Source organism: Hypanus sabinus, chromosome 8 (assembly GCF_030144855.1).
Source record: "Hypanus sabinus isolate sHypSab1 chromosome 8, sHypSab1.hap1, whole genome shotgun sequence".
Taxonomy (NCBI): Eukaryota; Metazoa; Chordata; class Chondrichthyes; order Myliobatiformes; family Dasyatidae; genus Hypanus; species Hypanus sabinus.
In genome coordinates this window covers 55,815,464-55,918,410 of record NC_082713.1, presented here as the reverse complement: position 1 = coordinate 55,918,410, position 102,947 = coordinate 55,815,464, and the positions used below count along the sequence as shown (strand labels likewise).

The 102,947-nt window shown below is 42.9% G+C and overlaps 2 protein-coding genes across 3 annotated transcripts; one reads left to right on the top strand and one right to left on the bottom strand.

Annotated features, from left to right (window-relative positions):
* The first annotated feature begins 7,924 nt into the window (after positions 1-7,924).
* LOC132398163 (short coiled-coil protein-like) lies at positions 7,925-25,776 on the top strand. 2 transcript variants are annotated; one of them, XM_059977225.1, is made up of 5 exons: positions 7,925-8,186; positions 8,705-8,791; positions 22,952-23,035; positions 23,995-24,179; positions 25,582-25,776. In XM_059977225.1, the coding sequence occupies exons 1-4, from the start codon at positions 8,012-8,014 to the stop codon at positions 24,135-24,137; spliced, it is 489 nt and encodes a 162-aa protein (XP_059833208.1). In that variant the 5' UTR covers positions 7,925-8,011; the 3' UTR covers positions 24,138-24,179; positions 25,582-25,776. The 2 variants fall into 2 exon arrangements, with proteins under 2 accessions (XP_059833208.1, XP_059833206.1); XM_059977223.1 differs by having other exon boundaries at positions 7,939-8,186; positions 23,995-24,133.
* A 5,952-nt stretch (positions 25,777-31,728) lies between these two features.
* si:ch211-274f20.2 (calnexin) lies at positions 31,729-62,906 on the bottom strand. The gene is made up of 15 exons (XM_059977222.1): positions 62,739-62,906; positions 53,773-53,903; positions 52,127-52,200; positions 48,857-48,909; positions 47,834-47,975; positions 45,939-46,020; positions 44,450-44,642; positions 43,776-43,965; positions 42,013-42,126; positions 41,237-41,390; positions 40,176-40,391; positions 37,672-37,791; positions 37,306-37,405; positions 34,763-34,845; positions 31,729-32,105 (listed from the first exon to the last, which is right to left on the bottom strand). Exons 2-15 carry the CDS (start codon positions 53,896-53,898, stop codon positions 32,025-32,027), a joined length of 1,728 nt encoding a protein of 575 aa, XP_059833205.1. The 5' UTR covers positions 53,899-53,903; positions 62,739-62,906; the 3' UTR covers positions 31,729-32,024.
* Positions 62,907-102,947: the final 40,041 nt, after the last annotated feature.

Below are 102,947 nucleotides of genomic sequence, written 5' to 3'. Positions count from 1 at the left end.
AGTACCTTCAGAGATAATCTATTTGTTTACAACACCTCGGTAGGTGGTGTAACAGAAATGCATGTAATCTAATTTGCTAGTGTATGGTTCTACCATTTCCTGATCTCCATTTGGCTGACCATCAATTTTGTTTTGCATGGGTTGGTGGAGAAGAATCTATTCTCTGCTATAAACCAGTAGTTAACTTTGTGAACTATTGTTTAAAGCTTGGTTATAAATCTGTTATACAAAGAATGCAGATAGTTTTTCAAAATACCTATAAAATAAATGTGCAGAATCCCCTTTCACTAAAGTTTAGTTCTACTGCCAAAGCTATTTGTGACATTATTATAGTCATTATATTCACTTCAGTGGTATTATATTGTGATTTTTTTTTGTATATGTTGTAATTGGAACCACCCTGAGCTGTTATATTTCCCTCCCATTGTTGAATTTACACAGGTGTGCAAATACCTGCTCTTCAGTTTTGGAATGAAAGGGCCTTCTCATGACAGTAAATCAAAGTTAACCATTCAAAGCACGAGAGGAGGTGGCCAAAATCAAAGCTAGTCTCTGATAAAGCCAAATTCAGGATGGCTTTGATGTTAATCTGAAAATGTTTTTATTAAATGACTGGAGAAATTACACGTAGGTAACCTGATATATAGTTAGAAAGGCAAATTATGCCTCTAAACTATTAGAAGTATTAGAAGGAATCTTGCTGAATTTAAATGAAATCACTCTTGCAAGTTTGCTCTTCAGCTGTGAATACGTGGCTACGAGGGCTGCTGTGAAGCATGCATCTTTTGATTTTGGTCACAAGGTATTGAGAGGAATGACCATTTTTTAAATAATGGAGTTCAGAACAGTGATTTCACTGAGATCATAACATTCTGAAAGCATGATAAGTTCAGTGCTTTTTCCTCTGGTAAACCAGATAATGTTGCCCATTTTTATTGGGCAAAAAAATTTCAATTACTGAACATGGAAGTTTAGAATACTCAATTGGAGGGCAATGCTGGCATTTTTGTGGTGTGAACTGAAGTCTTGAAAATGCAGGGTGGCTGTGGCATTCTCTAAAGAGAAAGAATCACTTAAAATTTTAGGTATTTGACCTTTTATCAGAACTAAAGCAATGTTAGAAATGTTTAAATTTGCAAGAGGCATTGGTAAGAAAAGAGACTACAGTAGGACGAGAATCAAAGATTCAATAACACAAAGTGGGTGTGTTTTTCAATCATTTGATCACATTGATTCTCTTGAATAGCATAAATACAGCAAAATTGAATAACATAAGCAAGGTTTGTAGAGATTACTTTTCTAGGAATTGATAACTTGAGATAAACAATATTTGATAAGGCCTAAGTTTCTGGCAACAAAGTTCAGTTCAATATCTCAAAGTCACATGATTAATTATCAAAATTTGGCAATGGGAACAGTACTCAGAAAATCTCTGTACACTACCTTCTTCACCCTCCCCGCCCCGGTCCTCAAGCCTATATGTCAGACCAATTGAAATTAGTGCTGTGGACTTGTCAATCAATCCACTCATTGATGACTTTGTCATTTTACTTGGCTGTGATCCTTTGTCACTCAGCCTCATTGCTAGTGTATCTGGTTTTGTAATCTGTAATATGCTGCAATTTAGTTACCCACTGTAGATGTGACATGAAAAAGTCAAGTAGAGTCAAACACTTGTAGTTTATTCAAGGACACTTTGTAGATTGCTTTAGAACTTTCTAAAGTAATTTTGCAGCTCAGATTCTGCAAATATAATAACAATTTTTCAAAATTTTTACTATTTCTGGATTTATTTTTGAAACATTAAATATTTCACAGCTGTTGGCTTTAATTTCAGTCATTCAAAGTGATTAGAAATCATTTCATGCACTGCTGTTTAATGCAAGTTAGTGCAAATAAGTTCTATCTTTGCCATGCACTACCTGCTGAAAGCTTATCGATCTCAAGCTGCTTCTGTGCACTCAGCATTTTGATGACTCATGGCTGCACAGCCAGATCCAGCTCAGGCTGCATCATCAAATTTGCTGATGATACAACAGTGCTGCCATATTGGCAACAATGATGAGTTGGAAACAAGGTAGAGAGGCTTATCAAATGGTGTAAGAACAACCACCTGAGTTTCAACATGGACAAGACAAAAGAGATGATTGTGAACATGAAAGTGCAGGTTGACCACACTCTGTTGCACATCAATGGGTTTGCTGCAGAGAGAGTGAAAAGTATGAAGTTTCTTGGTAACAGACAATCTAACCTGGACCCACACACCTCATGTTGAGAAAGCCCAGCAACATTTACACTTTCTGAGGAGAATGAAGCATGCAATGCTCCCAGCACCCATTCTAACAGCTTTCTACAGAAACACTATCAAGAGTGGCCTGTCTGACTGCATCATTGTGTGGTACAGAAGCTGCGAGACATCAGACTGCAAGACCCTACAGAGGATATTAAAAACCTCTGAGATTACCATTAGGTCTCTTTTCTCCCTATTTATGACCTTTACTGCAAGCATTGTTCACAAAGGGCCCAAAGCATTGTTGAGGATTCATACTACATATCCTGCAATCTGTTTGATCATCTACCATCAGGAAGGAAGTACAGAAGCATCGTGGTTAGGACTACCAGACAGGGTAACAGCTTCCCTCAGATTGTGAATCTAATGAAAACCCTGCCAGCACAGAGATCTCGTTACTAGGTCAGCAAGCTATTTATTGTATTTTGTGTACTTCACATGCATTTTGAATATATTTTATTAACTTATTTGTGGTAATATTTTGTTTTATGTACTACTTGTGATATATATATTGTCTGCGCACCATGGTCTGGAGGAACATTGTTTTGTTTGGTTGAATATTAGCACAGTCAGATAACACTAAATTTGAACTTGAGATGTGAAGGTGAGACATTGAGGAAGTAAAAGAGGTTTACAATTTTAAGATTTACCTTGTGAAGATTGGTGAGAAATTTATGAAGACAATGTGCTTCTCACAAAACATCAGAGAGAATAGTAAAGTTGATTGCAAGATCATGGAATCTCAGTTCATTTGAGGAGGTCAAAATGAAGCATTAATGCTGGATGATATTTCAACAAGATATGATGCATCTGTGAAGAACAAATGTTACAGCAGTGCCTCTGTGAGAATCCCAGAGTGTGTAAAAACCTCAGTTATATTTATAGATCCATTTTGAAAAAGGAAGTTATGTAGCAAATGTAATAATGGCTTTAAACAAGAATGGTTACTTTAAGGTTGTAGCTCACGTAGAGATTATAATATTGGACTAACCACTCTCTGGCAGAAGGATTATTTGTAGGAGGTTTTTTTTGGCACAGGAACCCTTTAATAAGCTAGATATACTTTATTTAAGTTTTTTTGTGTAAATTAGCAAATTTTACATTGAACTTTATTAAATGTTAACACACATAATTTATAGCTTCCAAACTCAGATACTCCTAAACACAAGGATATTATCACTTGTTTTCATTAGAACAAATGTATTGGGTCTTGCTAATGGTCTAATAATGTCTCTGGGCTGGTGAAGGTAGGTATGGCTTTTGATAGACCATAAGGCCAAAAGACAGAGGAGCAAAATTAGGTCATTTAGCCCAGCATATGTACTCTGCCATTTGATCATGCTGAGTTATTATCCCTCTCAACTCCATTCTCTGGTCGTCTCCCCGTAACATTTAATTAGCTTACTAATCAAGAACCTAGCAACTTCTGCTTTAAATATACCCAAATGATTTGCCCTCAATAGCCACCTATGGTAATGAATTTCACAGATCCACCCCCTCTGGCAAAAGAAATTCCTTCTCATCTCTGTTCTTATTGCACAGTCAGAATGGAATAATAATGGATTGATTATGGCTTGTTATATTTAATTGTATGTGTTGGTTTTAATGAAAATAGAATATAGTTTCCCAATTCTTGAGCTTAGATATAATGAAAGGAGAAATGATAATATCCTATGTTAACCTAACTTCTACCATGCTATTACTCACGAAAAATGGACTATTTTAAATACAATGCTGGATGGATCAAGTTTTCAAGATAATGAGTCTGTCTTTGATTTTGAAAGTGAAGTAACACCTATGCTTGTATGCTTTATTTGCCCTTTAAATGCACATTAAATGATCAGAAATGTGGATAAACACTGCATCAAACTCCTGGTTTGGCTAATTTGCCATAATTGCTATTGATTAAATAGATTATAATGCTCATATCTTGCTGACAAATGGCCTTTGGTTGTTATTTTGTGATTTAGTAATTAACTGCAACTTTGACATTTTTTTCATTAAAGATTAACAAAAAGAACATACCTGATTCAGAATCAAAGTTGTGTTTTAACAGAATCCCAAATAACAATTAACTTCAAGAAAATTTAAAACCATAGAACATTACAGCAGCACAGAAACAGGCCTTTTGGCCCTTCTTGGTTGTGCTGAACCATTTTTCTGCCTAGTCCCACTGACCTGCACCTGGACCATATCCCTCCATACACTTCTCATCCATGTACCTGTCCAAGTTTTTCTTAAATTGTTATAAGTGAGCCTGCATTTACCACTTCACCTGGCAGCTCATTCCACACTCCCACCACTCTCTGTGTGAAGACCCCCCCAATGTTCCCTTTAAACTTTTCCCCCTTCACCCTTAACCCATTTCCTCTGGTTTTTCTCTCCCCTAGCCTCAGTGGAAAAAGCTTGCTTGCATTCACTCTATCTATACCAATCATAATTTTATATACCTCTATCAAGTTCTTCTATGCTCCAGGGAATAAAGTCCTAACCTATTCAACCTTTCTCTGTAACTTAGTTTCTCAAGTCCCGGCAACATCCTTGTAAACCTTCTCTGCACACTATCAACCTTATTAATATCCTTCCTGTAATTTGGTGACCAAAAGTGCATGCAAAAGATGCTAATGAAATCATATTCTATAGTTAACACACATCAGCAATGAATGGAGAGAATACCAAATGCCCATATTTTTGGTGGCATGCTGACTGATTATTTTAATTTGGAGGTTAGAATCTGAGTTTCAAAGCTCAAAGTGGCAAATTCCATAAAATCCTATCTGAGGTCAGGTGCAATGAACCAATGTTAAAACCCAGCCTTCAGAGTGCTACATTAGTGAAAGTAGGTTAAATCATTTTCAAGACAGTATCAAATCTATAAAGAGTTACAAAAGCCTTTGGGCAACTCTCCTTGCAATTTACAAGATGGGGTTGCTGCAGCAACTCTATATAGGTGCAATGTTAAGATATTTAGTCTTTTGAACCTGAACTGCTTAATCAGGAACATCCCAATCCAATGCATATGCTAAATAAAAGCTCAGACTCCTTAAATTTATTTACGTTGTCTCTGGACTTATCTATATGGTTAACTCTTTTTGCCCTCTGAAATGGTCAAGAAGAATGTGCAATTCATGGAGCAATTAGGCATTGATCATTAAAACTGGCATTAAAACAAAATATAGGGTTCCAGAAGAAATTACAAATAAATCTATTATGGTTACCAACTGAGCTTGCTTGCAGAACCTTAGTTAGTTGTCATGGTTACTGACTGGATTTGATTAAGTAGAAATCAATTTTCCCAAAATAGGATTCTAATTGGATCTATTCAGTGAAGTGATTAAATAAACCTTTAATTACTGCCAGATAAATTAACCCATCTTTTGTGTCAGTATGTGATCATAATTACCAAAGTTTCTCATTTTTCTTCTATTGAAAATTCATAAAAACTAAAGACAAAGTGATAAATGAAAAGCAAAAAAAAAAAAACTGCAAAGGCTGGAACTCTCAAATAAGGACACAAATGTCAGAAATAATCAGCACATTAAGTAGTATACATGAAGACAGAAACAGTATTAATATTTTAAGTTGATGGCCTTTCTTAAGACAAAAATTGGTCAGTGGTTAAGGATCATACATTTTAATGAAAGTGATAAAGTGAAGATAAAGATAAAGTTATAAATATATAGTTTTATATATTTTTTCCTAACTTTTCTGATCAGGTGAGTCTGATACTTTCATCGATGAAAGTACATGATTGCCATACAGACCTGTGTACTGAATGAAATTTACTGTATTTCTCTTTTCACAGTCTGATTTCAGATTCAACCTGTTCCTTATTGAGAAATTAGAATGGATGGGAAAGGAGGGAAATAGAGAAATTTGGCTAGAGATAAGTAGGCTCTGTAATGGAAGGTTATTGTTGCTATAACCAGCTACAGGAGATGTGAGTGTAACTCTATATAATAATCCTTCCACCGAAACTAACTTAATGTAATAGAGTAAGACTAATATAGAAAGTGGACTGTCAGAGAGCAAAATTTGAGGTAGGCTTTCAATTCAAATATCACAAATGCAATGAAACATTTATTGTTAGGGTGTAGTGACAGTGATAAAGGATGCAAAAGGAATCAGTGAGAGTAATGAGGAATTCAGTACTTGGTGTAAGGAGGTAGAGATGATAATAAGGAGATAAGTAATTATATAAGGAAATGAATTATAGAACAGTAATTATATAAAATGGCTGGGTAATATAGTTAGTAAAATTCAGATAAGTTTATTGTGATGTACACAAGGGTGTAATGAAATTTCTTGCTTATATGAAATTCAGAGTAAACAGTTTACAGTGTTTCACCAGATCAATTTCTGAGATTGTTTTTATTTGTGAACAGGTGTTTAAGCAGATTTGGTCTGTATGCTTTAGAAATTAGGAGGAGAAATGATATCATTAAACTATTAACATTCTTGATATAGTTGCTGTAGAGAGGAATATTCAACCAGGGTTCTGAAACAAGGCTTATTGTCTCAAAATAAGTGTTTGGCTCCTTGGAATTCCATACTAGAGGCCCAGTCTCTGGCTACTGTATATTCAAGGCAGACTGATAGATTTTTATGCTTGAAGTTAATCAATAGGTATGGGGATAGTGCAGTCAAGTGGAACTTGGATATCAGCCATGATTTCATTGCATGCCACAATGGGGCAATTGGTCTGCTCTTGTGGCAGTGAATTAGGCTGCAGGAGCAGTGTAAGCAAACAGCAAGGGGAAATACAGGGAAGCAATGGTGTAATTATGCAAAGATGGTGATAAAGGATTCAGCAGGGCTGAGGATGCATTAGTGTTTGTGTGAGCCGTGAAAGAAGGCACTAATGTTGAGGGGTGTGTAGTAAAACAAAACAGCGTTAGTAGATGTAGTTATGGTGTATGGAGGCAGTGTTAGTGAGGAGGAATAATTTTAAGGTCATTGGAAGAAAATGCAAGGGGTAAGTTTTTTTAAGAGTGGTGGGAGGGTGGAATGTGCTGTTAGGGGCAGTGGTAGAGGCAGAGACGTTAGAGCCATTTATGAAACTTGGATAGGCAATGGATGGTGGAACAAATTGAGGGTTATATGGAAGGGGAGGGTTAGATTGATTTGAGAGTTGGTTAAAAGTTTGGTAGCACATCATAGGCTGGAAAACCTGTACTGAACGGAAATGTTCTATGCTTCTGTTAGTGACAAGAGGGGTGCATGTGGTGCAATGAGGTAATTATATGCTAATTAGTGGTGCAGAATAGCATAAGGCGACAATGCTGATAACTGAAGCACCAGTAATGGTATGAAAAACAGTAGTGAGAAGGCGAGGAGGGGTGTAAAGAAACGAGCGAATCACGCAAGTAGGACGGTGAAGCCGGGTGCCACAGTGCTGTAAGGAGGCAGCGATAACGACAGTGAAAACTGCAGGGATGTAAAGGTTGTAGATTTTGACAAGGGGTACAGCAATTTTGGAAGGATGTAGCGAGTGCTCGCCTAGGAACTAATGACGGAAATAAGTCAGGGGCCCGTGACTGTTACAGGGGTGGTTGTGCGGAGTAGCTCTGGTAGCAACAGGCAATAATGACGGGAGGAGATGCAGTGCTGGAAGGGGTTAGTGATGGTGATTGCGGATGGAATATGAGTGTGAGAGAGAAACGACTGTGGCGATAAGATGATGGACTAGTGCAGAACAGAGGTTTTAAAGGTGTAAGGGTGATGCACTGTTGCAACGACGGCTATAGGGAGTGTATCAGTGATGTAAGGGGGCAGTGGTGTGGGAGAAGACGGCAGGGGCAGCCCTGGCCCCGCACTGCCTCTGCGCACTGCGGGCTGACGCATCTCCCGAGCGCACGCCGCAGCAGACAGCAGGCAGGAGCGGGTCGCCGCGAAGGTAAGCGAGCAGCTCGGCTCTGACTTCCTCGGGGGCGGGGACCAACCCGATCCGTCAGCCACAGGGCAGAACAAAAAGCAAGCCCATGCAAACGGGACAAAATATTTCGATGTAAGCGAGCATCACTCAGCGGCGTTGGAGGCATTAACCCGGGGAAGGTGAGCTTGGAAAGGGATCTGTCCCGATGATTACTCTGGGACCGATAACAAATTCCCTCGATTGGGTGGAGGCTGAGGATGTTGTGTTAACTTGCACCGTTACATTTCCCGATTTTCATGTTAACCGTGGAACTCTGCAGTTAATTCGCTCAATCGGTAACGACCTCTGCAAATTTCGGATCGATATTTGTTCATTCGTGGCTCGGGCTGAAAGGGGTAGCCAGCTGCAGTGAGCCTGGTACAAAACCTCTAGTCTTCGTGCCGTGCGCGGCCAGATGACGGCCAACACAAAAGGCAGCTTTGTATGTGACCTGCCCCTTGTACATCAATTCCTCTATTTTATTATCCCGTTTATTCCAGATTGTCGGTTCCAAGGAGTTCCTAGGCGACGTCATCGAATGAAAATTCCACAGGAGGCTGATGACAAAATGAACGCAGATACAGAAGGTAGTTGACAACGCCAGCCTTTGGCTGCTGTGGTTCTTTACGGCATTACGTCCGAATTTCCCCCAGGTTGTCTGTGAGGGGAATCGGGAACTGTCCGTACCGCAACGGAAAATTCCGGGAGAAGCGCCGGTAACATGCAAACCCTGAGTGGAAATGGATTCTTCCATCTAGGCACCCTTGTCAGAATCAGTGATGCGAAAATAACGTGTAAATTTTCAGCACTGTCCCACACACCTGTGGTATTGGGGCGGTGGGCGAGGCATTGATCTTGGTGGGTCGGCTGATAGAAGTGGTCGGGTTTGGGTAACTAGTGGTAGAAGGAGGGTTTGTTAATTGTCCCCTTCTATCTCATAAAACCAGTTCGCCAAGACTGAAGCTTTCACATATGGTTGGTGCTGGATTCCAAAAGGGGGAATTTCTAAATGCCTATGAGATGATTTTTTAGAGCAGCTCCTCATTAAACCCACTAAGGGGATCAGCTATTCTGGATTGGGTGTTGTGCAATGAACCAGAATTAATTAGAGAGCTGAAAGTAAAAGAACCCTGAGGGGCAAGCGAACATAATACAATCGAATTCACCTTGAACTTTGAGAAGGAGAAGCTAAAGTCAGATGTATCAGTATCACAGTGGAGTAAAGGGAATTACAGAGACACCAGAGAGGAACTGGCCAGAATTGATTGGTAAGGAACACTAGCAAGGATGATGGTAGAGCAGCAATGCCTGGAAGTATTGGAAGCAATTCGGAAAGCACAGGATATATACATACCAAAGAGAAAGAAGTACTCTAAAGGCAAGATGGCACAACTGTGGCTTTCAAGTCAGAGCTAACATAAAAGCCAAAGAAAGGGCAAATAATAGAGCACAAATTAGTAGAAAGTTAGAGGTTTGGAAAGCTTTTAAAAACCACCAGAGGACGACTTTACGAAGGTAAAGAAAGTAAGCTAGCTAATAATATTAAAGAGGATACCAAAAGTTCCTTCAGATATGTAAAGTGTAACAGAGAGGCAAGAGTGGATATCAGACTGCAGGAAAACAATGCTGGAGAGGTAGTAATTGGGGACCAGGAAATGGAGGAGGAACTGAATAAGTATTTTGCATGTCTTCACTGTGGAAGACATCAGCAGTATGATGGAAGTTCCAGGTGTCAGGGGTCATGAAATGTGTGAAGTTACCATTACTAGAGAGCAGGCTCTTGGGGAAACTGAGAGGTCTGAAGGTAGATAAGTCACCTGGACCAGATGGTGTACACCCCAGAGTTCTGAAAGAGGTGGCCAGTTGTCTGATCTCAGTGGTTGGGAAGATGTTGGAGTCGATTACTAAGGTGAACTCTCAGGGTACTTGGAGTCACATAGTGAAACTGGCCGTAGTCAGCATGGTTTCTTCAAGGAAAATCTTGCCTGACAAATCTGTTGAAATTCTTTGAAGAAATAACAAGCAGCATAGACAAAGGAGACTTGGTTGATGATGTGTACTTGGATTTTCAGAAGGACTTTGACAAGGTGCCACACATGAGGCTGCTTAACAAGCTATGAATCCATGGTATTAAGGACGGATTCTAGCATGGATAAAGCGGTGGCTGATTGCAGGAGGCAAGGGGTGGGAATAAAGGGAGCCTTTTCTGGTTGGCTGCTGGTGACTAGTGGTGTTCCACTGTGCGGAACTGATTCTTTTTCAGTTGTCTGTCAGTGATTCAGATGATGAAATTGATGGCTTTGTGGCCAAGTTTGCAGACAGCATGAAGATAGATGGAAGGGAAGGGAAGTAGAGAGGCCAGAGAAGGACTTGGACAGATTAGGAGAATGGGCAAAGAGGTGGCAGATGGAACCCAGTGTTAGGAAGTGTATGGTCATGCACCTTGGTAGAAGAACTAAAAGATTTGGCAATTTTCTAAATGGAGAGAAAATACAGAAATCTGAGATGCAAAGGGACTTGGGAGTCCTTGTGCAGGATTTCCTGAAGGTTAATTTGCAGGTTGAGTCTGTGGTGAGGAAGGCAAATGTAATGTTAGCATTCATTTCAAGAGGACTAGAATGTAAAAGTAAAGGTGCAATGTTGAGTCTATAAAGCCCTGGTATGCGTCACTTCGGGCATTGTGAGCAGTTTTGTGCCCCTTATCTTAGAAATGATGCACTGAGACTGGAGAGGGTTCAAAGGAGTTTCACGAAAATGATTCCAAGTTTAAATGGCTTGTCATACGAAGAGCTTTTGAAGGTTCGGAGCCTGTGTTCACTAGAATTCAGAGGAATGAGGGATGATCTAATTGAAAACTGTTGAATGGTGAAAGGCCTTGATAGAGCGGATGTGGAGAGGGTGTTCCCTCTGGTTGGAGAGTCTAAGACCAGAGGACACAGCCTCAGAACAGAGGGGTGTTCTTTAAAAATGGAGATGAGGGGGAACTGCTTTAGCCAGAGAGCAGTGTGTCTGTGGAATTTGTTGCCACAGGTAGCTATGTAGGCCAAATCTCTCTGTATGTTTAAGGCAGAGGTTGATAGGTTTTTGATTGGTCAGGGTGTGAAGGGATATGGGGAAAAGGCAGGAGGTTGGAGCTGAGAACCATGATGAAATGGCGGAGCAGGCTCAATGGACCAAACCACCTAATTCTACTCCTTTATCTTATGGTCTTAAAATCCTTGAGTTCTGTTCCATACTCCAGGCCGAATGAATATTTCAGAATTGAGTTTTTTTTCAGGCAGGGCAATTAACGTTATAGATACAGGGTAGACAAATGAAAGTTGGGTAGGCAGCAGCAGTGATTTAATTGTATGGCAGTACTGGCTCAAGGAGATGAAGGCACAACACCTGCCACTATATTAATATGAGTGACAATGAAAAGATGCTTAATGTATTTTGGTAACCTGTTTATGGAGAATCTGGTTGGAACTAACAAAATACATATGGTATGTGTAGCAGGTTGTTGAGGTAGATTGGATGAAATGTGGAATGCATTGAAATAGCAAACATGTTGGCATGAAGGGTGGGATAATAGGGTCCCATAATTGATGCAGAATGTGGTAATGTATGTAGCTTTCACAAAATGTTCAACAAATGAAATTAGGAATAGTCAGTGCTGCCAAAAACAGAATGGCCTTCAAAAGGACAGTCTGTTTGTAATGGTGGGCAAAAAACTGGCAGATACTTCATTTTAAGTATGTAATCAAAATATAAAGTAGGGATTATAAGAAAGTTAGTTGCATGTTACTGATGTTATTTGTTCAGTTTTCAGGAATTGCACATCGCAGGCATTTGTCGTCCATCCCTGACTGTCCTGAGTCAGTGGCACTGAGCCACTGTGGTGCTGCAGCCGAAGGGTCGCACACGTTGCTGTCACTGCAGGCGTTCCAGGGTTCGGGGTCAGTGGTAATGAAGGAATGGCATTACATTACAGAGTTAGGAAGGTGGGTGACTTGAGCTGAAGATGTGATATTTGGAGGGGAGCTTGCAGGAGGTGGGGATTCCCATTTGCCTGCTATGCTAGAGGTCATAGGCTAGCAAGGTGCTGCTGGGGCAGCCTAGGTAAGAGAATGGAGTGCCTTTTGTAGATGCACACAATGTGGCCACAGTCTGATTCTGATGGGGTGGACTGCTTTGGCCTGGATAGTTTTGGAGATTTCTGAGGGTGAAAAATATTGTAAATGTTATGATTAGTGGTTACATACAGCTCATAGCTGACAGAATATTCAAACAAGTACCAACTCATTAGCAGTCATAAAACATATGAATAAATTTCTGGAATACTGAAGAAAACAATTGATTAAGGGATAACAATGAGGTGAGTTTTATATTGCACATCAATTGGAACTAAAGGGGATGGAGTTAGTGATTCAGATTTATTTAACACGTGTCCATTGAAACCAACACACTCAAGGATATGTTGCAGCAGCCCACGAGTGTTGTCACACATCCCAGCACCACCGTAGCATGTCCACAATGTTCAGCAGAATGACACAAACCACAGATGCAGAGACAACAACAGAGCACAGCAACCCCCTTTTCCAGCCTTCCACCAACTTCCTCCCTCTCGTGGTTCATGGTTGCCAAATTAGTTGGAATTTTTTGAGGTTTCAACTAGTAAAGTAAGTAAGATGCATTTGGATTTTCAGAAGGCTTTCAATAAAATTATTAATTGAAGTTAGAGAACGTGGCGTTGAGAATAACGTACTGATGTAAATTGAGGGTTGGGCAGGAGCCAGGAAACTGAAAGAAGGAATGGAAGACTAATATTTGAGTAGGGAGTTCATGATTAGAGGATTACCACAGGAATCAGGTTGGTGGTTTACCTGTGAATCTAAATCAGTGATTTTGTTGAGGGGATCAAGTGTAATTGATCCAGATTCACTGTTAATTCAGAACCATGAGGTAGTGGAGCTGTGAGGGAATTGCACAGAAACTATACAGGCAGATGAAGTAAATGAGGAAGGTCAGGATGGATGAAATAAAATGATGCCCTTGCCAATGGGATACAAGCAGAAAATATGAATATCCTGTGGTTTGGTTCCTCAATGTAGGGGAGACCTCATTGTGAACACTAAACTTAGAGCTGCTTCACTTGGGAAGACTGTTAAGGTTCATGGATGGTAGGGAGGGAGGAGTTAAAGGGCAGGTAATGTGCCTCCTGTAACTCCGTGGGGAAAGTGCTGTCGGATGAGGAGCAATCAGTTGCACAGAGTCGTGAAGGGAATGATTATGTTGAAATTCTGAGGGGGCAGAGGAGGCACGTCTGGTGGTGGGATCTTGTTGGAATTGAGGAAAATTGTGCAGGATGATCTGAATGCAGAGGCTGGTGGGGGGTGGAAGGTAAGGAGCAATGGAACTCTTTCATTGATCTATCCATTATGGGTAGAGGCACAAGAAATAGATGATATGCTGTGAAGGCCTCTGTTCAACATGATCGAGGGCAAGCCTCGATGGAAGACATTTCAAAGACACCTGTGTGGCAAGTTTCATCATCAGAGCAAATATGGTGAAGGAGGAAGAACTTGGAGAATGCAATGGAGTCCTTGCAGGAGACAATAGGCATCCGTTAGTCTCGTGAGACCATGGATTTGTGCCTTGGAAGGTTTCCAGGGCGCAGGCCTGGGCAGGGTTGTATGGGAGATCGGCAGTTACCCATGCTGCAAGTCTCCCCTCTCCACACCACCGATGTTGTCCAAAGGAAGGGCATTAGGACCCATACTTGGCACCGGTGTCATTGCAGAGCGATGTGATGCCTTGCAGGAGACAAGTTAGGAGGAAAGATGATCACGTTTGATGTGGGAGACTATAGACTTATAAATGTTTGTGGCTTGTCTGTCCTTGAGAATAGAGGTAGAGGGAGAAACATCACCCTGATTCCTGTGATACTCTAGTCACAAACTCCCTACTCAAAATTGAGTCTCTCATTCCTTCTTTCTGTTTCCTGGCCCCTGCCCAACCCTCAATTCACATCAGTGCATTACTCTAACTTCAATTAATAATTTTATTGAAAGCCTTCTGAAAATCCAACTGCATCTTACCAGCTGTACTTGTTGAAACCTTGTTGAAGGTGAGATTTGGGGTGAAAATTGGAAGCAAAGGTAATGAAAATTTTGAATTCTGTCTGAGTCTAGGAAACGGCATTGTTGCTGATGTTAGTGGGGGATTGGATCCAAGTATCCCATCAAAAGTGCCTGTGCAAGTTCCATATCTGTACCTTTGACCTATGGAAATTAAGTAGAGTTGAATGAGAAGTTGTTGAACGTGAGGATGAATTCATCCAGACGAATAAGTATGTTGGTAGAGGAAAATTGTTTGGACCTCTGTTCAAAGAATAGGATGGGGTTGGGGGATTACCCCAGACCCTCCTGATATGGGCAGGAGGTAGAGAGGTATTGTACTCCAGTAATTGCATTTCTGCCAGAAGTTGGGTTCTGTCTTGCTGATGATTTGCAATGCTGCCTCATTGAGTATCTTGCTTCAAAATTACACCACTTGAATCCTAGTCCTGGTCACTTGACATAACAGGAAAAGGAATGTTTCCAATGCTAACTTCGGAGGACTCCTTATTTCTCTCCAATCAAAAAATAAGATTGTAATCTTGTCCTCTATTCTTCAATCAGCTATGTATCCAGGTCTAATATGTTTCTGTTTTATGAATGGCTGCTGTGCTGCTTTAACATAACTTTAAAAACTCCATCTATTGCATGACCACAATCAGTCATGCATGATTTGCCTCGAACAAGTCTGCATATTGATTGTCTAATGTTATTCTGCAACTGAGAACTAATTTTGTTTTAGTCACAGGTCAGAAGTAGCTCTCCAATAACTGATTTACTGGACTGCTTATTACCATTTATCCTCCTCTTTTTCTCCGGAGTACAGTACTCCAGATTTATTCTAAGTTATCCCACAAGTTATTCTAAAACCTAATCCTCCACCTTGTCTGCATGGATTATTATAGAGTACTGGTGATGCAGATGCAATATAGTCGAGCACCTCCGCTCTGTCCATCACTATAGACAGGACCTCCCGGTTGCCACCCACTTCAACTCTGCCTCTCATTCCCAACTAGATATGTTCATACATGGTCTCCTCTACTGCCACGATGAGGCCAAACTCAGGTTGGAGGAGCAACACCTCATCTACCGTCTGGGTAGCCTCCAGCCTGGTGGTATGAACGTTGAATTCTCCAATTTCTGGTAATTTCCTGCCCCTCCCCCTTCCCCTATCCCAGGTCCCTCTCTGCCTCTCTCCCCTTTCAACTTCCCGCTTCTTTATCTCTACAGTTCTTTCATGCTTATCCCCTCCCCCCTTTATCTCTCCTCTGATTGGTTTTCCACCTGGTGCCTCTAGGCCCTACCCCCTCCCCTATCTCTATTACTGGGCTTTGGCCCTCTCTTCCGCTCCCCCCCCCCCCCGCAGTCCCGATGAAGGGTCTCGGCCCAAAACATTGGCTACTCTTTTCTCACGGATGCTGCCTGGCCTGCTGAGTTCTTCCAGCATTGTGTACGTATTCTGCAATATAGTCTTCACTCCAATGAGCTTTGCATTTTATTCTTACTTTCATGTAGTTTTATATTTTTAATCATTGAGTTAAATTAACAAATCATAATGTTGATGAATATAATGATAGATTTGATTGGATTGTAGAAGCATAGACTGAGGGGATGGGGAATGCAAGACAGACATTACTAATGGAGGGTGTAATTATTATGTAGCAGATTTACATTGACATTATTGATGTCAACATGTGAATTTAAGATTTTAGAACAGCTAATGAAGCACAAAGGGATGGATTCATTACTTTGCTTGACTGGCTGATAGTTATTTGAGTTGCTGAAATTGTTAACAGCAGCTTTATACTGAAAAGGGCTTCTAATGTAAACAGACACATATATATGTCTGTAGGACTTGTACTAGACTGGATAAATCCGTAACTGAAACTTTTTCCTCTTCGTTTTGACCCTCTGTTCACACTGAAATGGCGTTTTCCTCCCCAGAAAACGGACCTTTTCTAAAACGCTCTCCGGAGCGTGTAAATCTGAAAACGCTGGCAGACTAGTGTTGTGCGTACGGGGTAACCGGAGCTTTTTAAAAACGTTGTCATGACGTGCTGGAAGAGATGGTGGTGGCAGCACGGCATTTTGTTGTTTTCTTGAACTAAGGGGAGGAAACGGAAATAGTATACCGTTTCTTCTTCACTTGTTTTCTGTAGCTGTGTCTTGCGCGTGTGCCCAGTAGGAGGAGCTTCACCCAAAATACCTGTTTTAATGTGGACAGAGGTATTTTCAGAAATGCCTGGTGTGGACGCCTATCATTTTTTCGTGACACTGGGGTTTTCAAAATTCACCAGCTCAGTGTGGATGTAGTCTTGATCTCTTGTGGAGTGAATGCTGATAAGAATAATGCACTGTGATTTCAGTGGTTTTAGCCTCATGTCTTGCTGTAGTAAGGGATGAGGTATGAATGGGAAGGTGTTATGGGAAGGGGAACTGCTGTTGGGATGAAATTAAGAACTGTTATAGAGACACTTGCAAATTGCTGTCACATGCAAATCTCCAATACTTCATCCTTCATTTGTCTAGCTTATGGGAAGAGGAAATGTTGCACTGATATTAACAAAAAGATAATTTGATGACCTACCTGTTGGAATTCTTAGAGTAATAAACAAATGAATTCCATTCATCTGCTTCAAGACTCATAAATTGATAGAAGTTGTAGTGTTCGGTAACATAAACTGATAGAAGTTGTAGTGTCTGCTAACACAAACTGATAGGAGGTGTAACGTGAAAGGAATCCTATGGATTAGAAAATGATTTTACTAATCTCAAATCAATGTTTTAGGTTCACTCATTAATTTCATTCCATAGCATCTTCCCACACATACTGTACCTTGTCCTTTACTATGAGAAGGACCAAGACACTCCTGTATAATTGCTACTTGGCAATTATATTAACTGATTATTATATTATAATTATATTAACTGATCTTGATGTGGTGGCTTCTGCACAGGGAAATCAAATGGAGATGCAATTGTTTGCTATAGAAGTCCATGCAGCTTACAAATATGACCTTCAGTGTTTGATCACTTCTTATTTTTCTTCTCTATGCCACTCCTTTTGTCCTCTTCCATGATTTTTAAAAATAAGCGTTCAGTGGAAACTCATGGAATACTGGATCATGTTTTGATTTAGACATTTAACAACGTTCTGCACAGTGTCTCAAGTTCCACTTTCCAGTCCATTTGTGGAGATGGCAGGTGTTAGCATCTTCTCTGATTGTAATCTTTTCATTTTTTTCTTGTCCAACCATTATCCCGTTTTATCTTGCACCTCATTACTTTTTGTTGTTTAGCATATTTTCCTTTCCACCCCATTGCGGATTTCATTTCTTTGTTCTTTTCTCTCCACCTCTTTCCACCACCCACCTGCCCCAATTTCCTTGCTTCTGTACTTACGACTTATCAGATTTTGAACCAATGCTATTTCTGAGGAATCTTCATTGAAATGAAGAGCTAACTATGTTCTGTCCCAGCACAAGTCCTGGACTGTTGAATGTTTTGGATACTTACTCTTATTATATCCTGTAGAAAATCGGTACAATATTTACGGCAAGATTGCTGAAGGTCTATTACATTTCCAAATTGTGTTGCATCAATAACTTTGAAATTATCTACCTTGTATGCATAAGTTCAACTCATCTCTGGGACCATACAATAACAATACCAAACTGTAGTTCCTGTAGAACACACCTATAGATTTCCGTCCAGTCTGGGAAAAAGTTCACTAATCTCTGTTTTCTATCTATACACATTTGGGAACATTGGTAAAGAGCTGCTTCTACCATGAAGAGCATTCTAACGGGCTGCATCACTGTCTGGTATGGGGGCAGGCTGGGGGATACTGCACAGGATCATAGGAAGCTGCAAGAAGTTCTAAAATTGGTCAGCTCCATCACGGGTATTAGCCTTCGTAGTATCGGAGTCATTCTCAGGGAGTGGTGCCTCAGAAAGGCAGCATCCGTTATTAAGGACCCTCATTACCCAGGACTTACCCTCTTCTCATTGTTACTGTCAGGAAGGAGGTACAGAAGCCTGAAGGCACACACTCAGCGATTCAGGAGCAACTTTTTCCCCTCTTCCATCCAATTTCTAAATGGACATTGAACCCATGAATACGACCTCCACTTTTTTTTTTGGTTTTTGCTCTATTTTTATTTTAACTATTTTACGTATATACTTACTGCAATTTGTTTATTTTTCTATATTTATCATATATTACATTGTACTGCTGCCACTGTTAATAAATTTCATGACATATGCCAGTGATGTTAAACCTGATTCTGATTTATTCATCTAAGGCTGTTAGTGCAGTTATTTCAGTATTTATGGAGCTAGTTGTTTCTAATCCACAAGTTTGTTTCGTTAGCAAGATTCATGTAGTTATTTGCTAAAACACCTTTAGAAGGTTCATATAAACAACATAAACCCCACTTGTATTTCAACAAAGAACTCAATCAGGTTAGTCGAACACAAGTTGTCTTTCACAAAACAGTGTCTGTTTCCTGTATTATCCCTATTTTCCTAAATTGATTTTGTTTTGAATTAGTGTCTTTGAAATTCTTGCACACTGACTCTATATGATTGGGCCTCAGTTTTTTTTTCAATAGGTCAATAAGTTTCAATAGGTAGATTTAATGTCAGAGAAATGTATACACTATACACCCTGAAATTCTTTTTCTTTTGACACCATTCACATTTTCTCATGAATGGAAAGAACCCTTTTAGCCCACAGACCCCATGTTGTTTTACTATTTCTCTCGGAACAATTCCATGTTGTTACTTATTTCTCTGTAACTTGTTCTCTCACATGTCCATCACCACCACCCTGATCCTCCTACCTGTCCTTTGCCCAAACTCCCAGCTCCCCAGTGCACCAAAAATAGTCAAATAACTTACCAACCAGAAACCCTTCGGGATGTAGGGGGGAAGTGGAGCACTCTAGGGAAGCCCACGAGGTCAGACAGAGAATGTGCAGCCAGTGGAGGAGGTCCGAATCGAACACTGGTGACTGAAGCTGTGCCACAGTGCTGTTTTAAAAATACATTTAGAATTAAAGTCAACAAAGTACTCAAAACATAACAAAACATTTCATTTCAATCAATAAAATTAAGAAAATAAGGAATTGCTTTGTATTCTCACTTCTCACAATTAGTATCCCTTCCCATTCAGGCCTCTGGACAGGTGCTAGCCAATGCTGGGAATGCACCTAAGTGGTCAGGAAATAAGGAGAAGCCAGATGGGATAAATGAGATTTATCTACAAGGAGACAGCAATGGATTTGATGAGTGGAATGGTCACCCATTTGCTGTAATAACTAAGAATTACTGGTCAGCCCTGGGAATTCCTTCCATGGTATTTCCCATGGGCCAGCAAGTCTAAAAGGGATAATAACAAAAAATGCTGCACCTGCAGAAAGTGAAATGGAGCTAATGTTTCATGGTCTGTGAAAGAACTGGGTAGGAGTCAATCAAGTTGTGGATAAAGTAAAGACCTCAATGAGCTTCATTGCGAGAATGGCTAATCCTAAACAGGAACATTGGGCTGAGGATGAAAGTGCCTCGTTGCAGTTGTGATAAATTGTAGACCTGCTTTACTGCTGCAGCTTTACGTTGATGGCCTTTGATCCTGACAGATCACAGGGTGAAGAATAAGATGAGCTCCTGGGGTCTGGTGGATGAATGGGGATGGTGATGTTGGGGGCTGGTAGCTGGAGGTGATTTCAGGGACCAGAGTGGGGATTGGTGGACTGGAATAACAGAGCAGGGGAAGAACTGAGTGTGTCAAGCAGCATCTATGAAGGCAAAAGGTAAGTCAACGTTTTGGGTTGAGTCCTATGTCAGCATTCAGAGAGAAGAGGAAAGATCATTAGGACAGGTGCAATATGAAAGGAGTGGATAGAGGCTGATAGGTGATAGGTAGATCCATATAGTGAGAGGTTGATGGAATCGGGTGGGGTGGGATGGAGGCTTGTAGATGATAGGTGGAATATAATGAGGAGGGAATGATGGATCGATGGAACCAGGTGAGATGACAGGGCTAAAGGTACCTCAAGCTGGAAAATTCAAAGTTCATTTTACTGGGTTGTAAACAACCTGAGTGGAGCATGAGATGTTATTCTCCCAGTTTGCATTTAGTCGTCTGTAACGATGGAGGAAGCTGAGGACAGACATGTCTATTTGGGAGTGGAAGGAGGGTTGAAATGAAATGCAACTGGAAGTGAAAGACGGCTCTTTCAGACAGAGCACAGGTGCTCCACAATTCAGTTACCTAGTCTATGCTTGGTTTCACTGATGTAAAGGAAGCCACATCATGAGCATTGAACGCAGTGGCCCAGGTTGAGAGAGGCGCAGGTGAACTTCTGCACCTGGGAGTGAAGGGGTGGGTGTGACATCGCCTTCAGTTACAGAAGAACATGCAGGGGATGGGGAAGGATGAGTAGACTCTATGAGGGAGTTCCCAAAAGTAGATTGGGAGTGAGGTGTGGGGGCCACCCTTGGGAGCAGTTGGGACTGAAGTGTGTGTGGGGGGCCCTTGGGAGCAGTTGGGACTGAGGTGTGTGTGGGGGGCCCCTTGGGAGCAGTTGGGACTGAGGTGTGTGTGGGGGCCGTTGGGAGCAGTTGGGACTGAGGTGTGTGTGGGGGGCCCCTTGGGAGCAGTTGGGACTGAGGTGTGTGTGGGGGCCGTTGGGAGCAGTTGGGACTGAGGTGTGTGTGGGGGGCCTCTTGGGAGCAGTTGGGACTGAGGAGTGTGGGGGCCACCCTTGGGAGCAGTTGGGACTGAGGTGTGTGTGGGGGGCCTCTTGGGAGCAGCTGGGACTGAGGTGTGTGGGGGCCACCCTTGGGAGCTGTTGGGACTGAGGTGTGTGTGGGGGGCCCTTGGGAGCAGTTGGGACTGAGGTGTGTGTGGGGGGCCCTTGGGAGCAGTTGGGACTGAGGTGTGTGTGGGGGGCCCTTGGGAGCAGTTGGGACTGAGGTGTGTGTGGGGGGCCCCTTGGGAGCAGTTAGGACTGAGGTGTGTGGGGGCCACCCTTGGGAGCAGTTGGGACTGAGGTGTGTGTGGGGGGGCCTCTTGGGAGCAGTTGGGACTGAGGTGTATGTGGGGGGCCTCTTGGGAACAGTTGGGACTGAGGTGTGTGGGGGCCACCCTTGGGAGCAGTTGGGACTGAGGTGTGTGGGGGCCACCCTTGGGAGCTGTTGGGACTGAGGTGTGTGTGGGGGGCCCTTGGGAGCAGTTGGGACTGAGGTGTGTGGGGAGCCCCTTGGGAGCAGTTAGGACTGAGGTGTGTGGGGGCCACCCTTGGGAGCAGTTGGGACTGAGGTGTGTGTGGGGGGGGCCTCGGGAGCAGTTGGGACTGAGGTGTATGTGGGGGGCCTCTTGGGAACAGTTGGGACTGAGATGTGTGGGGGCCACCCTTGGGAGCAGTTGGGACTGAGGTGTGTGGGGGCCACCCTTGGGAGCTGTTGGGACTGAGGTGTGTGTGGGGGGCCCTTGGGAGCAGTTGGGACTGAGGTGTGTGTGGGGGCCACCCTTGGGAGCAGTTGGGACTGAGGTGTGTGGGGGCCACCCTTGGGAGCAGTTGGGACTGAGGTGTGTGTGGGGGGGCCTCTTGGGAGCAGTTGGGACTGAGGTGTATGTGGGGGGCCTCTTGGGAACAGTTGGGACTGAGGTGTGTGGGGGCCACCCTTGGGAGCAGTTGGGACTGAGGTGTGTGGGGGCCACCCTTGGGAGCTGTTGGGACTGAGGTGTGTGTGGGGGGCCACCCTTGGGAGCAGTTGGGACTGAGGTGTGTGGGGGGCCCCTTGGGAGCAGTTAGGACTGAGGTGTGTGGGGGCCACCCTTGGGAGCAGTTGGGACTGAGGTGTGTGTGGGGGGGCCTCTTGGGAGCAGTTGGGACTGAGGTGTATGTGGGGGGCCTCTTGGGAACAGTTGGGACTGAGGTGTGTGGGGGCCACCCTTGGGAGCTGTTGGGACTGAGGTGTGTGTGGGGGGCCCTTGGGAGCAGTTGGGACTGAGGTGTGGGGGGCCTCTTGGGAACAGTTGGGACTGAGGTGTGTGGGTGGCCCCTTGGGACTGAGGTGAGGGGGGCCCTTGGGAGCAGTTGGGACTGAGGTGTGTGGGGGCCACCCTTGGGAGCTGTTGGGACTGAGGTGTGTGGGGGGCCCTTGGGAGCAGTGGTTTGCATTGCATTGGAATCTGAGGAGTGTTGGGTGTCGAGGTATTTGGGATCTTGCTTTGGGGAATCCTAAATGTCTAGTTAAATTTCCTGGGAGTTGCAAAATATCCTGAAAATATTTATTAATATACATTACTCCACAGAGAGCACACCCAGTCAGTTTCTTAGAGCATTATCTTTAGAAAGCAGATTGAGTTGGCATTTTTGGCTGAAAATTTAAAGCATGCCTTAGAACTCTAGTCTTCTACCAATGGAGCAGCAGATTTTACTGTAGCATGTCTTTTGGCAAAGCAGAAATTCTGGGGGTTCAGCTCAAATGTTATATGTGCATATTAATGTAGTTTTAATTCATGAAGTGCTGAGAGCATTGGAGAGAGAGAAGGCTTCTCTGCGTTGAGGCTTGCCACTTGCACTGTTTCAAGCCATCTGTTTCAAACTGTTACCTGGTTTCTTATTTTCTGTCGCTGTAGGAACAGATTTTGAAAATCAAGAGGAGCTGGAGGAGAAGACAAGACTAATAAATCAGGTTTTGGAGTTGCAGCACACACTCGAAGGTGATTACTCGTTGCCGCCTCAGATCAGTTTTTATCCCCCCTGCTCCGATGCTCTCTCATTTGCTCATTGTTTCTCTACGACGGCTCTGAATGAGAAAGTTATCATCTTTCTCCCTCTCTGCACGTTGGTGTTTTTACCTCTGCTAACAATCATGTCTTTCCTTCTGCATTGAATATTTTTCTCTTTCTTTCAGTGTTGGCTTAATTTTGGTTTCCTTACTGATTGATAAATCACTGCAGTTTTCTCTGTCTTTGCCTTTGTGTGCTACAGTAGCCTCGTAAGTTGGTACTTTTTCACAGACCTTTCTGTGTTGGCTCTTCTGTGCAGATTTGTCTTTCTCCTTTCCTTCTATTTATCTTGCTTTCTCCATTTCTCTTCATTTTCTTTCTTTAGCTTTCTCGTGCTTTTTCTACCTCTTTCTCTTTTTGTGGCTCATCTCTACACACTCCCTCTCTCTGCAATGACTTCCTCTCTCAGTCTTTCTGGCTCTCCTCACTGTATGCCTGTATTATTTTCCAGTCTCTTCCAAGCACTCCACCATCTTACCCACATCTGTCACCCTCTAACTCTCAAATAACAAAAATCCTGGAATTGTTAGCAAGTCACGTAACATATTTGGAAGGAACAACAGCTGACGTTCTACATCCTAGATCCTTTGTCAGAAGCTCTGTTCTGATTAAAGGTCTCAGAGCTGAGATGTTAATTTTCTCACTTTCCTCAGATGCCTGCTGAGCGTTCTCATCATTTTCTACTTTTATTAAAGATTTCCAGAATCTGCAGTTTAAAAAAAAATTCATTTCCAATTCTGTCTATCCTCTACATTGTTTTTCACTCTCCCATTCAGAAAAAAAAAGTATGTTTTCTAACTTTGCTGTAATTTGTACTTCACAGTAATTAATTTGTACTTCACAGTAATTTGTCACCCTGCTGTATCCTGACCATTACATCTGGTTTACAGATCTGTCTGCCAGAGTCGATGCTGTTAAAGAAGAGAACCTGAAGCTCAAATCTGAGAACCAGGTGCTTGGTCAGTACATTGAAAACCTCATGTCAGCCTCCAGCGTCTTTCAAACCACAGAGTCGAAGAACAAGAGAAAGTAAGGAGCTCATTCCACTGATACCATCAGCTTTATATCTCGACAGGTGTAGTGGGTTAATCTGCATGTCATGTCCATCTGTCTGAAATCTCACTTTGACCTTTTCACCTTAAGATCTAGCTAATGAAATATTTTCAGGTCCCTGATCCTGTTTGCATTTTGAGATTTGGTTGATGGGATATGATTCAATTGCTTCTAATTTATGCAATGATTTACAAAACACTTCCAAAGTTAGCAAACAGGAGACAAATCTGTTGGTCTCTAAAGGCCACAACTTCTTTAATGTATTCCATGTTGGAAATTCTTTCTTAAATGTAGCAAATGAAAGCACAAGAAAAAAACTACACAGTTAACAAAAAGCCTCAGTTGAGACTGCACTAGTCAATGGTCATGGCCTAGTACGTACCGGACCTGGGGAGGAAAAGAGGAGGATAGTAGTTTACTCAAGGGAAATTAGGAAAAAAGTGAGCAGGCCACAGTCTGAAATGAGCAACCTCCCTGCCCTTGAGCTGCTGCGGCTAATGTTCCCTCAGCCACAATCTGGTCTGTGTTTTGAGCGTTTAAAAAAAAATTGACGTATCAAAATTAGAGGCAAGATTAAAAAATGTAGGTCATGAAGGAAAGTCTATGATTAGTGCATGAGAAAAGCTCTGAGTTGTATACGATATGCAACATTAATTAAGAAACAACAGGTACTCTGAAAATGTAATACCCTATTGTAGACATCTTATCTGGTCAATGCCAGTAGCTGTTAGGTAGATACCTGAACGGGCTTGGAAGAGGTGGGTATTGGGCTATTAGGGGATCAGAGGCAGCTTGGGGGTGGGGGAAGTGGACTTTATGGTTTTCATCATGTGCATGTGAGAGACAGATGATTAAGAGCTCGGGTCATTGCAGAGTCAGGAGATCAGAGTGTCATCAGGTCACAGGAAGATCAGGTGAGGGCTTTGTAACACTGAAGTCAAATGATTAGGGGCCATGGCCATCAGCGCCTCAAGCAATTTGCTTTCTGCAGCAAGCACCATTCCACAGGCTGGTGACATCTCCTGGTAATGGAGAATGTAGATACCTCATGTCAAAACACGATCCAGTTCCCGAGTGAGAAAGAAATAATGATAAACAGCATCAGTTCCTTGAACTCTTCAGGAAAGTGGATTCCCCAACTGAGAGGGCAGACAAGAGATTTCTACCTGCATCACTCAGTGATGGAGCAGGTATCTACCATCTGAGCACCATTTCCTGGCTGGCCAACTCTTCTATTCACCATCCCCAGCAGCATATGCTATCCAGTGCAGTCTCGTTTCTATCTAAATGTTCTACTGACTTGGTTACTGTATCTGCATTCAAAAGGTGAAAGGGTTAAATAGTCAGATTATTTAAATAATTCAGTTAATTTGCCATAAGTAACAAATTAATTTCAATAAAAATGTCCTTTTTTTATTTTCCAGACCAACCAAAAGCTCCAAGAAGACAGACAAATAATAGTAACATTAACTATGCTAAAGGGGATTGAGAGTTGAGACTGTCCAATGTTAGACTGTAACCCTGTTAGAACCAGTAGCTTATTGTCTCGAGTCAGCTTGGGTACCTTTTGTATTTAGTCTATTTAATTATGAAATAATAAACCCAAATGCTCATATTGATATGTGTGCCTCTCCTTTCGCACATAGGATTCTGTTTGCATCATGATTTTGTGAACTGCTCTAACTTTATCCAGTTAATACTTTACAGCCAGACTATAGGCCAATATATTGGTTGCGAAGGATGGAGAAAAATCACAGATGCTACACTGAGCCTTTTATTTCTAAACCTTTAATTGCCATCAATTTGCTTTGTTTCTTCAATCTCAAAATTTCCAGCATACAAACATAAATAACAGATCTTTATAACTCTGTTTGAATGATAAAGATCTTTGGCCTATCTAAACACAGTCACATAGAATGAGTCAATATTTCTACTATCCATTCTTTCATTATTTATTTATTGTTTGTTTTGCTTTTTTTTCTCCATAGTTCTTTCCATTTGCTACCCTATTCAAAGAATAGCATTCTACATAGACCAAACCTGCTGCTATGTATTTGCTTACTGGATTTATCTTTTCAAGCTTTTTGATATAATTATTGCTTTTCTGACACAGCTTTATAGTTACCTCCTTTCAGGTCTGAAAAACCCAGGTTCCATGCAGTCTGTCCCTGTAACTCAGTCCTTTGAGGATTATATCTTGTTGCAGTATGTATCTTGTACGGGTGACAATGATAAAACCAAATCCAATTCCAACTTCTCTACAGCATTTCACTTACCAAAGTGACCACAACTGAACAGTATACGGTAATCATGGAGTATAGCTTCGCTGGATTGTATTACACCAGTGTGGCAGTCAGCAAAATTAATTAAATTTATTTTGATGTGTTCTATATGTTCTTTTATCAAGAACTGTTTTGCTGAGATCGTCTACTAAGACCTTAAAATCTTATATGTTTGTTGCTATACATTTGGAACTTACCATGACATAAGCATATTTGCATTAAGAAATTGTAGACACAGTTAACACCGTCTCACTGACATCAAGAACCATTCAAAAATATATATAGATAGATGAATTAGGGAACTCACTGTTATAAGACCATTGAATAGTTCCCTAGTATGATAACATGGCTCTTATCTCACAATCTACCTCATTATGACCTTGCATCATACTGTCAGCTTGCACTACACTTTTTCAGTCGTTGTTACACTTTATTCTGCATTCTGTTATTGTTTTTTTCTTGTACTACTTCAGTGCATTGAGTAATGAATTGATCTGTATGGACAGTACAAGACAGACTTTTCACTGTACCCCGGAACATGTGACAATAATATTCCTCTTGCAATTCCAATCTCAAAACCATGTTGTCCTACTTGCATTTTGAAATTGTAGACAAAAATAGCAAAATTTTAGCAACATTGTTAACCAGTCAAGAAAATGATAGATAGGTAGATAAGTTGGAAATTATTGGAGTTTTAAGTAAGACAGATTGCTGAACAAATATTACTACAGGTTTGTTAAATGACTGTGTCGTTTAAAAAAAACCCACTAAAACTAAACCAGACAAGAGCATACAGGTTTAAGAGAAATTCCTAATTAAGGAGGGATATACTTGTCTTGGAGGCAGTTAAAAGAAGGTTCACTAGGTTAATTGATGGAATAATGGGGCTATTTTATGAGGATTGATTCAGACGATATTTAGCTTGGAACAATATTTATAATAATTCAGAAGAATGAAAGATTATCCATTGATGTACCAATGATTCTTATTGGGCTCAACAAGAGTAGGGCTGGAGGTCATTGCCCAACCATTCCCTGTTGAGAAGGTGGTTGTGTGCCACTTCAGCTTGAATCACTGCTGTCCTTCTAGGGTGAATGTGCCAGTACATTCATTCTAGATGCTGAGGTTCTTGAAAGTTGTTGTATCTGCACTCAGCTAGTGAAGTGGAAAGTATTCCATCATATCACTGACTTGTGCCATAGAGATGAAGGAGAAGCCTTGGGTCATCAGGAAGTAAATCATTCACTGGAGGACATTCAGCTTCTAAATTGCTCTCGTGGCTAAAGTACTTATGTGGCTGATCCAAATGAATTTTCTACCATAGTGATCCTCAGAATATTAATGGTGGGGGAACTCGATGGTGGCCATTGAATATCAGTGGTCAGTGATTAAACCTTCCCTTGTTGGAGATTGTCATTGCCCAGTGGCAATATGGTCTATCTTATCTCTGTCATGATGTATGTTGGCAAGGGCTGTTTCATTTGATAAGGAGCTGTGAGTGGTATGGAAAATTATGTAGGTTATGGGAGTCTAAAACTAGAAGGCAATTTAAATGAGAGGGGGATTGAGTAAAAGGGGTTTTGGGGGGGTCAATTATTTCACACATAAAGTGATAGCTATATGGAATGGGCTGCAAGAGGAAATAGTAAAGGCATTAACAAGATATTTGGACAGATATGTAGATAGAAAAGATTTGGAGGAATATGGGGCATATGCAGGTAAATGGGATAAGCTTAGCTAAGCATCTTGGTCAGCATGGCCCAGTTGGGCCTAAAGGCCTTTTCCATGCTGTAAAACTCTATGATTAAGGAATGTATCAATTTCTGATCTTTAGGGTAGAAGGAAAGTCATGAAACAATTGAAGATGACTGGGCCTGGCTCACCGCTCTGACGAATTCCTGCAGTGACGTTCTAAACCTCTAAACACCACAGCCGATTTTCCTTTCTCCAAGACATGATGAATGTTTTCCCTTTGATGCTCATTGACTTCACTATCACTGAAGCTCCATGATGTTACACTTCTGTCATCAGCGACATTTACCCCTCACCTCAGTTCTGAAATTCAACTCGATGGACAGGAGATGTTCTCATGAGGAACATGGGGGAAATTAACTTAAGAGCAAAGCTTTAGAACTAAGATGTGGAGGTGGGGAAAGCTTTGGAATGCTCTACCTGAGGGAGCCATGGAGGCTGAATTATGTAGCAAGATTTAAGATTTGTACAGGAATAAAAAACGATGAAGAACAAGGAAAGAGGAGCTGAGGTCAAAATGAAATCAATCATGTTCCTATTGAACTGCAGAGCAAGATCCAGGGCCATATGGTGTACTTTTTTATGAATATGCCCATTTTTGAAGGGTTTAAAAATACCTTGGCACTGACGACTACAATGTGCCTATTGTGCTTTTTTCCACATGTGGTGTAACAACGTCATAGAAATTACCCAGTCACATTAATGGCCTGGAAGTGCTTCATGTTGTATTTTCACTTGCCCCCTTCAATTGAGGTAAAAAATTTGCATATTATGGGCCAGGTATTATTGTCGTCAATGTTGGTGAATAAGCATTTAATTTGCAAACCATTCCCCCACCTGACATTGCAAAAGCCATTTTAAAAAACCTTTGCATACACCTGCAAAATGTGAAAGGATAGTGTATGTCACAGGATTTAACATGTGTCTAAACCATTACTTTTCCACAGCTGAGTTGGAAGAATGTCATCTCTTGGTGATGATTCTTTAATCTGGAGCATGCTAATAAATTTGCTGAATGGTCAGTCATTAACAGGGTCTGTAACATTGCCAACTTCTGGCTGTGATATTCCATACGATTGGCTGACTCTTTTCAAAGCTATCACCAGAAGTGTCATCTTAAAGCAGTTTTCTTAGTTCTCCCACTCTGAAGAGTGATACAGGGCTATACTGCACCAAGCAGACTGGAGATGCTTAGAGCTCCACACCCTGAATACAGTGGCTCTGTGCAAAGCTGACTCTGTACTGCTTTTATTCCTAGGCAGCTGGTGTATCATCAATTTATTTGTCTTTAATCTTAAATGTAATGTTACAAAAGCCAGAAAATTAGTATTTCTTACATCTCTCTGGTTGTTTCTGTCTAGAGGCCTGTGACTAGTGACACAGGGATTGGTGCTGTGACCATTGGTAGAGCACTAACATCTGCATCGTAACAAAGGGACCTGAGAATACAAATCCATAACTTGAAACTGGCAGCAAAGTAGATAGGATTTCAAAGAGAGCTTTTGGCACATTGGCCTTCTGATGCACCATCAATAACTCTCGGAGACTGGAGGCGAACGATAGGCTTTTATTAGCTGCAAGATACCACGATTAGCAGCAAGAGACCACCACATAGCATCCTGGAGACGGAGGGAGGAGCAGTGCTTCCAATCGCCTTTATACAGGGGTCTGTGGGAGGAGCCACAGGAGCAGTCAGTAGAGGGGCGTGTCCAGACAGGTATATGTAGTTCACCACACCTTCATAACTCAGGGCACTGAACACAGCAATTGGGGCAATAGGAATCGGGCACCATGGTAGTGTAGTGGTTAGCATGATCGGGGTGTCAAAGTTTGGAGTTCATTTCCAACGCCACCTGTACTTCCTCACCATGGAATGTGAGGGTTTTCTCTGGGTGCTTTGGTTTCCTCCACAATCCAAAGACATATCGGTTAGTAGGTTAACTGGTCATTGTAAATTGTCCTGTGATTAGGGGCTTGCTGGGCAGCATGACTGGAAGGGCCTACTCTTTGTTGTACCTCAACAAATAAAAGGAGTTGGTGAGCCAAATTTGGAGTATTTTGAACAGTTCTGGTCACCTACCTATGGGAATGATATCAAGAAGTTTGAAAGAGTACAGAGAAAACTTACAAGGATGTTGCCAGAACTCAAGGACCTGAGTTATAGGGAAAAGTTGAATAGGTTAGGACTTCAGTTACTGGGGCACTGGAGAATGAGGAGGGGTCTTTTAGAGCTATACAAAATGATTGTGTGGGGGGGTGTATAGTTCAGATGAATGCATGCAGGCTTTTCCCCTTCAGGTTAGGTGAGACGAGAACTCAGAGGATGGTGGGAGCGTGGAATAAGCTGCCAGTGGAAGACATGGATTCAGGTTCAATTGTAACATCTAGGAGAAGTTATAATAGGTACATGGATGAGAGGGATATGGAGTGCTCTGATCCAGGTGCCAGTAAATAGGACCAGGCTGGCGTAAACTAGATGGGCCAAAAGGTCAGTTTCTGTGTTATAGAGTTCTATCTTCCAGACAACAGAGGAACATTGACAGGAAAAGACCATTTAGCCTTGTTTACCATTCATTAAGATCATTGATTTGTCTTAATGCCAGAACCATCATCCTGTGCTAACCCCTTATCATTTCATATATTAATATTAAACATCTACTTTGTTTCCCTTGTCAAAGTACTAAATAAATTAATATGACTTTTATCTGCATTAGTAAATGGTTAATTGATAAGTATATACTGCATATCATGGAGATATCTTGAATTTCTAAGTGAGCGATGAGCTTTGTCATTATGACATCCTTTGGTGTACTCTATAATGTAGGATGATGACCTATTGAAGTACTGATATCCAATGCTTCTGTCTGCATTGTTGGAAATTCTCTTTACACTGCACTAAAGCACTTCTAACACTTAGATTTTTCTTAAAGGTTGACAAATTACCCAGTTGTCTCACAGACTGAATACCTAGAGGAAAAAATAGAGAATTATGAAAAATTATTATTAAAAAGTTATGAAAAACTATTTAGAAATATTATCCTGGAGTAGGATATGGAAGGTTAGTGACCTAGAACTAAGTGTTCACCAGCAAATTCCATAGTTACAGCTTTTCAACGACTTGCACCAGAAAAGGTGAGCTTGAAAGCTAGAAACCCAAAGATTAAGTAACCTTCTTTGATAAAGGATGTCTACTCTGGGCCATATTTAACTCCAATGTCAAAGTCTGTTTAATTGTTAATGGCTCAGGGCAGCTACAGGCCCACATTTTAACAACACATAATAAACGTTTTGAAAAACTGAAGGCCACCGAAACATCACAAAGGTGTTGCTGCAAACGGCCATAACAAGTTGGAGAGGATGTATTGGCAGCTTCATTTTGAGGTAAAGTACACAAAGCTAGAAACAAGGATTGAGGGAATTTTGTAATTCTACTTTTAGTGAACAGCACATTACCTATGCCATAACTGGATCTGAGAATTGTGCTAAATGATTTGTGTTCCATCAACTTTGAAAAAAATATATTCTCTTCCATTTCAGTGTAGAGAAGAAAAAATATTTAATTTTATCACAACTTGAAATAATGTGTAAGGTTTTACCCTATCTAGTATTTCCAGGAAAACTATAAATTCAAATAAGAAGACTACTTTTATCATATTATGACAAATAAAACCAGGTAACCCCTGTTTTTCATTAAAAAAAACAAGAAAAAAGACCACATTAATAAAAATCAAGATCTTCAGAAATATCCAAAGATTTTCAGTGAAGCTCTGGTCAGGTTGTCAATTGGAAATGTGTAAAAGTCTTTCTTTTAGCTGTGATGAATCCTCTGCACGTTACTCCGGCCTGGTCGTGCGGTGTCGCAGGGCCTCCTTAACCGGAATCTGCCCTAGGCCTGAGTCACCACTCCCTTGTGCCTGCAAACAGAATAAATTCCATAAACATCTGGCTTCATTTCCTTTATGCCTATAATTTAACGAAATTCTTCTATTGACAAACTTCCTCCAGGTGGAAGAACGACAACTTTCTAAACTCATGAGGTGTCCGTACGCTTTGAGAGTATTGACCATGTTCAAAATCATCAACTGTGTAGTTGACATTTTTTGTGCTTTGATTGGAGATTACTGCCCTTGTTTGCAATTTTTGTTAAAAGGCTAGTATCTATGGTTCGCCTCGGTATTCAAAGTATGTCTTGGTATAAGGGATAATTAAAATTGCTTCTTGATTATGACTTTGTATATAATTAGATAAGAATATCATGACTCCTGTGCACTATATCTTTCTTTTACAAAACTGACATTTAATTTGTTTGTTGTTAACATTATTTCCTTGGCATCAGACATAGTGCTCCACTGTTGAAAGGTTTGTATTTTTCAGTTTGTTGAACTAAGGCCTTTTCAGATAAAAATAGGACTTTTCATTGCACAGTTCAAGCAAGAACAGAATAGTCCTTGTCAATAATTATTCCTCTACTGAGAAAGAATGGGATCAATGTGGGATTAGTGTAAATGGGTGACTGGTGGTTGCTTAATGGCCTATTTCTGTGTAGCATCTAGCTGTGGCCTTATGACTATGTCATTTAAGCTAATCAGTTAGGTATTATCATGTCTATTTCTGAGATTTTTTTGTGCATTCCCAGCATTTCAAATACACCTGCTTTTCCAGAAGAATTTAATAGGTTTTAAAGTGCTTTGATGTGTTGTTAGGGGTGATAGATACATGAAACTCTTTTTCCTTTCAATTACTAAAATCTAGATTAGTGTAGAACATAGCCTTAGAAGAGTGGATATCTGACATTGCTACTAAGACCAAGACAGCAAATTGGCCAGGGATGATTGAGGATTCAATTGCTGTGCTTAGATACGAGTCAGCAAATTAGAATGATGTGCAAATGATGGAAATGACGATATAGTGAAAATCCCAACACTGTGCTGCTGGAACAATAAAAAGCTGTCTACTTCCAGTGTATCACTGTTGCTATGGTTTATGGAGAAAGGAGGATCACTACATTTTCTGACAAAGAAAGTGCTCACTTACATATGTTTAAAAAAAGTTTCAGGCCTGTATGCAGGTCAGTGCCCGCAAAAGCACATTAAAACTGTGGCTGTGGAGGGCCTTTGACTCTTTTATCCCTGGTCTTAACATGTTGGGAACTCAGACAGATTTGGGTTTAGGGGGTCAAGGAGGTGAGGAATAAGAGGGGTGGTCTGGACTGAGTTGGAGCAGATAGCTTAGGTAAGGGTTTGGATTATTGATTGTTTGGAGGATGGGGTTAAGGGCTTGTTTTCCCAGGTGGGAAGGTCATAAGGAATCATTAGCTGAGTCTGATCTCTTGAAGGGGGTGTTGAATCAAGCTGCATGATAAATTGATGGATAAGGGGAATATGTCAGGCTGGGATGATAAGCATGTGACAGTCTGTTTCTATCAGGTAATGATGCTGAAAAACTAATTAATGCCTTTATATCAAATAGATGAGATTACTGCAATGCGTTTTTACTGGCCTTCCAAAGCAATCGGTTTACCAAACTTCAACTCATTTAGAATGCCACTGCTAGACTCTTAATTAAAACCAGGATGAGGGGGCATACCACTCTCGTCCCAGCTACTCTGTATTGGCTTTCTGTATCTTTTAGGATTGATCTTAAAGTTTCCTTAATTGTCTTTAAAGCTCTTAATGGTCTGGAATGGGAATACATCACAGAATCACTTTTGTTTTATAATCCTGCTTCAGCTCACAGGTCTTCTTCCTCTGTTCTCTTAAATTTCAACAATCTCCCTCAAAAGATCATTGGTATATCAGCTTTTTTGAACTATGTTCCTAAACTGTGGAGTTCAATACCTGAAACTATAAGGGATGCAGACTCACTTTTAAACGCCAGCTCAAAACCCATTTAACCTCGCTTTTGACTAAATCTTTTTGACTTTTTTCATGTTTATTTTTATTTTTTATTTTCATGTTTACACTTCATTCCATTGTAAAGCACTTTGAACTACATTGTATGAAAGTGCTCTAGAAGTAACTTATTATTATTACAACTATGCTATCTTGAAAACGTGTGTGAGGGGACAAAAGGAATCTCCACAAAAGAGCTAAGGAGCCCTGGCTGAGTCAGGTCCCCAGCAATGGTCTCACTAGTCACATAAAAGCAGGCTCTAAGCACTGTGAATCTGTGTCTACAAGAATGATATTTAAAAGAGCCCATGCAGATAATCTTTAGAAAATCCCAGAAACAGCATCAAAGGGAATGTTATATCATCACTGGACAGTAATGCTCGAGTTTTCCAGCATCACACACACGGAGGGCCCAGAACCAAGTACACTGAGATCTGAGAGCATTTGATTTTTAAATGAATCTGGATCATGTAGTGCACAGAACCTGATACTACCTGCTATAACTTTCAGACAATAATTCACAAGTTGCACCGTTGGGAGTATTGGTTTGTCATGTGATTTATAAAACAAAACGATGCTGGAAAATGTTACAGGTAAGAGCTCTGCTAAATATTTCATTTTGAAAAATTAGGTCAAAGTAAAAACATTTCAATGTTAAAGAAATGTTCTGGAATTCCAACCTGTGCAGATATTTCCCATTCTGCTTTCATTTGTCTCTGGGCACTTTCTTTGTCCATCCCTTGTTGATCATGGAAAGGGTTACCTGAGAATGCAGATCATGATTAATAATCATTAACAAGTCCAGTCCAAGGTGGAGTGGAGACATGACAGTTTAGCACTGAAGAATCTGATTGTTGAACTGGTCTGTAAACTGTATATCAGCAGTCAACTGCCATCAGGAAGAAGGTACGGGAGCTTCAGGACCCACACCATCAGGTTCAGGAACGGTTATTACCCTCGCAACCATCAGGCTCTTGAACCAGAGGGGATCATTTCACTCGCCCCATCACTAACTGTTCCCCAACCTATGGACTCACTTTCAAGGACTCTTCATCTCATGTTCTCAACGTTCATTGTTTATTTTTTGTTGCATTTGCACATTGGTTGTTGATCCATCCTGTTGGGTGGGGTCTTTCAGTGACTCTATTTCTTGGATTTACTGTGTGTGCCCACAAGAAAACAAATCTTTGTACTTGGATAATAGATTTACCTTTTAGCAATTATTTTTCAGAAATAGCTGTAAGATAGACCTATTGGGGATCTGATGCATTCTCAGCCGAGGGAACCAAAGAAGGACAGTAATGTGCTCGTCTTCAGCAGTTGTCAACGTTGGAGTAGAGAGCAACACGGGTCTTGAAGCAGATTAACCAAAGAGATTCTGCAGATGCTGGAAACTTTGAGCAACATACAGAGAGTGCTGGAGGAATTCAGCAGGTCAGGCTGCATCAGCTGAAGGGAATAACAGCCAATAGTTGGGGCTGAAACCTGGTGATTTCCTCCAGCATTTTGTATGTTACTCTGGAAGCAGATTCCTCAGTGGCTAGAATACCTTGGTGGAAATGACAATAATATTTTTAGCTTTTAGTGTTGGTGCTTAGCTTAGTGGATAAGGCATTGGAATCTGAAGTAACCTGAAGGTCACTAGTTCGAGCCTCAGCTGAGGCAGCATGTTGTGTCCTTGAGCAAGGCACTTAACCACACATCGCTCTGCGACAACACCGGTGCCAAGCTGTATGGGTCCTAGTGCCCTTCCTTTGGACAACATCAGTAGCGTGGAGAGGGGAAGGCCTGCAGCTTGGGAAACTGCCGGTCTCCCATACCACCCTGCCCAGGTCTGCACCCTGGAAACCTTCCAAGGCGCAAATCCATGGTCTCACGAGACTAATGGATACCTATATCTCTATCTTATTTTTAGTTTTTCCTATGTATTATACTTTCTTTGCTATTATGCCTCACACAAGCCTTCAACTCCAAGGCACCTGAGGAAATTGCAATAACTTGGCTAAGTAGACTTTATAGTAATCAGGAACTTGGTTGATGGCAACTTCACCTTTGTCAGAAGGTTACGGCACAAGTTCCACTCCAGGAACTTAAACAGAAAATCCAAACTGTAGTGTTGATGGTGCCACCTGAAGGTGTGGACCTGAAGACCTGTTTCTTTTAGGATTTCATAATACAGTTTTAAAGAAGAGTAGTCAACGTCACTAATGAAACAGATTAACTGGTCCATTTTTCATTGCTAAATGGAATCTTATTTACCCAAATGACTGGCTCTTCAGAAGCCCCCTGTAACACTGACATAGTGGTTCCACTTGGACCACAGCAATATCTTTGAAAGTGAGTGGCTGAGCTTCCTTAAGGTAAAAATGATGCAGTGGTCTACTACATGATTACCAGTGTAACAGGCAGCTAAGTTGTTTGTGAATGTGGAGAATATAAGTTGGACTCGTGTGCTCTTTTTGACTACATGTATTTCAATATGTCATTTTCAAGCCCTCCTGATCTTCTGCATCACTAGCCTTCTGCCCCTCAAACCATTCCTAGACTTTCAGCCTCTGCCAATTCTTCATCTCCACTCTCATCCTATTAACCACTTCCACTTTAAGTTCATGTAATGAGCTAGCCTCCACAACACTCCAGGGCAAAGAAGTCCAAAGATTCACCTCTCTACAAGAAGAGTTAATAGTTCAGACCTGGGACATTTTGACAGAACTTAAGCTTACTGACAAGCTGGGTTCCTCTGGGAGACTATGCATCGGAGCACACTAGCAGAATATTGGGCATTGTTGATCATTCAAAGATCAGGGCATTTATAATAAGGAATGAATTTCAAATGTATTTATGGATCATAAAGTGCTTTGGCACATCCCAAGCTTGTGAAAAGCACTATATGAATGCAGACTATATTGACCTGATCAATTTTTCCCCTTCCAGAGAAACATTTCAGCAACCTCCAATAGGTTCCCATCAAGGTGGCAATTGGAATCCTATTTAAACACAAGAGATTCTGCAAATGTTGGAATAACTACTTAGACTCTCAGTTCCCTTACTAAACTAAATGGATAATCCCCGTTCATTGTTCCTTTCAAATGGGAAGTACAGAACTGCTAATTTTACTGTGGTGGTAGGCTTACTAAATCCATTTTGAGGCTCTTAACAAACAAAGGTAATCAAAACCAGCCCCTAGCTCAGGCAGCTGAACTGTTAGTGCTGTTGAGGTTACCTGACTGCTGAGACTGGCCCTCTGTAATCAGTTTTTCATCATCGTTGACCTGCACATCATCAGTCTTCTTGTAGTAATAATCATCAGGGGGCCCAAAACGCTACGAAAACAATCCGTGTCACAGGAGAACACAACACGTCAAGATAAAATGTATTAGTGAAAATTACAGTACTCCACCCCCCCACCACTCCCCTTTATAGTACAGGCAGGGGACACAATACCACACAAAGTGGGTAGGTCAATATAGTAGTTATAAGAGAACCAACAATAAATTACAGGAACGTGATTCAGTGAGAATATTTTAGTTTTAAGCATTTAATTCTTACTCCGTTTTTACTCTATTATGAACCAAAATTAACAACTTACCTTATCTGGCCAAACAAAGCTAATGAATAAGATCACTGGTAAGGCAACTGTGAACACATAGACTCCCCAGAGCCACGGGCGCTTGTCTGCTGCCAAAATGAGTTGCATGATCAAGTCAGGCTGTGGACGACAGTAATCAACAGAAGTTATCAGTCACTTATGAAAATATGTATCCATTCACACTCGGAAACAACTAAATAAAGGCACAGACGGACACATGAAAACACAATGAGGCACTCTCAGACGTTTTGCCACATGATGGCACCATTGGACAAATGACAATGGAAGTTCTCCTCCCTTGGGGAACAGAGCTTCCAAATAAGCTCCAAGCAAACTTCCCAGGTTTGGGGTTCATCCAACATGAAGAGAAGGCTCCCAGTGAGATATCCACCCATACGTTTTTTAATACATTAAAAAAGATGGCTGACCAGCAAAGAGTCAGTTGTCTGGATGTCAAAAACAGCAGCTCCTACTGAGTCAACAAATACAAACAAGCTGGAGGAACTCTTACTGAGGGAGCCTCCAGCAGATTCTCATTTGTCTTGAGGTGGGGTGGTGAACGACGGGTCCACAGAAGACCCATTTTATTGTTCGCTGGGAATATTATCAAATAGAGTCGGGAGAGCAGTGATGAAGTAGATGGAGTGAGTTTCATCGTGGACACTGGACTTCCTGACTCTGATTATTTGCATTTGAGGGGATCATGTAGGTCTTTGGTTAGGACTGTCAGCATTCCTAATTCTCAACTATCATAGCATCTCGTTTAAGGGAAGAACAGGGAGAAAAATTTCTCCCACTTGGATATGTGCTAACACACTGCAAGAGTATTAATAGGCACAGGGAGACAGATTTTAATTTAGAGTCACAGAGTCAAAGAGCACAGGAACAGGCCGTTTGGCCAGTCTAGTCCGTGGTAGAGTATTGTACTGCCTAGTCCCACTGCCTTGCACCTGGCCCATAGCCCTACATACCTCTCCCATCCATGTACTTTTACAAACTTCTCTTAAACATTGCAATCGAACCCACGTCCACCACTTCTGTTGGCAGCTTGTTCCACACTCTCACTGCTCGCTGTGTGAAGAATATTTCCCTTAAATATTTAACCTTTCAGCCTTAACCTATGACCTTTTGTTCTAGTCTTACTCAAATTCAGTGGAAAAACCCTGCTTGCATTTACCCTATCTGTACCTCACTTAATTTTATATACCTCTATCAATTCCCCTATTAGATGGAGTTCTTATGTGGCACACTGTAGTCTTTGGCAATGTTGGACTAACATTTTCATGGTAAATGGATTTTAATCCTATTGATATTCCAGATAACTTTTAATCCATTTTATGCAGCAAAACAATAAAGTTTCCTGCAAAAGGAAAGCATGAGACATTCGAGGAAAATTGAGCGACCCTCATGTACTTAAAGTGAGTACAGGAAATGGAGCCTCATGTGTTCCAAAGGGATTGTGGGAAAAGAGACCTAATGGGTTTAATGGAAGCATGGGAAAAGGCCCCAGTGGGTTCAATGAAAGATTACAAACAGTCCCAATGAGCCTGATGCTGAACCATTGGGATTTCTGAATAATGGGATAGTGGATTAATACAGTTCTACTGTATTAAGGTAACCGCCTAAGAATTTATACAAGGCTGCAAATATATATTGTTACATCTGTGTACCATTTACAGTATGGATGTTATTACTGTTGATGAATATTGCAGAGGGACTTAAATGCCAAGTGCTTATAACCAGATGCATCCTGTAACCGTGGGAAGCCTGCATAGGAGCATCCGTACATACTGACTGGTGCCAGAGCTGTAAGAATTAAATGCTTGCCCAACCAGAGAAGCAAGCCCGTAAGCACCTGCAGGCCACAGGCAGCGAGATCCTATAAAAGTATCTGGCAGAGCCTGGGATAATTCTGAGCACGTGGTCGCACAGACAGCCAAAAGTACAGCAGCACCCAAAACTAATCTGACAGATCCAAGATCCAAAGTGCAAAGCAAATATACAAAATTCTGAAGTTGCCAGAATAACCTCCCAGCACCAGTAGTGTGAACAAAGCCTTTCACTCAGAAGGCAGCAAAGTAGCAGAGTGCTTTTGCTACTTTCTGGCATATTTCCGTTTTTTCTTCAGCCCTCAATTGCTGGTGTGTTCCTACCTTATTTTACCTGCTAAATTCTGGGAAACCTTATAAACCCACAGACCACAGTAAAATTGTGGAGGCATATTACTACTGCCATATCTGAGTGACAAACATTTTTTAATTGACATGCTGCCTCTTTAATGAAGGTTTCCATCACAGCTTAACTGCAGTTAGAAGTGGGAGATGATGGTGTGGAGTTGCCTCACTGATCTGTCAGTGTGCCTGGTTTTAACCCCCACCATCTGGCTGCAATCCTCTCTCAACCCCCATACCTGTTGGACCAAACCTAAGGAGCTGTGCACATTGAAACTTATCCTATGCTGTAACTCAACGAAAGCGATCGCTCTGCAACGAGTGTTAACTTACTCCATCTGCATCATATATTGCCTTTGCTTGTGCCCAAGAGTCCTTCACCCACTGCTTGACAATCTCCTCATCAGATGAAATAATAAAGTTGTCAAACATAATGTTGTCGGTGAGTGACCAGAGTTCCAGTCCAATGGCACTGATTGAAATCATTTGGAATGGGTTTGAATCTTCAAAATAGTTTGGGTTAGGTATCTTTCGAGGTGTCCATACTCCCTATTGGAAAAAAATTAGAAAATTAGAAATTTTGCTAACTTAGACTTCTCGGTTATGTTATAAAAAGAGTAATGTTTACTTCAGTGAAGAAAGGAAATTCTATCACATTTGCTTTAAGAATCTAAGGACAGTTACTTCTCTCAAGGGAGACAGCAACAATAGCTACAAGAAATGAGTCAGTACTGTTTAATGATCTTTCCATTATAGCCAGAGCCTTTTGGGATGAGGAGACATGTTGGTGTATAAACTGAAAAATCAAGTGATGGGAGGAGATAAAAGTGCAGGGATCTCCTGGGATAATTTCTCGCCTTTGGCTGATCACCTTCAACACTGGACTCATGCTAGCTGACTTATCACATATAATAGATGGATTGGTGGCCATTTAAAATCACACAGGTTTCAGTGCTCCCAACATAATGTGTTTTTTCAACTGCAATGCACCTCATTGTCCATGTGTGAATTCCCAGCCAAAACTATTCCTCACCTGAAACTCACATATGATAATCATTGGGTTGGGTTCTAAATTTCTTTCTTCAGAGAAACCCGTAGATTAACAAGAGCAGCAAGAGGAAAAATACATATGTTAAAAATTATGAAATACAAGCCTGATGCAGGGTCTCAACTCAAAATGTTGACAGCTTCCCTCCACAGATGCTGCCTGTTCCATTAACTTCCTCCAACATTTTGGTTTTTTTTCACACCCTCTGGTCTGCACAGCACACTTCTGTATTTATTAACAGGAATGCTACAGAGTGTTCAAAACTTCTAGCTAATATAAGCAAGACTGTAAAACCTTAAAAATCTGTTTTACACAAGGACCGTCAACGTAGCATAGATGAATTTACTTTATAATTGGGATTGGCAATCTTCGGTGCTTTCCATCTGCCTTTGTAGGCCGGGTTGGGGATTGGGGAAGGTTTCCACGTTCCACAGCCTACAGACTTGCACAGAGGGTTTGGGATCTTTGGTTCTTCCCATTCACCATCCATTTCTATATCCCTGCAAAACAAAATTTATGTGATTCAGATCGAAAAATAATTCCTAAATGATCTATGAGAAAAATAAAGAAATAGTTTATTATGAACATCTCTTTTATTAAATCTAATGTTAAACATTGACATTTTTGTTCATCACAGTGGGGAAAATCTTTGGATTTTGTTATTATCAGTCATTGCTAGAGGAGGCAAAAATAGTTGGACGTTAAGTAATGATTTCTCATTTATAGGGCTAGAACCTCAGGGACTGCGGTGGTTCAAGAAGGCAGCTCATCACCACCTTCGCAAGGGCAAGTAGGGCTGGGCAATAAACACTGGTTTAGCTGGTGATGCCCACGTCCTGTAAATGAATAAATAAAAAGATAACTTGGTAAGATTAATGAGGAATTAATCAGATGCATTTGAAAGGATATTACATTGAGGTGTGTGACGTATAGACATACAGGTAATGATTCTGCAAAGAGCTGAGGGTATTTCAAAGAATATGAGAATGAAAGTTGGGTTATATGGATGAATATCCTAATGAAGTTATGGTATACATCATGAGTTTGGTGTCTGGGTGCGGTTGTATTCCTCAAGCTGTGGGAAGACGTCTCATATCTATAATCAGCTTCTGCTCAACTCACCAGTCTGAAGGTTTTGTAGCTTCCGGATCTGGAATGTATTCTGGCTCGTCATCCAGCCAGTTAAGAGGCTTCTCAGCAGTGGGATCAGGAATATAGCGGGGAGCATCCTCATCCCTGTGGTAAAGAACGTTGCAGTTGTGCATGTGAATAACTGACGTAAATTCATATTGTAAATTACTCAGAAAGCATTAAGGTTTGCAAATAAAATATGGCAGTAGGAAGGAACAACTCTAGATATAACACATAGCAATAGTAGGACAGTGATTTGAAGTTGTTGGAGAGGCTAGTTCTGAAACAGTGCCTAAAATACTGGCCAACTATGCATTCTATACCTTCTCTCCCAGCCTTCTTCATTCTATTCACACCATCTTTCAGTACTGATGCCAGCACAGTATGAATTATGTTTATCCACATAATAATCTCTAGCTGAGATTAAACATTTGGTTGTGAAATTGAATTTTTTTCCAGAAAGATCAATCCACTACTGTAAATTCATATTTCTATCAGCTGAGGGATGACTTTTACTCACTTTCTTGCTGGTTGAGGAATTTATCTGAATTTGGACTGGTATCAATTGATTAGGAAAATCAGCCAGGATTTGTTAAAGGAAAAGTCTTGTTTAGTTAATGTGATAGTACTTTTGATGAAATAGATGAGGATTGATAATGGAAATGTGGTTGATGTGATATACCTAGACTTCAAATGGCTTTTGATAGGTGCCACATAATGACTTGTCATTCAGACAGAAAATCACAACAATAAAAGGTGTTATGTCAGGACAGAAAATTGGCCACATAACAGGAAACAGAATCATAGTGAAAGGTTTCTTGTTGAGTACATTATGGAAGTGTATCGTGAAGTTTCCTAGGGATCAGTATAAGAACTGTTGCTTTTCTCTAAGCATAATATTGCTTTGGAGTTGGGCACATCTTCCAGATTTTCAGATGTCATAAACGTTTGGAAGCATGGTTAGTGCCATGGTAAGAGGATAGTGACAGACATTGATGCAATAGAGATCGGCTATTGAATGGAGGAATAGGTGGCTGATGAAACTTAATGTTGAGATACACAAAGTAATACATTTTGGCAAGATAATTAGGAAGATGCCATATAAATAGAGGGCAAAAAAGAATACAGAAATGAGAGATCTAGGGTTATCCACTGCCCTATCTTCTTGGTTACTTCCTTAAAGAACTCCAAGTGATTTGTCAGACACAACTTCCTATATACAAAGCAGTGCTGACTGTTCTGAACCAGACTCAGTCCCTGCAAATGTTGGTAGATATTGACCCTCAGCAATGCATCCACACCTATATCAGGGTTTGGGGAGTGGGACAAATCGGATTGCAGATTTGATGGGTTGAATGGCATCCCTCTAAGTCAGAACCATTTTGCGATTTGGGTCTTGTATTAGCGGGGCGATGCTTCTGGATTCATTTATAATCTAGTGTAGGTGGAAGGAATGTCCCTGTACTCACAAGTACTCTGCTGCTAGGAGGAATATTCTCACTAGTTAGCTGATTGGTGCTGGCCAGAGGCTAGTCTCAAGTGTTATTGGAGGAAAACTGCTGAATTTCCTGCTGATTTCCATTCTCTATAGTGGAAATCAGCCATGTCTTATTCTGGTCCATAGTATTGGCGGTGATAATTACTCTCTGGAGTTTAGTAATTTCTACATTGAAGAATGAAAGGGGATATACACCCAGTTAACAGTATCTATATGCACAGGCACCTTCATTAACTTGTAGTAGTTTGATTCTTACCAGTCATTGGGTTTCACGGACTCTGGGTCAGCTATTTCAGGCCTGTCATCCCAGTCTTCAGGCTTTTGATGGTTGGGATCTGAAATTTCTTTGGGAGGGTTTACAGAGGGTGTCATGTCCTGAAGGAGGTTTCCTTTACTCACAGATCTTTCATCAATCAGCATCTCAAAACTGTTGTCTGGTCTCAAAACTAAATCAGTAATTATTGGAATTTTTATTGAAAATAGAGAGACAAAAGAGAACATCAAGTGAGAAGCAATTTTAAGTACAATGATTGTATTATAATATGCTAGTATTGGGATGCTACGTAAATATGTTGCAATGCTGAGATCTAATAATGACTCTGCTCCAGAAAGCAAGAGCTGGGCTTTGGTATTTGCATGTTAAACTGTTTTTGATACAGGAAGTTTAGACCCACAGATTGTGTTGAACACAGGAGACCTGGTTCTTCACTTTAGTTATTACTTTCACCAATAGTTTCTTAAGAGAAAGTTGACAGATTGTTTAGTTATATACAGATTTGTTTGAATCATATGGATTGCCTGTTCTATGCTGTTTGTTTAAAAGGTAATTTAACCTGTACTACTTCAATCAAAATACATTAAAAGTCCTTTCTTAATAACTGCCTTCCCTCTCTTGCAGCTGTTTTGTTAGAATGATAAAGGTCACATTACTTAGTGTGTACAGGTGAGGTCTTTTATCGTCGAAGTAACTCTGGAGGTCCACGTCTGGTTTCCTGGCATGCTTTTCCTCATATGCACCTGTTACTGGATCCCTATGCCTGAAGATGAAGTGCAATTTATAGTCCTGGCCACACTTGTCTGGTCCAAACATGATGCTGTATGGGGTTTTATCATTGAACTTCCTCTGTGGAAAACAATGGTAGAGTTTGTAATGAGCACATAAAAGCTGTCATCGAAAAGGGATTCAGATTGCGTAGGACCTGTCAGCTGAATCCACTTAAACCACCTTGTTCAAAGGTAAGCAACACACACAAAATGCTGGAAGAACTCAGCAGGTCAGGCAGCGTCTACAGAAAAGAATAAATAGTCAATGTTTTGTGCTGAGACGCTTCTTCAGGACTGAAAAGGAAGGGGGAAGACATCAGAATAAAAACGTGGGGAGTGAGGAAGGAGGAGAGCTGGAAGGTAATAGGTGAAGCCAGGGGATGGAAAGATAAAGGGCTGGAGAGGAAGGAATCTGATAGGAGAAGAAAATGGACCATAGGAGAAATAGAATGAGGAGGAGACCTAGGGGGAGATGAAAAGCAGGTGAGGAGAGGCAAGAGGCCAAAGTGGGGAATAGAAGAAGAGGAGAACGGGAGGGATTATCTTTAACAGAAGGAGAAATCGATATTCATGCCATCAGGTTGGAGGCTACCTAGATGGAATGTAAGGTGTTGCTCGTCCATCCTGAGGGTGGCCTCATCTTGGAACAAGAGGAGACCATGGACCCACATGTTGGAATTCTTTTTCTAATATCAAACTGGTACTCACCCCATCCTTTTAAACAGTGACAGAGGGAAACAATGGTAATCAATGATCAACACATATGAATATCAAATATAAACAATGAACAAATGAGCTGGACTTTAATAATAACCATTGACTGACAAAGTATTGGATCAATGTTAAGCAATGATTGACATAGTTAATGGTGACCATCCATTGACTAACAGTCTAGAATCATCACTGATTATCCACAGGTGTAATCTGAGTTTGACATTAATCATTGACTTGGTGTGTGAATGATCTATTGACAGTAACCACTAACCAATACAATCTAGAATCAAGGAAGATCATCAAGAGACTTTTAATTGAATTTGTATTGATACAATTTAAGTTAGAGACAAATTGCAGACTGCTTATTTTTAAAATAAGACAATTTCTGAATTTGATGACCACCTTTGTGTTTAGAACGGGATGTTCACTGAACTGTGTAGAAGAACTTCACAGTGGTTTTCAGCTCTGAGAGTCTCTGGGAAGAATATCTACTAATCACCGATATTTCTACTGTTATAAAATCTTGCTGATTAGAGAAACATAAAAAATACTTACTGACTAGGATACTCCTGTTCTTTTTTAAACTAACTGTCTTCAGTAAGGAACTGTGCACTTACGCACACTCAAAACCATCCTGACTTTTATCAAAAGATTGACTTACCAGATCAAGCTGATCGTTTTCTGATAGCAACTTCAGATAGGCACCACTGCACTGAACTCCATTCTGGAAATATACTTCATACCTACAGGGCAGTGAGGAAGGACACACATTACACCTAATTCCAGAGTCACCTCTATTCATCTGTCCTTTGTTACTCATTGTTTTCCACTTCATCCATCCATTATCCATTTTTGTGCCAATTAGCTCTAATGATAATCTATGAATTCTGCTAACAAGGAGAGACAATGTTCCATGGGCACATTTTGTTGTCGTATCATTTAGTAATTCCTTTCCATTGTTTCTGCTGCTTCACTTCAGTGAGTTTCCAGTGTTAGTTGTCATGCTGAGGGACTGGAGTATGGATCTTTTACAGAGGGAGCAAGTGACATAACAAATATTAAGAAAAATAAAATAGGTGCGTGAAAAGAAGCTCCTTAGGAGTTTCAAAACCTGCACAGAGATATTTCAGGAAAAAGGAAAATGAACAAGAGTGAAGTTAGTGCAGAAGTTTTCAGAAGTCTGTTTATATCTTTGGAGGAAGCTCATTAGTGATGTGCTATCCTGAGTTTTTATCTTATTAATGAAGTAGTTTACTAGCTTAATTAACCAGTTATCTTCCAGTATCTCAGACTGTAACTGGGAAAATATTAAGATGTAATTGAGCACCTTAAAGTCGTACTTGATGAATGTGACTGAATTCTTTTGAAGAACTTTGATTATTGGACAAAGGAACGTCTAGTGATACTACTTATGAGTACTTTTAGAAAACATTACATGAGGGTGCCCCAAGAGACTGGAAGTTTATGTTGAAGGAACAGAATGAAATTATAAATCTAGTTAGGAAACTGATTCTTATTGGTAGGATGAGGCAATTTGGCATCCTATGAAGATATCTGCAGGGGCACAACCATTCAGTTCACATAGGCAGCTTTTAAACAGTATGTAAGTTAGCTGATCTTTGCACATCATTTGCTGCAATGTCTGTATAATGGTGAATGCAAGCGAGGCAAAGCTCCTGTCCATAACTTCCCATTAATTGTTCTAGGTCAGAGAATGTGTATGGACATTTGAAAAGGACAGGATCGTGGTCTCTGCAGTCTGTTAATGTCTTCTCCTTTGCCTCACACAAAAAAATGGATACTTTGTCGACTGATGCACACAAAGATGAATTCTAAAATCATATATAGAGTCTAAAATATTTGCCGGAACTGGAGTCAATCAATGTTCTGATTATTATTGCAATAGAATGAAAGGGTTTGTTGGTGATTTAATTGGTCCTGTGACAAGGCTAGGGGTAAATTGGGGTTGTGGGGTGGGGTGGGGTGGCTTGAGGGGCCAGAAGGACCTGTCCTGCACGGCATCCCAATAAATAAATAGATAACAGCTGTAAATTGCTTCAGGTTTGCGGCTCAGTCTGTGACCTGGTCTAAATCTGTTGCAACGAGCGTCCTTGCGGCTGCTGTGATGACTAGACGCATGACTCATTATATCCCCTAAACACTACTTAACCCAGCACAAAGCTCTGTAATACAGTGAAAGCACCCATCGCTTCAGTTTCCCTGTGGCAGTATGTGCTCTCAGGAAGATTGAAATGACTATGTCCTTGGTTTTTCCTGGTAGCTTTCTTGTTCTAACCTTTGTGTATTGCTAGGCCGAAGCAATCTTTTCAAAACAAGCTTTAGAAGAGAGACATAAGAATGGAACTTTGGAGACATTGGAGGGGCACCTTAAAAATGGACAGGTGCATGAGGGAATGCAGGCAGCTGGTGTCCATGCACTTGTACACAATTAGTTCACAATAATCAGCAGCAGAGGTTCTGTTGAAAATGTAAATTAGGTGTTTTGTGTATCTTTAAGTAATGATGTGAGACTTTGAACGGGAACACAATACTCACTGCACAATGAGGGGTTTGTCTTTGAAAGAGAAGGGTTTCTGCAAGTGGGCAGCAATAGCATGGTGCTTGGCAGGGGACTTCAACACCAGTCCTTTGTTTCCTGGAATTTTCTTGTCATAAGATTCTTCCACAGCCCACATTCCTGCAATTCAGTAACTGATCAGCCATGACCTGCAGACTCAATGTTATGAAACAAACTGACACAGTATATAGCATCTTCACATATCAGAACACAACACCACACAAAACACCTCCAGTTCCTCGAACTCTAAGCCTAACAGCCCTGGTGCAAAAGAGGCAGGAACAACTTTGAGTAGTGGCTTGCTAATAACTGACTAAAATCTCTGTCATATTCAGGGAGATGGTCCTGTCTACCGCTGTTCTGAATGTGCGAGATGGAATGGCTACTCTTCTGTGTCAGTACTCCATGACCTAACAGTGAGGATCACGGAGCAAGGCAGAAAAGGATCACTGAATCATTCTTAGTAGAATCTGTGATCAAAATGCTCACCTACAACACTGGCAGTACATGGACACTGGCTACCTTGTGAAAGAACGGGAGGTTGCTGCTGAAGCTGCACCTCAGGAAATCGTATTGCAGTTTAGGTTCAACTTCCAGAAGGAGGCAAAACTCAGTATGTTTCATGTCATTACCATTTGCTTGTTATGTGCATGAGAACAGCAACACTAAGCTAGAAGCTCATTCTCAGTCAAAAATATACTTAGTGTTGCACCCAGTCATAGTCATAGAACACAATACGAGGCCCAATGGCCCACCGTGCTTTGGCCAACCATCCATACTAATCCTGTTTTCTACCACTTGGTCACAGCCTTCAGTGTCCAGTACCTGCCCCCATCACCTTCCCCAGCAGCACATTCCAAATTTCAACAGAGAATATTCTTCTTCAATCCTTTCTCATCCTCTTGGCATTTAAATTGTAGTCTGGCTACCAAGTGAACAAGAGATAAAACTCAAATTAAATTAAATCGCAGTAATCATTATATTTCACGGAAATTACTTACCTTCATATTTGGTCTCATCAGTGTCATCCTTTGTTGCCTCAGATATTACCCAACTGAAAAGAGAATGTGATATCTTTCAGTTCTCGTGAGACAAACACAGTGTATGTCCTGCTGAATACTGAGATCTGTATTATCTCTGTCAGTGTCGTTCTTCAACCAGCCTCTGTGAAATGCATAGCACTGCTTTCTGGTTGGTCTACTTACCAATACCCCTTCTGTTAGTCAGACATCGCCTTAACTCAGAGCCTGCTCAGATGAAATCAGTCCTAATGAACCATCCCAGGCCAGAAAGCTGATTGTTCATTTCCCTGCCTGAACTGCAGAGTTCCTCCAGCATTTTGTGTGTGTTGCTCCAGATTTCCAGCATCTGCAGAATCTTTTGCGCCTACTCTCTGCTCCCAGGTAGATATGCAAATATGGAATTTGGATAACTATTATATATCCCTTTGATTCTCCACCCCCCCCATCCAACTCTTCCATTTCTATGGTTTGTACTTATAAATCACCTTGACATGTCGCTATAGTGCATCATTGGTAAGCAAATAAATGCCTTGCACATTAAAAAGTCAATGTTGCTATTGAGTACCTCATTGCAGCCTATATAACTCAGCCATACAATCCAGAGTTTGATGTTAGATTTCACTGAATAAAGCGATTCTGCATCAATCTGCAAGAGGAGTACTGGGCACCCTTACACTTTTGAGAGGAAAATCACCCAGAGGTGATGGTCTTGGACACTCTCCAGTTTTTCACCAGCCGTACTGATCATGATTGGCTCTAGTTGTGTTTCTTTTCAATGACTGAATCCCAGGTAGAAAGCATTGTCTGAACACACACATGGAGGATGGCTGATTAGTGATGTGAAGTAGGACTGGGGAACTTAACAGATCAAGAAGCAGTGTCTTCAGGAGAGAGAAAGAGAAAAAAACTGAGATTTGAAGTAAAGAACAAAAAAAAAGCTGATAAGCAAAGATTGTGTTCATTCAACCTGTAAAAAAATCTAGAATTTCTTCCATCATTTGGCTTAGTGAAGAATGGTTATGATAGTTAATCATTAGGGAAAATTAGTTAACATTATTGTTTCTATTAATAACATTTTGGCCAGGAATTTCTGCTTCGCCAGATACAAATTCCACCCAAAGTTGGACAAGTTTCAAGAAGTATTTTTATTCACACATTCCTTCTCAAACTTTATAAATCACTAAATCTGGCATTAACCAAATTAGACCTTGGATTATAGCAGTTCTCATTATCAAATTTTTCATAAACCAAGTTTAATTAACAATGTTCCTCACAGGTTAACTTGTTAACAGGTGGTGAGGAAGGCAAATGCCATGTTAGCATTCATTTCAAAAGGTCTAGAATATAAGAGCAGGGATGTGATGTTGAGGCTTTATAAGGCACTGGTGAGGCCTCACCTTGAAAATTGTGAACAGTTTTGGGCTCCTCATCTTAGAAAAGATGTGCTGGCATTGGAGAGGGTCCAGAGCAAGTTCACAAGGATGACTCCAGGAATGAACGGGTTATCATATGAGGAACGTTTGATGGCTCTGGGTCTGTACTTGCTGGAATTCAGAGGAAGGGGGGAATCTCATTGAAACCTTTTGAATGTTGAAAGGCCTAGACCGAGTAGATGTGGAAAGGATGTTTCCCATGGTGGGAGAGTCTAGGACAAAGGGGCACAGCCTCAGGATAGAGGGGCGCCCTTTCAAAACAGAGATGCAGAGAAATTTCTTTAGCCAAAGGGTAGTGAATTTGTGAAATTTGTTGCCACATGCAGCTATGGAGGCCAGGTCACTGGGTGCTTTCAAGGCAGAGATTGATAGGTTCTTGATTGGACGTGGCATCAAAGGTTACAGGGAGAAGGCCGGGAACTGGGGTTGAGGAGGAAAGAAAAAAGTTATCAGCCATGATTGAATGGCAGGGCAGACTCAATGGGCCAGTTGGCCTAATTCTGCTCCTATGTCTTATGGCCTTAAGTGGAATCCCAATAAAAGTCACTACAGCTAAAGCAATACTCACACGTGATAATTGATATGTTCAGAGAACACTTGAATAAATATTCATTCATCTCCCTTTCCCAGGTGTGATCAGCAAACTTGGTGAGGGCTGGAAACTGAACTTCACACATTCTGGTCTGTGTGACTCAGTAACACATACTCTGGATGTTGGTATTACACAAGATTATAGTAATTTAGATTAATAGAAAAATACTCACTGATGGAGAATTACATTTCTACTTGTTACATGGTCATGTCTGCACATGACCCTAAGGTTCCAAAATTCATTCCATTGCCAAAGAGATAATATTTCCCTTCAGTTAATTGTCCAGATGGAACACATATGGGAATTTACTATAATTGATTTTGCACAATATGTAATCAATTTAATGTAATAGGCAGGAACAGCTGAGGACTCTGTCTTCGGTGTAAAATATTCCCTAATCAATATTTGTGCACCTGCTCCTCACAGCTGGAACTTTTTCTCTCTATACGATAGAATTCAGCCTGCAGTTTGAGAGGGCAAAGCTAAAGTTAGGCTAATCAGTAATACAGTGGAGTTAAGGGAATTGCTGAGGCATTAGAGAAGAACTGGCCAAAGCTGATCTAAAGGAGACACTAGCAGGGGTGATGGCAGAACAGCAATAGCATTTTTGGAAGCAATTCAGAAAATGCAGATTAGATACATCCCAAAGAAGAAGAATTCTAAAGGGAGGAGGATGCAACCATGGCTGACAAGGGAAGTTAAAGACAGACAGCATAAAAAGAAAAGAAAGGGCATATAATGCAGCAAAAATTAGGGGTTAGTTAGAGGATTGGGAAGATTTTAAAAACCAACATAAGGTAACTAAAAAAGCCATAAGGAGAGAACAGTTGAAATATGAAGGTAAGCTAACCAAAAATATAAAAGAGTATATCAAACATTTTTTTCAGATATATAAAGAGTAAAAGAGAGGCAAGAGTGGATATCGGACTGCTGGAAAATTATGCTGGAGAAATAGCAATGCCACTGGTACCGAGTGTTGGAAAATCAAGTTGCGATATCAGCTGGTCTTGTTCAGCAGAGGCTGAGCAGAAATTATCTACATCTAACCCTGAGTGATCAGATTCTTGGTACTTATAATAGTTACAGAAAGTTGTGTTATTAAATTACCGTGCATTTAACTCATTCCAACATCAGTCAGGAGAGATCTTTTACGCAGTTTAGCAGACATACCTATAGACTGCTTACACACTTGCAGTGGGATCAGATTTATTGAGGCAAGCTTACCTTTCAAGACCTTCTGTGTCAAAGGAGGCCACAAAATAAACATCACCAGCGGGCTTTGGTGGGTTATAAACAATCTGTAAAATGTAATGGTAGAATGAAAAGAGAGTGCATCTGTTGAAGAAGTGATGATTATTGCATGAAAAATCTTTGCTTTAGAAAAGCTGCTAATCTTTAGGCAATTCAATAGCCTGAGCTGAGATTATTGTATTATTTTTTCAGACGTGTCATTTGGCATTATCCCTCTGTGAACTCAAATATAGTCTGTGTCTGAGAATTTCACACCAGGAGAAAAAGTACAGCTTTTGTATGGATCCAATATAACTCTTGATTCATCAAAAATCAAATGCAAACTGTATCAATACGTTGTTTAATGGTAATCAAATGTCTCAATGTGTGATTCACCACATTGGTTTGCAACTGGGTGATGTAGATCAGCAGCATCTTAGGTTCAATTTCCCCATATATGGCGAGTTGGCTGATGGAGTTTTACAACTGAGATGAAAATCAGACAGAATTTGATGTTGCTCCTGATGTTGAATATTAATGGTTAATAGTAACTTCTTTCTCAACTTACATGGTTTCCATATTTAACTTTTCTGACAACACCATTGTCGTTATCTGAATCAAAGGTGGTGATGAATCAGCATATAGGAGGGAGAATGAAAATCTGACTGAGAGGTGCCTCAGCAACAACCTCTCACTCAATGACAGCAAGACCAAGGAGATGATTATTGACTTAAGGAGGAGGAAACTAAAGATCCATGAGTCGGTCCTCAGGGGGGCTCAGAGGCAGAGAGGGTCAGCAACTTTAAATTCTTTGGTGCTATAATTTCAGAGGATCTGTCCTGGGTCCAGTACGTAAGTGGCATTACAAAGAAAGCATGGCAGTACCTCTGCTTTCTAAGAAGATTGCAAAAATTTGGCCTGACATCTATACTCTGATGAACTTTCATAGAGGTGTGGTGGAGAGTCCATTGACTGATTGCATCACAGCCTGGTATGTAAACACCAAAGCTCGTAAACAGAAAAGCTGACAAAAAGTATTGGATATGGCCCAGTCCATTGTGGGTAAAGCCCTTCCCATCACTGAGCACACCTACACAGAGCATTGTCACAGGCAAGCAGCATCCACCATCAGGGACCACCACCACCCAGGATATGTTGCCTTCTCAATGTTTCCATCAGGAAGGGGTACAGGAGCCTCAGGACCACATCACCAGGTTCAGGAACAGTTATCACCCCTCAACCAAGTGGCTCTTGAACCAGAGCTCTATCACTGAACTATTTCCATAACTCATTTTCAAGGCCTCTACATCTCATGTTCTTGATACTTGCCGCTTATTTATTTATTAGTATTATTAATTTTTTTCTTCTTTTTGTATTTGCACAGTAGTTGTTTGTCAGTCCTGTTGGGTGCAGTCTTTCATGTATTGTGTTTTTTTGTAAATACTGTGATTGCACGCAAGAAAATAAATCTCAGGGTTATATATGTGACACATATGTACTTGGATAATAAATTTTATTTGAACTTTGAACTTGAACTTTGCTGCCAACTGCTGCGGTCTCAGGATTCAAATATTTGCAGAGGTTCCGCATGGAATACTGGACATCTTAAGTTGTTTACAAGTTTAATTATGAGCTCTCACCCTGTGTAGTTGAGAAGGGTCAGAATTGTCTTGAAGCTCCTCAGCTTTCTTGGAGTTATCAACAGCTTGTATAAAGGCCAGAACCAGTCCACAAATTCTGAGACATACGAAGGACTGCAGCCACATGCTCTCTTGTGGAAGTGAAGCAATCAATTAATTAATACATGGTAATACAGATTCACAGAAATCACCTGTCTTCATAATAACTCTTCCCAAACTATCTCCATATCACCTTGCAAAACATCTCTTTTCCTCCATAACCCATCGAAATCTCATGCAAGTTCTGAAAAACCCTCTATCACGACTATTGAATACATTTTGAGAGATATATTCCATTAGTTAGATGAGATATATATTCCATTCATTAGATGCTGTCAGAAAACTGGGAGCCTGATGGCTCCTTGAGCTGGTTTATTTGGCCTTTGCTTGGGAAACACTGCTTTGGCAAGATGGGAGGGAGGGCTGGTGGTTGAATGGTTATTTTAAGAGGGTGAAAACCAAACACATTTTCTGATAGCTGGCCTGCCAGATTACCATGTAGTTTAGTTAAAAATTACCCTGAAACTTTGAAATTTTACCCTTTTAAATTGTTCATTAGTAGAAGAGTTATATTTGTACTTTGGTTATTGGGATAGTGGTGGCATCCATTAGTCTTGTGTGACCATGGATCTGTGCCTGGTTTAGAGCGCAGGCCTGGGCAGGGTTGTATGAAAGACCAGCAGTTGCCCATGCAGCAAATCTCCCCTCTCCACACCCCCGATGTTGTCCAAGGGAAGGGTAAGGGCCAATACATCTTGGCTCCAGTGTTGTTGCAGGAGTTGTCAGAACGAGGTTGAAGGCAACGTCGGACTGCCTCAGGGACTCCAGCTCTGGATTTGTCCTCAGGGTTTACTTCCGAAGCCTTTCCCATGAGTGGGTATGGCCGCAAGGCAGCGGAGGTTTGAAATCAGAGTTCTCGCTCTCTTAGATGGACTGCCTTCCCAGGCTGACGAGCTCCATCTACCCGAATTATTGGGAAAACTCCGTCTCTGAAGTAATACTTTTGTCTTCCATTATCGAAGAACAAGTGGAGATCATGATTTATGCATAAGGCTTCTTCTAAATATGAACACTCCTTTACATGTCTTTTCTACTTATTTTCTTTTGTACGTAAGAGTTTGTTATACTGGTTGTGAGTAGAAATTTCATCTTTAAAGTGATCACTTATTTAAGGGTTGTTTCATCTATTCAATGGCTGTAACTACGTATGTAGAACATTCCAAAGGGCAATCTGCAATGAGCTCTTGAATAAACTACTGTTGTTTTGAGTTCCATAAGTGTATACATCTACATTATCGGTCATTAAGTTTCCGATAATCGACACACTTTATATGGGTGGAAAGGATGGGATGGCAAGGAAAGACTGCCATCAAAAAGACAAGGTCATGGAGGACATCCAGTGAATGTGTGATTGTACTGATAGGGTAAGACTGAAGACTCACAATTACTTATGACAAGCCCGAGGTGCATGTAAAGGAGTGTTCATATTCAGAAGAAGCCTTTTGCACAAATCATGACCTCCACTTGTTCTTCAACAATAGAAAATAGCGGCTGCAAAATATATACGTATTTTGAATACAGATGCAAGCTCAGCAACTGTTTAGGATGATGCAAAGCTCAGCCAGTACCAGTCCAGTCATTTTGGGCTAATGAAGTGCCGTAGAGATTGTTGCTGGGTCCGTGGTTGTTTGTCATCTATATCAACGATCTGGATGTTAATGTGGTTCACTGGGTCAGGAAATTTGCACATGACACCAAGATTGGGAGTGTCATGGACAGCGAGGAGTTCTATCATGGCTTGCAGAGGGATCTGGACCAGCTGGAAAAATGGGCTGATGGAATATAATGCAGTCAAATGCAAGGCGTTGCACCTCAGTAGGACCAACTAGGGTAGGTCTTACATAGTGAACGGTAGGGCACTGAGTAGTGTGGTAGATCAAAGGGATCTGGGAATACAGGTATATAATTCATTGAAAGTGGTGTCACAGGTAGATAGTGTCATAAAGAAAGATTTGGCACATTGGCCTTCTTAAATCAAAGCATTCAGTACAGTTGGGATGTTATGTTGAAGCTGCCTAGACATTGGTGAGGCCGAATTTAGAATATTGTGTGCAGATTTGGTCACCCACCAACAGGAAAGATGTAAATTATGTTGAAAGAGTACAGAGAAAATTTACAAGGATTTTGCTGGGACTGGAGGGCCTGAGTTATAAGGAAATTGAACAAGTTCGGACTTTATTCCTTGGAATGTAGAAGACTGAGAGGAAATTTGATAGAGGTATACAAAATTATAAGGGGTATATATAGGGTAACTGCAAGCAGGCTTTTTCCACTGAGGTAGGGTGGGACTACAATCAGAGGTCGTGGGTTAAGGGTGAAAGATGAAAAATCTAAGGGAACATGTGGGAAAACCTCTTCACTCAGAGGGTCATGAGAGTTTTGAATGAGCTGCCAGTACAAATGGTTCATGCAAGCTTAGTTTCAACATTTGAGAGAAGCTTGGATGGATACTTGGAGGGCTATGGTCCTGGTGCTGGTCGATGGGAGTAGGCAGTGTAAATGGTTTGGCATGGACTAGATGGGCCAAAGGGTCTGCTTCTGTGCTGTACTTTTCTATGACCCAATGACCCAGTTTATGACAAAGTGGGGGAGCTATTTAATTTTTCCATACAATGTGTGGAAATTACTTTAGGATGAAAACTCAGTCAAAATAGAGAATGAGGCTGAAACGTATGGAAAGAAGCCATAAATATGGGGTACTGTAAGTTTGGAGCCTGTAATTCAGGACAGGAAATTAATGGTTATGTTCTCATTCCAAGGATCTGTGGCAGTATTACAACTTCATTGCGTTCCTGGATACGTGAGTGTGTTAATTAACATTAAGGCATCCTGTCCAGGTTACTAAATTCATAGACCTAATTATTTAAACATGAACATCCACAAAAATAGTCTCTAAAAATGCAAAGGAATTTTGGCTAGAACAGAACATTGGTGTAAATTCAGTACCCATGACAGAAGTAATGACACATTAGTGGCATTGAATTGAAAAGTATAATCAGGACATTGATGTGAATATTTGCTCAATCATGGGAAGGGGAAATGTTTGGCCAGAAATTGAAGAAGGTACCATTTACAAGAAGTACATTAAAGTTGAAGGCTTATTCTGGCAAGATCCTGATAGTAACTGAACAAATTTAATGTATGTTCTCCCACCATGGACAAAGGCAAGACTATTAAGGAAAGTGAGAGATCATATGAACAAACAGACTTTGCTGGGAAAATGCTGAAAGATAGATTAGAAAAATATACAGCATGAAGCATCGTGAGCGTGTCCAAAGGAAGATGTGTTTATGGATTCATACACAGAGATTAAAGGGCAACAAGTACATACACATATCAAGCAAAATGCTAAACTAATGTATTGCAAACATAGACCTGTGCCATTAGCACGAAAGCTCTGGGATGATGAGCTAAAAAGACTGAAATGGTAATTGGTGAACACTTATGACTGGTCATCACCTATGATGGTAGCATCTAAGGCAAATAAAAAGGGCCAGTGCAGTTAATAAACTAATATTTAACGCGATGGTGGATGACAAACAATGCCTTCATTCATGTCTGCATTAGAATAGATCGATCCACTTCATGCTTGTCGCATATTAAATTGTTGGGGGAAGTCTTTATTAAAGCCGCTTCAAGCCCATGCTTAACTGAAGGTAAGCCAGAGAAGCCAACACTGCTTGAAAAGCAGTATCCACAGGAGGTTGTTTTCATTTGCCAACACTGCAGGGGATGCGACACTGCTTGTATGATCCAGGTGATGTCCTACCTGTGATTTCAACAGGGAAGAAAATCTCTGGATGCCTGGGAGCTGTTCAGGCAACATTATCAACAAAAATATCAAGCTTGAAAAAAGGAACATCTTTGTGCAGAAAAAAGCAATTTATTTAGGTCTACAAATGAATGAAAATAGGTTGCAGTCAGTTGAAGAAAATGTTGAGGTCACCATTAGGTCCAGAAAACCCTAAGATATTGCTGTTCTCCAGTCAATTCCAGGAATAATCAGTGCTACATCAGATTTCTACCTTGCCTTAAGTAATCTCTGCTTCAGTCATCAAAGAAAGATGAACCATTGTGGTGGAGGAAAGACCAGTGAAAGGTGTATGAACTGTGTAAGGACAGATTCAAAAGTAGAGTCTTTTGGTGCGTTATGCTAAAATCTGCTTCTGGTTCTTCTAACAATAAGGTTGAGGAACTGATTCGACAAATCATGAGTGGAGGCCATGAGAAATATACCGCTACTGTGCCATTCACACTGATCAAGAGTGGAAAAGACTTCCTTCAGAAGGATGTCCTTGGTACTTGTGTTCTGATATGTTCTGACCATAAGCCTTTGTTGGCATACTGGTGTTACCTGGGATGCAGAGGTGGCCCATCCCTTTGTCCCAATATGACCATCTCATTGAGTGTACTATGCATCTGACCAAATCTCTCAGTGAATGCCTTCCCAAAGTAGAAACAGAGCCACACAGAAGGACTTGACTTACGACAGGCATGAAGTGGACAGATCTATTCAGACATGGGTTTGAATGAAGACATACACCAACTTCATCTCAAACACTGTGTGATTTGTCTATCAACTAAGGTTGCACAAAATGCAGATATAGAATAATGATCCAAAAGAACTTATAGAAGAAGGTCCGCGCAGAACACCTGGGCAAAGAAGTGGCAGATGGAGCACAGGTCAGTGTATGGTCATGCATGTTGGTAGAAGAAATGAAGGCAAAGACTATTTACTAAACAGGGCACAAATTCAGAAATTGGAAGTGCAAAGGGACTTGGAGTCCTAATGCGGGATTCCCTAGGAGGGAACTTGCAGGTCGAGTCAATATTAAGAAAGGCAACTTCAGTGCTAACGTTCATTTCAAAGATGACTAGAAAATAGGAACACAAGAGATTCTGCAGATGCTGGAAATCCAGAGTAATACACACAAAATGGAGGAACTCAGCAGGTCTGCTAGTCATCTATGGAGAGAAATAAATACACTCATCCCCATAGGGAGCAACAACTTCAAATTTCTGCATTTGAAGTTCGAATTTGCGAAAAGGAGCTGAGGCTCCTTTTGGATCCCCCTAACTGCCTCACTCTCAGTCACACCTTGTCCCTGGCCACAGATATTTGAAGTAGTTAATCTAATGGGTGTGACTGCCTTCTAAAATATCGCATTGTAGGAAGGCAGCATCCGTCATCAGAGATCCTCACCACCCAGGTCATGCTCTCTTCTCGCTGCTGTCATCAGGCACAAGACCCTCAGTACTCATATCACCAGGTTCAAGAACAGTTACCACCCCTCAACCATCAGGCTCTTGAATAAAGAGGGATAACTACACTCACTTGCCCATTCATTGAGATGTTCTCACAATCAATGATCTCATTTTAAGGACTCTTTATCTCATGTGCTCATTATTTATTGCTAATTACTTATATTTGCATTTGAACAGCTTGTTGTCTTTTGCACTCTGGTTAATCTTTCCTTGATCCTGTTACAGTTACTATTCTATAGATTTGCTGAGTATGCCCGCAGGAAAATGAATCTCAGGATTGTCTATGGTGACATATATGTACTTTGATAATTATCATTACTTTGAACATTCTACTGTTTTATATTCCATGTGAAAACCGAACATTTGGTTAAATTTGTAGAAATAAATGTTACACCAATTTATTTTCCACAAATTGGAAGCAGTGCAGTAGGCAGAATATTAGCTATCAGGCCATCAGCACTTCTAAGGACTGTGTTTCAGAGTTGCTGTCTGGATGACGAGATACTGAATAAATGACACGGATTTTGAGCTCTTGGTTTCCCACATGTACAAACCTACACAGAGCAATGGACTTCAATAGAGAACGAGAGCGTCCTGAGAACACATGCTTTATGGTGTACCCGAGTTCAATTGAAACAAGGTTCAAGTCTCTTCTTCCCAATATATTGTCACTCCAAGACTACACTGCAAATCATCCAGACGATTCTGTAACCTGGATATATGATTCACATCACCATTAAGAATGAATGACAATCTTTAAGATGTAAAGGAGGCAATGTGAAAACACAGATTGACTTTTCAGATCCATCTGAAGAATACTGTGCTGTTTAAATACCTAACAGTTTCAAACTCTAGTCGTTTTCTTGAAGTGAAAGCTGGTAATGTTAACACAAGGGACCTGAGTAAACAAGGAAAACGATAACCAATGATGAATGCCAGATTGGTTGGGAGGCTTGAGAAGGAAGACTGGTGAATAAAGTGGTTATTTCATGTGAGATGACTACCTAACCTGCTGAGTTCCTCCATTTTGTGTGTATTACTCTGGATTTCTGTGGGGAACTACATATACCTGTCTGGACACGCCCCCCCCCCTTGCTGACTGCTCCTGTGGCTCCTCCCACAGACGACTGGAGGTGATATAAAGGCGATTGGAGGCACTGCTCCTCCCTCAGTCTCCAGGATGTTGTGTGATGGTCTCTTGCTGCTGACTGCTCTCTTCCAGCTAATAAAAGCCTATCTCTCACCTCACGTCTCCGAGAGTTATTGATGGTGCATCAATTTCCAGCATCTGCAGAATCTCTTGTGTTTTTAACCTTGTTTTTATCTTCTAGTCATCTTGAAATGAATGTTAGCACTGAAGTTGCCTTTCTTAAATTAGACTGGTGAATAAAGTGGTTATTTCATGTGAGAGGTTAAAATTAAAAGGGCTAAATTTAATCCAAAATTGATCTTGTGTATTTGTGAAGAGTATTTTCTACAGATTTCCACTCAAGCTCCCTCAATGAAATTAGGTCTGGTATGAACTGGTATGATCAGTCTGAATTTAAGCAATACTATATTAAAAATGCATTAAAATGTATTCCTTGTTGTATACAAAATAGATGCATCAGAGAAAGTAAGCATTTTAAATCAGCGTTGATCCACAAATATGCTCAAAATATTCAGCATATCAGTATGTTGTATGAGGAGAAAGAGCAGGTGTTAATGTTTCGGGTAGAAGATCTCTCATCAAAACTATTGGATTTCATTTAAATCAATGATGATGACATTTACAATATACAAAAAAAGTCAGGCTGGGGTATACCAGTGAATTCCTTATATCTTCAAAAGAAATTCTTGACCTTTCGGAATGTATAGATATAATATACTACAAATACAAGAAATCTGAAAAGAATACAGAAAATGTTCAAAATATTTAACAATGAGGCAGCTTCTGTGGTGAGACAAAAAATAAATACTTAAGGTAGATGATGTTTCATAAGAACTCAGATGTTACCTGAGTTGGTTGGGTATTTCCAAAATGACGAAGAGTTTTCAACCTAGAACTTCACATCTATTTCTCTTTCCACACATGCTGTCTGATCCCCCTGAGTATTTCTGGCATTTTATGTCCATAATTTTCTGATTTATTTCAAAATATGTTATTAATGTACGTGGGCCCAAAAGACAATTGGTGCCTTCTATACATTGGTTATATACACTGTCAAATTACAGTCAGGCAGACATTTTAAAAGTCTGCTTTAATTGACAGCATGGGAAAGGGACTTCACAACTGGAATAGCTATGTTTCAGTGCAAAATAATCCATATCATTGTTAAAAATTGTCACTTTCTGTGGGGAATTTCAGTTCACATCTACTGTGTAAGTACATTAAATTCACACAGTTCAATTAGTTTCAGTGGTGGGTCAGACAATGAGTGGAAAGGCTAAGGGCAGAGGGAGAGTACAATTTAGCCAACAACTTTTGTTTATCTGTGATTAATCTCACGTTCAGATTCCAAGATATTAATAGATTATATCCATTGCTTTAGTTATAGCTTGTTATCATCCAGTATTAACTTTTCTCCCAATCTCTTCACAGCTTTAATGCTTGTTCTCTCTTCCTAATAAACAATATGTTCTAATTAAATCAACTTGAATGCGTGAAAGGTGGATGCCCCTTTTGACAGAAGTCAGTGCCTGCCCTTCACTAACAACCCAGGGTAGTTCTGGAGAAGGTGCACACACTGTCTGCCTGTTATCTTCAGAGCAGTATATACTGTTAACAATGGCAACACAAGTGAATCTGCAGATGCTGGAAATAAATAAAAAACACAAAATGCTGGCAGAACTCAGCAGGCCAGACAGCATCTACGGGACGAGGTAATAATGCTGTTGATGAGGCCACATGCAGGTTGATGGAGCAATACCTTATCTCCCGCCTAGGTAGCCTCCTTCCGGCCGGCATGACCATCCAACTCACTGACCTCCGTTGATACCCCTGCCCCCCCCCTTACCCCCATCCCTATCTATAATTTTAGTCTGGGTCTCTTTCTCTCTCTTTTCCCCCCTCACTATAATCTCCCCCCAGCACTACCTTTCTTTCTCTTTTATTTCCCATAATTCTCCACCTTCCCCCCTAGCCCATTTCCCTCCAGCCTATCACTTCCCAGCATCCCTCCCCCCACTTCTTATCCCCTCTCCACCATCCCATGTTACTTCACTCCTGATGAAGAGTTTCGGCCTGAAACCTCGTCACTACCTCCTCCCATAGATGCTGTCTGACCTGCTGAGTTCTGCCAGCATTTTGTGTTTTTATTTTATACTGTTAACAATATTGTTATTGATAAGTTTACTTCATTTTAGATTGTATTTTCTTTATTATTTCCAAGTCTATAAAACCATGTATTACGTTTGGTTATTTTATCAAAGATACTAATAAAAAGCTGTATATTTAAACACTTGCTGAGACAATAGAACATATTTCTGCAGAAACCCTAGGGGATACTTGTCTCCCTGGTGAGAAATGTCTTCCTTCTCTTGCCTCCAACATCTTGTAAAAACAAGAAGTGATTGCACATCAATATAGCTATTAAATTACATAGAATAGGAACATTACTCACCCACTGTTTCATATAAGGAGCTTAGTAAGGGAAGGAACAATATTCTGCACCTACATTTAGTGCTACTTCTTGACAGAAAGTGTTTTGGGCCCTGGCTGTTTTCAGCTCCCCTATGTGAAAGCCTTGTTGTACAGAACTTCCAGCTTCTCAACCTTTGCCCCCGGCAACCAGAGGAACCTTTCACCAGGTGGAGTCATGGCAACCAGCCAAGAATGGAACATGCAGCAAGATTGTTCTCCTCATTCTTTGGCAATGAGGCTCACTTACATTAATAATTGTTACTTACTTTCAAGTAGTCTCTCACACTGATACAAATTAATGTATTTGCCTGTCAATTCACTCCTCTTATTAAACCACAATAATTTCACTCATCACATCGACAGACTGAATCTTCCAGACATATCTGGTGAAAATGGCTCCTAGTTACCTTCTGTATTGGAGAAATCACGTAGGTGCTAACTTCCACTCAAGATTTTTTTCATGATATTACACCATTCTACTTTACAAAAGGACCACTGGCCAATTTGATGGCCAATTTATCTGGCAAATGATATTTACAATACAGAGGCTTCCCAGTACCTCGTGTGGCCTGGGTGACGGAACAACCGTACATATAATGCACACCGGAAGTAAAACCCTGCTGATCCCGGAACCTGCCTCTTCTTACCAACAGCTTCCTGATTAGTATTAACCTACTTTCAATAGACATTACAACACTTCTCCCCCTTTAAAATCTAACATTCCCCGAATATAAAAGAACTGGGAAATAAAAACAGTGGTATCATTAGCAACAGATTACCAATACTGTGGGGAACCACATATACCTGTCTGGACATGCCCCCCGCTGACTGCTCCTGTGGCTCCTCCCACAGACCCCTGTATAAAGGCGATCAAGGCCTGAGCCCGGCCTCTCAGTCTCCAGGATGTAGTATGGTGGTCACTCACTGCTGGTTCCTTCTTCCAGTCAATAAAAGCCGATATCTCGCCTTACGTCTCAGAGTGAGTTATTGATGGTGCATCAAAGGCGATTGGAGGCACTGCTCCTCCCTCAGTCTCCAGGATGTTGTGTGGTGGTCTCTTGCTGCTAATAAAAGCCTATCGTTCACCTCCCGTCTCCGAGAGTTATTGATGGTGCTGTGGTGACCCACTTCCTAGCGCACTCGAACCGGCTCACAAATAGCCAGCGCGCCGGCACAAAGGCCAGTCCCAAAAGGGCTCCAGGTCTGCTTCACCAACAAAGGGAAAAGCCTGCGGGGGACTGTGAGTACGTGCCCCCTACAGCATCCGGACTCAGGGAGGGTGGGATCAGGGAGGCTTTAAAGCAAGGCTGTGAAGTTCGAATAAAATCTTTCTTTAACTGCAGTTTACCGACTCCGTGTCATCATTTTAGCGCTGCGTGTAGCACACTGCTACAGTGCATCAATTTTATTAGCAGCATTTTAAAACATGGAGAGCATTTTACGACCCGTCAGATTGGATATTAACCCTCAATCTCCGGAAGCCAACATCGCTTTTGAACTCTGGTTTGCTTGCTTCCAATCGTACCTGGAAGAGATTCGTGTGACCGAGCCTGCAATGATGCACAAAATTCTCCTCTCCAGGGTTAGTCCGCGGGTCTACTCCCTGATCAGAGACCTGCCAACCTACCAAGGGACACTGGATGCCCACAAAAGACAATACCTGCAGCTGGTGATCACAGTCTACGCAAGACATCACTTAGCGACACGGCGGCAGCAGGCCGGAGAGTCGAGCGCTGAGTTTGTCCGGGCCCTACAGACACTCGTGCAGGCCTGCGACTGCAGGGGACTGACGGCGGAACAGCATGCGGAGCTGCTAGTAAGAGACGCCTTCGTTAGGGGGATCAGGTCAGTGTACGTGCGCCAGCAGCTGCTGGAACACGCTGATCTTACCTTATATTTGGCGATCGAGCTGGCCGACATGCTGGAGGCCGCTCTGCACAATGCTGACGCTGTCCAGGTGCGCGATCTCCCGCTGGTCCCATGGACGCCACAGACCCTGCAACCCGCCAGTGAATTGACCTCAGCTGCTGCCAGTCACGAGTCCGTGAAGTCCCCGCAACCCAGCGTATTGACCTCAGCTGCTGCCATTCGCAAGTCCGTGAAGTCCCCGCAACCTGCCAGCGAGTCGACCTCGGCTGCTGCCAGTCACAAGTCCGCGCAGTGTTACTTCTGTGGACTCGAAAAGCACCCCCGAAAACGCTGCCCGGCCCAAGAAGCTACCTGCTCCAGCTGCGAGAGAAAGGACCATTTCGCCAAGGCCTGTAAATCCAAACCACGAGCGGGGTCAAGCAGCGTCTCTGGCGAGTCATGGGGGTGGTCATCTTTGTCGGCGCCACCTCGCCCCGCCCCGACCCACGGGTGCTTATCAAGCACCAAGACGGCAGTTCAACTCTGGCCTCCGTGACCCTTGACCAAAGCGCCCCACACCAGCTTGCAAGGTCAATGATGGACATCCTGGTGGAGGGGCACAGGACTAGCTGCCTGTTTGACACGGGCAGCACTGAGAGTTTTATTGACCCGGACACGGTGCAACGCTGTGGACTCGTGACACAGCCGGTAAGCCAGAGGGTCACCATGGCTTCTGGATCATATTCCACAGACATCCGGGGGCGTTGTGTAGCGACATTGGTGGTGCAGGGCACAGAATATCGGAACTTTGCACTATTGGTCATGCCTCAACTGTGCGCACCTGTGCTATTGGGGCTCGACTTCCAGAGCCACCTCAAAAGTGTGACAATGGAGTATGACAGGCCCCACCCACCACTCACTGTCAGGAATCCTCAGTTTTGTGGGACTTCATCATATACCCCGCTACTGACCACACACACACACCGACCCGCACATCCCACCCAGCACCATGCCAACAGCTGCGCTACTGACACCACTTGCAGCCTCTCCACCCTCAAGATCCCTCCCCCACCGCTGTTCGCCAACCTGACCCCCGACAGTAAACCTGTGACAACTAAAAGCAGGAGGTACAGCGCGGGGGACAGGGCCTTCTTTAAGTCGGAGGTGCAGCGACTGCTCAGGGAGGGGATCATTGAGCCAAGCACAAGTCCTTGGAGGGCCCAGGTGGACTTTGTTTGGACCGGGCAGAAAAATAGGATGGTCATGGACTATAGCCAGACCATCAATAGGTTCACGCAGCTTGACATTTACCCCCTACCCTGCATCGCAGATATGGTCAACCAGAAAGCTCAGTACAAGGTGTACTTGACCATAGATCTGAAATCCGCTTAACACCAGTTCCCCATCTGCCCGGAGGACTGCCCCTACACCGCCTTCGAGGCGGGCGGCAGGCTCTATCACTTCCTGCGCGTCCCCTTCGGTGTCACGAATGGTGTCACGAAATGGACGGATGATGGACCAGTGCCAACTGAAAGCCATGTTCCCTTATCTGGATAACATTACCATCTTCGGTCACGACTGGCAGGATCACAACACCAACCTCCAATGATTTTTCCAAGCGGCCAAAGCTCTTAACCTCACCTGCAACAGGGACAAGTGTGTGTTGGGAACCACCCGACTTGCTATCCTTGGGTATGTCGTGGAGAACGGGGTCATTGGCCCTGACCCCGACCGTATGCTCCCCCTGTTGGAACTCCCTCTTCCTACCACCCTTGGAGCCCTCAAATGGGGCCTGGGCTTCTTTTCCTATTACGCCCAATGGGTCCCTCACTACGCAGACAAGGCCCGCCCCCCGGTCAAGTCCACTGCATTCCCTTCCAAGTAGAGAGTGACGCTTCTGACTTCGCGCTGGTTGCTACCCTCAATCAGGCAGGAAGGCCGGTAGCATTCTTCTCTCGTACCCTTCAAGGCTCTGAAATTCGGCACTCCGTGGTGGAGAAAGAAGCCCAGGCCATAGTGGAAGCTTTTAGGCACTGGAGACACTATCCCACCAGCAAAAAGTTCACCTTGCTGACACAACCAGCACTCGGTTGCGTTCATGTTCAGCAACCAACAGTGGGGCAAAATCAAAAATGATAAAATTTTGAGGTTGAGAATAGAACTCTCCACCTACAACTATGATATCCTGTACCGGCCTGGAAGGCTCAATGAGCCCCCTGATGCCCTATCCCGGGGAGCTTGTGCTAGCGCACAGCTTGACCAGCTATACGCCCTTCATGCAGATCTTTGCCACCCGGGGGTCACCCAATTTTACCATTTCGTGAAAGCCCAGAACCTGCCTTACTCCCTTGAGGACATCAGGACGATGACCAGGGACTGCCAAGTCTGCGCTGAGTGCAAACCACACTTCTACCGTCCTGAAAAGGCACAACTTATCAAGGCCACTCGCCCCTTTGAGTGACTGAGTGTCGACTTTAAGGGCCCCTTTCCCTCCACTGACCACAATGTCTACTTTCTCAACATAATCCACGAGTACTCGCGGTTCCCCTTTGCCATCCTGTGCCCCGATACCATTGCCACGTCCGTCATAAAAGCCCTGCGCCAGCTCTTCACTCTGTTCGGATATCCCCGCTATATCCACAGTGACAGAGAGTCCTCGTTTATGAGTGACGAGCTGCGCCAGTACCTGCTGGCTAGGGGTATTGCTACTAGTAGGACCACGAGTTATAATCCCCGGGGAAATGGACAGGTGGAGAGGGAGGATGCCACGGTGTGGAAGGCCACACTCTTAGCCCTTCGGTCAATGGGATTGCCGGTCTCTTGCTGGCAGGAGGTCCTCCCCGAGGCACTCCACTCTATCCGTTCCTTGTTATGTACGTCCACCAATGCCACCCCTCATGAGCAACTCTTTTCTTTTTCCAGGAAGTTGGCCACTGGGACCACCCTACCAGCTTGGCTGATGTTCCCAGGGCTAGTGCTGCTCTGGAAACATGTGAGGAGCAATAAATACTCCCCGATGGTCGAGAGGGTTCACCTACTACATGCGAACCCCCAGTATGCCTACGTGGTCTTACTTGATGGGCAGGAGGACACGGTCTCCGTCCGCGACCTGGCACCCGCAGGAGCACCAGACCCCTACACTGAACACTCCACGATGACTATGAACCCCGTACCCACCGAGGTGTATACCCAAGAGACACCGCACACACCAAGCCCTACACAGACTCCTCACAACACTCCCATACCGGGCGCCTCACACACGGATGAGGGATTACTGACGCCTAATGGGCTGACACCTCAAGTCAGGCCAGAACCAGCACAACCAACATCACCTGTGCAATCACCACTGGTGCTACGTAGATCGCAGCGACAGACTCGACTGCCTGATAGTCTTAACCTGTAAATATACTTGTAAGAAACTTTGCCCTGTGGGGACTTTCTTTTGAAACAAAGGTGGGGGGGGGGGGGGTGAATGTGGTAAACTATGTATACCTGTCTGGACACGCCCCTCCGCTGACTGTTCCTGTGGCTCCTCCCACAGACCCCTGTATAAAGGCGATTGGAGACACTGCTCCCCCCTCAGACTCCAGGATGTTGTGGTCACTTTTGCTGCTAATAAAAGCCTATCGTTCACTTCCCGTCTCCGAGAGTTATTGATGGTGCATCAGATACAAAACGCATGAAAAAGTGGCAAATTCAACATTCAATCTAACAACAAAAAAACTATCCAATCAAAGATTCAGTCTGTCAGGAGGTTTGGGAGGGCTCAGTGATCTACGCACTACCCCCGGTGACCCAGCAGGCACCGCTGGTGAAGATGTTTTGGGTGGATCTGGTGTTGGGGGTCTGTGTGTCCATGTGAGAATGTCCATCCTCTTTGGTGGACTCTGCCCCCTCTGCCAGTGTGCCTCCCTCTAACAAAGTCACTGGTGGACATGCTTCCACAGTAGTCTGTCTCACCATTGGAAACTTCATGCAACTGTCTCCCTCTGAGCCGGAATCATGACGCAGGCGCACATGGTCCTGATGTCTGTGGAAAACACACTCATCAGTCAGCTTAACAACATAGGAGACTGGACCACTCTGCTTGAGAATAACCCCAGTTAGCCATTGCTGATTGTTGCTACTGCTGAAGTTTCTCACATAGACATTGTCATCCGGTTCAAACTGTCTCTCTCCCGCATGTTGATATGTCCGTCCTTCTGCTCCTCCTGCTTTCTCTCCACTTTTGCCTTCATGTCCGGGCGCAGCAGGTCCATCTCTGCTGGAGTGCGTGCAGTCGTAGTCTGTGGCATGAAGCGGTGTTTAAACAGGAAGCGTGAAAGCCGGGAACTAAGAGAGTCCCCTGTCATCCGCTTCAGGCCTTCCTGCACTGTCTGAGCAGCCCGCTCAGCCAAACCATTTGAGGCTGACAATGTGAGAGCCCAACGCTGTATCCTGGCTGAGGCTAGTGGTGGGATGCATCTGGTCTCACTGAACAGGCTCATTAGTGGTTTATGGTCCATATACATTGTGAATACACATCCATAGAGGTACTGATGAAAGCATTATGAAGGACCCCACACACCCCTTGATGCACCATCAATAACTCACACCGAGACGTAGGCGAGATATCGGCTTTTATTGACTGGAAGAAGGAACCAGGAGTGAGTGTCTATCATACAAGGTCTTGGAGACTGAGGCCGAGCTTCAGGCCGCAGGTCTCCTTTATACAGGGGCCTGTGGGAGGAGCCACAGGAGCAGTCAGCAGGGGCGTGTCCCGACAGGCACATAGTTCACCACACCCCTCACACAAACTCTTCTCCCTCCTGCCGTCTGGGAAAAGGCTCCGAAGCATTCGGGCTCTCACGACCAGACTATGTAACAGTTTCTTCCCCCAAGCTATCAGACTCCTCAATACCCAGAGCCTGGACTGACACCTTACTGTCCTATTGTCCTGTTTATTATTTATTATAATACCTGCACTGTTTTGTGCACTTTATGCAGTCCTGGGTAGGTCTGTAGTCTAGTGTAGTTTTTTTTTAATTCTGTGTTGTTTTTTACATAGTTCAGTCTAGTTTTTGTAGTGTGTCATGTAACATCATGGTCCTGAAAAACATTGTTTCATGACTTGACTTGACTTGTTTGACCGCAAAAACAATAGCCAGACCTTCTTTGTCTGGCTGTGAATATCCCTTCTCAGCAGCCGTCAGGGTTCGTGAAGCAAAACCAATAGGCTTCTCTGAACGGTCCTCCGTTACTTGTGAGAGAACTGCCCCGACTCCATAGGGTGAAGCATCGCATGAAAGGGTGATCTCCTTGTCTGGGTCATAGTGAACGAGCAGCTTCGCTGAGTGCAGGAGTTCTTTCATTTCATTGAAAGCTTCCTCCTGCTCTCCACCCCACCGCCACTTAGTGTCATGGTGAAGCAGCTTTTACAGTGGGGCCAAAACCTTTGAGAGGTCGGGAAGAAAATTGCCACAATAATTCACTGGGCCCAAAAACGATCTGAGTTCAGTGACGCTCTTGGGGCTTGTGGCCTCCCTGATAGCTCTCACTTTGTCCACCACTGGGCAAAGCCCCTCAGCTGTGATCTTCTGTCCCAGGTAGGTCACACTCAGAGCCAGGAACACACATTTTCCGTGTTTCCACCACAGCCCTGCATCTGAGAGTCTCTTCAGCACCTGTTCTAAGTTAGATAGATGCTCCCCCTCCGTGGCTCCCGTGATCAAAATATCATCAAGATCCACTGCTACATGCGGAATCCCCTGCAGCAAAGAGTCCATTGTCCTTTGGAAAATGGTGGGGCAAGACGCCACTCTAAACACCAGGCGATTGTATTTGAATAATCCCTTGTGCGTATTGATGGTGACGTGTTCCTTTGAGCAGCAGCTGTTGGTAGGCATGGCTCATGTCCAGCTTTGTGAACAGTTTACCCCCTGACAGGGTCGCAAACAGATCATCCACCTGTGGCAATGGGTACTCCTTCAGCTTAGAGACCTGATTCACCGTAAGCTTGTAGTCCCCACATATCCTCACTGTTTTATCTGCCTTCAACACTGGAACAATGGGAATCGCCCACCTTGAAAACTGGATGGGTTCAATGATGCTCAGCCCCTGTAAGCATACCGGCTCTGCCCTGACTTTGCCTTTCATGGCATAGAGCACTGACCTGGGCTTAAAAAAAACGTGGTGTGGCCTCAGGATCGGCATGGAGTTCCACGGTCACACCCTTCAGTGTGCCCAGCTCGTCCCTGAAAACGTCACTATACCGCTGCAGAATGTCCTCCGTCGTGCGTGCATACTTAATTTCACGCCAGTTGAGCCAGATTTTGTGAAGCCAAACGCGGCCCAAAAGACTGGGCCCACTGCCCTTAGCTATCACCAGCCTGGCTTCAGCCTTCTGACCCCTGGCTGAAATATCCATGTATAATACCCCTCAATGAGGTATGGGCTGCCCCGTATAGGTCCTGAGTTGGAGCTTAGATGGTCTGATGGGAGGCATCCCCATGTCCTCCCGTAGGTCTCTTCACTAATGTCCGATGCAGTAGCCCCTGAATCAATCTCAAACTTAATGTCCTTTCCATTGACAGTGACAGTGGCATAATATGGTTCAGGTGGTCCCTCATCCATTTCCACCCCAAACATGTCAAAGGCACACACTGCCTCTTCGTCTGCCTCTCCTAGGTGGCGTGTGGCTGCCTGAGTCTGCTGAGCTTTGCCCTGCCCAGGCTTAACCTCACCCTTTATGCTCCTGCACTGTTTAACTAAATGTCCCTTCTTGCTACAAGCATGGCAGACAGTATCTTTGAATTTACAAACATTTGCATAGTGCGTTCCTCCACACCGAAAACACTCCGGCCGCTTTTCCTGTCTACCAGTCTCCCTCCTGACCTGGAGCACTGCCACTGACTGCGACCCCCCCATATCCTTCCTGTATATCCTTGGCATTATTAGCAGCCATCTCCATGCCTTGGGCAATCTCGAGGGCTGTTTTGAAAGTCAATGGTGGGGTTTCCCCCAACAAACGGCATTGGACGGCGTCATTATTAATACCGCAAACTAATCAATCACGAAGCATGTCATCCAACCCTGCTCCGAAATCGCAATGCTCCGATAGCTGCCGAAGCTTGGCCACAAAATCGCCCACAGGCTGACCTGGCTTCTGGACATGGCTGTGAAACTTGAACCGTTGGACTATCACCGAAGGCTGCGGATTGTGGTGGTTCCCCACGAGCTTGACCAGTTCATCGTATGGAATTTCTCCCGGTTTCTGCAGTGTGGCTAAGTTCCTAAACAGCTTGTAAGTCTTTGCCCACAAACACTCAGGAGAATAGATCGCTTCTAAGCCTCCTCAGTAATTCCATTAGCACAGAAAAAGTGTCCCAGCCTTTCCTTATACTCCAGCCAGCCCTCGGCTCCCTCCACAAATTCACCGACACAGCCATTTGAACGCGAGGCTCCTCGTCCACTCACAGCTCCTGCTCAAAAATTGCTGACCAGTCCACAAAACCAGTTCACCTCGTTGCCAAAAATATGTGGTAACTTCTACTTTACAGAAAGACCACTCGACAACTTGATGGCCAAAAGAACATCTTTATCTGGGACGGCAAATGATATTTACAATACAGAGGCTTCCCGGTACCTCGTGCAGCCTGGGTGACAGAACCACCGTACATATAATGTACACCGGAAATCAAAAGCCCTGCTGACCCCGGAACCTGCCTCTCGTTACCAACAGCTTCCCGATTAGTATTAACTAATACTCACATTACAACAATCAGAGTCATCTGAATACTGTGCTCCTGTCAGGTATAAAAACACCCACTCACTTGCACGTATTAATTTGTTTTTCTCAAGCTGGGATTTGATTTTCCATAGCCTGTTAAATTTAAAATATTGTCCTTTTTGAAGAGTTCCCATGTTCCTGCCCTCTTAGATTGATCCTATCCTTTCCAGGCATCCATTTTGGTACGTCACTGAGAAACTGGACTCTCCAGCTTCCCTCCGCCACATGGTTGGTGACAGAGCTTTGTTCTCAGTGCCTCCTGTCTGCAACTGAGCGATATGGGATCTGTGGAAAGCCTTCCTCTCCCTGCTGCCCTCTGCTTCCTTTTAGCAGGGTGAAAATGACATGTGCTCATTCAATGGAGGAAGAGCATTCGATGAGGGTGCCAGGCTGCGGTGGGAAGTCAGACTGACAGACAGAAAGATACAAATATAATGCATTGAGTAAGAGTAGAGCAGAGTTACAGTGAGTTCAAGGGCTGGTGATGTAGGTAAAGCACACCCTGCCTTGAATCAATGAACGGTGTAGTGTCACTGGAGAACCCAGGCACGCCTCTTGCCACAGTTTTATGTGATCAACTTGTTCCTCCAGTTGTTTCTCACTGTAATTTCTAATCTAAATGATCCTCATCTAATCTAAATAAGGTACTTGCTGATCATGACACCAGAGTGTTGGTCTGGATTTTTGTGCAAATGGCCTGGAGTGGGATTTAGACAATAGACAATAGGTGCAGGAGTAGGCCATTCAGCCCTTCGAGCCAGCACCACCATTCAATGTGATCATGGCTGATCATCCACATTTGAACCAGAAGTCTTATCACTAAGCCATGGATGACATTTGTGTTAACTGAGAATTCATTAAAGTTGGGCATCAGAATATGTTCATAAGACCATAAGATACAGGGTTTATTTCCTCTCAATCTCAATATTCTGCCTCTTTTCTATAATCTATGGCACCCTGACTAACAAGAACCTATCAACCTCCATTTTAAATATACCTAGTGACTTGGTCTCCACACCTGTCTGTAGCAATTGTTACATATCACGTGGGTATCTTGTGACTGTCACATGACCATGATGTAATTGAGTATCTGGTGAGCGTGATGTAATGGTCTTGTGATGGTGGATTGATGTATTTTCCCGCCAGTGTGAGGTCACATGATGTAATTATCCTGCCAGTGTGAGGTCACGTGATGGCCTGTTTTCAACAGGTATAACATGGGGAAAGCCTTCTGTGACGCAGGAGTTTTTGTTGGGACATCGTATAAGTTGGCCATTACTCTGTTATGCTGTGTATTTGGTTTCATGATGCAGTTTTGTTTTAAAGTGGAGTTTTGATTCTTACTGTAAGGTACATTGTCGTTGTGCCGGCAGTTTTGAAAATCTCTGCCAGTTATGTTTGATGTCTCTTCGATTTAATTTTAAAGTCTAAGTATTGGAGAGCGAAGGTTTACCGAGGTACGGAAACCCGAAGGATCGAGTAAAGTTGGTGTAGTCGGCGGTAATACAGGATTGACCTTATTTAATCCTCATTCATGGAGGTAGCCCCTGCATGGTGAAAGCAGAAAGGGCTGGGCGTAGTGTTATTCGTCAAGGGAAAGTCAGTTCCTTCAAGCCATTTATATTTCCTTCATTGTGAATCCTTTGGGCAAGGCATATTTCCGCTGGGATCAGCAGTAACATCACATCGTCGAGGAATTTGTTATTTCAGGGAAGTCTCTCCTAATTGACTGTAAATCATTTGGAAATTTGCATTTACCATTTGAACTGTGAACTGTGTTCACATTTATCGCTTTAATAACTGTTCGAGTTGCTGTATAGCAGTTAACCTGATTAAGTTAGTTGTTTGTTTACTTTTTATTTTTATTGAGCAGCGTTTAATAAATGTTTCATTTGTTTATAAAAAACCTGTCTCAATTCCATATTCATTGTTGCCGTATTGTAACACAATAAATTTCACAGATTCACCATCCTCTGGCTAAAGAAGTTCCTCCTCATCTCTGTTCACAGGGGACATCCTTTTATACTGGTTTTAGATTCTCCCACTACTGAAACATCCTCTCCATGCCCACTCTAATCAGGCTGTCCAAACCCAACCCCTTCCATCTCCACAGTGCCCTGATAGAATCTTTTGGCGCCATAGTAACATAGCGGTTAGCATGACGGTATTGCAGCTCGGAGACTGGCATTGGAGATTGGAGCTCAATTCCGGCATCCTCTGTATGCAAGTTTATATGTTCCTTCCCGTGAAAGTGTTGGTTTCCTCTGGGTACTCTGGTCTCCTCCTACAGTTCAAAGATGTACCAGCTAGTAGGTTAATTGGTCATTGTAAATTGTCCTGTGATTAGGCTAGGGTTGAATTGGTGGGTTGCTGGGCCGGGAGGGCCTGTTCGGCACGAAATAAATAAAAATCTTAAATTGCAAGATGCTGGACATTATTACAATGTTCTATGTTCATTGCTGCCCTCTTGTGGCAAGTAACTATACAACGGTTTGATTTGCTGTGTTCTGATGATGACTACTGTTTCCAGCAAGGTCCTTGTAAATGGAGGACTGGAATCTGCGAGTAGAATAATAGTGAGGCTATTAATTCTCACTGTTCTCACTCAAGATTTGAAAATCCTTGAGTACAATGTCTGGAGTACAGGCATATGCAATTAAATATGGTCATCCATAAACTGCTTGCCGAAATTGCTACCTCTTCCACAGGAGACAGCTTCAGTCTTCTGCAGGATAAGCTTTAAAGATTATTGAACAGACTGGAATGAGAGATATATTTGTATTATTCCCACTGTAAAAACAAACCATTGAAAATGTTGAGCTATTTCACCAGAGGTCTTCAGTGAGGCTTTATTGGTAGAATAAGCTATTAACTGCTGCTCTTGAATCAGAACTCTACCTGGTTTGCAGCATTTTTGATGTGAATTGCTGTAGAAAGTAATGTTAAGACTTTATAAAGTACTAATGAGGCCCCACTTGGAGTATTGAGAGCAGGTTTGGGGCCCCTTACCTTAGAAAGGATGTGCTGAAACTGGAGGGGTTCAAAAGAGGTTCACGAAAATGATTCCAGGATTGAATGACTTGTCATATGAAGAGTGCCTGATAGCTCGTGGCCTGTATTCACTAGAACTCAGAAGAATGAGGGGTGACCTCGTTGAAACCTATCAAATGTTGAAAGGCCTTGATAGAGTGGATGTTTCCTATGGTGGGAGTGTCTAAGGCCAGAGGACACAGCCTCAGAATAGAGGGGTTGTGGCGACCCACTTCCCTGCGCACTCGAACCGGCTCACAAAGCGACGCGCGCCGGCATTGAGGCAGGTCCCAAAACAGGTGCCAGGCCTTCTTCGCCAGCACGGGGAAAAGCCCGCGCGTGGGATGGGACTGTGAATATGCGCCCCCTACAGCATTCCTACCCAGGGAGGGCAGGAACAGGAAGGCTTTAAAGCAAGGCTGTGAAGTTTGAATAAACCTCTTTTGTAACTGCAGCTCACCGACTCCGTATCGTTATTTCAGCGCTGCGTGTAGCACACGACTACAATTGGTGACCCCGACTGCCCAAATGATATTTGGACCGGAGATAAACGACACCGCATCTGTTCATGCAGTTTCGTTGAAACTGCCAAGCTTCTGGATGCTGCGACCTCACCTATGGTTCCAGCAAGCAGAAGCCCAATTCCACATTCGGCAGATAACTTCAGATTCCACACGTTACTACTAAGTGGTGAGCTCCCTCGACCAGGAGACAGCTGCCCAGGTTGAGGAGTTCATACAGTCACCCCCAGAGGACGGCAAATACACGGAATTCAAAGCCCTGCTCATAAGGACTTTTGGACTCTCACGGCGTGAGCGAGCTGCCCGTTTACTGCACCTGGATGGTTTGGAAGACAAGCCTCCATCGGCGTTGATGAACGAGATGCTGGCCCTGGCTGACGGACGCAAGCCCTGCCTCATGTTTGTGCAGGCATTCCTAGAGCAGCTGCCCGAGGACATATGCCTGCTGATGTCTGACGCAGATTTCAGCGACCCCCGGAAGGTGGCGGCCCGGGCGGACTTGCTGTGGAAAGCCAAGAAGGAGAGTGGGGCATCCGTTGCACAGATCACCAAGGCACGCTCCCGGCAGCAAACCAGACCAGGCCCGGCCACAGAGCCCGCTAACACCAGAGGCAGGAGTGAGGAGACCAATGAACAATGGTCCTTCTACCAACAGCGGTGGGGCACAGAAGCCCGCCGCTGTAGCCCACCCTGCAAGTTCCCGGGAATCGCCAGGGCCAGCCACCGCTGATGGCTATGGCGACTGACCATCGGGATAGCCTCCTGTATGTCTGGGACAAGCAGTTGTGATGCCATTTTTTGGTCGACACCGGAGCCGAGATCAGTGTCTTACCTCTGACGAGTTACACCCACAACAGAGCACTGGGTCCCACCCTGTGGGCCACAAATGGCAGCACAGTAAGGACCTATGGCACCAGTACGGTGCGGCTACAGTTCGGCTCCAGCCGGTTCACGTGGGACTTCACACTGGCCGTCGTCGCCCAACCACTCCTGGGAGCGGATTTTTTGCGAGTTCACAGCCTACTGGTCGACCTGCAAGGGAGGAGACTGGTCCACGCCGAGACCTTTCAAACGTTCTCCCTGGGTGAAGCCCAGTTGCCGGCCCCACACCTAGACTCCATCACGCTGTCCGACAACGACTTCACCAGAATCCTGGCGGATTTCCCATCGGTTCTGGTGCCGCAGTTCATGGCAGCCCAGACACGAAGTATAGCACCACATGCCGACCCAGGACCACCCCTCCATGCCTGCGCATGATGGCTTCCCCCGGACAAGCTCCGACTGGCGAAGGAGGAGTTCCAGAGGATGGAGGAATTGGGGATCATACGGTGGTCCGACAGCCCATGGGCCTCCCCCCTGCACATGGTGCCCAAAGCAACAGGGGGCTGGAGACCATGCGGTGATTACCGCAGGCTGAACACGGCTACAACACCGGACTGCTACCCTGTGCCGCACATTCAGGACTTTGCAGCAAACCTGCACGGCGCACGGATCTTCTCCAAGGTAGACCTCGTCCGAGGATACCATCAAATCCTGATGCATCCGGACGATGTCCCCAAAACGGCACTCATCACCCCTTTCGGCCTTTTCGAATTCCTGCGCATGCCGTTCTGCCTAAAGAATGCCACATAGACGTTCCAGCGGTTAATGGACACGGTGGGATGTGACCTGGACTTTGCTTTCATCTATTTGGACGACATCCTCATAGCCAGCAGTAGTCGTCAGGAGCATCTGTCCCACCTCCGTCAACTCTACGCCCGACTGAATGAATACGGTCTAACAATCAACCCAGCCAAATGCTAACTCAGGCTCGACACCATCGACTTCCTGGGCCACAGAATTACTAAAGATGGGGCAACCCCTCTGACCACTAAGGTAGATGCGGTCCGCCTCTTTCCCCGACCCACCACGATCAAATGCCTTCAGGAATTCGTGGGTATGGTAAATTTCTACCAGCGCTTCCTCCCCTCAGCAGCCCGAATCTTGCGCCTCCTGTTCGCCCTGATGTCGGGTAAGGGCAAGGATATTACCTGGGACGAGGAGTCCGCAGCCGCTTTAATTAAAACCAAAGAAGCCTTGGCAAATGCCGCGATGCTAGTTCACTCCAGAATGGATGTCCCTACCGCCCTCACAGCGGACGCATCTAACACGGCAGTCGGTGGGGTACTGGAACAGCTCATCGAGGGTCGCTGGCAACCCCTGGCGTTCTTCAGCCAACACCTGCCCCCACCCGAGCTCAAATACAGTGCTTTTGACCGGGAACTGTTGGTGCTATACCTGGCAATCCGGCATTTCAGGTACTTCTTAGAAGGTCGGCCCTTCACCACGTTCACGGACCACAAACCACTTATCTTTGCGTTCACGAAAGCGTCCGACCCCTGGTCGTCCCGCCAGCAGCGACATCTGTCCTACATCTCCGAATACATGATGGATGTCCGGCATGTCTCAGGAAAGGACAATGTCATGGCGGACACTCTCTGCAGACCTAACATCCAAGCCCTGTCCCGGGGGTAGACTATGAAGCATTGGCGGAGGCACAGCAGGCAGACATGGAGATCCCTAGTTACAGAACCGCAGTCTCCGGTTTGCAGCTCCAGGACCTCCCCATAGGCTCAGGTGAGAGGACCCTACTCTGTGACATCACCACCGTCCAACCCTGCCCCGTCATCCCGGCAGCCTGGCGGCGGCGCGTTTTCAACTCCATTCACAACTTAGCGCACCCCTCCATCAGGACAACCGTCTGGATGGTCTCCAACAGGTTCATTTGGCACGGACTCCGCAAGCAGGTCAGTGAATGGGCCAAAACCTGCATGCACTGTTAGACAGCCAAGGTGCAGCGGCACACCAAAGCTCTGCCACAGCAGTTCCACCCCACCCGCCGGCGTTTCCACCACATTCATGTGGATATCGTGGGCCCCCTGCCAGTGTCGCGAGAGGCACGGCACCTCCTCACTATCGTGGACCGGTTCACAAGATGACCAGAGGCGGTCCCGCTCACCGACACCACCTCCGAATCTTGCGCCCAGGCACTCATCGCCACCTGGGTGTCCCGCTTTGGTGTATCAGCCCACATTACCTCCGACAGAGGCGCCCAGTTCACCTCCAGCCTGTGGTCAGCTATGGCCAGCCTCTTGGGGACACAGCTGCACCACACAAACTGCCTACCACCCACAGTCAAATGGACTGGTGGAGCGTTTCCACTGTCACCTGAAGTCAGCTCGCATGGCCCGCCTCAAAGGGCCTAACTGGGTGCAAGAGCTTCCTTGGGTCCTGCTCGGAATCCGCACGGCGCCCAAAGAGGATCTGCACACCTCGTCGGCTGAGTTGGTGTACGGCGCACCCCTGGTCGTCCAAGGGGAGTTCATACCAGCCCCACACGGGCAAGAGGAAGAACCCGCAGCAGTCCAGGGCAGACTACACGAGAGGCTCGGCAACCTGGACCCCATACCCACTTCGCAGCATGGGCAGAACCCGACCTGCGTACCCAAAGACCTGCAGAACTGTAAGTTTGTTTTTGTATGAAGGGGCGGACACCGCTACAGCGGCTCTATGGGGGCCGTTTACGGTGATCAGAAACAACGGGTCCACATTCATACTGGACATTAGGGGGAAAGAGGAGGTTTTTACGGTGGACCGACTCAAACCGGCCCATGTGGACTTGGCGCAGCAGGTCAAGATTCAGGCACCGCGGCGCAGAGGCAGACCTCCCAGACAGAGACCAACCCAGACTGAGGATATTGGGGGGTGTATCGCCGGTTCTGGGGGGGGGGGTTATGTGGTGACCCACTTCCCAGCACACTGGAACCGGCTCACAAAGTGGCGCGCAACGGCATTGAGGTTGGTCCCAAAAAGGGCATCAGGCCTTCTTCACCAGCAAGGGGAAAAACCCGCGCATGGGGCGGGACTGTGAGTATGCCCAGGGAGGGCGGGAACAGGAAGGCTTTAAAGCGAAGCTGCGAAGTTTGAATAAATCTCTTTTGCAACTGCAACTCACCGACTGCGTGTCGTTATTTCAGCGCTGTGTGTAGCACACCGCTACAGGGTGCCCTTTTAGAACAGAGATGAGGGGGAATTTCTCAAGCTAGAGAGTGGTGAATCTGTGGAATTCGTTGCCACAGGCAGCTGTGGAGACCAAGTCTTTATGTATATTTAAGGCAGAGGTTGATAGATTCAGGACATGAAGGGATATAGGGAGAAGGCAGGATGTTGGGGCAGAAGGAAAAATTGGAACAGCCACGATGAAATGGTGGAGCTGACTTGATGGGCCAAATGGCCTAATTCTCTTAACACTCTCTAATCCTAAAAGGCTCTTAAGTATGCAGATTGACAATCTCTTCAATAAATATTCAAAATTTCATATCCACTTAAAATAAGAATAATTAATTTTATTATTTTATTTTTCATGATAACTTAGCTTCAAACTTTGCCTCACATGCATGGTTCAAACTTTTCAAGCTCTGTAAAATGTTTAGACAATTGGTTGTTGATTGCAATGTTTTTAATTTCTTGCCCGCTGCCTTTCTCTGAAATGTTTGCTCATCCTACAGTCATCACTGTTGCAGAAGGGATTGGAACCCTCGATTTGCTGTCTGACCGCAACTCACATCAAAAATGGTGCAAATCAGGCAATAGACAGGAAGATTACTGACAACGGCTCCTATTCTAAACAAATATTTAAGAAAAATTGAAAGTAATTTACAAGAGATAGAACATGGCTGATGTGAATTGTCTTAGGCAGATACAACAAAAAATTAAACAATCTAGTAAAACTCCCAAGATCCTCGAGGCATTCAGTAGGTTGGGCACATTCTTATGGAGGGAAATTAATCATCAATGTTTCAGGCTGAGATCCTACAGGTCTGAAAGAGAGGGGAAAGAAGCTGGAATAAAAGGATGTGAGGGAAAGGAGAGGGTTGGCTGTTGGATGGTTGGTGAGTGGGGGAAGGTTGGTAGGGAGGGGAAAGATGTGAGAAGCTGGGTGGTTGGTGAATCTAGGTGAGTGGGGGAAGGTTGGTAGGGAGGGGAGGGGGAGAGGGGAAGATTTGAGAAGCTGGGTGGTTGGTGAGTGGGGGAAGGTTGGTAGGGAGGGGAGGGGGAGAGGGGAAGATTTGAGAAGCTGGGTGGTTGGTGAGTGGGGGAAGGTTGGTAGGGAGGGGAGGGGGAGAGGGGAAGATTTGAGAAGCTGGGTGGTTGGTGAGTGGGGGAAGGTTGGTAGGGAGGGGAAGGGGAGAGGGGAAGATTTGAGAAGCTGGGTGGTTGGTGAGTGGGGGAAGGTTGGTAGGGAGGGGAGGGGGAGAGGGGAAGATTTGTGAAGCTGGGTGGTTGGTGAGTGGGGGAAGGTTGGTAGGGAGGGGAGGGGGAGAGGGGAAGATGTGAGAAGTTGGGTGGTTGGTGAATCTAGGTGGAAGAAGATGAAATCTGATATGAGAGAACAGTAGATCGCGGAAGAAAGGGAAGGATGCGATGAACCAAAGGAAGGTTTGGATGATGGGTAGGTCATGAAGGCGAAATAGAAAGGGGTAAAGGGGGCCAGAGGGACAAGGGAAAACAAAAGGTGATGGGCTGGGGGCAGAGAGCAGTGGCTACCCTGAAGGTAGAGGAATCAATGTTGCTGCCATCATGGTGGAGACAGAATATGAGGTATTGTTCATCTGATCTGTGTCTAACCTCAGCTTGGCAGTAGAGGAGGCTGTGGACAGAGATATTGGTGCAGTAAGGATTCCTGTAGCTTAGCAGCACACCTAAGGTGCTGCTACGTGTTAACACTGATTCTTCTGTTAATCACCTTTAATCTGTGCCTTTTAATTGTGAGTCTTTCTCCCAGTAGAAACTGTTTCATTTTAATTACCACAAGATATCATAATCCTTCAAAATTTTGAGCATCAAAATATCCTTAATCTTTACCCTCTAAGGAAAACAACTCTAGTTTTTTTCTTGGCTCTTTGTATAAGCAAAGCCTTCATATCACTCTACTAGACTCTAAAGCTTTGAAAATATTTCCAAACTGGAAGTCCTGTTGAAGTTCAACCATCATGGTAAAGAAGGTTAACACAACTTCCTTACATGCTTTGTGCCAAATGTCTTTTCATTTTCACCATTTATCAAGTCATCTTGAAAGATTCCATAAACCTCTTTCTATAGCACATAATGTTAGAATTGTATCAGTTAATCCATGTTGTGCCCCTATTTGTCCTTCACACTTTTTAAAGTTCATTCTTTTTTGGGATTGTGATCTACGCTCTCAAGACAGAATTATAAGTATATATCAAAGGGAGTAGTGGCTCCAATGCAGACTGGGTGACATCACCTTACATTACATTCAGACATTCATCTATTCACCGCCACTATCTGGTTTCTAGTTCGTAGCCAGTTGTTTTCTCCCCGTGGCAATGTCTATTTAATCTCAGTTTATCTAATATCTCCTCTGTGGTATTTTATCAAAGGGAGTCAGCTGCATCAACCCGGTTCATCTCTCTTCAAATATCTGGATCACTTTATTCAAAAGTGTGGTCAACTTGTTCTTGCATAGTTACAAGAGTATCTACCTGATAATATGATAATTGTAGCATTTTGCCTCCGAAACATGGCACAAATACCATCTAAATGATTTCTATCACATCAGCTTACAGTCAGTCAACATCAGTAGAAGTTTTAATAGGCAGTGCTGTTAGGTGTATTCCTCACCAATACCAGGTCACCAGTGTTTCTTCTGGGCTATTCAGTACCAGCCAATGCTGCACTAGATCTCATTACAGCTTTGGAATATCAGAGGTGGGGATCCAGATACAGATTTGGATTTATTTATCACATGTTACATTGGAACATGGAGTGAAATGATTCATTTGCATTAATTACCAACACAACCTGCCCTAGGAAGGAAGTATCCATCATCAGAGATCTCCACCACTCAGGCCATGCTCTTTTCTCGCTGTTGCCATCAGATAGAAGGTACCAGAGCCTCAGGATACACAACACCAGGTTCAAGGATAGTTACTACCCCTCAGCCATCAGGCTCTTGAGTAAAAGGGGATAACTATACTCACTCGCCCAATCATTGAAACGTTCCTACAAGTAATGACCTGACTTTAAGGGCTCTTTATCTCATGTATCTCATTTGCACAGTTTGTTGTCTTCTGCTCTCTGATCAATCTTTCATTGATCCTGGTAGTTACAAATCTATAGATTTGCTGGGTATGCCCGCAAGAAAATGAATCTCAGGGTTGTATATAGTGACATATATATACACTTTGATAATAAAATTGACTTTGAACTTTGAACCTTCAGATGTGCCGGGGGCAAGTGCTGCCATGTATTCCTGTGCCAACATAGCAGGCCCACAACGTCCAGCAGAACGACACAGTACATAGCAAGCATCAAAACAACAATGGGAAAAAAAGCCCCTTTCCTCCCTCCGACCCACCTACCCCCGCGCACTGACGGTCGTCCAAATCCAGGACAGGAGAAGGAGTTACTGCCAAGTAATATATTGACAGCAATGCATCAGCCTATGAGTTAGAGCAGGAGACAGAGCTTACAATTCCTAACCACAAGCAAAATCAATTTAATTAGAAAATGGAATATTACCTAGAAACCCATTGTTGGTTAATATCACTTAATTGTTGCTTAGTCACATCAGCACATTGTACTCTGCATCTGAAAGCAGCAACTTCTCCCAATAAGAGTGGAGTAATTTTCCCTACAGTGCTTTCCATGCATAAAAACAACCACGGGTGCATGTAGCTATGTGGTCATTGAAGCGGATGTCAGCTTAATTATAAAATGATTTCCAGTCTGCTTGGGTGTAGTATTGCCAAAATATTTAGACTTGGATTTTTTTTTGGTCTTTTGCATGTATTCTTATCGTCTATCCCATCCCAACCCTGTATCTGGGACTTCTGAAAGATGTTTACCTGTAAAATTGTTTTGTTCTGATGATGTATTACATTCCTAAACCTTTGTATATTTCTTTTTTTTCCCCAAAAATATTGTTTGCCATTACAGTATTTTCAATATTTATCCTTTTAGTTAGCTTTTAGCCATTGGGCTTTGCTGAAAAGACTCATCCCTTTTTGTTCTTGGGAAAGTGATGGGGGACTTCTTGGCCTTGTCAGTTGAATACTTCCACAGGATGTTCCAGTATTGTAATCCAATACTGATGAAAAATTATTGATCTATTTCCAAATCTGTGTTTGTGTAAATTGGCAGCTATCCTGCAGCCGGCGATGTTCTATGCTTCTACTGCTCCTGTCCTTGTAGGTTACAAAGATGGTGGTTATATAGCTTGCAGCCAAAGAAAGAGCAGAAGGACTTTCTAGCACTGAAGAACCCATGCATATTGTGATCATAGCTAGTTGCTCAGATTGGACTTTGGGTCACAAGACTTTTATTGGACTTCAGCCTTCAGGATAGGACCAAACTGACTAGTTTCTCACATTCTCACATATTAGGTGATGAATAGATTGGCTAGAGGTGAAATTTGCCCTGGAACAAAAATCTTCAGCAGTGTGCCTGGTACATTATCAGATGCTTTGGCCATTCAGTATCCAGCCATTTCCGGATATCATGAATTGAACAGAGTAAAACAGACAAGTTCAATGGCGTGGATCACAGAAAGGAAGGAAGATGGCAGTTGCAAATGCTTGAGCCTTATCTTTCCCCTTCACTTTGCATATCCACCAAGTGTCAGATTTTATTTTCAGATGTTATCCTAATAACTAGCTAATTTAACACGCATCCCTTCCCTATGGCTAGTCTTTTCAGCAGAGATTGATCTTTGCCAAATTAAGAAAAAGACATTCACCACATCAACCAAGTTCCAGCGGTCAAAGTTTAGCAAGCTAACAGAATCAGAATCAAAAGTTGGTTCATTATTACTACGTATTTATTTTGTGTCAGCAGTACAGTGCAATATATAAAGACTTACAGTAAGAAATATATATAAAAATAAATGAAATTATAAAATAATAAACTTAAAAAATTATAAACAATAACACCCTGAAATATGTGGCATGTTTTAAAATAACTACTGGATGAATATCATTATTTTAAGCTCCAGGTTAAATCCAGGTTTTATTGTGTTGAATTTGGATCACAGCCTCCCAAACATTAGTTGCTTAGATTTGTTATGCCTCCCTGCATTTTCTACTTTGGTTTCAATAAATGAATGAAAAAACAATTTACTTCTCTTATGGCGCTCTCCCCCTTTTAATTTTGCTGCCCACTCCCTCCACATCAACCGCCAGGGAACTCTTCAAATCCAATCCCGCTTTAGGTGTGATTTTCATAGTGGCCACTGGAGGACACTGTTTGTTTCCTACCAAGTTGCCCTGTGTTAATAATTGAAACCTGCGATTCAAAGACTCCATTTAATATCTTGCAGCCACTGTCCTTACCACAGTTTCCGTGCGGGGCTGATAGGGGTAGATTAGAGCAGCCTGGCTCACACAGCTGGAAGTTTTGTAGCCTGGCTTATCGGAGAACCACAGAACACACAGCAATGCCATAAGGGAATTGGCCCACATCCGATTCTCCTCCTCAGTTAAAAGGGCCATGGCCTCTGGAAAAAGTTCATCATGAAGATATGCCGTTGTGTGCCACGATTTGCCTTCATTATAAATACTGAGAATTGACAATCATTTCAGGAAAAAAATATTGTCAAGCAGACCCCTGGAATTGTTGCACAGTAGGTCATGTATTGCTGACTTTCAGAAGTTATTATTGATTTCCTTCTCAGGTTTTGGCAGCATTTTGAATAATCAAAATAAAAGGCCATTACGTTCTGGGTGTTCGAAACCCATTAAAGTACCCACGTCTGACACGCGGCTGCTGAGAATTACTGCAGCTCCCAGGTTAATTGTGATCTCGAATTCTGGGTCATTTTGCGACATGTCCAATGAGTTTTGGGAGATGTCACTGTTGTATGATTTTATATTTGAGGACTTGGAGTGACATACTGGGAGACTTTCAGAGTCAGATTTATTATCACTGACTGATTTTACCAGAAATGTGTTGATTTACAGCAGCAGTCCAGTGCAAAGATATAAAATCCATTAATTATAGAAAGAAGTAAAATAGGAACAATAACATAGTGTTCATGGGTTCATGGACCATTCAGAAATCTGATGGTGGAGGGGAAGAAGTTGTTTCTAAATTGTTGAGTAGGGGCCTTCAGTCTTCTCTACCTCCTCCTTAATGATAGTAACAGGAAGAGGGAATGTTCCGGATGGCGAGAATCCTTAATGATGGACACCACTTGAAGATATCCTTGATGGTGGGGCGGTTTGTGCCTCTGAAGGAGGGGCTGTATTTATAACTCTTTCCAGCTTCTTGTGATCCTGACCTTCGGAGACTTGATAATTGGCTGTGACGCAGCCAGTCAGAAAGCTCCCCACCATGCATCTACAAAAGTCTGTAAGAACCTTTGGTTACGTACTAAATCTCAGACTCCTAATGGAGCAGAGCTGCTGGCATGCCATTGTCGCGATCGTATCAACATGTTGGGCGCAGGGTAATTCCTCTGAGATGTTGATGCCCAGGAACTTGAAGTTGCTCAGCCTTTGGAAAAACATCACAACACTTTCAACTCTGGATTTTGGGTCATATGTATGTAGGTCATGTGATGTGATCCAGCAAAAGTGACCACATGGAAGCAGATTGATAGGAGTACAATCGGTATTGGTCTGGATCCTGTGGGGAGGTTGCATACTTTCAGATTACGTGGCACATGCTGAGACCTCCTGCTCATAGAGTTATACAGCAGGAAAGCAGGTTGTACAGGTCACTTTGTCTATGCCAACCATCAAGCCTCCATTTACATTAATCCCATTATTTTTTTATTTTTGCAACATTCCCCTAGATACTGTCGTTTGCCTTCTAGTTGCAAATTAAACTGGCAGCCTATCTTTGAGTTATGGAGGAAACCAGAACAGCTGGAGGAAATCCATTCAGTCCCAAGGAGAGCATGCAAACTCCACGCAGATAGCGCCAGAAGTTAAGATTGAAGCTAATTACTGGAGATCTCCCAGCTGGGCCACTGTTCCGTCCCAATCTGGAGCTGACACAGATATTGGGTAGTTTGGGGCCTGGAGAGAGCTGGTGGAGGAAAACTGAATGTGACTGAACGTGCAGAAGCCGAAACCCTGCAAGTGCCCAGGAATAATCCTGAAAAATAATTTCCAACTGCCGGGAAGTAATTAGAATGTCAGCAGAAAGACAATCCAACAACATGCTTGCAAGTGGGGTTGATAGCAAAATGCTGTTAAGTGTCCATAAAACTGCTCTAGCAGGATTAGAAGAGATGAACGGTGCCATATTGCTGGCTATTGCTGAAGGTAGCTGGGACCGTCGCAGCAACCACATTCTTCCAGAGACACACAGGCTGCTGAAAGAAGTCGGGTGATTCTGTTGGGGGGGGGGGGCAAACAATGTGTGAATCGTTATATTGATTAAAACGTTTGCCAGACATTTGAGATCTGCCAAATGTCCCTCACACTCAGGTTGTAAGTATGTATTATGCAGCAAGCACCTAATCTATTGTTCAACAAGGATTAAGTTGATAGTCACAAGCCACACAGTTGAATTCATGAAGATCAGCACCACTATCATCCAAACCACTAACTCCTTTGAAAGGGAAGTGGCCCTAATGATTGTAGTGGGGTCTGCTGCATCACACCTCACAGGTATCACGGCTGGCTGTACAAGAGAAGGGAGCAGAAGGCAGATACAATTGCTGGAAGGAAATTTAGCACTGAGTCTCTACAAAAGAAGCCCCAGTCATCTGAGGAAAGGGTAAAGAAATGCTCATTAATGCATCTTCATGGAGGTTGGCAGAAAGTAGTGAAATGAGATGTAAGGTCTGTCGAGGGTCCAATGCTCTTTTCCCTATCTTCTAAATTCTGGTCAATGCAACACACAATTTCTGAACCTTCTGAACGTTCCCATGAGGATGAAAGCAAAGACAAAGGTCTTGCATTTCTACCTATTAATCTGGTTTGAGCTTGTCCTCATTTGCATCCACTGGGACTCTTGTGAAACACGTTGCAGAGCAGTCCGGGAGATGGGAAGGCAAGATTTGTGGATCCCAATGGTGGGGAACCACGGAGAGCCAGGCAGCAGAAATGGGAGAAGCAGCAGAAGGAAGTGGTTGTTGCTAAGAACCTCTCCAGCAGCTGCACCAGCGTTCCAGGCGTCTGTGGTTTAGCCACCAAGAGAAGAATGCTTTCAGAGCCTGTTCGGCCGCTGCTGTAGTTGAGTCATGTGCTTAGCAGCATCTGCACAATGGCGGCATGCCTACAGGATTCCACATCCTGCACGTAGGAGGTGCTGACAAAGCGATGAAGGGAGTAAATGGCAACTCTGGGGGCATCTCCTACAAAGGATCGTAGCTGCTGATCCTTTAGAGTCACTAAAACCAAAACTTTCCTCCAAATGCTCCAGTCTCCAATAATTCAGATATACATTTTTATAGCACCCTTAACCTCGTGAGTGCCAAAGTGTTCCATATGACAAATAATCACTGTGGTAATGTAGAAAATACTGTGCGCTGTAAGCAATAAAGAGCAGATATTCCGTTTTTGTGATGCTAAGTGGGAGGATAATTGGCCACAACATAACTGCTCCTATAAAGATGTTGAGATGTTTAATGTTCTTTTTGAGAAAGCAGACGGGATCTTGATTTAATATCCCAGCTTTTCCACAGAGCAGCACCAGACAGTTAGCCGAGACTTCCGTGTTCTGGGTCTTCAACCACAGACACTAAATAGCAGAAAGCAAAACAGATTGTGCACCAGAAAGCTGAACTAAAACCAGAAAATACTGAGGCCACTCAGCAGACATATGGAAAGAGAAGGAGGATTAACATTTCAGGTCAATGACCTTTGCACTGTATACATTCGGTAAAGGATGCAGCAGTCCACCACAATTAGAGAGCCCCTCTGTGCGTTAGAGAAGCAGGGATCCACACGTAGAGCTTCTGCCTCACTGATCCGACTGGATTCTCCTGCAACAAGCCCAGTCAACTTCATAACCGGTGTCTGCTGAAGTAACTGGGGAACACAGTGGAGCTGTCAGCCATGGCTAGCATGCCCGGCAGGCTTCCTCAAACAGAGAAGGACAAAAACATTGTGAAAATTACCAAGGATCTGCATGATTTATTTTTCAAAGCTGGTTGCCTTCCCTATTTTTCATGAGAAGGGGTTTCTGTCCACTGGAGGCTGCAGGGCTGGGCTGCTGTTGTTAATTATATCCTGAACAACTCACCAGGGTGGAAGTAAAAACCAAAGTGCTTGCAGCAGCTCGCATCCATCAGAGAGGTGAAACAGCCATTTGGCCCAGTAGTTGTGTCTATACATTGGTAATCGAACAATACCAGCCAGCTGAAACGCTCCAGAGAACACGTGGCTAGTTTCACTGGCACTCCGGCACTGAGTGGACATTGGAGATTTGGTCTGTGGCCTCAGGTCCTGTCAGACTCTCAGATTAACTCTCCACAAAACCATGAGTATTTCTCTTTTACGAAGCTCTGGCCTGTTGAGCCAGCTGCTGTTGCTGAGCCGGTTCTCCCATTCTCACTCCCTCACACCCAGCCACTGCTGCCGCCCTGATGCAGGGTCAGTATCAGCGCCTGAAACTCCGCTCTGGATGGGGTGGCCCAGAGACCACAACTTGCTCTCTACCAATACTCACGTGCAAATGTTTCTTTAAAGGGATCAGCTCGAAACTTACAAAGTAATTCCCTAGCCAAGGTGTAGGAAGCATATGAAACCTCTAGTCACGAGAGAAAAAAATCAACGGGTGTATCGTTAAATGCATTTACAGACAAGTAAGAGAAACACGCGTAAGGAAAATAAAAGAAGGAAGTGATGAAAAGCTTGGATGAAGCAGAGTGGAGAGAAAGCTCATGTGAAGCATAAGCCCCATCATAGGCCAGATGGGCTGAATGGCCTCTTGCTATAATTTTATAAAATCTTGGGTCAGAACTTACTGTGTTATGATATTTGATATCACTCCTTTCTTATAGAACCAAAATACCCATTGTCATGTTGATTGGCAACCCAAGCATCACCTTTCACTAAGTGAGTCAGTACCACAGTGGAATGTGAGACAGATTATCCATCAAATGCAACAGCTCCTTCTAACAGGGCCATGAGAGTCAAGCTTCTGGGGCCTGAGCCTCACTCAGGTTTAATATGTGGAGCGCAGACCATAAGTAGATAGCATGGATCTCACGTAGCTTTCTCAGCCGCACATTCAACCTCAGCAGCTGGCAATGAGTCTAGCAGCTGCAACCTATGCTGCCTTATTTTATAGGAACAACTCACAGTATGAACAGCACTCTTCCAGCTACTGGGGAGTGGTGCCGCTTTGGTGGAAGGTAGCTGAGAGAGTGTTCCCAGAGATTCAGACTGACCTGGATTGGCTGGCAAGAAAATGTTACCCGAAGGAGGCAATGTTCTCTGTTCAAGAGGCAATAGATCCCTTCAAGACTGCAGTTATGTTATCCTGGTAGCAGGTAGCCAGGGGGCTCTCAGTAATACTCCATCTGCTAGAGTATAAATTTCAAACCTGATCTGACTATGGTTAACCAAAAGCTGGTTAGAAAGAACAACTTCCATAAATGTCTTGACACAATCCAATGATCTCTATAAAAATAAAAATTCCAAAAATGCTATTTATCAAATAAATATTTCTAGAGTTGTTCAGCACACAAATAGTCCTTTGGCTCAGCATGTCCATACAGACCTTTTTGACCAGTGACACTAATCCCATTTGCCTGGATGGGACCGTATCCTTCTATGTCTTGCCTATTCAAACATCTGTCTGAAACCCTTATAAATGTAATATTTGTATCTGACTTAGCCACCTCTTCTGACAGCGCTTTCTAGATATCAACCACTTTCCAAAATCCCCTCAAATCTCCTCGCGCTCACCTTCAAACTATGTCCTCTGATTTTGATACCCCTACCATGGGAAAAAGAATTTGACTATCTACCTTTTCTCGCCTCTCATGATTTTACTTGCTTTTATCAGGACGGCGCTCAGTCTCCTTTGCTCCAGGATAAACAAGCCCAGCCTAAAATCTATCCTATTCCCTAAAATCCTACAATCCAGGCAACATTTCAGTGAATCTTCTCTGCACCCTCTCCAGTGCAACACTATTTTTCCGATAGTGTGACGCCCAGAGCTGCCAAGTGTTAACGTCTCAGTTTATATTCTGTGATCAGACCAGTAAAGGCAAACGTACCAGCTACTTTCTTCACCACCCTGTTGACTTGTGTTGCCACTTCTATGACCGTTAACCCTCTCCGTCTCTGAGAATGAAGCACCACATGAAAACGCCTAAAACTATGAACTTAAGAAATATAATTTAATAATTAAATTATTCTTGAACCGTGGTGGCAAGAGAGCATGCTGCTGATTGATTGCACAGTGATTCCATTGGGCCTCATGTGCAGCAGCCACCCCCCTTTCTGCGTGGGCTTCCCAGTGTGCATGTTTATGTCTTAAGAACATAAGAAATAGGAGCAGGAGATGGCCATCTGGCCCGTTGAACCTGCTCCACCATTCAATAAGCTCATGGGTGATCTGGCCATGGACTCATCTCCACCGACCTGCCTTTTCCCCATAACCCTTAACTTCTCTACTATGCAAAAATCTATCCTTTGTCTTAAGTATATTTAAGCCTCCACTGTTTCATTGGGCAAAGAATTCCACAGATGTCTTATGTCTTGGCAGCTCCAGTTCATCGCTCAAATTGTCCAGTGTGTGCTGTGTCTAACATGGCTCAGTAAAAATGTTCAGTCCTACTACTCCGCTATTGTTCGAGCTTTGTGTCGACGTAACAATCCTGACCTGAATAAAGTGCTGCCCAGCCTGACCCAATCCTGCCCCAATCCTTTATCGGTCTGCGCACCCGACTCCAGCACACACACCTAAGTCCTTCACTGTTGGCTCTGGCACTTAGGCTCCACGAGTACAATGGACAGTAACACTGCAGGGAAGGCTGCAAGTTAGGCAGATCCATGCCTCTTGACGTGGTCCGATGGAAGATTAAATGAAGTTTCCACTCCTTGAGGACAGAGTTTTGGTGATGTGGAGATTTAGTTATTTATCCATGTAGAGACACAGACCTCCTGGCCCTCCAAGCTGCATCACCCAGCAACTTCCGACAATAAACAAGAGAAAATCTGTGGATGCTGAAAATCCAAGCCATGCAACACAAAATGCAGGAGGAACTCAGCAAGCCAGGCAGCATCTATGGAAAAGAGTATGTCGGCGTTTCTGGCCGAGACCCTTCATTGGGACAACCTTGATTTAACCCTAATCTATTTACGGGACAATTTACAACGACTAATTAACCTGCTCGGTATGTCTGGACTGTGTGAGGAAACCAGACGACTCAGAGGAAACCAGACGACTCAGAGAAAACCCACGCATTTCACAAGGAAACGTTCTTACAGAGGACAGTGAGGTTGAACAAACTCTGACACTCCAAGCTCTAATAGCCTTGCATTTATCACTATGCTACCACAGCGCCCACAGCACAAGCAATATGGAACCATTTGGGAAGGAGAGATCCAGTGGCCTTGATCTTAACAGGTAAAGCAATCCAGGGCTACACAGGAGAGTGTCCTTGAGTTCCACAGGAGGTCAGACATCTAAGTGAGGTCAAAGATTGAAATTTAAGTGATGTCCCTTTAATTAGGAAGATTAGAGGGGAAATGGGTTAGTTCTTTTGGTTCTTCTGAGAGTTATTTTTTTCAGTGAAGTAGTTAAAAATCACATTGAAAATAAATTTTAGATGCTGTGCTATTGTTGACATACAGTAATGTGGTACAGCACGGAAGGAGGCCATTCAGTCCATCTAGTCCAGGCTGAATTACTTAGGGAATGACGTTACTTAGGTAAGTCTTGTGCTAGTAAAAACTGAGACACAGAAACCCACAGCTCGGTGAAGAGACACCTATAAATGTGACTAAGTTGCTCTGCTCCATGTAGAGCCATTTCTCAACTGCACTGTTCCTAAGTCAAAGCTGTTAACTTTGGGCTATTCAACAATGTTGGGGTTCTACAATTGTTCCACAGTGTAACTGAACTTAGAAACATAGAAATATAGAAAACCTACAGCACAATACAGGCCAGTTGGCCCACAAAGTTGTGTGGAATATGTCCCTACCTCAAAAATTACTAGGCTTACCTATAGCCCTCTATTTTACTAAGCTCCATGTACCTATCTAAAAGTCTCTTAAAAGACCCTATCGTATCCGCCTCCACCACCATTGCTGGCAGCCCATTCCACACAATCACCACTCTCTGAGTGAAAAACTTACCCCTGACATCTCCTCTGTACCTACTCCCCAGCACCTTAAACCTGCGTCCTCTTGTGACAAACATTTCAGCCCTGGGAAAAAGCCTCTGACTATCCACACGACCAATGCCTCTCAACATCTTATACACCTCTATCAGGTCACCTCTCATCCTCCGTCGCTCCAAGGAGAACTTACAATCAAGTTATGATTAATTCTCTTAAGAAGTTTGACAGTACTAATCTTGAGTAGTTTTTCCTTCAGCCGCTTGGAAAGCTCTAGTTTGATAATAATGCAATGTAAGAGCACTCAGAAGATTACTCTATGATAGCCCTAGTGACAATATGTGGCTGCTTGGACTACCAGACACTTTAAGCAATTGATTAAGGAGCCCCATAATCGCCCCTGTGTTCTACTTCCTAAAATCTAAATTAAGTTAGTGATAAACAGCAACCATAATGTACACCAAATCAAAAGGTGTGAGTGAAGGTGGTTTATGTGGTCTTCCGTGTAATGGAGAGGCAGCCATGAGCGTACAAGTGTAGGACTGTACAGGGTTTCAAGCTGCAGTAAATCCACATATTTAATCTCATTTTCTTATTCTTGCATTCTTTTATTTTTAAACTGTTAGAAACCCATGTAAGTCTTGGTTGAGTTCTTTAGTGCTACTGAAGCACAACTGACAGTTCAAGACCTGGAACTACAAGGATTTATATCTGAGAAAGAAATCACGGTTGAATACAAAAGCAGTGCACATCAGCTGCCCCAACTTCAATGCAGGGGATGGGTGGAACAGAGAAACAAACTGTAAGATCTGAACCACAGTCTGGTGGTTGATAGTTTTGTGCCTTTGAAAGCTCACAGCAATTGAAATGACAATGGTTCATCTGATTGGCATCAGCAGAAGTTAACATAAAATAGCTAGTATCCTTCAAAGAAGCAATAATATGATTTAGCTTGAGTTCAGAAGCTTTGAGCCAGACAAACTGACTACAGTGTTCTTGCTGAACAAAGTCTTCTTTGACGTGACTGAATCCAATTTTTGAATTGAATTTACTTTTATTGAAGAAAAACAAAACTTATGGAGTACAGAAATGCCGTTGTTGTTACAGCCCTTGTTTTGCGGTTCTTTTTTGAAAAGGAATACATGAATAGAGAATGCAGACCTCATTCATTTCAGCAAACATGTCCTATTTCAAAACAGATTGCCACTCTTTAAATATTTCCCATTCATGTTACTCATTGACTCCTGGCACCTTGAATCCCATCTGCCCAGTATCTGTAAATCTTCATGAACAATAAGCTTCTTTTCAGAACATTATGTTTTACTACACAACATGAAATTCACAGACTCAGATTTTCTACTTGCAATAACTCCCGTCAAGATTATTAATAAATATTATGATCTGTGGGGTCTAAGAACGGATCCTCAGGGAACTGCACTGGTTACAGCTGCTCAATTAGAACTTTTAACACTGTTAGCTACTATCTGTTTCCTATCATTCAACTAATTTATTGTCCAGTTGACAACTTCCTCTTTGATCCCTTGGGCTTTCACTTTAGCATTAATTTCTTCTGAGGAACCTCATTCAAAGCTGTCTGCTTTACATTCAAGAACGGGATAATGAACTTTCACTCATCATTCAGATAGTCTTTCCAAATTCAAGCAAATAGTCCTGTCTTCCTGTAGAACTAATAAGATTAGCAGATGAATTAAGGATATTCCTATTTCATAAAGACAATCTCCCCATCGCAGCATCTAGCTCCTTCTTATGTGATGCCAGGTATTGCCTTCATTATACGAATTAACTATCCATTCATTCTGTGTAAATGTATTTCCCATACTAAATTTGTTTTACTCATTTGAATTTCTATTTCCTTGCTTTATTGTCCCTAGTTAACTTAAAACAACACTGAAGATTTATCTTTTCTACTCTTACGCTGCTATGAAGTTATCTTCTAGTTGTTTCCTTTCAAGATTGAAAACCCATGTTTCTCAGTTTCTCCTCCCAACTCTATTTTTATCCTCTTGCTCTTTGAGATGTAGCAACTGGAACTGGGCATAGTCTTCAGGATGTGAGCACTGGGCAGTGTACGCATGATTGCTTTGACATGCTATTTACTTTGATGATGCTTACTTCATGGTGATTAAACCCTTGTACTAATATGTGCAACTTTTTAAACTTTACCCCTGTTTATGTCAACATCAACACCTATGGCACCTTTTATCTTGCTTTGTCAAATTCAAGTTTTTTGTCATGTTTGAACAGACACAGTGAATACCTGACTTGCAGCAGCATCACATACCCATTGAAACAAAAATACAACATTCACAAGAAACACTTAAGCTTAATTTTTTTTATATAAAAACACAATTGGAACAAAAAAAACCCAAAGACCATTGTAGGGCAATATGTTGCTATACTGGGATTGTGATTTTGCCAATAGGTTCAAAACCCGAATGACTGAAGGGAGTTAGCTGCACTTGAACCTGGTGATGTGGGACTTCAGGTTTCTATACCTCCTCCCTGATGGCAGCTACATGATGGAGTGGCCCAGATGGTGGGGTCTTTTGATGATAGATGTTGCTTCTTGAGGTAGCACCTCATCTAGGTACTAATGATTGTGGGGAGGGAAGGTCTACAACTCCCTGGAGCTTATCACATTCCTGCACATTCAAATTGCTGTACCAGACCAAGATGCAACCAGTTAGAATACTTTCAATAGGACACTCTACACATAATGCTCTTCTCAGTTTATGTGGAAAAAAATTGCGAGAGGAAACATTTCATGTTTAGAGAATTAAATTTGAATCACAACAGTGAGACCATGACTTTAATTTCATGGTGGTCTTTGCTGTGTATTAAGACAACAATAATACTTCCATTTTACATCAGCCTGCTATGCAAACCATTCACCACATGAATCCTCCCCAACACGTCATATCAATGGGTGGTCATTGGGAGAACTCAACTATGCTCTGATGATAGGGCTCTTAAAGCCCACACAGAAGGGCATTGTAAGCATTACTAAAGGGATTCTGTTTTCTTCATACAGAAGATCGGGAGATCCTCAATCAACTCTTTAACTGTCTGGGCCCCTAGGATACATTTTGCAGCATATGAAAAGGTGCATCTCCAGTTCCCTTGATACAGCGTTGGCCAGTTTCTGCAGAGAAGAAGAAAGGCAATTGCGTAAAGAAAACCATTTCTGGTTAGATCGTCAGAAGTCAACTGATCAAACCGCATTATCAATGAACACGAACCCAATATACATCAATGTTTAACTATCAGTGACATAATAGTTAAATTGCTTAACTCATAGAGAGGGAGTTAAAGGAGGTGGAGGAGTGGCATTGCTAATCACAGCTGTAGAAAGGGAGGACATCGTGGACTGAATGTCTAGAGTCAATGTGGATGGAAGTCAGAAACAGGAAGGGAGCAATTACTCTATGTGGGTATTTTAAACACTCGGGCCACTTTGTTAGGTACCTCTTGTACAGTGCTACTCTGCTGTACAGAGATACTCCTCTGCACACCACTGTTATTTGAATTACTGTCACCTTCCTGTCAGCTTCGACTACTCTGGTTATTCCTCTCCAACTTCTCTTACCTTGTCAATGAGAGACGTCTCTGAACTCTCTCACTAACAAGGCACCTTCACCCATAGACCTGCTGCTTACTGGATGCTTTTATTTGTTCTTTACACCATTCTCTGTAAATTCTAGACACCATTATGCATGAAAATCCCAGGAGATCATCAGTTTTGGAGATACTCAAACCTCCCTGTCTGGCACCAACAATCATTCTTCAGTCAAAGTCACTTAGGTCACATTTCTTTCCCATTTTGATGTTTGATCTGAACAACAGTTGAACCTCTTGTCCATGTCTGCATTCTTCTATCCATCGAGTTGCTGCTATGGGATTGGTTGATTAGATACATGCGTTAACGAGCAGGTGTAGAAGTGGCCACAGAGGGGAGACTGCCCATTATCAACAGAGACACTGAGATTGAGAGGTAGATTTTTGAAAGGTGCAAAAATATCAGAGTTGATGTCATGGGTGACTTTAACTTAACATCAGTTGGCACCTCCTTAGTGTAAAAGGTTAGGATAGAGAGGAATTTGCTAGCTGTTCCCAGGAAGAATTCCTGACTCAATATGTAGACAGGTCAACTAGAGGCAAGGCCATAGTGGATTTGGTGCTATGTAATGAACCAGGTCAGGTGTCAGATCATTGAGTGGGAGAACAATTCAGAGACAGTGACCACAACTCCCTAACCTTTACTATAGCCTTCAAGCGGGATAGGAGTAGATGGTATGGGGAAGTATTTAATCGGGGGATGGCAAATTATAATTATAATACTTTGGGAACAGATGTTCTCAGGTTACTACAGGAAGCAAGGGAAGAGATTGCTGTGCCTTGGTGATGATCCTTACATCTTATTATCCAAAGGAATAGTACTAGATGATTGGATGGTGGAAAATGTTATCCTTTGTTCATGATAGGAAGGAGGGATAAATCTGGAAATTATAAACTAGAGAGTCTTATTTCAGTGGTGGGCAAATTATTGGAGAAGATTCTTAGCCACAGGACTTATGAATATTTGGAGATGCTTAGTCTTATCAGAGATTGTCAGTATGGCTTTGTGAGGGGTTGGCCATGCCTCACGAGCCTGATTGAATATTTTGTGGATATTTTGTGGCAAAGCACATTGGTGAAAGTAGAGCAGTGGATGTGGTACTAGTGGATTTTAGTAAGGTGTTTGATTGGTTTACAATGGTGGGCTCATTCAGAAAGTCAGGAGGCATGGGTCCCAGGGAAATATAGCTGTAGGATACAGGACGGCCTTGCCCGTAGAAGGCAGAGGGTGGTATGAAATGGAACGTATTCGACCTGGAGATCTTGGCTTTCCAAAGGGATCTGCCTGGGGACCCTGGCTATTTGTGATTTTTATTAAAGACTTGCATGAGGAAGTGGAAAGGTGGGTTAGTAAGTTTGCAGATGACATAAAGGTTGGTGGAGTTAATATTGTGGAGGGTTGTTCTAGGTTGCAACGGCACATTGACAGGATACAGATCTGGGCTGAGAAGAGGCAGATAGAGTTTAACCTAGAAATGTGGGAAGTGATTCAGTTTGAAAGGTAAAATTTGGAGGCAGAATACAGGGTTAATGCAGAATTCTTATCAGTGTTGAGCAACAGAGGGATCTTGGGGTCCACATCCATAGATTGCTCAAAGTTGTCATGCAAGTTGATAATGTTGTTAAGAAGGCCTCTGGTACATCAGCCTTCATTAGTCAAGGGAATGAGTTCAAGTGCAGTGAGGTTATGTTATAGCTCTGTCAAAACCTGGTTAGAACTGAGGCCCTCCATTGGTCAGGGTCAACCATGGATATTGCATCACATGGCATGCGAGCTGGGGTAGTACGGTATGGAGAGCAAGCTCTCCCTTTCCATGCAGCTGATGAAACCAAAAGAACAGCAGAAGCCAATACAATTTGGCACCAGCGGGGTCGCAGGAGTGGCCAGTCAGTGCTGAATTCAAAGTAGGACTGCCTTAGAGAATCCATTTCCAGATATTTTCCTCAGAGTCCACTCCCTAAGCCTTTGCCATGAGTGGGTATAACCGCAAGGCCGCGGAGGTTTGAGATCAGAATATTCCTTCTCTTAGATGAGCTGACAACCATGGCTGATGCATCTCAACAGCCCAAAGCGACTGGTTTTAAGGTGCCAGTAACCTGCCTTTGCCCCTTCTCCTGTCAGTAGAAACAGTTCCGCCAGACTTAGTAGCTGAGGCGTATGTTGTAGTGGGGATAAGCACCCACTACCTATTAAATACTACTAATGGCAAGCATCTCCAATAGCCTCTGACGCTTGCCATTACGAGTATTTACTAGGTAGTGGGTGCTTATCCGCACTATAGCAAACTTAAGGAACCACTGGTTCGTCCACAGTTGGAAAATCATGTTCAGTTCTGGTCATCTCATTATAGGAAGGATGTGGAAGCTTTAGAAAGGGTGCAGAGGACATTTGCCAGGATACTGCCTGGATTAGAGAGCATGTCTCATGAGGCTAGGATGCACAAGATAATAAGTATGGATAGCCAGAGACATTTTCCCAGGAGAGAACTGGCTAATACAAGAGGGTTATAATTTTAAGGTGGAGGAAATTTTAAGGGGGATGTCAGAGGTAAGTTCTTTACACAGAGAGTGGTGGGTGTTTGGAACAGCCTGCTAAGGGTGGTGGTAGACACAGATATGTTAGGGAAAATTAAGAAACTCTTTGATAGGCTCATGGATGATAGAAAAAATTAAGGTTACGTAGGAAGGAAGGGTTAGATTAATCTTAGATTAGGGTAAAGGTTTGGCACAACATCATAGGCCAAAGGGCTAGTACTGTGCTCTAATGTTCCATGTTCTATGTAACTGAAAGGCCGGAACTAACAACCAGAAGATGAGTGTGACACAGAGACACAACAGTTCTATTCTCTTAGCTCCAACCATCCGGATTTGATTCTGATCTCTGGAGCTTTCAGTGTGGAGTTTGCAAGTGCTCCCTAGATAACATTGGTTTCTCTTGGTGTTTCCCTCACACTCTAAGGACACCTTGGTTGGTAAGTTAATTCTCTATACTAAATTACCCTGAGGGTAGGTGAATGGTAGGAGAATCAGGAAGGAATTTAAGGGCACATGAGAGAAAACAGGAGAATCTGTATGGAACTACGATCTGAGAGTCAGCATTAACTCTAAGAGCTGAACATTCTGCTTCCATGTTGCAATGAAAAGTAAAGCATGAGATCTAATCCTACCACTGCAGCTGGGGACATAATTTTGGTTAATTCAATAACATGACCCTTTTCCAGCAAGAGTGAACTTACAACATTCTTATAAATCCCTGTCTGGCTCGATGGTGTACTTCAACAAAAGGAATCGGTCATGCTTAGTTGGTCTGGCCTATCAGAAGCTCAAGAGCCATAGCCACACTTAATTCCTCTCCAACATGGCCAAGCAAGTCCGAGAATTGATTAGAATTGCTTGAGTAAAACCCATGGACCACTTGGCAATATTCACAGATATGACCAGATCCCTCTGGCAAACAAGTGATTGCACAAAGGGAAGACTGTGTCACAGACCAGCCAAGCTCATAGGATCATACAACTAACGTCCCGTACTCCTTCATCACAATCCCTGGTATATCCCAGTTTTAATTCTTATTTGGTGGGAGACAGATGTCTAGCTATTGTAGAAAAAAGATCTTACAGCAATCACTAAGTGTTATACCTCAGTTAACAAAACTGTACAAGAAGCAAGCCCAGCTGTCCAGGGAGGTATAATGAAAAAGTATACAAAAGCTATTTTGTAAAACTTGACAACATCACCATTTTATAAAAAGGTGATGGAAGCACTGGAAAAGTTTTACAACAATTATAACAAGCTTGCTAAGGTGTGTGTTTCAGGGAAAGATAAACACTGCATGTTTTGTTAAGAAACTGAGTGGTTACCTAATTGAGGTCTGTAGCATGGCTGGGAGAAGATGGTCAGCCATATGATTGGATTTTCCAAAGTGTGGGCATGGATGTCATATTAAGTGCTTTTGATGGTGATTTAACAGAGGTCAAGTGTGTTAGATTCTCTGGTTTCAAAGGTGATGTATTGGTGTTAACTGGTTGGAGACTTCCTCAGTTGGGTTGCTGGGCAGCACAGCTCGATGGGCCAGAAGGGCCTGTTCTGTGCTTTATTTCTAAATAAATAACTTGGGAGAAGATGTGAGAGAAAAAGAAACACTGTCATCTTTATCGTGTCTGTTTATCAAGAAGTGACTTTGCTGGTAAGGGTGTGCATGCAATTATTAGGTTTAGGAGATTAATGCCTGCTATCAGTAAATAACCTGGTGAAAGTGACATCGAAAAGTTGCACAAGTAAGGTTCAGGGGGCAGAGAAGGGCCCATAGGAATAGACCCTAAGTTTGATTCTGCTGTGTTAGCAAGACAGTGAAAACTAGAAGAAGCAAAACAGGGGACTGTAGTTGGAGCAAACTTTACATTCACATTGCATCAAGAAAATCTGATAAAAACACTCCCAAAGTCTGGATCTATTTCCTAACCCCAATCTGTAGAGACAGATTTCCTTCCATAATTGACCTTGTTAAGCAAAGTTACTTAGACAGTTAATTAACTTCTGTTCTGAGAAGTTTGATTTGTTAAACAACCATGTACTAAGTACATTAGTCACCATGTGACATAATAGGAGAAGAATGTAAGACTCTATGAGAAAGTCTAAATCCCAGCCTTCCATTTAGTTTGAGAGGGTATGTATCTTTACTTGTGTCCCTATTGACCTAACTTGAGTTGTCTTTCCTGAATAAGCAGGATTCTATCCTGCCTCCCCCGTCTATTTTCCTGTGTGTGCTTCTGTTCACCCTCCAGAGGTTACATCTGTCTGCTGCTTTCCAAGGATGAGAGACTGCTGATTCCACTGAAGGTATTCCAAGTCACAATACGTGGAATAGAACTCCCAAGGGATAACTGAGTCTCCTGGAGTGACAGAGCAGTAGGCAACCTCACTAGTAGTGATATCAATCATTTGTTCTGTCAAAGTGAATTTAAAAATGGCTTATTCAATTAAGAAGTGGCCTATTAGCTCTTCTTGTTCTATAAAGTTATCTGGTTAAAGCTGCTTCGCTCTAAGTGAGAGCTGACAAAAGAGCCAGTGGAAATATTACGGAGTTTCTAACGTTATTAACTTTCTTTTTCTCATTGTGTTTGAGGCCTATCCTCACCCACACCCACACCGAGTCCTAATGCACCTGTCACTTTATTTGAACAACCATTGAGATTAGGAATTTGTGAAATAAATTCTGATGTTGATTCAGCAGAAAATGGTCATTCCCATTAATACGCATTGGCAAGACAGAGATACTTGATGTCCAACTGATTGCCACTTTATGTTTCTTGGCAGGAGTTGTACTTTTTAAGAAAAAAGAAGTGTCACTGGGATGAAATTACTAATGATCTGATTTTACAAGTAAAATTTAAATAATCGTGATAAAGAAGAGTTGCCTATGTCACTTTAATAAATAGATTGGTTTAGTGAGATCCAGTTCTGTTACTACTGCTGACCGTTGGCTTTCAAAGGGAGGAATATGATGCACTCGTGAGCCTTCACATCTCCAGGTAGTCCTGGAAGTTCAGCCTCTGAGACTGATGTCCAGATATTCTTGAAGAGTGTGAATCCACGAAAAGCATCTGGTCCAGGTAGCATACCCAGCCAGGCACTAAAGGCAGGTGTGGCCCAAATGGCTGGAGTATTTATGGACATATTGAACTTCATGAGGTTCCAAATTACTTCAAAAAATCACTTATTGTACCAGTGCCCAAAAAGAGCGTGGTGACCTGCTTCAGCCACTACCATCTGGTGTCAACTGTAATGAAATGCTTTATTACGGTTTTCTCTGGGCCTTCTGGGCAACTCAAATGACAGGTGTGGGTTTCCTCCAGGTGATTAGGATAGGAATTAAACTGGTGGGTTGCTGGGCCATGCAGCTTGGTGGGCCAGAAAATCCTTTTCTGAGCTGTATATCTAAATAATAAATAAATAAAGACAACAATAAAACGAAGTCTCACAGTTTTGGACTGAGGGAGGAAACTGGAGCACCTGGAGGAAACCTATGCACACACGGGAAGAAAGTACAAACTTTCTTATAGAGGATACCAGAATTGA

What these genes read in the sequence shown, in the direction of transcription:
- si:ch211-274f20.2 (XM_059977222.1), bottom strand. Translation starts at nt 53,898, where the DNA reads ATGTGGCTGCAGTCCTTCGTATGTCTCAGAATTTGTGGACTGGTTCTG. An exon ending in GACACAGAAGGTCTTGAAAG is followed by an intron (nt 48,910 to 52,126) that starts GTAAGCTTGCCT and finishes TTCTCTTTTCAG; the next exon opens with TTGGGTAATATCTGAGGCAA. An exon ending in GCTACAAAACCTTCAGACTG is followed by an intron (nt 41,391 to 42,012) that starts GTGAGTTGAGCA and finishes TTTGTTTTGCAG; the next exon opens with GGATATAGAAATGGATGGTG.
- LOC132398163 (XM_059977223.1), top strand. Translation starts at nt 8,012, where the DNA reads ATGCACTGTTGCAACGACGGCTATAGGGAGTGTATCAGTGATGTAAGG. An exon ending in AGGAGCGGGTCGCCGCGAAG is followed by an intron (nt 8,187 to 8,704) that starts GTAAGCGAGCAG and finishes CGTTTATTCCAG; the next exon opens with ATTGTCGGTTCCAAGGAGTT. An exon ending in GAGTCGAAGAACAAGAGAAA is followed by an intron (nt 24,134 to 25,581) that starts GTAAGGAGCTCA and finishes TTTATTTTCCAG; the next exon opens with ACCAACCAAAAGCTCCAAGA.